This window comes from Pseudochaenichthys georgianus, chromosome 21 (assembly GCF_902827115.2).
Source record: "Pseudochaenichthys georgianus chromosome 21, fPseGeo1.2, whole genome shotgun sequence".
In the NCBI taxonomy this organism is placed as follows: domain Eukaryota; kingdom Metazoa; phylum Chordata; class Actinopteri; order Perciformes; family Channichthyidae; genus Pseudochaenichthys; species Pseudochaenichthys georgianus.
In genome coordinates this window covers 946,717-1,069,840 of record NC_047523.1, presented here as the reverse complement: position 1 = coordinate 1,069,840, position 123,124 = coordinate 946,717, and the positions used below count along the sequence as shown (strand labels likewise).

General features: G+C 42.0%; 2 protein-coding genes across 2 annotated transcripts in view; one reads left to right on the top strand and one right to left on the bottom strand.

Annotated features, from left to right (window-relative positions):
• LOC117466834 (inactive dipeptidyl peptidase 10-like) overlaps window positions 1–13,104 on the top strand; it is a 104,203-nt gene extending 91,099 nt beyond the window's left edge. Inside the window, exons 20-27 of the mRNA XM_034110310.1 lie at window positions 5,677–5,746; window positions 5,861–6,055; window positions 8,721–8,775; window positions 8,864–8,963; window positions 9,589–9,647; window positions 11,020–11,092; window positions 11,516–11,589; window positions 12,875–13,104. Coding sequence (XP_033966201.1) covers window positions 5,677–5,746; window positions 5,861–6,055; window positions 8,721–8,775; window positions 8,864–8,963; window positions 9,589–9,647; window positions 11,020–11,092; window positions 11,516–11,589; window positions 12,875–13,015 — 767 coding nt within the window. The 3' untranslated portion in view covers window positions 13,016–13,104. The remainder of the gene's footprint in view (window positions 1–5,676; window positions 5,747–5,860; window positions 6,056–8,720; window positions 8,776–8,863; window positions 8,964–9,588; window positions 9,648–11,019; window positions 11,093–11,515; window positions 11,590–12,874) is intronic.
• Window positions 13,105–23,714: 10,610 nt separating this feature from the next.
• LOC117466833 (inactive dipeptidyl peptidase 10-like) lies at window positions 23,715–91,145 on the bottom strand. Its single transcript, XM_034110309.2, has 21 exons — window positions 91,096–91,145; window positions 87,586–87,667; window positions 81,884–82,004; window positions 76,754–76,908; window positions 73,619–73,716; window positions 72,541–72,664; window positions 70,381–70,419; window positions 54,392–54,499; window positions 50,215–50,306; window positions 47,571–47,618; window positions 46,763–46,884; window positions 43,690–43,734; window positions 42,001–42,099; window positions 41,847–41,916; window positions 41,171–41,365; window positions 39,076–39,130; window positions 38,699–38,798; window positions 31,961–32,019; window positions 28,058–28,130; window positions 27,697–27,770; window positions 23,715–26,858 (listed from the first exon to the last, which is right to left on the bottom strand). Exons 1-21 carry the CDS (start codon window positions 91,128–91,130, stop codon window positions 26,718–26,720), a joined length of 1,935 nt encoding a protein of 644 aa, XP_033966200.2. The 5' UTR covers window positions 91,131–91,145; the 3' UTR covers window positions 23,715–26,717.
• Between the last annotated feature and the right edge of the window lie 31,979 nt (window positions 91,146–123,124).

Below are 123,124 nucleotides of genomic sequence, written 5' to 3'. Positions count from 1 at the left end.
TTAATGACAATCAAACCTATGGGAAGAGGGGGGGCGGCGCCCCTATGGGCCGGCCGCCACTGGTTGTAACGGAATGTAACAACGTTACATAATCAGAATACAAAAAACAAGTAACTGTATTGTATGGAAGCCTGTTTGCTCCACAGGAAAACAAATTTAAAAAATCCTGTAAGTCAATATATTGACTTACCATCTCAATATATTGACTTGTATTAGTAAGGAGCATGCCTGCTCATTCCCTGGCTCTCAAAAGAGTTTGGATGGCTGTTTTTATTAAAAAGTACAGGCTGCATATCTGTTCTCAGCCTTGGAGAAACTTGACATGTTTTGGTATGTGTCTGAACCTCTTTTCAGTGGTTCATTAATAAAACAGATAGTTCAACGTGTGCCTACTTTGTTCACGTACTGTTGAGGTGCATTTCAGTACTTGTGTGCTATAATGTATTTACAAAGTGTGAAGAGGAGGCAACTTTAGAATAGGGAACCTGTTCAGGTCAATTGGAGTCAAACTACTAGCTTATTGGTTATGAACAAGACTTCATTTTAAAATAGGGAACATATTCTTAGATTTAAGAATTAGAGGGTTATTGAGGAAAAACTCTCAACTAATGGCGTATTACTTGTAGAATATGGTCATGTAGAATAAGGCATTAATAAGTGTTTTATATGATTAATAACCAGTTGATGGTGAATTTGTGTACCTTATATAAAGTTGTACCGCTTATATAATGAACATTCTGTATTTTACATAATTGTTTTGAGAGAGAGAGAGAGAGGAGAGAGAGGAGAGAGAGGAGCAGAGAGGAGCAGAGAGGAGAGAGAAATATAATTCATTATATTTAGAGGAGCCTTTCAAAGCACCCAAGGACACTTTACAATTCATAAGATATTCTAAGGAAAGGTTCAAGTCAGTACAAAAGGACTATAACAGGAACATGTTGGGAAACAGGAGACATAGCACTATAGGGAGTAGGCTGATCTGAACATGTGGGTTTTGAGGAGGGACGTGAATGTGGTGTGTCAGACTGTCGGATGTGAAGGGGGAGAGAGTTCCATGGGAGCAGATAAAAGCCAGAGCCCCCATTGTGAATAGGCGGAGGGTCGGGACAGTTAGCAGGCCAGCAGAGGAGGAGCGGAGGGAGCGAGGGGGGGTAGGAGGTCAGCGAGACAGGTGGGGGCCAGGTTGTGGAGGGCTTTGAATGTGAGCAGGAGGGCTTTGAAGTCTATCCGGTATCGTACAGGTAGCCAATGCAGACGGGTGAGGATAGGGGTGATGTGGTCAGAGGATGGGGGGGATGAGGTCAAAGGATGGGGGGGATGAGGTCAGAGGATGGGGGGGTGAGGTCAGAGGATGGAGGTGATGAGGTCAGAGGATGGGGGGGATGAGGTCAGAGGATGGGGGGGTGAGGTCAGAGGATGGAGGTGATGAGGTCAGAGGATGGGGGGATGAGGTCAGAGGATGGGGGGGATGAGGTCAGAGGATGGGGGGGGTGAGGTCAGAGGATGGAGGTGATGAGGTCAGAGGAATGGGGGGGATGAGGGTCAGAGGATGGGGGGATGAGGTCAGAGGATGGGGGGTGAGGTCAGAGGATGGGGGGGTGAGGTCAGAGGATGGGGGGGTGAGGTCAGAGGATGGAGGTGATGAGGTCAGAGGATGGGGGGATGAGGTCAGAGGATGGGGGGGTGAGGTCAGAGGATGGAGGTGATGAGGTCAGAGGATGGGGGGATGAGGTCAGAGGATGGGGGGGTGAGGTCAGAGGATGGGGGGGTGAGGTCAGAGGATGGAGGTGATGAGGTCAGAGGATGGGGGGGATGAGGTCAGAGGATGGGGGGGATGAGGTCAGAGGATGGGGGGTGAGGTCAGAGGATGGGGGGGGGTGAGGGTCAGAGGATGGGGGGGTGAGGTCAGAGGATGGGGGGGATGAGGTCAGAGGATGGGGGGTGAGGTCAGAGGATGGGGGGTGAGGTCAGAGGATGGGGGGATGAGGTCAGAGGATGGGGGGTGAGGTCAGAGGATGGGGGGGTGAGGTCAGAGGATGGGGGGGATGAGGTCAGAGGATGGAGGTGATGAGGTCAGAGGATGGGGGTGGTGAGGTCAGAGGATGGAGGTGATGAGGTCAGAGGATGGGGGGATGAGGTCAGAGGATGGGGGGGTGAGGTCAGAGGATGGAGGTGATGAGGTCAGAGGATGGGGGGGTGAGGTCAGAGGATGGGGGGGTGAGGTCAGAGGATGGAGGTGATGAGGTCAGAGGATGGGGGGATGAGGTCAGAGGATGGGGGGGTGAGGTCAGAGGATGGGGGGGGTGAGGTCAGAGGATGGGGGGGTGAGGTCAGAGGATGGGGGGATGAGGTCAGAGGATGGGGGGGTGAGGTCATAGGATGGGGGGGGGGGGTCAGAGGATGGGGGGGTGAGGTCAGAGGATGGGGGGGGTGAGGTCAGAGGATGGGGGGTGAGGACTTGGTGATGAGGTCAGAGGACTTGGTGATGAGGTCAGAGGACTTGGTGATGAGGTCAGAGGATGGAGGTGATGAGGTCAGAGGACTTGGTGATGAGGTCAGAGGACTTGGTGATGAGGTCAGAGGACTTGGTGATGAGGTCAGAGGACTTGGTGATGAGGTCAGAGGACTTGGTGATGAGGTCAGAGGACTTGGTGATGATCCGGGCAGCAGAGTTCTTCATGATTTGAAGTGTATTGAGGAGTTTGATGGAAGACCTGAGAGCATGGTATTACAATAGTCAATATGGGATGTGAGGAATGCAGGAACCAGGACTTCAGTGCGGATCGAGACAGGGCGGGGTCTGGAGCAGAATGCCGTCTGGGTGATGGTTGTTATGCGGGTGCAGATGAGAGGGAGCTGTCCAGAACCAAGATGTTGTGTTTGAGTTGAGTTCTTGATAAGCCATTAAAACAGTAAAATGCGTGTCTCCTGTTCACCACAACATACCCATCTGCTATGGAAAAATAAAGTATTCCAAAAGTATTCTGTATCTGAATACGTTACCTTTTTAAGACACGTAACTGTATTCGGATTCGAATTACTTTCAGAGCCATGTATTCAGTATTCAGGCACTAATTACATTTACAAAGTAACCCTCCCAACCCTGTCCATAGTTACATCACCTGTATGATATTTCCCATGCAGGTCATGGTGCTCTTGCAGTAGTGTTGGCTTGAGGACACAGCACTAAGTGGCTTCTTCACGCCTTCGGTCCTGCATGCTCTCTGATATGTGACACGCTCACTTATCCTCAGCTGACGGTGCTGTACGCTCCTCTCTGCTGCGCTGGTTCACACCACCTCACACACCCCGACTGCCTCTTTATTTCTCCGGCTCTCTCATGCCTGAGTCAATAACCTGAAGTCCATATCAACATTCACATGTGACTCGTCTTCATTATAGAATATCTATATCTTATATCTTATTTAACATATAAACATGTGTTATATGTGAAACAGTGGAAACCTCTTACACTGATCATGACTGTATGATCACTATAAATCGAGGATTATTGTAATCCATTTTTTTACCAAGTTGAATTTATCATAGCCATCCACTTGTATATTTATTACATAGTGATGCAATGAATTATTTCGCTTTTTACAACATGTTTAACCAAATAATTCTCACTACAGAAGTGAGATTACTGTAATATGTCTAATTCAAAAACACTAATACATCACAGTACTGTCAAATAAACAGGACAACATTGAGTTAAAAAAAGACTTAAGCTACAGCCTAAACCAGGGATGGGCAACTTTGATGGTGGTGGGGGCCACATCATTGATGTACTGGCCACCAGGGGCCGCAGATTCACTTGGAACCCACACACACAAAAATTCCATGTGTTGTATGTAATTATTAACAATTATACTAAGTCTGACATCTTCATTGACATTTTACAATCAAAGGGAACATCCCCAAAAAATGGGAACATCCTCTAATAAGCTCACTAAACAAATATCAGTTCACAGAAATGTTATTTCATTTATACAAGTGGCATGTTTTTATTGAACAGGTTATTAAACAGTGGAATAAATCTATTTTAAACTATTGGAAAGCACGGAAAATGTGTGTGTATTGAGATGAACCATTAGATGACATACACATGAAGTCATGAACACTAACGGTACGTCCACACAGCAGCTTTTCGAAAATCTTGGAGCTGGGCGTGTCCAATGCAATGCGACCAACAACCAATCACATGAATCTCCCGCCCCCGACATACAAAGCAAAAAACCCCGGGGATTTTATGCGAGCAATATATATATAAACTCCCCAAACAGGCGAAAACCTACCAGTTTCACCCACTGTCTCTGCCACCTCCCTCCATGCCTGGTTCCTCCGGTTTGTATCCCGTTAATAGTTCTGGTCGTAAAGAACCGGGTGATTTGCTACCGTAATTTCTCGTTTGGAATATGAGGAAATTAACTGCGGTCTGGCTTTCCCTGCTTACACGCGGTTTGATTGGCGTTTATGCAAATCTTCTACTGTCAGATTTGCATAAACGTGTTTGATTGGCTGGCGCTTCCAGCTCAGCTTCAAAAGTTGAACATTGCTCAACTTTTGAATCCTGGAAATCCTGGAAATCTTCGCTTCGCTCCCCCACAATGCAGTTCGGCGAAAAGCGAGGCAAAGTGACGTCATCCCCATTCAAAGTCAATGGGCAGAGAAGCGGTGGAAGATTTGTCTAAAGCTGCTGTGTGGACGTACCGTAACCCAGACATTAGTTGTCTAACTTGAACCTAAAACACTTGTAGCCTGTCTCTGCATTCCCCTTATTCCACAATAAGGGGAATGTCAACACAGACACCTGTCAGCCAGCACTCTGCTGTTCCTCACCCCCCCCCCCCCCCCTCCCGCTGAAATTATGAATGAAAAGCGTAGTTATCATAGATAACACGACAGGGTCCGTGACAGTTTGTTTTCATCTGATTTCAAATAAACAAAGTCTTGGTTTTAAGAATATTAAACTTGTTTCACCAAATTCAGATGATAAAAACAACTTGTAAGCTTGTAAAGGCATAATTACAAGAGGCAACTTAACGTCACAGCAGGCATAACAACAGCCGGTGTTTCCTGTGAGGGTTTCCCCGGGAAACAAACACAATACACCCAAATGCGTCACAGATTATTTCGCGGTATTTGAAATCATCTACGCAGCTCGCGACGTAACTAGGAGTCTAGTGGACGGTATCAGTACTACAAGTACAGTACTACAAGTAATTAATAAAAAAAAAAAAAATAGATTTTTTTTTTTTTTTTATTAATTACGTTCTTTAGAAATTAATCTGAGGGCCGCAAAAAGAGGAGGTGGGGGCCGCATGCGGCCCGCGGGCCGCCATTTGCCCATCCCTGGCCTAAACAAAATGTGTTTAGTGCAGTAATGTCAGTTTATTAAAATAAGCTCCGAAGTAGTTTCATTGCATTTCTATTTTATTCTACCAGTCCTGAATATACACTGGAGATGGCTGTGACACAATTCAACTAGAAACATTGAAATTCCCCAATGACAAACATCAAAAAGACAAATACAATAAGCTAAATATTATATTCTCTTGTAGGATTTTGTCCACAGAATTTTGATAAATGTGTGCCGCTGATCTGTGGTTCACTTAAAGCAGATCAACTGTTAAAGTCGACATGATATTAAAACCATGAAACCCTGTTTTTCAGCCCTTCGTCTGGAGCTAATTGTCCCAATAGCTTTGGATGAATCCATGGAGCATCCACTTCTGCTCATTGTGTATGTCATTATCAATTCATCGTTAAATAATGCAGATTAATGTGAATCATGTATTAAATTAAGATTGTTATGAATTCTTGGGGTAAAGAAAAACAGTATCCATGTCCTCCACAGTGACAGCGCCCCTGGTGGCCAGGCGGTGAGCGAGCGCTTCTCTCTGGGCTGGGACTCGGTGCTGGTCAGCTCAGACAGCGTCATCGTGGCCCGTCTGGACGGCCGGGGCAGCGGCTTCCAGGGTCAGAGGGTCCTGCACGAGGTCCACCAAAGGCTGGGGACTGTGGACGTCCAGGACCAGATCGCAGCTCTGGAGTAAGCTGTGGCTGTGGTCACTTAAGCAGAAGTTGTACGTTCTGTAAACTCTGATATTTTTGGGAGATCTTGCTTGATTTTGTTCCTGTCCACCATGTTGTGGCATTCAGTTGGTTAGACTGAAGATCTAAAGGACCCTGGTTCACTCCTGGGTTTTGGCAGCCGGTCCTCGACTTTAGGGAACAAGCAGCAATCTTTATACTTGATAATAGGTTCTGAGTTGGTTTTGAGCACAACAGACATACAATACACCTCCTACATGGAGTGAGATTGATACACAGTTGAATTCTGTGGAACAAGGTATCAACAAAGAGACAGTTTACCCCCAACTCCCCCAACGTGTTTTTACGTTGCTTGAAGGCCACCGTAGTTCTCAGACATTTAAAACTTTGGTAACAAAGCCGTCACCTTCATTTTGTTGCTTTTTAGTCGTGTAATGGTCCGTTTTTTGGGTTTGTAAGAGCATGTGTAAAGACATGGATAAAAGGATACAGATATGAAACACAGCATGTTAGCCTGTTTCCATAGTAGTCCGTGGGGATGAACCTTTTCCACCTGATAACGTTTGTTTCTCTGCTGTTTCTTGTAGCTTGGGGGTACCTCTTCAAAAGCCAAGAGGGTGCCCGGTGATATCCCTTGAGCATGTTCGGATATTAACCCCTTTATGCCCAACATTCCCAAAAGTTGTCTTGTCCATTGAAAACAAGAAACAGCTCAACCTATTACTATTTAAGGAACTGACCGAACACAGGCTTTTCCATCTAGGAGGCACAAACAAACACAAGTTGGTGCTGACAGGGGAGGACTCATGCCCCATCGAGATCAGGGTGGAAGAAAGAAGGAGCCGATATGAGCTAGACAATCAGCAGGAAGAAGCTGACACCATCATTGTCCAACAAGTCCTGGCGTGTTGTGGAGAAGCCCATCACATCTCTGTGGTTTCTGATGACACAGGTGTGTGTGTGTGTGTGTGTGTGTGTGTGTGTGTGTGTGTGTGTGTGTGTGTGTGTGTGTGTGTGTGTGTGTGTGTGTGTGTGTGTGTGTGTGACACAGATGTGTGTGTCCTACTCCTTCACCATTATCAGGCAGGACTGGATGTACCACTCATCATGCAATCCCCCCCGCAAGGAAAGAGCAATAGTGGACATCAAGGCGACACTGTCGCCTTGAATTCAGAAATGGTGGAGAACCTTTTACCAGCCCGTGCCCTATCGGGATGTGACGCTGTAGCGTGATACTATGGGTTGGGAAAAGGCTCTCTCATCAACGTCCTGAAAGCTGGGTACCAACTATCAGCCATTGGCAACATGGATGCACCATTCCAGCAAGTCCTCGACCCAGCCACTGCCTTCATCTCAGCCTGCACAGACATGTCACACACAAGGACACTTGTCTGGGGGGGAAGAATGGAAAAGGACATATGTCTGCTCCAAACCTTGCTGCTCTACCACCAACAAATAAGCCTTCCTTGAGAATGTTAAGAGGGCCCACGTTCAGGCAATGTTGTGGTGACATCTCAACGTACGCCTGTGCCAGCAGCCCGCACTGAACCCAGAGGAACCTGCAACAGGTCACTGATCCCAACCCATCTACCAGAAGATGCCAAACGTGTCCCAGATTACATTTTGGAGATAACCAGGTGCGGCTGCAAGACCCTTGCAACTCCAATAATTGCAGTTGTAAAGTGCATGGTTTGCCATGCACAATGTTCTGTGCATGTTTCAGCGTGGATGCTCAAGATCCTACGACTAGAATGATCATCAGCAATATTTGTAATGTGCCTTTGCTATATGCTAATGAGCAAAGTGTTATCCAACAACCTGCTCGCCTCTCCTTTTTGTTGTTGGTAATAAGCGCCACGCATTGTCTTTGCAGAATTCACTGCACTACAAAAGTATGTTTTGCTGGGTCAGCTTGAAAGGGTAAATATTACATACTTTAGAATACAATGCACTGTATGCATGTAAACATTGGGGAAGGCAAATGTGATGCATTTGATTTGAATATATTTCAATATTATTGCATGAAATCTCATAAATCCTTATTTTTCTGGGATGTTGGCGTTTTGGCCATGAAGGGGTCAATGTCCGAACATGCTCAAGGGATATCACGGGCGGGCACCCTCCTGTATTTTGAAGAGGTACCTCCAAGATACAAGAAACCTTTATCAGACGAAACAAGGTTCATCCAAAAACCAGGCTTTGGCTCCCGGACTATAGAGCTTTCTGCACTATGTCAATCAAATTGTTCATAATATTAATATGTATATCTTCTTTAACTGACAAATGACTCACTTTCAGTTGTCATTATCTTTTAAGCTGGTAAATGCAAATTGTGCAAACAAAAAGAGGAATAGGTCCATTGATCGTAACAACATATATCGAGGTTGTTGAACATCCAGGAAGGGCATCAGCATGAAGGCAACGCTCCTGGACATCTACATCACTTTCATTTTGGAACTTCATTTGAGCTTCAACAGGACATGTTAATGAAAAGGTTCATGAACATCTCAATATTTAGAAGGAAGACACTTCTTTGGCATACTATGTAGTATGTACTAGGATTCAGATGCATTTGTAAAGCCCAGGACAATCTTTTACTATGTGGTCTCATTAGGAATTGTTCTCTTCATCTTTGCTGTAGTTAACCCTCTCAACATGTTTAGGCACCTGGTCAGACTTCCCTATGTCGATGGCAACAGAGTTGGAGTATATGGAAAGGTAACACTCCCTTTCTATCTAAGTGATAAATAACCACATCACATGTATGATGTCTCTTTGTTGAAGCAGCTGTGGTGTGTTTCTCCAGGCGTACGGAGGGTATCTGTCCTCCCTCCTGCTCCTCTCACACAGCTCCATGTTCCAGTGCGGCATCGCTGTGGCTCCCATCACCAACTGGAGACTCTACGGTATATCAGACCTCCTTACAGTTTCACAAGATTACAACACGTTGCTAATCCAAACTTCACAAGGCTGCCTGGGCTTGGAAAATGACGTTCCCTTACATCGAAACAGCAATTATGTTTCAAGGGAATACATATTATGTGTTTGAAATGTATCACAAATAAATGTATAATCAAAGTGAGAAGAAGTCTGCTTTGGAGAGACTGGGGTTGGTGGAAGGATAGATACCGCTGTTGTTGTCTTGTATGTCAACGTGTCATTGTTTCTGTTTACGTCTCTAAGCTAAACAATGTATACAACACACCTATTTAAGGCAGCAATCTAACTAGAGCAGGTCAGTGTGTTTCTGTCCAATGCACAGCTTAAACAGCGTGTTTGAAACTGCAACCGTAATCAGGGTTCAACCCCCTCAAAACCTAATTAAGAATGCCATTTTGTGTTATGGGACTTACTACAGTAGGGAACAGTAACTATTACTCCGTATCTGGTCATCGATACTGATGTGTTTCAACAGACTTAAGCTATATGTCCACTGTCGAGTGAATCTGATATGCAAAGACGTGGAGTGAAGGTATGGTGAAGGAATTACAACAGCACTGCTCACAATGTGTCCGTTTTCTTTTCATAAAGGGTCGGCCCACACGGAGAAATACTTTGGCTTCCCAGCGAGAGACGATCACAAATACCAAGTAAGAACGAGCTACTATTTCCACAAAAGCATAAGCGCTTCATGTCGAGGAAACAGATAGAATGCATTCATGTATTCATTCTTCTCTCTGCTTGAATGGGACGTGTTCAGAACTCACACCATGTACTCCCACCATCTGAATGCAGACTAGACTGGTGTAAACACTTTATCATAGCATTCAACGTGTCAATGAGACGCAGGAGATGGTATCGTGTGTGAGAGCAGCACAACGCAGGGCGTCTGGAGCCATTTCAAGCACACCTGTTATTTTCATTCATGTGAGGTAGTGTGCAGAGCGGGGGGAGTGAACCTCGCAGAGTGGTGTTCCTTCTCCTCTCAGACACTCACATGTCCTGCATCATGCCTCTGGAACAGGTCGCTTTCACACCAAGTACTTTGCCGTACTTAGATCCCAGCACTTAGTTCCCAGCACTTAGATCCCAGCACTTAGTTTTCAGCACTTAGTTCCCAGCACTTAGTTCACTTCTTCTTCTTCTGCTTTGGGTTTACTGGCAGGCCGCAAACAACTTCACGGCGTATACTGCTACCCCAAGTCCCCGGCCAGAGGTCCCCGGAGTTGGGGAAGGCTTCAGAGTAAATCACCAGAACGCCGACACCTCCTCATCTCCACCGCTCCCATGTTTTCTTTTGTGTTGCCATACGTTAGTCTCTCTGCGTTGGTGCGCTGGGCTAATGCTAATGCTAATAATGCTAATGCCAGCAAATACAATGGCGGCTTCACTAAACTTTTCAGAGTTTTACGGGGCGTGGTTTGCAATTCGCCCAGCCAATAAGAAATTGGAACTTTTTTCTCCCCAGGAAAGTACCTGCTATGGGCAGGGACTGAAAAGGGGGGGAAAGTTCTCATGAACTAAGTTCTCTTTTTGGTGCGAACGCAAAAAGTACTCCGGTGTTCACCTTTCTGCTGAGAGAGGATTCTACTCTTCACCTTTCTGATTAGAGGGGATGCTTCTGTTCATCTTTCTGCTCGGTGGGCTCTATCAGAAAAACATGTTATTTTATTATCAAATAAAATTGGAAATTGGAATTTAAAGTTGACAAGTATTTTATTTGTACCTTTTTGGTTGGGGTCACAGCACAACAAGGTGTGGTTCAGAGATGTCTGTGGTTGTTATGGTATGTTTCAAATGCATTGTCCACTGATACATAATGCCCCTGCTTTGTCAGTTGGTGTGCTCGACACAGTACTGGAACTGACCTTCTTAACATATTAGATGATTTGACCTGATACCCTTTGTTTACCCCTTAATATAAGACCATCACTTGAGGTTTGCTTAGAGTAAATACATGGGATGTTTTTGAGACAGTGTTTGGTCAGCAGAGGCTCACGGTCCGTTTCTCTGTCCCCACAGATCTCCAGTCTGCTCAGAAACAGCACAGCATCGAGCCCTCTGAACTTTCTGATCATCCACGGCACAGCAGATGGTGAGGTTCAATACGGCAGATAGGTGGATGGATATAACGTGTACTGGCAGGATAACTCCAGGAAGGGACTTTTGTTTTGGGGCATTCAATGTGTGTCTAACAGCATCTTAAAAATGACTGTTCTCGGCCTCCTGCCACTGTATTGGAAATTAAGAAAATATACCTAGTATGTTTTCTCTTACTACAGTATATGTATTTTAATCACTGTTAGGAATGTACATACAGAAACATGTTTATGTACAATCAGGGTCTTTCTTTGCATTGGTTGGTGGAATGTGGAAAGCTAATGTAGCATTACATTTGCTGGGCACCTTTTGCCCAACAATGCATTATCATTTACCTCCCAAACGTGGAAGTAATGGACCGAGAAGCTTCTGTGTCATGCTTGGTCACATTCTTATTTCAGTTTTCTGTCTCTTCCAGCCACCGTTCATTTCCAGCATTCTGCTGAGCTGGTCAAACTGCTGTCAGTGTTAAATGTGAACTACACTCTCCAGGTGACAGCTGCTTTCTTCTCTGAGGGACATCATGTTACGAACAAGAGACATGTCGTCAAATAACTGTTGTGTTATTGGTTTGAACATGTTATACTCATTTAGTTCTTGTACAGACAACACTTAACATGTTGAGAAATGTGACACCTTAAACATCTGCAAAGAAAAACAAGAATAGAGATCTGAACATAGATTGGAGTGGAACTTAAAAAAATAGAAATGTCACAGATACTTCTCCCTGATACTCGCCTTTTCACTCTGAGTTAGATGTAAAGGTCGATAGCATTCCCATGCTTTTACAGGGACTATATTTGTGGAGACTGCAGCCACTTCGCTAAACAAAGCAAACAAACTGGGGTCAGGAAATAATATATAGTCAGCCCGGCTCTGTCCAAAGGTAACATACACCGCGACAGGCCACTTCCTGTAGTCTATGCTGGTAGCCAGGCAACTGTTTTTGGCCAAGAAACATTTGGATATTTTTTTGTTAAGATTAAACAAACAAGACATAGACCTTATATATGTTATGTCAAGAACTTTAGATGTTATTCCCTTTGGACAAGAAGTGAACCGAGTCACCGTCACTTCCTCCATTGCTGTGTGTACTACCTTTTTAAACATGTACATGTAGCTAAGTATTTGTTTTCCCGTCTCTAACTTGATTAATACCAACACATGTTTAGACTTAAATTAAACATTCATGAAGTGAAAACAAATAATGGAAGGGTTAATGGTCCAAAACGAAAGCATGGATAACACCCAAACCGAACATCCTCCATTAGTATATCAAAAGCCATTTCCTAAAACACATCCTTCTTTATCGTTCATTTTACTCTAAATGGGACCATATTACTAAATTAACATTGTGCTGAATTGGAAAAGGCTTTAAACTAGAAGTTGAGACCATAAACTTGTCAGGAAAATGTTTTCTGTGGTAATCAATCAAGTAATAAGTAGTGGCATTGTCTTATAGACTTCTATATAATCTGAGGTTTTTATTTTCCACTCACCCCCTGCTGGCCATCAGAGAAAATGCAGGTTAAAGGCCTTTCATAGTTGCTTCCATTGTTTGACCTCGGGGTTGTGTCTTGCTTTGGACAGCTCAGCTAAGCTAATGAGATGGTTGACTAATTACAGATTTAGTATAGAGTCTTATTCTCAGAAACAAAGTGAATTTCCAAAATTAAGGATTCGTAAGCATTACACTGCTGTCTGATGTCAAGAATAAAAACAATTTAATACATTGAAGAAGAACAATTGACAGTTATTTGTATTTCCTGCTGCGTAGATTTTCCCAGATGAAGGCCACAGCATGGCCTCCAGCAGGAGCCAACACTACCTGCTGAACTCGGTGCTCACCTTCTTCAGGCGCTGCTTCAAGGAGAAGCAGGTCGTCGTCGTCCCGCAGACGTCCAAAGAGTATGACTAACGTCCTGTGAAGAGATAGGTTTGTGAAGAACCAATGATTGTCATGAGCCAACAGATAGAGGCTGTGATTTCCTGAAAGGCTGCTGTCTGTTAAAGCACTCCAGAAGCATTAGCATGTAGCATACTTAGCATTACGTTTGCTAAGACCTGTGTTAGGCTTCCAGTGAGATCTTGTGAGATAGAAAATATGGATGTATTGTCAATGTAATTAGTACTTTAGAGCAGTGGTTCTCAAACTTTTTTCAATAATGTACCGCCTTTGAAACAAATATTCAGCCAAGTACCCCCTGATCAGCGCAAAAACTATTTGTTAGGGAAAAAAGCCTATATAAAGAGGCACAGTACAGCCTTGTACCATCAGTGTCTGATTTATTAACACAACAACCTTGTAACTGAGAAATACTTAAATGCTACATTTCAAATGTTTACAATCCATCACTAAATTCATGGCAAACCAATTTTAACATCATGCGACACTGAGACGACATTAGTTGCATTGAACTGATCTTTTTAATAAGTTGTACAATGTAGTGAAACATGGGCTTGAGCAAACTGCAGTTATTACACTTCGCGTTTTGAAATATGTGTAACTCTATTCATATAAAACCCACACTGCTCAAACTTCCTTACTTTTCCTAAGATTGATATATTTATTTATTTATTTTGGGGCGTGGGGAACGAAGAGAAAAACATATATGAGCATTTTATGAGCATGGGATTTTGACCCCTCATATAAACATATGCATAATGCTGCGCTATACTTTGCGGCCACAAGCCGTTGCCAAGCAACGCTTATTGTTTATGTCCTTTGATAAGCAGGCAGTCATATAATTAGCTAGAACTGATACATTTGGAAGTCTAACCGGACGAGAGAGAGAGAGAGAGAGAGATCAGATCAGCTGCTGCTGACGGAGAACACGCAGCTCTGCATGATCACAGCTCCGCGCTGTGACGGAGCGTTGAGCGGAGCAACATTAAATACACTAAGAGTTAGACCGAACACACTTAGCTAGTTCATCTACTCTGGAACTAGCTAAACTAGCTATACATATGTGTATTCTTTACTGTCGGGTCACTTATTACAGGTTCAGCGAGCTGCACGAGACTGACGGGCTGTCAGGAGAGGGAGAGGAAAAGAGAGAGAGGGGGAGGAAAAGAGAGAGAGGGAGAGGAAAAGAGAGCACCCCGTTTGTTGTTCCCATTTTATTAAACCTTTGAATAAAGTAGTTCATCTACTATTAGTACTTTGTTTAAATGCATTACTTGTGTTTTCATTAATATAACATAAATCTCACGTACCCCCTGTAGTACTCCAACGTACCCCTAGGGGTCCGCGTACCCCCATTTGAGAACCACTGCTTTAGATTGTACTTACTGTGTGTAATGTTTGAGCCATGTACTGAGTACAAATGTCAGGGAATCAAAGAAACGTGTATATTTCTATTTTAAAATATTATTTTGGCTGACTGCTGTAACCTACTGTGACTATTTGTTTTCACTGCAAACAAAAGACTTCACTTGGGGGCCATATCACAACAACATGTGCAGGTGCCTTTACATCTTTCCACCTTTCATGCATAATCAAATAATGAATGATGGATTACCAGAGCATCTGTTTCTTCAGTAACAGTTGAATGATTCCTTTTAAGACTAAAACACAATTGCCATATCACTTTCAGGGAAACATTGTGAAACTTCTCTCCTTTAGGAATGAATTTTAATTTCTCTGAGGAAAGGTGGGGTGATTTAACAATAACTGCACATTGAAGTGATTAAAAGCCTGTCTGGATTCAGTCATATTAAAAGCCATATTACCCTGTTTATCAACTCGCTGAGTCTTCACTTTGCTCCGTGGTATAAGCTGTGTGAACGTTATCCTCTTCAGTTGAGAGCAGTGTTGTGTGAAAATGAAGTTAAAATATTTTTTGCTAATCTCATAAATTAAAGCATGCTAACGCTGACATTTACAGGAACCAATAGGATGACAGAAAAAACTGGAACCGGTTCACAGTATTTTCTGCTGGCAAAGCTTCAAACAAACGAACAAACTAAAACATGACCTCCTTGTTCAAGGATATACCAGTCAGTGAACCTGATCACACTGGCAGGTCCGTATACCAGTCAGTGAACCTGATCACACTGGCAGGTCCGTATACCAGTCAGTGAACCTGATCACACTGGCAGGTCCGTATACCAGTCAGTGAACCTGATCACACTGGCAGGTCCGTATACCAGTCAGTGAACCTGATCACGCTGGCAGGTCCGTATACCAGTCAGTGAACCTGATCACACTGGCAGGTCCGTATACCAGTCAGTGAACCTGATCACGCTGGCAGGTCCGTATACCAGTCAGTGAACCTGATCACGCTGGCAGGTGTGACAGCACACTCTCCCTCCCTAAGCGTCAGGAGCGACGTTTGGTCAGGGTCCGTGGCGTGCAGTTGTGACGCTCCTAGGCTCCTTCAGCTTCATAAAGGGACGCAGATAGCTTTCAACTGATTGCAATGTATTCCCATCTGCGTCGGGATTTGACGCTCATGGAAGCACGGCATTTGTTTGTGTCGGCTGCCCTTAAAGGCAATGTGAGCGTCCATTCCCATTGGATAACGGAGAATTGTACACCCTGAAGTAAGTATTCTCCTTACTGTCGATTGATTTTACAGTGACTACTCATCGACTAAAAAACACCAGATTATCCTTGTTAATTACACAACATTGATTGGTTTAAATTGTGTGCAATGCTTTTGTATTTTTCTCCTTCGATTCGGAGAAACAAATATTTTTTCTGAGTAAAGGATGGCAGAAGACACTACACTACCCAGAATCCCCAGCTATCGTTTGGACTACACCATGTGCTCTGTTTGACAAACCCCGTGATAGTCCTCAAGCTCTGTGATTGGAGAGTGTGCTCCGAGGGTTAAGCCGATTCTCGAACAGCACTTGAAATGGGATGGAACCACGACTGTTCAAAACTGGATTTGAACGGGTCCACCGCGTCCCCCCTCCCCCACCCCGTCCCCAGAACTACACATGCTGGCTATTCTGTTTCGCAACATGTTCTCTATCTATGGCACGTCTCTACTGGGAGTTGTACTTTTAAAAGACGTTTTCGTATTTCCCATAATAAGAAGTTGCCAGTATTAAACTGTGTACATCCCTGGAGGTTTAGGGGACAGGAAACACTCACATTTAAAACATATAATTAATAAATGGGTGAATTGGGAAATGGCTTGTGCCCATAATGGGCAGCATTAATATATATATACCCACATGCCAGCTAAGGTCAGAAGAGCTTTATTTAACAGCTGGTCTTATGTGTGTGACCCCTGTGATAACATTACATTACATTAATTGATGAGCCTGAAACATGCACTTGTCAAGGTTCAGAGGCACATTTTGCAAATATGGCAGTAGCCATCGATCAGCTTAAGATAAGATATACTTTATTGATCCCAAGTTGGAACATTTGCGTTACATCAGCATGTGTAACAGTTATATGCAGTGCTGTTTATTTGAAAATAATTTAGTATAATCACACAAATTATGTGTTTTATATTCAACAATTCTGTTGTTGTTGTTCTGTGTTCTTTATTTATTGACAAGGCCGGAGATGAAATATCTACATACATCTTATAAGAGTATAATACATTATGTATAATATCAGTTAAAATAAGTGCTTCAACATAGTTAACATTGCTGGAGGTATGCACACATATTGATAGATGTCTTGTAATGCACTGTTGAGGAACCTGCGACCCAAGTTTTTCATTCAGTGCAGAACTACACCACAGTTGTGTAGGCCTATATGATATGTCAATAAACCTTAGAACATCTTGAAATCTTGAACGGGATGTGCAAAATAGTCATTATATACCGCCTTTAATTAACTATTAGTAGAGAATAACGAGTAATGAATATACTTTATAGGGATCCTATTAATATCTAATAATAAAAATAATGAAATTCAATAACATGCTTTAACCACCAGGTGTCCCTTTATATCAGCTGTGCACCTTTATGGTGTAAATACAGCCTATCTACCAATTGGATCAAATATAAAAGTGAGCCGAATTAGTGTTGATACTGCAAGGAGACGTATTGTGTGAAAAGAAATGTAAGATGTTGTTTAATGGCAGATATATTTATGATCCACGTCACGTTTTCAGTTCCTCATGTTTGTCTAGAGGTCTTCTCATCAGGGCTCTATAAATACAGAACTACACAGATATGTAATATGTAATGCAGCCGAACCGTGTATTACAATGCCGTTATGTGATGACTTTCAAAGAGAAAAGCAAGTACACTCGGAATAAAGTATTATTATTATTTTTAAAAAATGTTTTCGGTCTGTTTCCGGTATTTGTTAATGACGGTTTGCTCTGAGATGTGAGACTGGAATTGCACAGGGGGGAAATAACGTAGGCTATCTTTAGATGCGGATTTTGTTAAACTAATATGTTTGCGCTGTGGACCAACACTATACATTGACGGGGAAGGGGGTAGCAATAAAGATAACACCATTAAACAGTTACACAACATAACAGAAATAATATCGATAGCAGCGTCCCTAGCAACCACCTTGGTAATAATGAAAACGTCGCGATTTCCTGAAGTAATCTTCGTAATAACTAGCAAACTAAAGATCATGTACATCCACTGCACACATAATCTGAAATAACAACTCATATTTCTCGCATCAAATGACATCAAAACGCATTTTAATGGCCAAACTAACTTTAAAATAGGAATTTTCCACCGAGAATAAAACGAAGTTCGGCCATGTTTTCTTTTTCTGCAGGGAGAAATGTGAAGATCATGTGACATAGACGCCAGCCATCGGAATGAATGGTGAAAAAAAACGGGGTTTGTCAAACAGAGCACATGGTGTAGTCCAAACGATAGCTGGGGATTCTGGGTAGTGTAGTGTCTTCTGCCATCCTTTACTCAGAAAACATATTTGTTTCTCCGAATCGAAGGGGAAAAATACAAAAGCATTGCACACAATTTAAACCAATCAATGTTGTGTAATTAACAAGGATAATCTGGTGTTTTTTAGTCGATGAATAGTGCAGATATCACTGTAAAATCAATCGACAGTAAGAGGAATACTTACTTCAGGGTGTACAATTCTCCGTTATCCAATGGGAATGGATGCTCACATTGCCTTTAAGGGCAGCCGACACAAACGAATGCCGTGCTTCCATGAGCGTCAAATCCCGACGCAGATGGGAATACATTGCAATCAGTTGAAAGCTATTTGCGTCCCTTTATGAAGCTGAAGGAGCCTCGGAACGTCACAACTGCACGCCACGGACACTGACCAAACGTCACTCCTGGACGCTTAGGGAGTGAGAGTGTGTTGCCGTATACCAGTCAGTGAACCTGATCACACTGGCAGGTCCTGCTGTTTCAATAGTTGGAGCCCAAATGTTGTTTTTTAGACATTATTGTTCATATTTGAGTATATTGGCACCATTAGAGGCGAAACAGCTTTTGGCTTTAGTTATTTTAAACAATGTAAGTATGTGGATTCTTCTGAAAACTTCCTCTACACGTTCTGAAGCGCCTTTTTTCTTTAATTTCTATGAAGATTTTCTCAGCTAATTTTCAAAGAGCATTGAGCTTTGTTACTCAGATGCATGCAGTATATTTGGTTCTAAACTGTTACGAGCTTCACTGTGGAGGCTTTTGTCTTTCTCTTTGTCCTGCTTTATGTCCATGTTTGCTACATATATTAAATAATATTAGCCTGTATGCATATCAGATCAGAAACGTCATTGCAGTCACACAGAATGTCTCATGGATAAGTCACTCAATATGCACTATTCTTCCACAATAACACTTATTTTGAGTGTAAATGAGCGACTGGATTCTTCACTGTTAAATATCCAAGAATGTGAAAGTAAGAAGTAAGAGATTTAACAAACGTGTTAAATGTATGTACTTTTCTAAAGCCCACACTGAGAAAACTGAAATGTTAACTTAAATTAAATGTATTATACCAACAGATGTCACATAACTGTATGCGGTTAGGTGACAGCAATAATATGAAGTGGTTATACAACATTATTTAATTAAAGTCAACGTTTCAGTTTTTTCAGCGCAGATCATTTCCTGACCATGATCCTGTGCTGCTTACACCTCTGCACTTGCTTGATTCTGTCCTATATTCTGACATGTGTGTATTTGGGGAGCTTTATATGCTGAAATAAATTGTTAAACAAGACATGGTTGCATCTGTGTGTTGTTGTTTGCTGTTGTGCTTAGAGGACAAAGCAATAAAAAGGGAATTTCATTTCCATCCATATCTGATCTAAAAGGGCTGATGGTGCAGCGGCTCGTACAGCTTAGAGGAAGCAGCCGTGACATACATAATATCATATATATATGTATACAGTCGCTTTCAAGGTGAATCTGCTGCAGTGTTGGTCAAATGACACCTAAAAACATGGATCTCAAGACACGAAGACACAAATAGGCTGAGTCCGAGTGGTGAACAGTAACTAAGTACATTAACTAAAGTAGTGCACTTAAGTACACATTTAGGGTACTTGTCCTTAACCCGAGTATTTTACTTTTATACTACTTTATACTTCTACTTTACTACATTTTGCAAGCCAATTTCGTACATTCATTTTGATTTGATTTTTACAATGTTGTGGTATTAGTACTTTTAATCAAGTAAAGAATCTGAGTACTTTTCCACCACTGCTGAAACATATTTAAATAAAGAGAAACTTAAATGAAGGGATAACTAACGGAGACAACAACAATATGTACATAACAGGGAAGTAGAATCAAAATGTAGTCTTTAGCTATGGCACCCCATCGTGACATGTCATATTGTCTCCTTTAAAACTCTCTCGTGTCGGTGTTGACTAAGATCAGCACATCTCCAGCTGTGTGATCGACACACAGATATGAAATGGATGTTTATCCTTCCATGTGAGCAGGTATCTCAGTCTTCATGTACAGAGTGGCTCTCTGATGGGAGTGCATTGCCCTATTCAATGTTCTCGCAGTGACTGTGAGTTTATTAGTTTAGCTGAAACATAAAGTAAGAAGAGCATTGGGTAACCGTTTTCAACAGTAGGCCAGTTTTGACTCAATAGGGAAAACATTCTGATTAAAAAGAACAAAAGCATATCTCATCAGTATCCATCAGTTAAATACCCCCACCCATAATATAAGGTAAAGTGTGTCTTATCTTATTAGTTCGCTCCACTTTATTTAGCACAATTTGTTTTCTTGTATACAGAGTTGTTGTGTGTTACGTTTATTTGCATAGTCAGAAGTGGAGTACACTACAGGTTGAGCAGGACTGCATACATGACGAATACACAGCCATACAACCTAAAGGGATTGTTTTGGAAGTTGTTGGTTTGAAAGAGCTCCTTCTCCAGGGATCAGCTACTGTACACATTTTTTGGAAACTAAGTTTATCATTATCTTTCAAGGTGCACTTTCTTTACACTATTTACCTCACTTCACCCTTCCATGTTTCCAGCTGTCGTTTTCTATGCACTTTCCAAAGCAAACTGAATCCCTTGACAAAACCGAACTATAGATAGACGAACTAACATCTCTGTTAACCGCCTTTGCTTTCTCACTGTCTCCGTCCCCACCAACTCATAAAGCTGGCAGTGTCCTTGATCTCATATTCTCAAGGAACTGCACTACTTCTAACCTCTCTGTAAACCCGCTCCACACCTCGGATCCCTTCTTCATTTCATTCTCTCTACCCCTCTCCAAATATAACAAACTAATCTCTTCTCATCCTGCACCTGTCCGCCGTAACCTTCGTTCCCTCTCCCCCTCTACCTTTGCCTCATCGGTGCTCTCAGCCCTCCCTTCCTCTGACTCGTTCAAACTCCTGCCTCCAAACTCTGCTGCAGAAACTCTCCTCTCTACTCTCTCATCCTCTCTGGACTCTCTCTGTCCTCTCACATCTCGGCAGGCTCGTCAGTCCCCTCCTGCTCCCTGGCTAAATGACGCACTGCGTGCTAATAGAACCATCCTTCGGGCAGCAGAGCGGAAACGGTGGAAATCCAAACACCGTGACGACCTCCTAACCTATCAGGCTCTCCTCTCCTCTTTCTCTGCTTCCATCTCTCAGGCAAAAAGCACTTTCTTTCAAGATAAGATCCAATCTTCCTATTCCAATCCCAAAAAACTATTTTCCATCTTCTCCACCCTCTTGGACCCCCCCCCCCCCCAAAGCCCCTCCCCCCTCCTCCCTTCTGTCCAGCGACTTTGTTAACCACTTTGAAAAAAAGGTTGATGATATTCGCTCTTCTTTTTCTGACTCACCTCTACTCACCGCTGGGTCACCAGACCCTCCTTCCACCCACACACTGACCTCCTTCTCCCCTCTCTCTCCAGGTGAGGTTCTTACCCTCATTACCTCTGCCCGCCCTACCACCTGTCCTCTGGACCCTATCCCTTCAAACCTCCTTCAGACTATCGCTCCTGATATTCTACCGTTTCTCCCCCATTTCATCAACACTTCTCTAACTTCTGGTCACTTTCCAAACAGTCTCAAGGAGGCAAGAGTAAACCCTCTCCTAAAGAAACCCACTCTCAACCCGTCTGATGTTATAAACCACAGGCCTGTCTCTCTCCTCCCGTTCCTGTCTAAAACACTTGAACGCGCTGACTTTAAACAACTCTCCTGCTATCTCCATCAGAACAACCTTCTGGATCCGCACCAGTCTGGTTTCAAGGCAGGTCACTCCACAGAAACTGCCCTCATTGCTGTCACTGAGGAACTGCACACTGCTAAAGCAGCCTCCCTCTCCTCTGTCATCATCCTGTTGGACCTGTCTGCTGCATTCGACACGGTGAACCATCAGATCCTCCTTTGCACTCTCCAACAACTTGGAGTTTCAGGCTCTGCACTTTCCCTCCTCACCTCATACCTCAAAGACCGTACCGACAGGGTAACTTGGAGAGGGTCGGAGTCCGACCCTTGTCAATTAACTACACGGGGTCCCTCAGGGCTCTGTTCTCGGTCCCCTCCTCTTCTCCTTGTACACAAACTCGCTCGGATCTGTCATTAGCCCGCATGGTTATTCATACCACTGCTACGCTGACGACACCCAATTAATTCTGTCCTTTCCCCGCTCAGAGACCCAGGTCGTCGCTCGCATCTCTGCTCGTCTAGCTGACATCTCTCAGTGGATGTCCGCTCATCATCTCAAGCTCAACCTTGACAAAACTGAACTGCTTTTCCTTCAAAAATCGCTGCTACAACCCGCTGCTGCAGATACACGCTTTACAACATCAGGAGGATGCGTCCCCAGCTGACCCAGAAAGCCACGCAGGTTCTGGTCCAGGCTCTCGTCATCTCACACCTAGACTACTGCAACTCCCTCCTGGCTGGTCTACCTGCATGTGCCATCCGACCTCTGCAGCTCATTCAGAATGCAGCGGCTCGTCTGGTCTTCAACCTTCCAACATTTTCCCACACCACGCCGCTCCTCCGCTCCCTCCACTGGCTTCCGGTAACTGCTAGAATCCACTTCAAGACCCTGGTGCTTGCGTACCATGCTGCGAATGGATCTGGCCCTTCCTCCATCCAGGACATGGTTAAACCGTGCACCCCAGCATGTGCACTCCGCTCTGCATCAGCCAAACGGCTCGCTGCACCCGCGCTGCGAGGGGGACCCAAGTTCCCATCAGCAGAAACACGTGGGTTTGTTATCCTGGCTCCAAGATGGTGGAATGAGCTCCCATTGACATCAGGACCGCAGAAAGCTTACACACCTTCCGGCGCAGACTGAAAACTCATCTCTTTCGACTCCACTTCGAGCAATAGAATTACTAACAAAGCACTTATATACTAATAAAGGACTGGCTTACCTAAAGCCAGTTGAGTAGCACTTGAAATGTTTTTGCTCTATGAAACCTGATGTACTTATATTATTCTGTTTTCTTCAAGTTTTTATGTTGTTGGTCGAACGCACTTATTGTACGTCACTTTGGATAAAAGCGTCAGCTAAATGCAATGTAATGTAATGTAAAAAACTACTTATTTTGAAATAACCAAGGTCACACAATTGCCCAAACACAAACAAGTAGAAGGAGGACGGTAACATGTCAGTGTTTTACAGTGGAGACTAAGGACCTTGGCTCTGGGAATATAAAGCGTTTAGTTCCCCCATGTAAAGGGCTGTCTCACACCAAAGTTAGGCGGATCAAATGTTTTTAGGCGGTCATTTCTTAGGTGTATAATAAAGGTTTTGCTGGTGCATCCGTCCACAGCAGTGCATTACTTATCTTCCGTGTAGTTCTCCTGTCATCCACTGTAGGTACACCTCATATAATCCCACTTCAAACACTAAACTATTCATTTTCATACAACAGAATGTGTTTAAGTAAAGACAGCATGTGAAATGATTCCGATGCTGCAGAGGGGAGAGCTTCTCTCCCCAGCAGAGTGAACATCCGCTCACACATTCAGGACTGCAGGCACTGAGTTATGCACTCTGACATTGTTCATGGCATGTTTCCTGTTAACTCTTTCATGAGGGTGTGCTGCGGCCATGACAGACTACCTGCACTCTTTATCGTGAGGCCCAAGGTGAAGAAACAAATGAAACGTTAAATTGAAATCTCAAACAATCAATACAAACAAATGTGGCTGATTTGGTTCGCCGAGTGCTCTATTTATCAGCATGACTCATTGTTTTTCAGTCTTTTTTTATTCATAATCATCACTAGAGGACAATCACAATAACCCCAAAAGCTCAACCCTGCCCTTTCCCTTTTAAAACAGCGAAAAATAACAAGTACAAGCATTACAAAATCCATCCTAAGAAGAAAATCAGCTGAAAGGAAAACAGAAAGAAAGAGTACAAGACATCCAGGTCAAATCAATCCGTCCCAATAGACTAAACTATCTATGAGATGTGACATCTCAAAAATATATTTATGTACACACTCTGCTGTATTGTACTGTACAAAACACTTGACACCTTCCCTGTATACATGCAAACACCTTACTGTGAAACTGTCCGATCTGAGTCAGCATTATTATCCGCTGCAGGTAAGTATTCTTTTCTTAAATAAGAGAATTTCCAGAAATAAGGAACATGTCTCGTGACTTCAGACAGCTGCTGAGTCACGTGGAGTCACAGCGAAAACATCTCGTACAAGATCCAAAGGGATAGTTCTAGATTCTGTGTGACGTCCTTATGAAGTCAAAACACAAGCTACAGGTGATGAAGGTCAACAAGCCAAAGGCTGACCCAGGATCAGCAGCACAACTTATTCTGGACACCTGAAGAAAGGCGCACCTAACATGTTTTGAATACTTGTATCGCTTCACCGTTTGGCTCTTTGAAATCCAGTGGTGTAAAGTAACTAAGTGCTGTACTTAAGTACCATTTTCAGATGCTTGTACTTTACTTGAGTATTCCAATTTGTTTTGCTTTTTTGTACTTCTACTTCACTACAATTCAGAGGTAAAGAGAGTACTTTTACTCCACAACATGTATTTGATACCTTTAGTTACTTTAGTGTTGAGTCAGACTTTAGTTCCACCTGGAGTAAATTCACTGACAAAAAGGAAATCTAGACTTTAATTAAATGTATGATGTCAACAAACGACACCTAAGTGTTTTAGGTTAGTTGAAACCAAAAATAATATGTTTAAATACAACATATTTTAACTTAATACTATTGCTTTCAACTAAACGTATACACACATGATGTGTAAAGTGTTGACATAATACATGTAATTAAAGACAGCATTTGTTCAGTATCAGTCTATCCTTCAGCAAACAGTCATTCAAACTACCGTAGCTCTGCCTCATCAACATTTAACATATATACATGATTCTGACATTTACCAATTTGCATAATGAGTACTTATACTTACAAGTATGTGTTGATGCTAATACTTTTCTAATTTGAATAGAGTAACATTTTGAATGCAGGACTCTTACTTGTAACATAGTATTCTTACACTTTGGTAGTTCTACTTGTACTAAAGTACCAGCTCTGAGTACTTCTCCCCCCTCTGTTGAACTGTCACTAGACTGCATTGTAAAGCAGTCATTACCCCTGCAGACCCTGGGGGTTGCTGGCATGTCATTGGTCTGTTAGTTACTTTGGGTTTGAGTTACTTTGGGTTTCTGTTTGATGGAGTCACCAAAGTTTCACAACATCAAAAATAAAGTAACCAATCCAAGCAGAGATTCGATAGCAGCTCCTGGAATACAATATATGTTCTGTAGCTCTGTGGGGGGTCGAGCTGGGGGTAGGGGTTCTGGGTGGGCCTTCTTTTTGGGGTCTTAAATATGATTGGCTGTGTCCCTTGTCCAGAACAATACATTCCCCAGCTTCCTGTGTGTTCCTGAACCTAGCACTCTGACTAAGAAAAGCAGTGCTGCAAGAAGTACTCACATCCTTTACTCAAGTAGAAGTACACATCATTGGTCTCAAAATACTCCACTGCAAGTAAGAGTCCTGATTTTAAAACGATGTTTAAGTGAGTATCAACAGTAAAAGTATTTGTTGTGCATAATGGATATTTGTTACAGTATTATATCATCATAGTTATTATTGTATCCTGTTTCTATACATGTGAGAGCATTTTTATATTTTAGTTGGTGTTGACCAAATTGAAATACTTTAAGTAGTACAGTACTGCATTATATCATTACATGTGTACAAAGTAACTGAGTGTTCAAATAAATAGAGTGGATTAAAAGTCCTCCATGTGCCTATGAAATGTACAGAAGTAGAACTACACATTAGCATTACATGGAAAAACTCAAGTAATTATAAATATGTCAAAAAATTACATAACAATACTAAATGTAATGTACTTAATATTCTCAGTTATTTTCCACCACTGGAGATAAGTAACTCATAGAAGCCCACGTCAAAACATATACGCTATCCCTTTAAGTGTGAACCACAGTTCAGTCGTGTTCATACCGTGGTACGCGTCTTGTTCCTAAGCGTACAGCTGCTGCCGTGTCGTAGCTGAAGCTGAACTGATGAAGGAGTCATGTCTCCAGGACCTGAGTCCACCAAGGTGAACATGACACTGCTAATGGATGACTACCACTGCCAGCAAGTAATATTACAGTATGTTGAACATCATAAGGCATTGCACATGTCTACTCAAGACCCCTGTACAATCAAGTGTGACCGATAAAGACTTATATTAAGGGTGGGCGATGGGGGGGTTCAGCAGGAAGTAGCTCGTATTCAGGGTGGGCTCTGTTGTGGTGAACTTGAGTGACTAAACATGTCCTCTTTATCTGTGCAACAATACATCAACCAAAGGAGAGGTGAGTTCAAGTGTGCAGCTGCGTCCTTCCTCTGCACGAGTTACCACCAGGGACTAAGATGTGGGATGTGTGAGGGGGAAGAACCATGCAACGTGGAGGATCTCTTCTGTGCGCGTTGCCAAGAAACGAAGCGTCCAAAGATGGAGACGACTGGAGGCCAGTTCCCGCCTCAACGCAAGTGTCACTGTCGTGTCCTTCAGTTATCCTTTCAACACACTTACACGTACACACAGTCACACACCGGAGTGCTCACACACACAGCCGCACACACACTTTAGGAGCATCAGCAGCTCTAACCCAATGTCCATGTCTCGCTAAACACTTGGTCCAATAAGGCCTTGACGGATTTGTGCAAAATCCTTCAAGCTCTGCCAAAGGTCCGACCCTCAAAGCCTCCCCCTACTCCTCCTCCTCCTCCTCTTCGTCATCGGGCAGCAGTAGGAGCTCCTCCTTCAGACACTCCCTGTAGAAGCTGGTCAGCGTGGCGTAGAGGTGCACGCGACTCTGCTGGGACAGGAAGTGGCCCTCGTCGGGGTAGATCTGTGGGGCGGAGGGAGGCTTTATTATCATATGCACAGTAGCTACAGCCTGACAAGGACGCTCTTAAGGCCTCCAACAATGCAACACAATATATAAGACATATAACAATAAAACTAACAACAAACAATAAAAATAGAGCACGAAGAAACAGAGTAGTAAAACATTGTGCAGGATCAACGTGCTGATTCATTTTTTAATCCAGGATTATATATGTAAACAAAATAGGATAACCTTAGCAGACAGTACAATGAGATGCTGTACAGTGAAATACAGTACAGTGTGTTGCAAACAGATGGCTGCTGGAGGCGCTCAGAGCTCGGGCTAATGCCTTAATAGCAGTCTGATGGCCTGTGGGATTACACTTGATTAGAGTAGAGTAAATGAGTGCCCAGAGGTTTATCCACACACACAGTGGACCCGGGGAGTCATGGCAATGGGCAGGGGTAGACAGATGTATGGAGGGAACTGGAAGCAGTGCTGGGGCAGCCCTCTTAATCCCTGTGAGAGCTGCTCAGCAAGCCCACATGGCTCGAGTACAACAGTACAGTACATGTACTTTTTCTTTTAATGTTTAATTGAACTATTCATATCTTAAACTGCACTGTAACTTTTATCCATGTATTTTTCCTTTTAATGTTTATTTTATTAGCTTTTCTTTTTTATGCTTAATGTCTTTCATTTGTTGTAAAGCACTTTGAATTGCCTTGTGTTGAAAAGTGCTATATAAATAAACTTGCCTTGCCTTACAATATTGTCTACGTTGAGCAACATAGAACATGTGCATGTTGCCCCCCATTGTACTAACTACAGCGTTCAGAACGGGCCCGGCGATACACACCTGCATTGAGTAGTTTGCTCCAACTTTCACCAGGTTCTTCACGAGCTCAGCAGTATGCTGGAAGTGGATGTTTGCTGGGAAGGAAACAAAAGGAAAGATGTCAGCAGATTCAGTGTGAATACTAACCGAGAGAGAGGAGACACAATCAGATGCAGGATGGAAAGTCCGACATGCATGATTCACCAGTGAGCGTGTGTCTCTGGGAATCGCAGCATCAATTTAGATAACCCACTTTCCCTTTTATCTTTTGATTAAAACACATTTGGCCAATTAGGTTCCAGGATTGCATGCTTCTTTGTGCTCAGCAGCGATGCACCACGGATACAGTGTTTCCATTCAATCACAATGTACTGCCTCTCACCATCTGCTGTGCCGTGCACCAGCATCAGCGTCTGCTCCTTCAGCGCCTGGACACTCTGCAGCACGCTGGAGAACTGCGGATCAGAAAAAGTGGTGAGATAGTAGATTGATAGATCTGCTGACTGCCATTAAGGAAAGAAAGCAGTACGATTGGATGAAAGACATGCGGGACATTCCGTTATACCCTGGTTACGGGCCCCTAACCCTAACCCAGTGTCTAACCCAGTTACAGACATTTTAGGGATCAATCTACCATTCAAACATTTAGTATTCTTCTGTGCATGTAATATTACGGTCTCAGGGATGGGAGGGTTACTTTAATAGTATTCTGTTACAATTACTTGTTACCAGTAAAAAATATAATCAGTAACATGATCGAATATCTCAAATAAGCAATCTATCCTTATTACTTAAAAGAGAAGATAAATGTTACTTATGTTACTATGTTGTAACTTATCCAACATAGAAAGTATTTTTGTTTAGCAAATCAGCAGTCGACCTACTGTACTCAATGTAATAAAGAAGAAGAATGAAAGTAGCCTAAATGAAAACCAAAGAGTGAATGCAGGCAGTCGTGGATAACAATAGTGTGGGATATAAATGCTTATCACATGAGATGTTGTCTCATTAACCCTCCTATTGTCTTCGTCCCCCCCCCCTTGCTTTGGTCCTGTGTTAGCTGCTATTACATGAACACACAAACCATTCATCATCACCACATTTCATTTAACACCCTTTCAAACGGTACATATTGTATCAGAGTACTGGTACACATGAACAACTGCAGTACATATACAAAGAACAGACACTGAACATGTACTGGTGAGCCAGGTGTGATCCATGTGGGGGAGGGGTGCATAAGAGCGGGACATGTGTCAAATTGTTCTGTGTCTGTGTGTGTGTGTGTGTGTGTGTGTGTGTGTGTGTGTGTGTGTGTGTGTGTGTGTGTGTGACCGAGAACACCATGGTGTTACAAAGTTGACTAAATCATCCAAAGTTCAATGAAAGTGTGATCAGCACTTGTATATGTTCAAATGTCTCCTGTGAAGGATATCATGAAGCCTGAATGCACTCGAATGTAAAACTAAAAAGTTATGATTGATGAAAGTAGTAAATGAGTCAGATTTGACCCGAACACAACAGGAGGGTTAAGATCAAATCAAATCAAGTTTTATTTATATAGCACATTTATAAACGATGTCTGGTGGAGCCAAAGTGCTGTACATATAATAAAAATAGCCTACAGTAGAGACACTTTACAGCAAATACAACATCACAGATGGTGCAGAATATCAGTGTGAGAAAAACGACACCCTCTGTCCTCAGACCCTCTATCCTTAGACCCTCTGTCCTCAGACCCTCTGTCCTTAGACCCTCTGTCCTCAGACCCTCTATCCTTAGACCCTCTGTCCTCAGACCCTCTGTCCTTAGACCCTCTGTCCTCAGACCCTCTATCCTTAGACCCTCTGTCCTCAGACCCTCTGTCCTTAGACCCTCTGTCCTCAGACCCTCTATCCTTAGACCCTCTGTCCTCAGACCCTCTATCCTTAGACCCTCTGTCCTCAGACCCTCTGTCCTTAGACCCTCTGTCCTCAGACCCTCTGTCCTTAGACCCTCTGTCCTCAGACCCTCTGTCCTTAGACCCTCTGTCCTCAGACCCTCTATCCTTAGACCCTCTGTCCTCAGACCCTCTGTCCTTAGACCCTCTGTCCTCAGACACTCTATCCTTAGACCCTCTGTCCTCAGACCCTCTGTCCTTAGACCCTCTGTCCTCAGACCCTCTATCCTTAGACCCTCTGTCCTCAGACCCTCTGTCCTTAGACCCTCTGTCCTCAGACCCTCTGTCCTTAGACCCTCTGTCCTCAGACCCTCTGTCCTTAGACCCTCTGTCCTCAGACCCTCTATCCTTAGACCCTCTGTCCTCAGACCCTCTGTCCTTAGACCCTCTGTCCTCAGACCCTCTATCCTTAGACCCTCTGTCCTCAGACCCTCTGTCCTTAGACCCTCTGTCCTCAGACCCTCTATCCTTAGACCCTCTGTCCTCAGACCCTCTGTCCTTAGACCCTCTGTCCTCAGACCCTCTATCCTTAGACCCTCTGTCCTCAGACCCTCTGTCCTTAGACCCTCTGTCCTCAGACCCTCTATCCTTAGACCCTCTGTCCTCAGACCCTCTGTCCTTAGACCCTCTGTCCTCAGACCCTCTATCCTTAGACCCTCTGTCCTCAGACCCTCTATCCTTAGACCCTCTGTCCTCAGACCCTCTGTCCTTAGACCCTCTGTCCTCAGACCCTCTATCCTTAGACCCTCTGTCCTTAGACCCTCTGTCCTTAGACCCTCACATCGTACAAGGAAAAACTTCCAGTCGGTTAAGATGCCAGTATAATAACAGCTGGGTGGCACAGCTCGCACTGAACGTAATGCTGTTTCCCTTTTCTGCTTTTAATATAACATTTTTATAAGGAGTGCAAACATTTTCTGAACTATACAGAACTTATTCTTAACTGGAAGATTAGCTTCAGCTTCCCTTGAGACCCATGCAGTGCTGTAATGTGAAAGCTTGTTCAACATGGAGTTACGGATGATATGTAACAGGGTTACGTAATCAGGGTACTGCAACACGGAGTCCCTGACGGGTACATCAAACACATGTCATCAGAATCAGGTCATTCCCAGGTACGTCTACACAAGGGATTTGCTTTGCTGTCTGATGGTTGGAAGATTAACAATCTAAGAAAATAAGTTGTAAGAGTAGGTACAAAAATATAAGCATGAGAAAATAAATATTTTAAAGAAACTATTCAGCATTAAAGAAGAAGCACATTTAAATTTAAATATACAAAAGAACCTCAAAAACGAAAATTCTTAGGACAATGAACGACTGTACTGTAAATGACAAACTATTATTATATTTTAAAGTTGAGGGATGGTGAAATATATTCAGAGCTGAGCATGAACAGGGCAAATGATACATGTTGTAATCAGATTACTATTATGTTTCCAAAATCGGGGATTACTAACAGGATTACAATGTTCCTCACAAAGTGAAAAAGAGCATATTGTGCTTGTATGAACATTTCTGTGCAGAAGTAGCATGTCTGTCGTCTTACATAATACCCTTAATTAAAAACACCTCTTATTGATTGTTATCTTTTATTCATTTGATATTAAGGTAATCCAAAAGTAACAGAAAGTAATCAGGTAACATTACTTTTAAATGTTGATACTCAGATCCGGTTACCGATTACATTTTGTAAAGGTAGCTATTATAATAAAACAAATTGAAAGTAACCCTCCTACTGTATGATGTTGTTCTTTATTTTAAAATGAATTGTACAAATTGTTATCCTGCCAGAAATCCCAATTTATAAAACAGAAATGTGACGGCAAACTAGAAAAGTGTTTTAGTGATGTCACTGTAAGGATTTAGAGTTAACTCTGCTTCTGCTTCCTGATGCTGTCACCCTGTCACATGACTCCATCGCTCCCTGTCCAAGCTGAGAGATAACACATGTTATAGCAATAGTGCAGACATACTGTTTAATGCATGTTTGCTGACAGCAGTGCATCACAGATGTGTTGTCTGGTTGTTAACAATGTGCTCGCAAAACATCCGCCTGTTCTCTATCGCTATGGAAACCCCTCTGATAGCAGAACATCTTTCTGCGGGCCCTGAAGGAGGGGCAGGCAACCCTTTTGCAGCAGCTTACACAAGAGAAAAAACCTCGACCTGTGTTCTGACACACTGGTGCCGTTTCCAAAGAGAGTTGAGCGACACACATCCTACCAGAGCGTGAATGAAACAGAGGGTGAGCCTCGCTGCTCTGATAGCAGCGTTCAGGATCAGATGAGCCGAAGGTGTGTCAGGGATGCTTTCAAACAAGTGAGGGAGGAAGTAAACACGCACCTGATATCTGCTGTCATCCCGTAATGGCATGCCCAGGTATCTCTCAGAGAACGCTGATGCTGTGCAAATGAGAAGTGATATGTGTTAACAGAGGGGACGCAGCTCCAGCTGAGTGACTTCCTGTCAGCCTCAGCTCACAGGAAGCTTCAAACATTTTGTTACCTTTCTGGAAACCTGTTATTTAAGATGTACTTAGTTCCATTGAGTCACATGTATAATGTGGTGGTGGTGTCCTCAGCAGTGCACATACAATGAGTTATTCCTGAGAGACCTACTTCATCTCTCCACATGTTAACATGACTAATGAGTACAAAGACAATAATCAAATATCATTTGTGAACTGTTTTTGGATCGATCTGCCCAACCCAGTCTCACGGCATTTCGTGTTCACCAACACCATTTCCCCTTTTTTTCGTGTTGCACAGCACGATTTTAAAAGCAATGTATTTCTACTGGTAACGTGTTTCCTGCCTGCAGGCTGCAGCACGTCTTTTTGTCTGGTCGGGTCGAGGAAGACCGGAAGCTGTGTGGTTCATAAAAACGTGTTCTTACTCAATATCAAGCCACAATTATTGCTTTTATTTTAAATCGTATAATTTCGGACTTCTGTTGCCGTCTGTGAAGAAAGTAAACGGGGCTCAGAGCCTCAGGATACTGAAATCTGTATTTTTAAATATTTTTTCCTTCTAATTTGTTATTCTTTTCAAAATAACACACTGTTATTTACTCACCAATAACACACAATTATCCTTGCTTTTATTTATTGGTTTAATTCCATAATCTCGGGCTTTTTTGACGTCCGCCAGGAACTGAATTTCAAAATAAAAATAACCGGAAACAGACGTAGGAGCGTAGGATGGCCGAAGACACTACTCTACCCATAATCCCCAGCTATCGTTTAGGACTACAGTTCCCGTGATTAATCTTCAAGCTACGAGCGTCAAACAGCTGTTTGAAATTGAACGAAACCACGCCAGACTATCCAAAACTGGAATCGAACGCCCCCCCAGAACTACACATGCTGGCTATTGTGTTTCGCAAAATGTTCTATGGGACGTCTACTGAACGTTTTCGTTTTTCCCACAATTAGAAGTTGCCAGTATTAAACACATTGGTGTTATCAAATGTAAAACATATAATTAATAAATGGGTGAACATCTCTTGTGTCCATAATGCGCAGCATTAATATACAGCTCATTGCTACTTTGTAATTCTACTCCACTACAATTCAGAGGTTAACCTGGTATTTTTACTCCACTGCATTTATTTGAGTTACTTTGCAGATTCTGATTAATGATGTGAAATATAAACAACCCTTAAATCAGACTTTAGTTACACCTGAGTAAAATGCAGGTAAGGTGATTGTCAAGTGCCAACAATCAGGAGAGATATTTGATAGTTGGCGCGTCGAAAGGAGCCAGTTGAGGTGGTTCGGGCACCTAGTTAGGATGCCACCTGGGCGCCTCCCTAGGGAGGTGTTCCAGGCACGTCCAGCTGGGAAGAGACCAAGGGGTAGACCTAGGACCAGGTGGAGGGATTATATCTCTTCGCTGGCCTGGGAGCGCCTTGGGATCCCCCAGTCAGAGCTGGTTGATGTCGCCAGGGAAAAGAAAGTTTGGGGCTCTCTGCTGGAACTGCTACCCCCGCGACCCGACCACGGATAAGCGCGAGAAGATGGATGGATGGATGGATGGGTGCTTGAGAAGACTAAACATTTATCTGCAATTGACATGAATGGAAACGAGTAATAAAGTATATTCATTACTCGTTATTCTCTACTAATAGTTAATTAAAAACTGTATATTATGGCTATTTTGCACATCCCTTTCAAGATTTCAAGATTTCCAAAGGTTATTGACATATCATACACAACTACGGTGTAGTTATGCAATGAATGAAACACTTGGGTCACAGGTCCCTCAACAGTGCATTACAAGACATCTATCAATATGTGTGTACCTCCACCATTAAACTGTCATATTCTGCACATTTCTTATTCTATCTACATACATAAGAGTCATTTAATTTCAAACCTTTATTCAGACAGATAGGTCCCTTGAGATCATGGATCTCTTTTACAAGGGAGACCTTCATCAATTTAGTTCCACATGAAACATAAACACAACATAAAAACAAACAATAGAGGACATCATATTTACATATTCACCAACACTTACAAACACCCATCGTGTCAGAAAGCATCTCGTGCAGACGTGCCTTAAAAACATTCAGAGAAATACAATTGCTCAATTTCAATTTGGACTGTAGGCTGTTCCAAGCAAGTGGAGCTGCACATAAAAGCCGTCTTCCCTCAGACAGTCCTCACTCTCGGCACATCTAACAAGACCACATCCTGCGATCTCAGACAACAGCTGCCGCAACTTTCTGCTTTACCAGAGAACAGATGTAATACGGGAGTTTACCCAACAAAGCTTTATAGATAAACGTGTACCAGTGACTGAGCCTCCGTACAGAGAGTGATGGTAAACCTGCCTTAGCATACAGTGTACAGTGATGAGTAAGCGCTTTACAATTTGTGACAAATCTCAGAGCGCTGTGATACGCAGCATCCAATTTGCTCAGGTAATTGGCAGGTGCATTCATATAGACCAGATCCCCATAGTCCAGCACAGGTCAAAAGGTCACAGAGCCTTTTCCTGGCCTCAAGCGAGAAGCAGGACTTGTTTCTGAAAAATAACCCTAGCCTAACCCTCAGTTTTTTAAGCAGGTTATTGACATGAAGTTTAAAAGAGAGACAATCATCAAGCCAGATACCAAGGTATTTGTAACAGGCAACAACTTCAAGTTTTGTTCCTTGCGTAGTTACAATATCTAAAACAGGCTCTGGTGTCTTTTTAGCTTTTGAGAAGAGCATTACCTTGGTTTGATCCACATTTAAAAGAAGCTTTAATTCAGAGAGCTGAGTCTGAATAGCCTCCTGAATGGAGGGACCGGCACAGTACATCACGGTATCATCGGCATACAAATGTAAAGTAGCTTCAGCCACATTATCACCTACACTGTTAATATATATGGAGAATAAAAGTGGTCCTAAAACAGAACCTTGTGGTACACCATTAGAAATGTTTAACCACTCAGAAGACAGTCCATCAAAGTGAACACATTGGGACCTTTCAGAGAGGTAGTTCACAAACCACCCACTGCAAGGCTGGATATGCCTATACTGATAGCCTCTGCTTTAAAATGCGATGATCAACGGTGTCAAACGCTTTGGAAAGGTCAATAAACAGAGCTGCACAACTCTGCTTATTATCTAAAATACTAGTAATGTCATTCACCACTTTCATTGTCGCAGTGATGGTGCTGTGTTTCTTTCTGAATCCTGACTGATGTTTAGATAGGATATCATTTATACATAAAAACTCCTTTACTTGTTCACTCACAAGTCGTTCGAGCACCTTAGCCAGAACTGAACATTTAGAGATTGGCCTATAGTTATTTCAAATAGTTGCCTCCCCTCCTTTCAGTAAAGGCAAGGCATAAGCAGACTTCCATACTTTTGGAATTGTATTTGTGCTGAGGGAGAGGTTAAAAAGAGAAGTAAGAGGTGGAGCAATAAAGTCTGCAGCTATCTTTAAAAAGAAAGGTTCTAAGTTGTCCGGGTATAAAGAGTATAATTAATGTGTATAATATCAGTTAAAATAAGTGCTTCAACATAGTTAACATTGCAGGAAAGCAATATATTAGACGTTAAGTACTTTGTCAGGCTTAATATTTATCTGTAGATAGATACCCCCAAAGTTTTTTTCTTATTTAAAAGAAGACCTTAATCTGTTATTTAATGTTTAAATAAAGGTTAATTCGTTTTTCTGTTTTGCACATCCTCCTATTAATATATTTGTACATCCTGCACTAAACTGTTTTAAGTCGGACCCATTTCCGGTGAGGGTTGGCCTCCGCCAGGGCTGCGCTTTGTCACCAATCCTGTTTGTAATATACATGGATCGGATTTCGAGGCGTAGTCGTGGGGGGGGGGGTCTGCAGTTCGGTGGACTAAGGATTGCACCACTGCTTTTTGCAGATGATGTGGTTCTGATGGCTTCATCGGTCTGCGACCTTCAGCACTCACTGGATCGGTTCGCAACCGAGTGTGAAGCGGCTGGGATGAGGATCAGCACCTCCAAATCTGAGGCCATGGTTCTCAGCAGGAAACCGATGGACTGTCCACTCCAAGTAGGGAATGAGTCCTTACCCCAAGTGAAGGAGTTCAAGTATCTCGGGGTCTTGTTCTCGAGTGAGGGAACAATGGAGCGTGAGATGGGCCGGAGAATCGGAGCAGCGGGAGCGGTACTGCAGTCGCTTTACCGCACCGTTGTGACGAAAAGGGAGCTGAGCCAGAAGGCAAAGCTCTCTGTCTACCGGGCCATTTTCGTTCCTACCCTCACCTATGGTCATGAAGGATGGGTCATGACCGAAAGAACGAGATCGCGGATACAAGCGGCCGAGATGGGTTTACTCCGCCGGGTGGCTGGTGTCTCCCTTAGAGATAAGGTGAGAAGTTCGGTCATCAGGGAGGGACTCGGAGTTGAGCCGCTCCTCCTTCGCGTCGAAAGAAGCCAGTTGAGGTGGTTCGGGCACCTAGTTAGGATGCCACCTGGGCGCCTCCCTAGGGAGGTGTTCCAGGCACGTCCAGCTGGGAAGAGACCAAGGGGTAGACCTAGGACCAGGTGGAGGGATTATATCTCTTCGCTGGCCTGGGAGCGCCTTGGGATCCCCCAGTCAGAGCTGGTTGATGTCGCCAGGGAAAAGAAAGTTTGGGGCTCTCTGCTGGAACTGCTACCCCCGCGACCCGACCACGGATAAGCGGGAGAAGATGGATGGATGGATGGACTTATAGTATCTTCTTGATTTTTCATATTCTATATTTCTATCACAGACCTTCTACTTTCCCCCTATGCAAGTATGTACTCTTAATATTGTTTTAATCAAATATAACACATAAAAACAATAATTCAATAACGTGCTTTAACCACTAGGCGGTGCACACAAGGTACACACAGCCATAATAACTTTGTATTATTAGTGTAGGACACTTATGTATGTACAACATCTGAATATGTGTAGTTTTAATCATGCTTTCACATCATTTTACAGCATATTGCTATACTATTTCAGACTCAGTATTTACATTCTTACATTCAAAGAAAATCAGTAATATCTTTGAAAACTACAGTCCCTTTATATCAGCTGTGCACCGTTATGGTGTAAATATAACCTATCTGTGAACTAGATCAAAAATAAAAGTCAGCTGAATTAGTGTTGATACTGCAAGGAGACGTATTGTGTGAAGAGAAATTGAAGATGTTGTTTAATTGCTGATATATTTATGATCCACGTCAAGTATTCAGTTTCCGCGGCATTTCTTCCAGTTTTTCCAAAGGTCTTCTCATCAGGGCTCTATAAATAGAGAACTACGGCAGATCTGTAATATACAATGCAGCCGAACCGTGTATTACAATGCCGTTATGTGATGACTTTCGAAGAGAAAAGCAAGAACACTCGGAATTAAGTATTATTTTATTCTTTTAAAATGTTTTCCGGATTTCATATCATATAAACACCAAATCCCAGCATGCATTGTGGCTAAAACATCCAATCAGCGAGCTTAAACCATAGCTGAGGATCTTGGGTAATCGCTCGAAATGCCTACGTCTGTTTCCGGTTATTTTTATTTTGAAATTCAGTTCCTGACGGACGCCAAAAAAGCCCGAGATTATGGAATGAAACCAATAAATAAAAGCAAGGATAATTGTGTGTTATTGTTGAGTAAATAACAGTGTGTTATTTTGAAAAGAATAACAAATTAGAAGGAAAAAAAGATTTAAAAAATACAGATTTCAGTATCCTGAGGCTCTGAGCCCCATTTATTTTCCTCACAGACGGCAACAAAAGTCCGAAATTATACGATTTAAAATAAAAGCAATAACTGGCTTGATATTGAGTAAGAACATGTTTTTATGAACCACACAGCTTCCGGTCTTCCACGACCCGACCGGAGAAAAAGACGTGCTGCAGGCACGAAACACATTACCAGTAGAAATACATTGCTTTTTAAAAACCTGCTGTGCAACACGAAAAAAAGGGGAATTCGTGTTGGTGAACACGAATCAATAGATACAAATCGTGTTGGTGAACACGAAATGCCGTAAGACTGGGTTGATCTGCCACCTAGGAGAGGGGACTTGGTACATAAATGGTTTTATATTCTCTCCAGTAATGGTTCCTCTGAGAGGACGCCATGTGTACAATGATTAGTTTCACTCTGATTGTATCTGTTAGAGCTGTTTATTGATTTAATAATGAACCATGTTTTGTTTTTGTTTATAGTTAACTTTTTATTATTTAGTGTAATTATTTTTAGTTAATTAAAGTAATTATTTGTGCTTTTATTGTGAAGGCAGTTTTGGGCACTGGGTAATGTAGACACCTGGCGATCATGTTTACATTGGAGACAGGTGGTCTATACAGAGGAAACCATTGTTCTCCATATTTCTAAGAAATAAAAGCACAAAGCAACGTTCTTGCCTTGATATTCACTATTTTCCTGAGTAAGATCTGCGTACTGGTGCCTGCGGGGGCAGCCATTTTAGTTAAATGTAATGTTTTGTTTCTTATGATTTAGCATCTACGGTATCAGTGTTTTGTAGCTGAATACTTGTTAGCCTGCCAGGTGTTAAATCCTCCATCCTGATGCAGGGGGTGGAGGTCTGTACTCACCGTAGAGTTTCCAGTCCGTCACCGGAGACATCGCACATGCACATTTGAAGAGGCTGTCCGTGGACTTGAGCATCATTAATGCTATGTACGCTCCATAACCCTGAGCACACACACATACACATGAATGTTACTTTGAGGGGAAATCATTCAAACTCTATTTCAATGTTCCCTAAAAATTAAACAACAAAACATGTTAGCACGTTAAAGCAGGGCACTTATAATATAGTGCAATGTAAAACAAAACATTACACTTTTCCTGAACAACATTGATTTATACACCGTGTATGGATTTTGCTCTGCAGCAGCACATCCTTTGCTGCTGGCAAAACTAGACTATAATTACATGTAAAATGAGTTCAGAGCAGAACACGGCTCACCTTTCCAAACACTGCTATCCGTGTTCGATCAATATATGGAAATGTCATCATGAATCTGGAAGAAAAAGCCACATGCCATATACATTAGAACACATTAAGACCATATGAAACTCACTGCACATGGAACAATTGGACATGATCAATCATTACAACAGATTTATGGTTTACTTGGATGTCACCATCTGCTGGACTCATGGAGACGGAGTGGCTTGTGTTCAAACAACCTGGTTGGAACATAATATTAGATTGATATGGTTGGGCTGTTACCTTTAGGCATAGCATTACGTTTAGCTAATTAATGCAAGGTAATGAGTACATGTATTTTGATAAGACTGATTTGTTTTAAATTAAGTTTTCGTAATCTCTCTGGAGAGCTGTAGCTTGAGGTGAGAAACAGATGGTGGACTCTAAAGAGACAATTTGTGAGTAAAAAGTATCTTTGCTGGAAGTGAAACATTCAAGACACAATTTCTGAAGTGACTCACTGTACTAGAGCACTGTTATTTCAACCACAGGCTGGGTTTCACCTCACCTGCTCCATTGTTCACATCTCATAAACACAAACAGGCTCCTATTATGCACAATGTAGTCATATATTATGGGTACAAATGTGTACAAAATATTTCTATGATGTGTTTTGCTCAAAATACCAAACAGATCATGCATTTAGACATCCCTCATACCCCTCTATTTCAGCACTGCGGGTTTGGGTCCTTAGCTTGAAAAAGAGGGGGAGGAAACCTTAATTCTACCGGAGATAAAGCTAAGACTGCTGTGATGAAACGCCATATCATGTTCCAAACACATCAAGCATTATTTCTGAAACAGTATGGAGCTCAAATGCTTTTTTCGCGAGTTTACCAAAAGGCGAGTTTATTTCCTGCTTCTTTACACACACTCTCTCTGTACAGGTTAGCTCTGAGTGTTAGCGATGCTTGCTAATGTAAACACAGACCATATTACGTCCAAAACACGTCGTGCATTGTTTCTGATACAGCTACGTTTCTGATAGGGCCGTGGGTGTAAAGCCTGCCCACATTTATGTTTTGATTTGGGTACGGAGGAAAAGAGAGAGGGTTTTATTTTTGACACTTGAGTCTCCTGACACACATATTCATGTGTAAAAGACATACAAAAGTGCATTTTGCATGATAGGCCCCCTTTAAAACAATACAGTTGAGCTGTGAAAAAATCTCATTTAATTTCAACTAAATTGTCAAAATGCAAAGTTAATTCTTCCTATTCTTTTAATATCTCTCTACAATACTCACATTCTATTGGTAAAAGTGAAATACCTTTATATATTTTGTATGAAATATATTAATATCTCGAGTGTGGCAATCAGCACATGTATTTATAACCACATAGGTGTATGTGTTACAGTGGTTATAAATACACCTACTGTGAAAGGCTAAAGTAAAGTCGCCTGGAGCACAGAGGAACATTTCCTGCTGGCAGATGAGACATCAGAGAAATAGAAAAGGTTGTACTAAAACACATCAACGGGTGCGGACAGTTAGAATGCAAAAGAGCGATTGCACACAGCCAGCTGTGTTTCTCATTCCACCTCTAAGGACTAAATGACAGCTGTGTCCATTTCAATCACAAGTTTGTTTGTTGACAACAGAGGAGAGGAAGGCAGCAGCTGCAACAGGGAGGCCATGAAACCACCATGTTTTACTTGTTAAATATAGTTTCTGATTACATATTGTTCTTCCTAAAAGTGGTATGAACAACAATCAGGTGCAACGTGTTTTACTATTAAGAGATCATTGTAATATTGTTCCTGAGGGGATTTGCATGATGGAATATTTAAAGATGGTCCATCCTTTTAAAAAAAATCTGAAATAACAATGATACAATAGTATTTGTCCAAAGTAAGAATTACATTTCAATAAAAAAATTGTTTCATTTCAATGTTGCTTTTAAGCACGCATATGCAGCCAACGTCTTGATCATGGTGGGTGTGGATTCTTACATAACTTACAACTTTACCACAAAAAACTATTTTGATTGTGAAATGTGAACCGAAGGATCCAATATGTGAACATGACACAGGGATTTATAGAAGAATGAAGTGAATTTGATAACGTACTCCACTGCAGCGATCTGGTCCTGGACGTCCACAGTCCCCAGCCTCTGGTGGACCTCGTGCAGGACCCTCTGACCCTGGAAGCCGCTGCCCCGGCCATCCAGACGGGCCACGATGACGCTGTCTGAGCTGACCAGCACCGAGTCCCAGCCCAGAGAGAAGCGCTCGCTCACCGCCTGGCCACCGGGGGCGCCGTCTCTGTGGAGGCACAGGATGAGAGGATGAAGAAGACTCATAGGATCGCATCCAGCAGAATCAAACTGCTGGAGCTGAATGGAGCCATTGTGTGAGTAGAGGGGCTCGTTGTCAGGGAAATGACGCCAAGCGAGTGGTGTTACTGTTGATGATGCTTCCATGCACCTGCTGCAAGAAGGTGTGAAGTGTGAGGGACAACTTTCATCGACCCAAACACTCCATCAAAATGACTGAACCAAACAATAAAGTGAGAAGACTGAGGTTCAAGACAACGTCCGGAAGTGATCCTTCAGACAGTAGGCCACCCTGAACTGATAAGAGAAAATGCTTGAAATGCTTCAGATTTGGAATAAGCATTACACATGCAGTAAACGATAATGTTCCCTATTGATTTGTATACCAAGGGATGAATGTCAGAACTTCAAACAATCCCTCAGTATGTGATTCTGACATCTTGTGCGTTGGCATTACAGATGATACTTACATAAGCAGCAGTAGGCCATAGTGACGGGACTCAGAGAAGTCTGGAGGATAGGAGATCTTTAATGGTAAATCTGTAAAATAGAAAGAAAATCAATTCTATCACAAAGTCCTCTTCAGATCACAGAAAGGGAATATAAACCAATACATTCTCTCACCAAAATGTTCCATCTGCAGGGTTCTGAAGTCGGTCATCTGGATCCTTTTGGACTGCAGGGCAGCCTTCAGCAGCAAGTTGTTCTCCAGCATGTAGTAATCTGTAAAGACGGGGGATGTGTTTAAAGGATGATGGAGTCCTAAAATGGCTGCCAATAATCAAAGCGCCGCTGCATACAAATGGCCCATAATGACAAGAGGTGTAATGAGATGAAATGGGAGGTGGAGGTACGACGGATCGTTTCTGACGTCGCTTCATTTTGTGGTAAATGTAAATGTTTCGGGACGCTGAATACATTCCTGGATTTAATCTCTTGGGGGTTTAGCTGTTGTAAATAAAGGAGACCGTTTGAAATACTCAAATGTGATAAGAAAGAGGATGACATATACAACCAAAGACAAATGCAAATCACCGTGTTCCTAACAAGTGTCTTTTGAATAAAAAAAGGAGGATTTGTGTAACATAGTCAAATAAGCTGTGCTTCGGTTGTGTTCACTCGTAATAATTATGGTCATGTGTTCTGTTGTTAAACTTGTATTCAGCACATAACTATAGTCAAAATGTTTATATTTCTAAAGGCATTTTACTCCCAGCAGCCTGCTCAATCTGGCCTCAAACACGAGAGCCCAAGTTTGCTCTCCACCTGTAATAAACAATGACTCCCCAGTTCGGCCAATTCTCCATTCAAACCATCTGAGAAGCAGCGAAATGAAATGGAATTCATCCAGCACTTCTAATGGAAAACCCAGAATCAATAGGCGGCTCATTATGAAGCCGCCAGAGGCCTGGAGGTCCCAGCTGTGGATGGAGGGCCTATCCAAATATCCTCGGGCAAATTGCACAGCTGTTAACTCTCTCTTTTGGTATGGGGGGGGGGCTATGGTTACAGGCATGGATAACATGAAGAACTCCTGTGTGTGTGGCTGTGAGTGAATGCAACCATGTGTGTATGTGTGTAAAGTGGTGTGTCTGAATTATAGGGAAGTAATCCAGGCTTGTTGGCCCTCTTGATAGATGGCGCTCATTCGGACCGTTTTAATCCAGGAGAAAGCCGTTTATACTCAAAACATTCAGAACATGCAACGTTTCAATTGCAGGGAAAACGTGATCACTATATTTTCAAAACCTTATTCAACAACCTGAGCACAGTCACCCTTACACAAAAATATGTCTTTCTGCAGATTCTTTCTGTTTTTCGTTCAGCAAGACCTTAAGACATTTGAAAGATTTGAGTAAAATCATAAGTCCTCCTTTTCCCTAAAAATCGCCTAAAGCCACAACAGCAAACATGAATGGGCGAATGTAAACATAACTTAAAGGACAGAGTCGGTCTAAACTTATATAGATGTAACTAATTCATCCAAAATACCATACTGTATTTGGTGATTTACAAACCTTCTTTTGTTTACGCATAAACATGCATAAACATTAGGTTAGCTAAAGATTCTGCTTGGAACTAGCTCACGTAGAAGGAGACATGGTTACGTATCAATGTAGGCACGTACATGCTAACATTGTGACATACTGTAGAGATGTAACATCAAATATCTCAATATTACATCTTTGTTTTAAAATAATGATTGAAAGTCTTATGCTTGTCCAATCTGAACTTCTCCCTACGACCACTGTCTATACCACCGCCGCCAATAGAGGTCTCTAACAACTGAAATATAGATCCTACGGTGCTTACTGGAATGAATGAGGCTGTGTAAGATCACAGTAGGTGCTCCAGGACCTGAAAAGGAAAAAGAACAAAACATGAGTGTAATTGAAACATCATCCGATTGGACATTGTGTGTGTTATATGCAGATGATGGAACATTTGAAATCACCATTGGTTCTTCCAGCATTGTATTAGTGTGTGTGAAAGGGTTGCTCCTCTCGATCAGCCTCACAACAGTCACACACAGGAAGTCCATATCCCTACAGAACCTGTGTGCTGTCAGGTCCTCACAGAGCCTCCCTGACAGCCTCGGACTGTCAAATCCACTCGCTTATTTTCAGCATCCTTTTATGATACTTCGTCAGAGGTTAATAGGATGGCAGGTGTGTTGAATAGCTCCCTCAGCAGCCAAACACACACACACACACATTCCTCCTGCACACACACTTTCTTTGTACTGAAACTATGAAAGTAGCTTTATTTCCTCTCTTGCACTTACTGTTGTTACTGCATTAGCCTCCACCTTTGCATTCCTCGCTTCTCTCTTATGACACACAGATAAATGGTTTCATTATGTAGCTGCTATAGTAGCAAACCAATCACAAACGTTTTACGAGTGGAAATACAGGCTAGTGTTACTCCTGATGAAACGGGAGTCAGGACAACGATGTTCTGTGAACCCTCGGAAACAACAAGCTTCCTCCATTATTTCTATAGCTTTTGGGAAAGGGAACCGTTTTATTGTCTAATAAATCACTAAGCCAAACGCTTCTGAGCATGAAGCACTCATCTGCTCGAAATACATTGAAACCACAAACAATATAAAGAGTTACCCTATATTAAATAAGCTGCTCGCCGCACAATACCTCCACCGAAAAGTAATTAGACACAATATAGGAGCTAATTGTTTAATTGAATGCCTCTCATTTGGAACTGATGAGAGATGCATTTAAAACAGAATCGTTGGAGGATGACAGCTAATTACCACGGGCCAACCCTGACATCTGCCACATGGTCTCAGGAAGAAAACAATGAGGAACATTAAGCACAGAACCATCCAGAATTTACAAGCTTTTTTGAATCTGTTGCCTGAAACCATTTGAATGTACGGCCTTCATTTCCAGATATGTGAAAGCAGAGGTTGTTCAAGTCTAGAACACTCCAGTGTTGAGATGATCTGTTTGATAGATAATGCAATGAGAGCGTAACCACTGGTAACACTCTGTCATTTCTATTCTTTATCTGCAGAAAGAACACGCTCTTTCTGGGAAGCAAGAATCGCCCCTACTGGTCGTCAGCTTCAATATAATACCTTGATTCCACAGTGATAGTGTTATGATCCCTAACAAGTTACACTGAACAAAAATATAAACGCAACACTTTTGTTTTTGCTCCCATGTTTCATGAGATGAACTCAAAGATCTAAAACATTTTCTATAAACACAAAATAACCATTTCTCTCAAATATTGTTCACAAATCTGAACAAATCTGTGATAGTGAGCACTTCTCCTTTGCCGAGATAATCCATCCCACCTCACCTCGCTGATTAGACAACATGATTATTGCACAGGTGTGCCTTAGGCTAGCCACAATAAAAGGCCACTCTGAAACGTGCAGTTTTGCTTTATTGGGGGGGTCTGGGGGGGTCCGAAAACCAGTCAGTATCTGGTGTGAGGGGTAGGGTTAGGGTTAGGGTTAGGGTTACATTACATTACATTACATTGCATTTAGCTGACGCTTTTATCCAAAGCGACTTACAATAAGTACATTCGACCAGGAAGACACAACCTTGAAGAAAACAGAATCATATAAGAACATCAGGTTTCAAAGAGCCAATCGTTTCAAGTGCTACTCAACTGGCTTTAGATAAGCCAGTCCTTTATTAGTATATAAGTGCTCTGTTAGCAGTTCTTTGTTAGTCATTCTATCGCTCGAAGTGGAGTCGAAAGAGATGAGTTTTCAGTCTGCGCCGGAAGGTGTGTAAGCGTTCTGCTGTCCTGATTTCAATGGGAGCTCATTCCACCATTTTGGAGCCAGGATAGCAAACCCACGTGTTTTTGCTGATGGGAACTTGGGTCCCCCTCGCAGCGAGGGTGCAGCGAGTCGTTTGGCTGATGCAGAGCGGAGTGCACGTGCTGGGGTGTACGGTTTAACCATGTCCTGGATGTAGGAAGGGCCAGATCCATTCGCAGCATGGTACGCAAGTACCAGTGTCTTGAAGTGGATTCTAGCTTGGGGTTAGGGGTAGGGTTAGGGTTAGGGTTAGGGTAATGTTGTGAATCGAGTGGCCCATGGTGGGGTTATAGTATGGGCAGGCGTATCTTATGGACGACGAACACAGGCCACTCGATTCACAACATTACCCTAACCCTAACCCTACCCCTAACCCTAATCCTACCCCTCACACCAGATACTGACTGGTTTTCGGACCCCCCCCAGACCCCCCCAATAAAGCAAAAATGCACGTTTCAGAGTGGCCTTTTATTGTGGCCAGCCTAAGGCACACCTGTGCAATAATCATGCTGTCTAATCAGCATCTTGATATGCCACACCTGTGAGGTGGGATGGATTATCTCGACAAAGGAGAAGTGCTCACTATCAGAGATTTTTTCAGATTGGTGAACAATATTTGAGAGAAATGGTTATTTTGTGTAAATAGAAAATGTTTTAGATCTTTGAGTTCATCTCGTGAAAAATGGGAGCAAAAACAAAAGTGTTGCGTTTATATTTTTGTTCAGTGTAGAAATGAGGATTACTCAAATGCAAAACTAAAAAAAGTAGTTTTACTGGGGGTTGAAAAGATGGTGCATGATAATAAATTAAAATAGAGCCTCCAGAGATAGTCTTTCGTAAAAACTTAAGGATGACTCATGGTATTTATCAATGTCTAAAGCGTGATGTGGGGAGTCCTCGACAGCTAGATGGTATCCATCACGTTCCAGAACCAATATTAAATAATTCCCTCGATCATGACCGTTGCATTCCATTTCATTATGAAATATGACTCCAAGAGGAAGGTGAGGATGCTCTAACTCAGCAGGAGTTTCAGAGCAGACACTGGAAGAGCCTTTCATCACAAAAGAACATGTGTTGGCCTACCTTTACAGCGGAGGATAATGTGCTGGTTGTTGGGGCTGATGTCAGAATCGAAGTACAGACAGTGAGCTTTGTTCAGCTCGCAGGTCAGACACCGGCGTGGGAACAGACCCACCGTCTTCACACTGAGGAGAGGAGGTCACATGAGGAAAGTACAACTGTTTGAGGGTAAGGTCAGCAGCACTATATCTTCTTATAACTATCAAACAATCCCATAAAGAGTCCAACAGCAGCAATACAACGTATCCAGCTGAATGTATTACAACCTGCTGCAGGATAAAGCTCAGGGAGAGACAAACTATTGAATGTAAAGAAAACTGTGTGAGTAGAAACATTGAGGACTGGTGTACGTGATTGGTCTACTGAAAGTACATTATCCTAAACGTTGTTAGGGTCCAGCTTCTCCAATAGGAGGATTTGCTGTTGCTGCTGTTGTCACCGTTTCCAACATCTTTATAGATGAAACAATTTACAGATAATCTGGAAAATAATTGACTGTGGGTGCAGAGGCGAGGAGATAAGATATATCAGGCGTTGGAATACATAGAGAATAATAATTAGCTAAGCTGATATATTCGTTATAGGAAATTAAAAGATACAAATAATACCAGCAGTATCCTTTAATGTGGGTATATTCACTATACTGTAAATAAAGTGTTTGTCATCAGAAAGAAACGCAGAGCAGACATGGTGTGAATACAGTGATTTTATTATGATTTTGCTATGAGTCGTGTGGGAGTCTTGCAAAGATATTTTATGACAAATGTCAAATGTGAATATGAAGTACATCAGCTATAACTGCAAAACAAACCTGAAAAGCTGCCGTCGTCGTGGTGATCCCTCTGTGCTGATAAAATAACTGTTGAGAGGAAACAACAAGAGCAACAACTTCATATCTCTTTCTTTAAGCTGAATGCATACATCTACATTTCAAACCACATGTAGGATCTAAAGTTAAGATAAAATAATACGAGTATTCAAATGTGACAGTGGATAGACCACATGAAATATATTAAGAGGACATAGTTAATGGATTAGACCGCGATTAAGACCTTCCTTTTTGATCAAGCTTATAGTTAGGGCTGATTAGATTCAGCCCCTAGTTTTGCTGATATAGGCTTAGTTTGTCGGGGGTCATCTTACTTCTTCCTTCTCTCTGTCTATACCTGTGTACACTCATGTTCCGATTAAACCAGCTTCCCCAAATGTCTTTCTTTTTGGTGTCTATATACGCTGGGATCCGGAGTCATGGATGATCCTGAGTCCTGATCTGAGTCCTGGGGGGTATACTACGAATCTAGTTCAACATATCCTGGATATGGTTTGAGTTAGCCGGTTGGCCTAATCCAAAACAAGGCCGCTCTCGCTAAACTGTCCTACAACGCATTGCTATCAACTCGTTCGCTCAAGCCAGCCGTGTCCTATCTAGTTAGGTGCGCGTTCACATGAAAGGGGTGGTATCTGGAGCATTCGACCAATCACAAACATGGAGAAGCATAACTGACAGCGCAGCGTCATACTTCCTGCATGAAAAGTGAACTATAATATTAGACATATGAAGAAGTTAAACTTTAAACATCTATGACTTAAACACTTGATCCAGGATCAAAGCCACAGAGCTGCACCTGCAAGGTGAATACAGCTGGAACAGAACAAGTGTTTGAATGCGTACATTAACAGGTTTATGATATCACTGCCCCGTCTAAAACACGATCTGACTTTCATTACATTTGTCTCGAGTGTTTCGTCAACTTAATGTGTTGCTTAAAATAATCCTTCTGCATACAGTATGTGACGCTGTGAGTGTTGCACGGCCAGATACGGATCAGCTGACTCAGATAAGGAGATATATGATACATTATGAAGTGATATGATGTGATATGAATGATAATGGGACACATCGACGTCTGCACTCACAGTGCTGCGGACTGTAGGCAACGTAATGTTACTTTGATCCGGTTACTTATGTTGTGGAAGATATTTAATTAAGCTTTCTTAACATAATAGTATAATAGTTATAATAGTCAGATTGCTCTGAAGATGGAGGTGATATTCTATTTATTTTCACGTTCACACAGTCAGTGATTTTGGCCGGCCGTCTTTCCTGCAACCGCAGTTTTTCTGTATTTCCTCCGCACACTGAGCTCTGATTGGTCAGCAGGCGTGGTGCTTTCGCTGAGTTGAACTCTTACCCTGGAACCTATCCTGCTTCGGAGCACAGACTAGGTTCCAGGATAAGTCACCATGGAGATATAGCCCGCTAAAAAGTGAACCAGCTTCGTGGTACTGAAAATCCCAGAAGTGATCTTGCTAAACGAAAATCCTGCTTCGTAGTATACCCCCCTGGACTTCGAGTCGTGGCTGAACCCGTCTCTGCCGTCCTGCCTGATTTTCATCATACTACTTCCCTGATGGCTCCCACAGGACTGCTGACATCCTCGTGGATTCATCTTCCTATTATACACACATGCATTTCCAAACATTTGGACTACCTATGTTGCAAATGTATTATCTCTTCGATTTACACACGGCATCTATTGCACGTCTGTCCGTCCTGGGAGAGGGATCCCTCCTCTGCTGCTCTCCCTGAGGTTTCTCCCATGTTTCCTTTAAACTGTGGATTTTCTCCGGAAGTTTTTCCTTGTACGATGTGAGGGACTAAGGCAGGAGTGCCCAACCAGTCGATTGCGATGGCTGGTGGGAAGTGTACACTAGTTAGCTGACGTTGTCCGTGGAACAGGAATGACAGTCCGCAATTATGGCAGAAGCAAAAAAGCCCAAAATATATAATTTTCACTCCGAGTGGGAGGATGATTATTTTTGTATCTATTCCAATTCAAAGTCCATCTGTCTCATCTGCAATGCGAGCGTGACTTTACCGAAGAACGGTAATTTAGGAGCGGCATTTCAAAACGGTGCACAAACGCTACGAGACGGAATTCCCTCCTAATTCTGCCCTACGCTCTTCTGCTCGTTGCGTGCATGTAACAGAGTTAAACATGTGAATACATAATTCTAAGTTTGTGAATGTTTAATTCATAATAAGTTGTGAATTTTAAGAGATGAGATTGTTTCATTTAATATTTTAAGTTGTGTTTCACCGTCCCACTGTACGTCTTTTTTTTACTTCCGGTAGGCCTATGTATTTTCCACCCTCCGCGGACTGGCCATCTGGAGAATCTGGAGAATCACAGAACAGCCGGTCGTCAAGGGCCGGCTCGATTCGCTGACGGCCGTCACCGCCCTTCATGTTTTATGTTTTTAAAAAGGCATCATTGAAGTTGCACTCCGCCGTTTCCCCGCAGCGAGGCTCCCCCCCAGTTGACAGTTCGCTAGCACCCAGCCCCCCCCCTCTCTATTTGGACAAATGTAACATTTGTGATATTGGGCTATATAAATAAACATTGATTGATTGATTACATTTTTATTTCTCTGATAAACAATTGTATACTCACAGGTTGTCAGTGTTCTCATCGTAGGCGATGATCCGGGTCACCTCCCAGTTCCCCGAGGTCAGATGGCGCACTTCATTCTGATCTGCTCTGAACTGAGAGAAACAAAAGAACATGAGTACAGGTCATTTGTTTGAATTCAATGACAAGACACGTCAGATTTCTCCTTTTTATGACACAATCTCAATACTTTTATTATAACCTTTTAGCTCAGTTTTGCAGATGAAGATACTCTAAGAAATGACATCAACTATTGTACAATGTTTGAATAGATGGTTATTGGACTTGTTTTGCAGTTGGAAACGGAGGATTTTAATTGAATCAACTTTTTTATCATAATAAATGTTCACAAAACAAAGTGATAGACTCTGCATGTAACACATCCTGGTATTAGGAGCAGAGGGCATCTATAGGGGTTCAGTCCATTTTACCCACATACATTTATGCAATGATGGAGCGGCTGCCAAACAAGCCCTCAAATCTAATCTAATGGTCATAATGTTTTGACAAATGGGTTGACCCTTCCCCAAGGGTCAACCCATTTGGGGATCGGACTAGCAAACGTCTGTTGTGGACAACCAGCTGACCCGTGCATACAATGAGTATTTCTTTGATATTGGATCCAGTTAACATAATTTCAAAGCTTGACCAGGATTTTACCCTTACATAAACCTTTAACCATGACCAAACCCTAACCCCAATGAAGAAAGTTGAAGGTCATTACATACTTAATTTTACACTAGCTGTGAAAACCTGCCTTCATTATCCCCGTTTTTCTAACCTTTCTGAAGTACATGCACTTTGAGTTTTCCTTTGGACCCGGATGGACACATGTTAGTATCTGAGTTGATGAGAACAGGCTCTCTATGATGGAGGCTGTGGAGGAGTCATTAAACACTTGTAAGAAGTTTCTTGATTATGGCAACACTTAAATTAACGTCTCAACAACAGCATGACCAATAAGTGCTGCTGGAAGTCATTTCCTAAATTTCGCACTAGGCTATACATTAAATTAAACAAAGTGTTATATACAGTGATGCAAACACACGTATGGTGAAAAAAGAGAGAACTATTTGAAGCAGAAAAAAAACAGCGTAATATATCATCTGATATAATAATAATAATGCTTCAATTAACTGGCTATTCTTTATAATATACTCAGATCAATAGGAGACAGAGATGTTTAGTTATAAATCAAGGGTTTTTATTATTATTTACAGCAGGGGTGGGGAACCTTTTTCCTTTACATTTTTACAACATCCTCCGAGGGCCGTACAAATGATTGAACTCAACCTCTGCTTAAAAAAAACTAAAATCACAGCCCATTCATTTGGCCTTTCTTTCATGCTGTGCAAAGAAAAAGCAACCTCTTAATCCAGATATCTCACCATGACTCACGTATGCATGCATGTGCACGGTTGTGGCAGAAATATATGGACACAAGATGTGTGCAAATGTATTTAGTATCCTATCCATGTGAACATGATTTAAGTGGGGGGGGGGACCTATCCTCCTCTAGGGGGGTCCGGGGGCATGCTCCCCCGGGAAGATTTATTTTTTAAATATTGAAGTTAAAAGCATCAATTTGGTGCACTTAGAGATCAAAATGAAGAGATATGGGTACATCTTTCAACACCCATATTAAACAGAACTGTAAGCAGATTCTTCTTTTTGGATATTTTACAAATCACTCCCCTTTTAAACTCTATTCTTGTTATTTTTAACAACTTTTTTGTTAATGTCATATAGTATTTTATACCTGTTTTTCATTTAGTCTCTAATGTCTCATTAATAACTATAATGATCATATCAAGGTGTGCCTTAACCTCACTGAGTTAAGGTTATTTGAGCCTCTCAGGAGAGAGCTCTCTTCCAGCTGGTTGTAGAAAAGCTCTTTAAATTCGTTAGCATAGCTAGCTAACCAGATGCTAATAACAACAGATCGCCACTGTGCTTACAACTAAAGACACAGCCACGCAAACACTGCGGTGTGTACGGCTCCTTATGGGTACTGCAATATTTGAAGAGCTGGAGCGGCGTTCCGGTGCTCTCCGTCAGAACTCTAGTCCAGTGGCTACAGTCAACCTGGGGGGCGCGCCCCCCTTGGGGGGGGCGCCAAAGATCGCAGAGGGGGCGCCAGGCCTCATATTTAGACCTTTTTTTTTTTACATAGAATTGTAAAGCAATACATGATTGTCACAAAAAGCCAGTGCACCAGTAGCTAATAAAGGCATACAAAGACAGAAATGTATAATTATTTCTTTAACCCTTTAACTGCCGGACCAAGAAAAAAGCTATGGACATTTTTTTTTTTGTTGCATTTTCTTATCAAATGGGCCACAAATAAGCACAAACTATTTATTTTTTGACTGACCACACAGTTTTGTTTTTATGAGCCTCTACCAAATGGTCTAGCTGGCCTTCTATGGTAAAAGTACATTTTTAACAATCATACAGTACAGTATTTGTATGCATCAAACTCAAATAAAACACCAACTCAATTACATTTGTTTCTTTTATGGAAAATGAGCAATATATACAACCAGATAAAAGATAATAAATTCTAATTGTAAAAAAATAAAATGTAAAAAAGTAATGTAAAGTGTTTTTCATGATAAAAAAAAAAAAAACTTGCTCATCTTACTGTATATGCTGAATTGGCCTAACAGGAAACCACTGGCCTAACAGCAAATGTCTATATTCTGTGTTGGCCTAACTTGCTCATTTGTGTGCAATTTTGGGCTGAATGACATGCATGGAAGGTGCTATATAAATGATTATCACTCTTTCACTCTGAGACTCATAAGGCAGTACTAGATTTAGTAATATTACCACGAATCTAGCCATTTATTTACCATATTTTATTGGAAAACATCTCTGAAACTCTGACAAAGTCGTATTGCTAGCTTACCATAAAAGGCCAATTTGACCGATTGGTTGAGCATATTTTCGAAAAAATAATAACACCCTTGTTAAAACTTTTTTTGTGCATCAAGTTATCTAATTATGTTCAGTCAGTGCCCTGCCACTAAAATAGGATATGGTTGCCTTTCAAAACTTGACCAAAAATAATGATTTCTTCAGCAGTGATTTTTAGCATTGCCAACTTTCTCAGTTGAAGCTAGCTGAAGGGCATTCTGTTCGAACCACAGTGACATCTAGAGGTTGTTTTGTGCATAACATGTCAACCAAAGGGTAGAGCTGGCTGAATCCGATGGAGTTCAACTTTTTTTTTTGTTCCAACAAGATATAAAGACACAAAATGTGCTCTACCAAATGGTGGTGCTGGCAGTTAAAGGGTTAATATAAATGTTTCTTCTGCCCGTAAAGTGTCCAAACCAGGCTTTTCTGGATAAGCGCATTTTTAAAACATAGTCATTGTCCATGCCGGTTTCAGTTGGATTATTTGTCACAGTTGCTCCGATCAGATCGGTCTCCTCCATTTTGTAGATTATTTACGACTTTTGAATCCACATAAACACATCGGCAAAATCCGGCTTACTTTGAGCATGTGTTTTAAACAGTTTAATGCCTTTGTGAATTTTTTCCACTTGCGCCGTCCTTTAATTTCTTCATACAGCGGGAATCCAAATGATTTAATCCTGAGTCCAATAACCATCAAAGTCACTCCAATAGTGCTCCTTAATTACGCTTTCATCCACCTTTAACAAAATACTTCACATTCATCCAGTTTGTGACAGTAGTTGTAGCATTTTTGAGACTTTTAAACTTGAATTACCGCTGTTGCACCGCCCCTTGTGTGTGTGTGTGTGTGTGTGTGTGTGTGTGTGTGTGTGTGTGTGTGTGTGTGTGTGTGTGTGTGTGTGTGTGTGTGTGTGTGTGTGTGTGTGTGTGTGTGTGTCATTTGGGGGGGGGCTCTTGGGAAAAAACCACTGCTCTAGTCTACACTCCTTTCAGACGAGACATAACCACGTGAGACACGTTACACTCGTGTTGTGTTCAAGGAACCTGTCATTGGCCAGGATAAACAGGCACTCGCTTGTTTAATTATTTTGTGGTCTAGATTTCTTCTTCTTTTTTGAAGTTGTCCGGCGCCGAATAGTGACTAATTTGCATCACTGTATATAAGCTGTGGGAACACAACATCTATAGAGTTAGAATAAAGGATTGAGCAGTGTAATGTGGCTGTCCTGGGACTGACTACGACCTGGATCCTCACCTGTGTGGTGAACATGGCGATGTGATGGAACTCTCCACGGCCTCCCTGTTTCACCGGGACCGTCAGGAAGAACCGGCCGCCATCTTTGGAGAACACAGGTTCTTGGTTCTGCAGAGAGAAAATATGTATGAACTCCACAGCATCTCATCACCAATCAACACATTCCTATTTTATTTAAGGCTGAGAAAGAACTGTGATTCCCCGACATGTCTGATTTCTATTTGCTGTTGTTGTAAAGGTGTGAAGCATGATATAAGTATCCCATTTTCAGATGCTTGAAATGTGTTTACCCTTGACTTCAACAGCATGCACAAGTGGATTCAAACGATCATAACCATGAAAACACTTCTTGATTCTGACAGTAACTGAAACTTTTTTACATGAATAAAGGTATTGTTTTACTACTACCTAAAACTGCTGTGCCAGCGAGAGGGTGAATCTGTTTTACCAAGAGGAAATGGGTAATTAGCACTATCAGCAAAGTTTAAAATGAACCATTAGCCACTTCCTGAAACGTACAAGACAAAGTAATGTAGTATATTTACGCAAGTGCTGTACAGCCTTCTAAAGTCATCATGATGCCATTTCATTTCATTTTCATTTAATCGTTTATTTGAAAAGGGACAACGCACATTGTTGAACACTTTAAATAAATAATGCTCCAAGATTAAATATGCCGGATTTTAGCCTTGAGCTAATTTCCATCCGTAGTCCCTGACATACTACATTTTACAACATGACATTTATATACATAGTAAAAGTAAATACATGATATGCAGAAAGAGCATGAGCAGCATATACGAGTGTTTACCACATGGCAGTACAATGTAGCAGCTACGACATGTAAAGTGCAAGAGAAGATACCCCTGTGTTAAAGTGCAGTTAGCTGTGCCGGTGAGTGCACGTCTGTTTGTTTCTCAACCATTCTTTAAGTTGACCTTTAAAGCTATTGAGAGTGGGACAATCCCGTGTCCCAGTTGGGAGGCTATTCCAGAAAGAGCTGCCTTTAACGGAGAGGACATTTTGACAAAAAGTGGTCCGTCTGCAGTGGACTTCACAGTCTGGTTTCTGACCTAGTGCAGCGTCCAGTGTGTTTCTGTGGATGAATTCCCCTAAGGGGGGGGGGGGGGGGCAGTCCATGTAAACATTTATAAATAAAGCACATACTTTTAAAAGACTTAAAATGGTCAAAACGTTTTTCAAGGATGGCACAGTGGTGGTATGAATGTTCTCTGGGTTTCAGGTTTGTGGCTCAAGCAAACGACCAGTTTGTCAAACAGTATTCAATGTGGGATAGAATCATACAGTGGAGGTATGACTTTGCAGCATTGACAGTTAAGAAAGGTCTAATTTGTTTAAAATGTTGCAAGTTGAATTTAATGGTATTGGATACTTTCTTAATATGTTTCTTAAAAGTCAAGTTCGAGTCCATTATGACTCCAAGATACTTGAAGTGGGAGACTAGTTATATTTCTGCTCCGTTTAAAAACACATTGGATCCTTCGATTTTGACTGGTCGTTTACTGAACATCATGCATTCTGGGTTTTTTAAGTTTAACTGTAAGCATGTTCAAGTGTTGAACCTTGTCCAAAGCATTTGAGAGACAAGATGAGATCATTTCAGTGTTTTTCCCACATACAAAGATGACCGCATCATTGCCTACATTTGCACATTCAACTCAGGACATACATTAGGCAAGTCATTAATAGTGAAAACAGTAATGGTCCAAGAATGGAACCTTGTGGAACCCCAACAGGGTTCACAAGGTAGGGGGATTTGGCACCGTTGACCAAAACACACTGTTTTCTGTTCGATAAGTAAGACTTAAACCAATGTATCGAAACTGCCGAGAAATTGAAATGAGTCAGCTTTGTAAGGAGCACTTGGTGGTCAACAGTGTCAAAAGCCTTCCTGAGAGCAAGGAAGACAGCACCTACATATGGGCTCGTGTCCAACATACATTTAACCTTTTCCACAAAGACACAGTTAGCTGTCTCAGTGGAGTGGTGAGCATGAAAACCAAACTGCATTGGGTGGAGTGGAGCGAAACCTTTATCTAAATGTTTGGTGATTAGGTTTGACACCCATTTCTCAGCTATCTTAGAGACACAGGGGAGGATGCTGATTGGTCTATAATTGGTAGGGATATAACGGTATCAAATACTCACGGTACGTTAATATCGCGATAACAAGTCCACGGTACGATATTTATCGTGATATTGAAAACTAAAGGGAAAACAATTTTAATTTTTTTTTTTTTTTTACTTTACTTTATTAAATAATAAAACTGATTTGTACAGCATTTTAGTATAGTAGTACATTTAACGTGTTAAAAACAAAGTGACAGTAACAGACTGGAACAAGAACAAACCAGTGTTTTTTTACATACTAGTACTAACAAAGTAGGCATTTTCTTTGTGCAAATAAACAAGGAAATTCAATAATCAGACCCTGCAATAAAATTAAAATAAATTTCAAGTAACTCAACTCAAACTCACTAACTCACTCCCACTCATCAGACAGGTTTTTTTTTTCAGGAAGATGAGCATGTCCACATTTCCAGGTAGAAGCTGGGATCTTTGGGCGTTTACAATATCCCCTGCTGTGGAAACAACTCTCTCACTTGGTACTGATGTGGCTGGGACAGAGAGATATGCTTTGGCCATGGGTGACAGTAGTGGGTAAAGCGTTGCACTGTCTCTCCACCACTTGAGAGGACAGTCAGAGAGTAAGATAGAGGTCGCTTTGCGGTACAAGTCAATTGCAGCCTCGATACCAGTGTTGTGCTGTGCGCATGGCACTTCTTTACTGAAAGACTCCCCAAGGAGGTCTTCGAGTGCTGTCTTTTTGGAAGGAGGAGATTGTTCCTCATCAGCGTCATGTGCGGCACAGCTGCTCTTGCCCCTTCTGTTTCACTAGGGTTCTGTGCAAGCAAGCAGAGGTAGAAAAAAACGTCCTAAATGTCTTATCTTTCTTTTCACAAAAACAACAGATACATACACACAACTTATACTTTATCTGAAGAAGTTACACAGACAGTACTCAAAGAATATTTAAATATGTACCTGGTTCTGCATCTGTGTGAGCCTGTCGAAAACGTCCTCCCTTTGACTGTCATTTAGCTGCTGCAAGCTCCGGAAGCGGGGGTCCAACACAGTGCTTTCTTGCAGAAACTTGTTTTGCTCCCCTTGGTAGTCTGTGAAGTCCTTCAGTATGGCTCTCTTCATTTGGGCGATGGTGGAGGAGTCCTCATCGCACTGTGCCATGCTTTGTTGTATCATGTGCTTGAGGGGCACAATGAGAGAGACTGTAGGTTGAGACTCATCGCACAGCACGGTGGTTGCTTTTTTAAGCGGTGAGAGAAGCCGAACCATGTCCTCGGCGTCTGTGATGTCAGCTGGTTCCAGAGTGTCTATCTTGTGTGCGTTGCTTGTTGTTGCTCCAGGAAGCGCTCGAGCATGTCAAGCGAGGTGTTCCATGATCAGTTTATGTGCTGGCAGGTTTAACCTTCCCTGTTTGGTGGCCAGCACAGCTGTTGCAGTTGAACTGCGGTGAAAACCCCCAGCTACACGCCTCACTCTACCAAGCAGACGGCTTTCCCGGTTTACGTTCAAACCCGCTTTGACGCGAGGTTTAAAGTGTGTGCAAAACACTTTATGTGTGGGGAACGTCCAGCCTCTCTCACCGCTACATCCATATTCCGTGCGTTGTCTGTTACGACAGCAATGCCTTGATTGTTGTTGCTCGTCATGTTGAGCTCCCACTCCAAAACAGCAGATTTTAACACCTCAGCTATGTTGAGTCCAGTGTGTGATGTGAAAAGAGGCCGCGCCTGTAAGACAACACTTTTCATTTCCCATTCGCTGGCCTTAACATGAGCTGTGACTGTAATATAGCTCTGCGTAGCTCGTGAAGTCCACCCATCTGTGGTTATTGAGATGCCCTCTGCTTCTTTGAGGCTCTGTGTCACTTTAGCTTTTGTCTCTTTGTACAGAGCTGGTAGCACTGTTCGACTAAAGTAGGGCCGCGATGGAATGGCATACTTGGGCTCCAGCGTGTTAACTAACCTCCTAAACCCACCGTTGTCGACCACAGAAAACGGCCTTAAGTCTTTGGCCATGTACTCACCGATGCACCTTGTTATTTCCTCAGCTCTTGGACCGCAGGGGGAAGTGGGGCTCCAAATACTTCTTTCAGTCAGTTGGACCGGCTTACGCATTTTCCTCACAGTAGGTTGTTGTGGTCGGAGCTTTCCTAGGTGGCGATTTGACAAATGACTTCTCATGTTCGATGTATTTCCCGAATTGTATTTGACCGTTGCCCGGCAGGATTTGCAAATAGTTTTGCGTTTGTCAGTTTGCTTTTCACCATTGTCATTTATTGAAACGGGAAAAACCGAAATGCTGCCACACATCAGCTTTAAAACTCAATGGAGCATTCTCAATTTCACATTCTTTATTTAGTTGTTGGTCAACACATTCGTCTACCACTTTGTTCTCCATCTTCTCGTTGGGTGTGAGTGAGAGCACGCTTGCTTGCACGCAAAGGATGATGGGAGTCTTATTCACCAGTATTATGGCGCCCTCTGCTGTTCAAACAAAAACAGTACCGTTTTTTCCAATAAGGTGAGGAATGAACCATGTATATTTTGTCAGTCGCGATGCCGCGATATATCGTTACATCCCTAATAATTGGACATCATTGCCTTATCCCCAGATTTAAAGATCGGTGTCACCGTGGCCACCTTCCAGGATGATGGAACTTCCCTCGTGCTGATAGATTAGATAAAGTCAATGCAATTGATTCACTAGCATAGTAATTGGTTTTATTAGACCATCGATATGTGTTTTTATAAAGTTGGTGTCGAAATCATCTGCATCCCTAGCCTTAGAACCTCTTAACCCTGAATGTCATGATGTCATCAGGGTTATCTGGGATTGAGTTTGAGGAATTACAATAGATGACAGTATGTGTTACAACATGAAGACACAACTTTGACTGTCTATTACTGGGAATGAATATTAGTTGCATTATGGGAAATGTAGGATGCAGTGTTTTGGGAGTTTGACATTTTTTTCTTTTTTGAAAGTCTTGTGAGGCCACTTATATTAAGATGTTGGAAATCATAGTACTGGGCATTTAAGGACAGACTTCGGCTGTGTAATGCTTAACTGAGAGCTTTACATTTAATCTGTAAAACCCACACTGAATAAATCCCTCACTCAGCAACATAAACACATTGGGTCTCGGATGGAGAGACTTTGCTCAGAGTTAGCCTTTGGCGTTTGAGAGTCTTACATAAAACATGTGTTAGCAGAGGCTCTGTCAGCACTGACAACACATAGTGAGTAAATGAGCATCTCGCAGATTATCTCCTTAACAAAGACGAGCAGCGCTGCGTGCCAACAGCGGCGAGCATTTAAATCATCCATGTCCGCTGCAGGGCGGCGTGCTCCCCCCTGTCAGAGACTCCCCCCCCACCTCCATCTCTGCCTCCCGAGTCAATCAAAGATACTTCAAAAGCTGAGAGTAGACTGCACTCTCCCCTTTGAGAGATGATAGGCCAATATCTATTATGTTCTTTTAATATAAATCCGTACAAAAAAGGTAATTACAGGTTTAGGGAATTACCTAACTACTATTTGACAGAGAAAACATTATCAAAAGCTGAATATGTGCTTGAATTTAGCCATTTCTGTGGGTGATATGCATTGTTGAAGGAAACAGATCGAGGTGGCTGCAGCTTTGATTTTCAACTTGAACACACCCAATGCAAATCAACCTCTATGATGGCTGTATGTTCTGCTCTTGTGCACGCCCACATGAGGTAATCAGAAGAAATGGAACCCCAGTAATTATATGTATAAACCATGTATTTAACATATATTGCATCATTTTAAGCATTTTTCAGAAAAAGTGGTAGTTTGGTAAACAGTGACATCAACGACATGTTTGGTCTGTAAAATGCCCGAAAAGTAAAAGAATGGGAGATAAATATCCCAAAGTCTCCACATTGTATTATATTTGTAATGTGTGTCTGGTCCTCTTCCAGTTGAGACAGTGTAGATCAGTGTTTCTCAAACTTTTTCATACCAAGGACCACTTAACCAATAAAAAAACACTCGCGGACCACCTAACTCCACAAATATCCAAAAACACATCGTGTTTTACTAATCGCCTGAACATGGTACAAACAAGTGGCCACATGTGTGATGGAGGTGTTTATCTGGGCTATATCATGCAATCGAAAGTGAAACTTAAGCTCGCTCCATTGTGGAGATATTCCCGCGAGAGTGCGAAAAACTTACATTTATTTATTTATTTCAAATGTGAAATTTGACCGATATACTCACGGATCACTAGGGGGCGCTCACGGACCACCAGTGGTCCGCGGACCACACTTTGAGAAGCACTGGAAAGATGTGTCATGATGTAGAACTCTTGTGTGAACATTGGATAAAGCCAGGTTCATATTCTTGTTTCATGTTGTTGCATATTAGAGTCAAAGGTTTGCACAGAGCCAAATATCTTTGTGTTGCGCCATAAATCAGAAAATACTGCATTAAAAAAGTCATTTCCTGCATGTTTCTACTGATAAAGTGTGATATAAATAATGTACAGGCTTTCAGATTGCTGTAGCTCACTAAACAGAGACATTAACGACATGTTTGGTGTTGAAAATGTCAGAAAAGTGAAAGAATGGGAGATAAATATCCCCAAATCTCAAAATGGTATTATATTTTTTGCAACCTGATCTCACCAGAATGCGTGACTCCACCACGACTTCTTAACACCACAATGCGTGGTGGAGTCACGAACTTTGTTACATTTGCGTGTCGGCACCACGCAAACAACCCCAATGTAAAGTGAATGAGGCTCCTTTGTCGTGGTGCACACACGCATTTCTACAACGTCCAGCAGTGAGCTTTTATTCTATAAAACGTTTTTTTAAATCTACTTTATAGCTTGTAGTAACTCACGGGAGGCTTCTTTTATTTTATTTGTATTCATAATAATTAAAAAAATTCGTCAGAATGTAAACATTACATTAGTTACGAATTTGTGTTCTCAAAAAACAGTGCATTGTGTGTAATGCAACTGTGATTTTTATTAAAGGAGACCTCTCATGCTATATTTAAATGATATAGTGTATGACCATACCTATATAAGGTATATTTATACATTTTATTTTTCAAAATACCAAACAGGTCATTTTTTAGCCATGCCTCGTTTCGCTCATTTTCGCTCTATTCCAAGCCTGTCTTTGAAAATTCTGAGCAGCAGCTGACCACGCCCCCCTGCAGAAGAGCAGGCATGAGCCGGCGAGAGTCACGTTGCCATGCTTGCTGTGATTACGAGTGTGGAATAAACATGTCATCTCAGAGCAATGCATGTGTTCAAGCATATTATCAATTTGATCCAGAAACTGACCCTGAAGCAGCGGAGGTTTTGGTGGAGGTGCAAAAATCTCGGTTGCAGCAGGACGTTTCTGAATGGTTAGCTGACAAGCTGTTGTCCCTATTTATTTTACTCTGTTACGATGCTTGCTCCTTATTCCGTTCATATTTTGGCTAATTAGCAAGAATGCAATGTGTACAGTTTGTAACGCAAAAACAGCGATATATATATATTTATAAAGGGAGACATTCATATTTTCAGCATATATACAATGGCCTCATTGCGTTTATTAATAGTTTACAGTCCTTTTCTTCCAACATCCTGCAACAACCGTTGGAAAGTTGAATAACTTAGGATGATAAAAAGTATAACTCCAACAACAAGTTGTCAGCAATGTGTGTAGTTTCATGTGTTTTTAAAAGCTCAGTTATTGACTTCTTTGTGCAAATTGCGCCACGATGCCTTCTGAACGGAGAATGTGTGCTGCATGGAGATACCACAGGTAACATTTTTGACAGCTTTACTAAGTTGTCTGTTTAAATACATTTTTCACATGTCATTCAATATATGTTTATCACAATGTGTCAAGACGGATGCAGTAACTTGAGGACCATCCTGGATTGGAGCCTGTGTGCCTGAATGTGTTCTCCCTGCAGAATGCGTTGCATATTTACAGAGCTGAACATGGTGGACTACAGTTGAGGCAAATAGAGCAGTTAGTGGTTTGTTTTGACTGAAATTGTAAAACGAATGCTAATATTGTTCATGGAAATAAATACTGGTGTATATTAGAGATGTTAAGATTCACCGATTCGCATCGGTGCACCGGCATAAACGTTCAAGATGCGAGTGCACCGGTTGAAAGAGTGCACATCGGCTACAGTTTGGGTTGAACTCGCGATGCATCGATTGCGTAGCGTCTTTGCATCGGTAAAAAACCGATTCATTCATATAAAATCCCCTCATCTTGTCAACGCTCAGCAGAGACGATCTTTGATATTTGCTTCGCCACTACGGAGGCCGAGAGTCTCAGTGATCAACACACACGGAAGTTGAGGAGAAAGAGAAACACAGCGCACCGAAAAATACCTACAAATCAAACGTTTGGCAACATTTCGGATTGTTCAAGAAAGACGGTGTAATAATCCTTTATGCTATATAGTTGACCGCAGGTCATGGAGAGTAATAAGGTATCTGTAGACCTTTGTATGAGGTATCTTTATTACTTAACAGGTGTCCAGCCATGATACATAGATCCTTCCTAGATGCGGGCTTGCATACACACAGTATCACTCCGCAGCCGCACCCCATCAGTAACGTCTTGATGGTATATGTGCGCGGCACTATATACTACAGACGGTCAATTTGAAAAATCGCTCGCAAATTGTTAACGATGCCGAGCCGCTTTAAAGTACACAAGTAGTATGAGGAACTTAGCGACGCACATAAAGAGGCGACATGGGGTCTGCGGCTGAAAAGAGAAACCTGAAAGTTAGACTATGAGTTAAATCACTCAGTGAGGTGTTCTGTCAGAGAGAGTGGTGTTTAGTTTACAGCAGCCTGTGAAGGCCAATAATAATTTAAATGTCTTCCTTACTGTTAGCAGTTATGAAATACCTGATACCTGTTTGTGAAAGGTTATGTGTATTCTTTATTGTTATAGAACCCACTGCTTTCTGCTCACTGGTGAGTTAGCCTATGAGTGTTAAGCACATCAGGCTGGCAGCTGTATGGGCAACTGTGGTAGCTGTTATTTGCACATTGTTAATCATGAGCAATGCATCCTTACATTGTTTAACTGTGAGGTGTTATAACATGGTACTGTACTCTGGAGAGCTTTTAAAGGTAAAAAAATAAACGGCATGATGGGATGTGCAGTACCAAATATGTAAAGCACTTTTTTGTTAATGTATGATTTGCTGCATATAAGGAATAAAACAAAAATCCTCTGTCGTACCATATTGAAGTATCATTATTTTTGCATAGTGTTGAATCGCATCGTATCGCACCGAATCGCATAATGTTGAATCAAATCGTATCGAACTGTATCGCAACAGGGGTGAATCGTATCGTATCGCATCGCCTGGTGTTTCAAATGTATTGTTAATGTATCGTATCGTGGCAACGTATCGAGATGCGCATCGCATCGGCCTCAGTGATGGAGATGCACATCCCTAGTGTATATGGCTTTATGCAATCTTTCATTCTGTCATTGTACTATTATATACTACACAGCAATGGCATAACACACCCATGTGTACGACAAAAAGGTCCACACACAACCTTATGCTTTTGAAATCAGAATATTCTTTACCCATCCAAACATGAATAATCACGACACATTTTGATATCAACTTGGAACTTTATTGTCAAAATCAACGGTTAAAAAAACCCATAAAAAAAAACTAAATGTAGCCTACTTGTATTTTGTATAAATGACACTAAATATTTTTACAGAAGCTTTGTGAGCTGGTGCTGGGGCTTCCTTGGACGCAGGATCAGAGTGGTGATTCCGGCCTGCGTTGTCCTCAGGATACGCAGGGAGTTTCCTGATCCGTGAAATATCGATGTTGGGTTCAGACAGCAGCCAAATTGAACCGTGTAGCATACCCGGCGATGACCTCCTCCCTGTCAGGTCGCTCATAATGGTGCAGGGTCCACAAAGACTTGGTCGAAGATGAGGTCCATCAAGTTGGCCACGTAGGGCTGTGCAATGGTAAAAAAAGCACAACAAAAAATGTGGTTTAGATTAGTATATGCATGTAAAAAACTGAAACTTCTTTCTAATTTTTTTATTTTATATTTGTAAATAGTTGTATAATAAATATTTTAAACACTTACGGAATGTGGGGTCAGTCTTTACTGGTTTTGCTCTGCATTCTCCCTTCCTGGCCTTTGGGAACTGCAGTTTATACAGAGGGTTTCCAGTGGATGTAGTGGCTTGTGCACGCTCAGCGTTTTCATTGTCGTGCAGGGCTGCCAGGTACAGTCTTTCATTTCCGACCATGATACAAACAAATGTAAATAATAGCAAAGGATGTACAAATTGTCACTAATTAGTAAGTATGTGAGGTGCTGGCCTGTAAAGAAGAACACATAGTTAGAACAAAATCATCTCAACTTAGTATTCAGGATGAGAAAATACTATTTGGATAAATATAGTCTGAAATTCCAAAAGATGGGGCTAAAACTCTCTATTTAGCAAAACTCTCTATTTAGCAAAGCTCTTTGCTTAGCCTTTTCCAATCTGAGTTAGTTTTGAACCGTAACGTGCATGCTGTGTTTCTGACTCAATACAGATGATGTGTTGGAGAGGGGCTGAGCTCAGTAGACTGACTGTAATGAGTGCTAGCCACTAATTAGCCTGTTGCTAGAGGTAAGGCCTTGTCAACAACAACAGACCGACGGGGCTTTAGCTCAGTTTTACTCGTGGTGTGTCCCCCCCCTCGCATACATACACAGTGTTGTATCCTAACACACCCCCATTTATATTCATGTGCGCAAACAAGTAAACACACAAAAGCTTTTACATATAACGCTGCAAAACACGGCATGTCTCATTAGCGTAGCGTAGCGTAGCTTAGCTTACAGATCGATGATATCTGATCGTTCTTACAGACTACAATCACAAAAGCGTTTACATATAACGCTGGAAAAAACGGCACTTGCCTACAGAAGATTACGTTTGTTATTATAACTTACTCAATATGAATGTAGAGGATACAAAATACTAATAAATAGGAGAATAAATACTTGTGTTATCGCCTAGGGCGTGGCTTTACAGCCTTCACACAGATCGCCATTACGGCAGTATGTCTGAACATGTTAGCAAATGCCTGATAATTCAAATGACAAAGCGAAGACTGCGGAGCGTACAAAATAAAATGCTACAAAAATATATAAACACCTAACCGATTACTATTTGGGTTTGAGGCGACATTGATACGGCGAAGCTACATGCTACATGCTACAAGCTAGAGATAGCTTTATCAGGAAAAACACCGCTAAATAAAAACTTACAGCTTCAAAATTGGATGTGTCCTCACTGGCCTGGTCCCGGATGTCGTAAAATGTTTGGAACACACAAACAGAAATCTGCCGTGGTCTTCTGGCACATGTCCCTTGTAAATGAAGTCTAGCCACAGATTCATTTCTTTTTCCACTGATGGCATTGCATGCAGTCCCCTGTCCCGAGTCTTGCAGCCAACAACAGCACAACGTTTAACTATCTTAGACATCCTGGCAAGAGCAGGCAAAAACACAGATGTGGGTTGATTTAGCCTGCCGATAGCCTATATGCGAATGAGAGCACGTGGCCGTGGCTCATTCCCCTGATAGGTGGAGAGTTGACCAATAAGCCGAGGACTTCTCTGTGACGTAGAAAAGTATTGAAATCTGGATCCGTTTTTTTCAGATCCGTTGCAGCCCCTTTTTTAGAGATTTGGCGAAGGAGGAAAATAGAGAGGGTTGTGTTTTCTGACACTTGGTGAGTTCCCTGGAACACCGGGGACACATATTCATGTATAAAATACGTACAAAGGTGCATTTTGCATGATAGGTCCCCTTTAAATTAGTTAGTTTTTAAGGAAGGCCAGAGCTTCAGCTGTGTCAAATAGATTGTTCCCTTTAGTTAACGTTATTTAAAAGATAATGATCATGTCCCCTGTATTGTATTACGAGCGTCCATTCCCATTGGATAACGGAGAATTTTACACCCGGAAGTAAGTAGCCTATTCTCCTTACTGTCGATTGATTTTACAGTGATATCTGCTCTACTCATCGACTAAAAAACACCAAATTGTCCTTGTTAATTACACAACATTGATTGGTTTGAATTGTGTACAATGCTTTTGTATTTTCCCCCTTCAATTCGGAGAAACAAAGATTTTTTCGGAGTTTTTGGATGGCAGAAGACACTACACTACCCAGAATCCTCAGCTATCGTTTGGGACTACACCATGTGCTTAGCTTGACAAACCCCGTGATCAGTCCTCAAGCTCTTTGATTGGTTGACCTCCAACTGCATTCCATATAAAAAAGGTTTCGTAAAAGAGAAAATCATACTTTATTCAGCAGTGCTTGCTTCACTCTTTGAAAGTCATCACATGAATGCATTGTAATAAATGGTTTGGCTGCATTAAATATTACACATCTGTCATAGTTCTTTATTTATCTCCAGCGATCGGGCATCAGAATAGACCGGAAACTATTCTTTTACTGTTCTGTTTTAATTTCACAATAAATTAGTAGTCATATTTAGTTTTGATATTATTGTTTTTTATTAACTACTAGACCGCTGGGTCATGTCAAGGCCATCTTTTCTGTGTTGCTGTGGGTTCTTTCCATCGCTTTTGTGTTACAAATATCAAAACAATAACAAAATAATATTCTTCGTAAACTAAACCAGAAACAGCAGTATATTTTATTTTGTTAACACTGTAAACTTTACAGCTTTTTAACCCAAACCACCTACTGGTTAAAGCACGTTATTGCACGTTTAGAGTAATTACAATTCAGGAAGATTGTGTTGCTTTTTAACGACTGTTTAAAATGCCTTTTTCTTAATGTCTTTCATTTTTGTAAAGCACTTTTGAATGTGTTATATTTTATGAAAACATTTAAATATTAAGAGTACATACAAAATAGTGGGAAAGTAGAAGGTCAATGATATAAATATAGAATAGAAAATATCAAGAAGATACTCAAATGATATCTAGAGTAAAACAGTTTAGTGCCTGATAGGAGGATGTGCTAACTAATAAGGCTTTATTTAAACATTAAAGAATACTTTAGGTTAAGGTCTTCATTTAAATAGGAAAAAAGCTTTGGGGGTATCTAAATATTAAGCCTGACAAAGTCTAAATTGCATGGTTTGTTTTGGAACTTGACAATCAACTTTCCTGCAATGTTAACTATGTTGAAGCACTTATTTTAACTGATATTATACACATTAATTATAATCTTATGTATGTAGATAGTATAAGAAATGTGCGGAATATGACAGTTTAATGGTGGAAGTATACACACATTGATAGATGTCTTGTAATGCACTGTTGATGAACCTGTGACCCAAGTTGTTCATTCATTGCATAACTACACTGTTGTGTATATGATATGTCAATAAACCTTAGAAAATCTTGAAATCTTGAAAGGGATGTGCAAAATAGCCATTATATACAGTCTTTAATGAACTATTAGAGAATAACGAGTAATGAATATGCTTTAAACGGATCTGCAGATAAATATTTAGTCTTCTCAAACACCAACTATCAAATATCTCGCCTGATTGTTGGCACTTGACAATCACCTTCACTGAATTTCATTCAGGTGTAACTAAAGTCTGATTTAAGGCTTGTTTATATTTCACATCATTAATCCAAATCTGTAAAGTAACTAAAATAAATGTAGTGGAGTAAAAATACCAGGTTAACCTTAAAGAAAGCCCTCAGGATTATAAAAGACCCCCATCACCCCAGCCACAAACGGTTCTGTCTGCTGCAGTCTGGCAGGCGGTACCACAGCATCCGGACTAAAACCACCAGACACAGAGACAGCTTCATCCCACAGGCTATACGATTATTAAACACCTGAACTTAGAAACAACATCCATAACATTCATCTGGCTGCTACTTAGAAATTATTTGTCTAATATATCATATTCCAATCACTTGTAGACTCTTATTGCACTATTTCACTATTTTTTCTGTGTAGGCCTATCTGTTTTATTGCGTAGCACTGTTGGAGGAGCCTGTGACCTAAGGGGGGGGGGGGGGGGGAGGACACGTTAGATTCCTGTTTTGAATAGTGTGCCATCGATGGGTTTCATTCCATTTCAAAGTCCCTTTTGATGCTCTGTGTAAACTTCGCGCATCCAATCACAGAGGTTGAGGACTGATCACGGGGTTTGTCAAGCTAAGCACATGGTGTAGTCCCAAACGATAGCTGAGGATTCTGGGTAGTGTAGTGTCTTCGGCCATCCTAAAACTCCGAAAAAACATTTGTTTCTCCGAATCGAAGGGGGAAAATACAAAAGCATTGCACACAATTCAAACCAATCAATGTTGTGTAATTAACAAGGACAATTTGGTGTTTTTTAGTCGATGAGTAGTGCAGATATCACTGTAAAATCAATCGACAGTAAGGGGAATTCTTACTTCCGGGTGTACAATTTTCCGTTATCCAATGGGAATGGACGCTCGTAATACAATACAGGGGACATGATCTTTATCTTTTAAAAAACGTTAACTAAAGGGAACAATCTATTTGACACAGCTGAAGCTCTGGCCTTGCTTAAAAACTAACTAATTTAATAAAAATCACAGTTGCATTACACACAATGCACTGTTTTTTGAGAACACAAATTCATAACTAATGTAATTTTTACATTCTGACGAATTTTTTTAATTATTATGAATACAAATAAAATAAAAGAAGCCTCCCGTGAGTTACTACAAGCTATAAAGTAGATTTAAAAAAACGTTTTATAGAATAAAAGCTCACTGCGGGACGTTGTAGAAATGCGTGTGTGCACCACGACAAAGGAGCCTCATTCACTTTACATTGGGGTTGTTTGCGTGGTGCCGACACGCAAATGTAACAACGTTCGTGACTCCACCACGCATTGTGGTGTTAAGGAGTCGTGGTGGAGTCACGCATTCTGGTGAGATCAGGTTGATTTTGTGTGCGTTTGTGGTCCTCGTTCAGTTGAGACACTGCAGGTGAAGGATACTTCAGGAAAAGACTGTAGTTTGGGAAGATTGAAAATCGGTAGGGAAAGCCAGCTAAGTCGGTAGGCGGTAGAAACATGTCAAAAGTGGTAGACTACTGCCCAAATCGGTAGGGTTGGCAGGTATGTATGCCGCTAAAAACTGTGCAATATAAACCTGGCTGCTAAATCATCAGAACTTTTACAGGGTGTGTATTTTTGTAAATTGTGTAACTTTTTTATTATTTTTGTAAATAAAATTACAAAAATTATTAAAATAATCTTTTTTTTGTTTATGTTTAGTACTTTTTGTACACATGCTTAGCTAACATTAAGCTGTCTTTGGCTCCTTTCTGCTGTAGCAATGTACATGTACCCTCTTTGGGACTAATAAAGGTATTCTGATTCTGATCCCTCCCTTCCCCTCATCCTTACATCCCTCCCTTCCCCTCATCCTTACATCCCTCCCTTCCCCTCATCCCTACATCCCTCCCTTCCCCTCATCCCTACATCCCTCCCTTCCCCTCATCCCTACATCCCTCCCTTCATCCCTCCCTTCCCCTCATCCCAACATCCCTCCCTTCATCCCTCCCTTCCCCTCATCCCAACATCCCTCCCCTCATCCCTCCCTTCCTCCTCTGCCTGACACCATTCATATTTAACTTGTGTATATTTTAAGATGTCTAATTCTTGCAATAAACCTACACACATCACACTGTTGTGGCGTGGTCCCTGCTAGTGAGCGAGTATGTCATAGAAACACGTAGGGAAAGGTTGGAAGTTGGTAAAGTTGTTCATTTGAACGATACTGAGATCGAGGGGACATCAACTCAATGCAGAGGAGCACATTCATCCACACATATTGCATGCACACGTGGACTCTACCTGCTTGGAGAGCCAGAGCTCGGAGCTTTCTTCATGTCTCTGAAAAAGAAAGGCAACATACTGTTGGTACACAGAGGTTCTTTTGAAATAGTGAACAGTAAAACAATTGTGTGGATGAAATCACATTCTTTCAAAATCAAGTCTGCCGAACATTGTGTTTCACAGTTCAAAGTTCTTTTGGAACAACACTTAGCAGCACATGTTCCAGTCTGAATCATCTGTCAGATTGGACCCCGTATTGTGCAGTCTATTGAAACACGCCGCTGGGGACAGCATGCTCAGGCGGCCTGTCTGTTCGTGCCAATCACACTGAATCAGGAAGCAGAGCGCTGGAGAGCCACATCTCAACTGCAGGGTCAACTCTGCTCCTCCAATATGGAAGCAGTTCACCCCGCCGAAAGATGTATTATTTTAGTTTTGGATATAATTGTCAAAGTCTGGCGGCCCAACAAGAACCCGGGCCAGCCCAGAATAATATTTGTTCTTTATTGCCAAAGATAAGACAACATTTCCATTCCGGTGCCGAGTGGTCAGCTGAACAGGTGAAGTTAAGATAACATTGTTAGCAGGGGACAGGCCTGGTTATAAAGGACACGCTAACATGCTAACTGATGAGCTGTGGTTGTGTTACAGCTGGACCAGACTACTGGCCGCCATTGTTCTCTGTGCAGTCTGCGGGAAGTAGCCACAGTGAGCAATGCACCGGACTCCATTCAAAAATAATACATTATATTATTGAGGCGCCTTTCAAGGTCGCCTTACAGTGAATAAAACAAACACTCTAACAGTAACATAAGCAAAACATACACTACTTACAGAGCAGACAGAGAAAAAAGAGAATCCATGTAAAAGTGTTTGGTGTATTGAAAGTTAAAACAAGTGATGCAACTAAACGATGCTGAGGTGAAGCGTGGCTGGTGGATTTGGAAAAGTAACTATACATATCATTTAAAGATATTTCAAAATTAAAGTGTGATTGTTTTAGAAGGAGTCTGCACCCCTGACTGTTTCCTAAACCCCGCCCAAAAATAGGATTGGCTAATCATAGCCTAGCAACCATTACTAGTAAGAACAGGTGTGTCTGTGAGGTATATTTATGGACTAGAGGTTATACCTTGAAATATGGCTTTTAATTGATACCAAGATATAACGAGGCCACAATAACAGATAGCAGTCTGACAGTGATCTAAATGTGTAATGTTAACAGGACCCAATGTAATATCATGTAAGAAAAGAATGTCATGATCTAAGACCAATGAAATATTAATGGGCTACTTTAAAATAACACACAGCTTCAATGGTTCGCTAAAAATGTTCATATTCTGACTTCAATTTGTGAATGAGTTGCAAATATGATGTCACAGGAAGTGATTTAACATTATTACTTTAGTGTTGGGATGGATCCTATGCTTTGGTCAGTCCACAGTTTCCCAACATGTCCAGCCACCTGCACTGGATTCAAAGACTGAGACTCTTTCTCTATTAAGCAAATACACTTTCATATGTTGCCTCCCAACACCAGTGTAAGTATTAAACTGTGTTCTTGAGATAATACTTGTCTTTAAAGCTGCTGAGAGGATGCTGAGGGTCTCACGGAAAGAAACACTGAAGGCACTGTTTGCCTAACATGAATAACAGAGGCCATGTTTCTAACGGAGCTGCTCGTGGACTGGCCCCCACACGGCAGGCAGCTTCCGCTCAGTGCATGATAGCAGGGAAAGCATTGAAACGAGTGCTCGTGAACAAGTTAAAGTAAACAAGTGCTGAACCAACACTCGAGGGTTCCATTGGACATTACATATAATACGTTAAACATAGCTATCAACATAAAGCTCACAGAAGCATCCTTGGAAACCGTCACTATGGAGGAATAGATGTATGAATGTACTTCAGGTATCATTTTGTTTGTGTTTCCATCTGGTTATTCTTCAGCGGCTGTTTTATCTGCTGCTCACCTTGAAACCTTGAGATGTTTAAGATTATTATTAAATGTTTCTATTGTCATATTTTCATTTGTGTGAGTAGCATAAAGGTACTAACACAAAAGTGTTGTCTTATTAACCCTGTGTTGTTGAATAGTCAGCATTTCACTGGTTACAGCCCAGGCAGTGCGATGAAACCCACATCAGACCCACAGCAGATGCTAACTTCCTGCCTCACCGTGACGCAGGCTCCGGTGGTGGTGTCGCACACCGTCAGGATGGAGATGTTCTGGGCTCGATTCAGCCACCTGACCGACGTCTTGGTCTTACTGATCCACTTCACCATGGTCACATAATGTTCACTACAAACACATTATAACGCACAAAGATTATTACTCTTTACACAATTATCAGTGCACTCTTAATGATAATGACTACAACGCAGTGGTAGACATATCATCACAATACATTGTTTAAGGTTAAATCTTATTTAAAATGAAATGTGTAGAGAATGAATGGAAAAGGACATATCTTGAGAACCACAGCGCACCGTTCCCATGTGACACTGGTTTATTCTGTCGAGCAGTTTACTACGTTATGGGCTATACAAAAGCACAAGAACGTTTCTACACATACTGTACAGTACATACGCTTTATGACAAACACACAATATAAAGCCTTTTAAGCTCAAGTATCATCATATTTCATAACATTGCTTCACACACTGGCTTTAACTCATTGTAACTTAGTACATTCACTGTACTTAAGTGCTTATTTAAGGTAAATTATGTAGCTAAAACAAATCATTTGTAAATTATGTATTTTTGTACTACTTAAGTTTAAGGTTTAGCATTTTCCTTAAGTCTGTGTTCTGATGGAAGTGCTGTGACTGTGTATTTTGACAGTGTGATGTTAGCACTTATTATCTGTTTAAACCAATGTTTAGAACGACAAGCTTCATGTGTTCGGACCATTTAGTAGTTAGGGCTGGATATGTTTACTTATTGTAAACTATATGTGTTTTATATTTTCTGTTTAGCGTCTGTGCCTTTGTTTCTCAGGGTGTCCCATTTAGCTCAATGTTGTCTTCTGGTAGTACTCGTGTGGCATGTAGCTGTTTGTGAACACATGCATGTAACGCTGGGATCTGCTGGTCGGTCCTGGTTTGCCCTTCAGTTGGATAGCTAACCTCATTGTGTCTTTGTTTAAGTGCAGTGCACATGTCCCCACACTTACATGGGTGTTTATTGGGCAACATACTTTTCCAGTGGAACAGCAGCTGATAGGAGAGTTTGACAAAGAAAGATTCTTCTCACCGCAGCTTGAGTGTCTCTGGAGGCATGAGCTCCAGCGTGTGCGTCGGCCCGTAAAGATTCACCACGTACAGCTTCACCACCGGGTTGGGTTGGCCCGCCTGCACACAGAGAGGCCGCACAACAGACAGAAGCATGACATCATCCTCATCATCTATCCGGCCGGGGAGTGTTTACACCGTATTCACAGCGTACTCCTGACCTCTCACCAATTCCAATTCAGGTGCCAGTGGGGACCTTTCTCCCTGCGTGTGCCTCTCCACCTCTGTTTCCTACTTCTTACTCGCTACCCTTTTCCCTCAACCTATCCTAAGGGAGTGCATGTACAGTATGCTGCTATAGGCTTGGACTGTTGGGGGGGGGCACCTTACTCCGTCTTTCTGGCTGGTTGTCCCTGTGTACTCTCATGTTCCGATTAACCCAGTTTCCCCCAAATCTCTTTTTTGTGTCCATATATACGCCGGGATCCTGAGTCGAGGCTAATCCTGTTGCTGTGGTCGTGTCTCCTGGATCCTCTATCCTGTGTCCTGGATCCTCTATCCTGAGTCCTGAGCACTGGATCTGAGTCCTGGACTTCGAGTCGTGGCTGAACCTGTCTCTGCGGTCCTGCCAGACTCTCACCATACTACTTCCCTGATGGCTCCCACAAGATTGCTGACATCCTCGTGGATTCATCTTCTTATTACAGACACATGCATTCCAAACATGTATTATCTTTTCAATTTACACACGGCATCTATTGCACGTCTGTCCGTCCTGGGAGAGGGATCCCTCCTCTGCTGCTCTCCCTGAGGTTTCTCCATGTTCCCTTTAAACTGAGGGTTTTCTCCAGAAGTTTTTCCTTGTACGATGTGAGGCTCTAAGGACAGAGGGTCTAAGGACAGAGGGTCTGAGGACAGAGGGTCAGAGGACAGAGGGTCTGAGGACAGAGGGTCTGAGGACAGAGGGTCTAAGGACAGAGGGTCAAAGGACAGAGGGTCTGAGGACAGAGGGTCTGAGGACAGAGGGTCTAAGGACAGAGGGTCTGAGGACAGAGGGTCTAAGGACAGAGGGTCAAAGGACAGAGGGTCTGAGGACAGAGGGTCTGAGGACAGAGGGTCTAAGGACAGAGGGTCTGAGGACAGAGGGTCTGAGGACAGAGGGTCTAAGGACAGAGGGTCTGAGGACAGAGGGTCTGAGGACAGAGGGTCTAAGGACAGAGGGTCTGAGGACAGAGGGTCTAAGGACAGAGGGTCTGAGGACAGAGGGTCTAAGGACAGAGGGTCTGAGGACAGAGGGTCTGAGGACAGAGGGTCTGAGGACATAGGGTCTGAGGACAGAGGGTCTGAGGACAGAGGGTCTGAGGACAGAGGTGTCGTATTGTCATACTGATATTCTGTACACACTGTGAAGTCCACTGGGACAAATGTAACATTTGTGAAATTGGGCTATAAATAAACATTGATTGGTTGAAGTGACTTTCTGCACAAGAATAAAGGGATACAAAAGTAAGGGCAGTCAGAAAACGAAGAACTTGCGAAAGCTGTGGGGCAATGTAAGACTGATTAAACGCGATGCATTTGAGGAACACTTGACAATAGTAAAGTGGAGCAGAACGGGCTTTTGCATCGTGTCATTGCTCTCTGTGTTTGACATCGTGTCCATCCAAGAGAAACCGCCTCAGACATGACAGCACTGTTGGGATCATTGCAGTCTGACACATGTTTTCATTCCACCTGGAACGACTCATTCCACTTCCATGTCCTCTGCTGGTGCTGAGAGCCCTATCCAAACATGTTCATCCAGAGCAACAGCTGTGACTGGTTGTCTGTGAGGTCGCCCCGCGTTACGCTGCATTCTGTCTCACGCTGCTGACGGGGGGGGGGGGAAGTTACCCCTGCCCTTGTTACCCTGACTCCTCCCCAGTCTGACTGAACACTGGATGTCAGCTGACTCAGAGCTACACTGTTCCTCTTCTTGCTGATTCCAAGGCTTGGATAGATAGAAATACACTCACATGTGTTCTTGATTTAAACAATGTTTGTGTCTACCTGACTTTAGATTGAAATCTTAAAATACTACATTTCTTCTATTTGTTTGGGAATATTGTTCTATGGTCTAGAGTCAATTAAAGTAAACCAAACTTTAACATCTTGAGGAAATAGTTGTTTTAGAGTTAGTTAACGTACAACAATGGGCACAGAGTTGGAGAACGTGTTCAGTTTAGCTTGATATCAAGACTGAAAGCATCTCCGTTCAAAAAAGAAAAAATCCTTCCCACAACTGTGAGGGAGGGGCTTAACGTGGGCCTCTGTCTCCAGAGGAAAGGGGGGTGAGGCCAGCAGTGATTCACCACCAGGCTCTTCCACGGCAGGAGGGGGGGTTCGGGGAAGGGGTCCTGACTCAGTGACCCTTTAAGCTTCTCCCGGAGGAGAAACCAAGCATGCAGGGCAGGGGTCTGTCTGCTCTGGACCATCAGCCAGGGCAGTGGCAGGGGTCTCAGCCTTCACAGGTTAACGATATTAGTCTTCGGCACCAGAGGTCGTCTGGAGGTCGCGGAATCAGTGGTCTAATGTGGCTCAGTGAAGTGAGGAGCGTAAGGGTGTGTGCTCTGGTGCTTTACTCGGTGTTAGCCAATCGGATAGTGAGTGTGAAGATGTGTCTAAAGAACTCAGGGGCTGAACAGTGGAGCCATGCAGGACTGCCTTGAAACTGCATATTCTCATGGCCGGCCAGGGCGACTCCTCCTGTTGCAAACATAAGTCCACTTGTATAGACGTTTACGAGACAATTACCCTACTTCTCGCTTCATTTATTAACTCATATCAGTAAACATTTTCCAACAACTTTAAGGCCTCAATCGCTAGTTTCAAGTCTTCTGCAATGCAGCATGTTGCTAAGTCTGTAAAGGATGGATGTTTCCACTCAGAGGAACATAGTACGAGTATGCTTTAGGGCGTCTCCACTGTGTATGCAGTCTATGGTTAGTTTGTTTTCAGATACAAAATACAAAGTTATCATTTCATTCTTGATTAAGCAAACATGTCCCAACATCGTGAATGAAAATGGCAACAATACCTTGTTTTCACATGTTCCTGAAAGCAGGGCTCATGATAGTGCATCCACTCTGAACGCTATCATGGCAGGTCTTCTGTTTACCTTGGGGTAGGGGTACTGCTTCCCTTTGGGGTAAGTCATGCCGGTGAAGCGGGGCAGCGCCATGTTGGGCACCAGACTGTCATTGAGGACCAGGAAGGCCAGCCTCTCTCCATCAGGGGACCACCAGTGGGCCACATGGGTCTGAAGGATCTCCTCTGTTCGGAAGGAAGTGACACAGCATGGGTTACATGTTTTCATCTAAATCAAGCTCTGCGTTTTTGAAGTCGTGGAACAAAACTTCAAGATCTCTACAGCTCGTGTTGACCACAGACCTTACTTCAGGAATGCAACCAAACACATGTTGAGAGTGTGTTAAAGACTTTGAGACATCGATTAGAATAGTTGGATAAGCATCACAGATGATAGAAATTGGATTAAGGATGCTTGGACCGCACATGTCCTGTTACTGAACGTACTCAATGTGTGATGTCATTAGCTTTGAGCGTGTCCTCCATGGTTTACAATCAGTTGTGTGTTCATCTATAATATATGAACGTGCTAAAGATTCTGATGGGAATGTTCCTGATAAAACAATGTAAAGTAAACCAAATGCATCACACTGTGGACTTGTATTGTGTGTAATGTAATTGATCATAACAGCTGTTTACCCATATTGGTGGAAAAGAAGATTTCTTTAAAAAAACAAGGACACGACACTGAAAACAGAACAGTTTTAAAAAGTCAAACGTTCTGAATGTGTTATATATATTTGTATACATATATTATCTTTTATTTCCAAATCCAATTAAATGTATACTAATTGTCTTTCACTAGAACATGTAATAGTGTGTTGTCCTTAATGGTAATACACAATCAGACTCAAAGCCAAAGCAACTGGAGTGGAAAAGAACAACGCCTGAAGAGGTGCGAAACCCAGTTCTGATTTTAGGGTCAATCGTCACTAATTGCAACATTATTGCACTTCACAAACATAATTGGTCATAAAAGGAAAGAAGGAAGGTGAAACAACAGTCACTGCGGTGGCTTCCCCTTTATAAGATGTACATAATAAGATGTTCCCCTGAGAGATGGCCGGTCTCTGAGTGCATGCAGTCTGTGTTTACTCAAAGCACATACCACGTCTCCTCACACCCAGCGGGGAGATATCAGAGCAAACAGTATGAATATTTCATCTCTGCCTTTTATGAGGTAATGTCTCTGAACGAGGATATTTACGCTTTATAGGACAGGCTGCCAACAATTAAAAATGTAGTTAGATATTATCTTTTTATACGCAATGTTTCACAACACGTCATGATCTGACATCCGACCGTTTATGCAAACAGCCGGAACATGCTTTAATTAGTTTTACCTTTAAGACCTTCACACACCAAAGGGAACTTATTGAAATGATCTGTGTGTGTTCTCTGTGTGTGTTTGTGTTGGCGTAGCCATGGCTGTCCCTCCTGGCTCGACCCCCCCACACCTGGCTGCAGTGCGTACCCCTCTCTGCCAACTCACCTGCTCCCCATCCAGTCATCAACCCCCGGTACATCAACCCCGGCTCCTCCATCATCGTCCCCCAGATCGCTACAACTTTCTTTTTGTGACTACTAATTATTGCTTTTGTCGTTTTAAACCAAGTCCCCTTGTGGCGGGATCATCCAGGTACACGCAACTCCGTTTCCCGGATCCTGAGCCCGCAGCTAGGTTACTGTGGATATGTAAATGATCTGCAAAGGCTGCCATCCCTGTGTTCCCTCCAGAGGACAGAAGTGTGAGTAACAGCAACACTTCTATTGGCTGGCACTACAACACATTGTACGTGGGGGCGGGACAGCTCTAAGCAGTTGACCAATCACAACAGAGCTGGCCAGCTAACCAATCAGAGCAGACTGGGCTCTGGTTTCAGACAGAGGGTGAAAAGAGGTGCAGCAGCACAGACAGTATGAGAAAGATAAAGAGCTTTTTGAACATTAAAGCACGGAGACATGTAGAGACACTACATACTGATATACACCTGAACATCAGCAGGAGAGGACTCTTTAAAGTAGAGACACTACATACTGATATACACCTGAACATCAGCAGGAGAGGACTCTTTAAAGTAGAGACACTACATACTGATATACACCTGAACATCAGCAGGAGAGGACTCTTTAAAATAGAGACACTACATACTGATATACACCTGAACATCAGCAGGAGAGGACTCTTTAAAGTAGAGACACTACATACTGATATACACCTGAACATCAGCAGGAGAGGACTCTTTAAAGTAGAGACACTACATACTGATATACACCTGAACATCAGCAGGAGAGGACTCTTTAAAGTAGAGACACTACATACTGATATACACCTGAACATCAGCAGGAGAGGACTCTTTAAAGTAGAGACACCACATACTGATATACACCTGAACATCAGCAGGAGAGGACTCTTTAAAGTAGAGACACTACATACTGATATACACCTGAACATCAGCAGGAGAGGACTCTTTAAAATAGAGACACTACATACTGATATACACCTGAACATCAGCAGGAGAGGACTCTTTAAAGTAGAGACACTACATATTGATATACACCTGAACATCAGCAGGAGAGGACTCTTTAAAGTAGAGACACTACATACTGATATACACCTGAACATCAGCAGGAGAGGACTCTTTAAAGTAGAGACACTACATACTGATATACACCTGAACATCAGCAGGAGAGGACTCTTTAAAGTAGAGACACTACATACTGATATACACCTGGACATCAGCAGGAGAGGACTCTTTAAAGTAGAGACACTACATACTGATATACACCTGAACATCAGCAGGAGAGGATTCTTTAAAGTAGAGACACTACATACTGATATACACCTGAACATCAGAAGGAGAGGACTCTTTAAAGTAGAGACACTACATACTGATCAGGGTTTCCGCTAGGATTTTTTCTCGCCGGTCAAATGTCCGGGCAGAATTCATTTTACCGGACTAATTTGAAACTTACCGGTCATATTTCAATAATAATAATAATAGTTGTGTAGCAGAGTTTCCGTTAGCAGGTAATTACCGGACTATGAGCAGATATGCTTCAGTTTAAAACTCAGTTCCCGGGCTCATTTTTATATTGCTTCAGTTTATAATCGTAACAGATCGAAGAATTCAGATTCATTTTTCAATAAATGATTCCACAAACAACAAACAACATAATTATTACATTCAAACAAACTACTTGTAGTAGATAACGTACATTATTCAGAAGTTTACATCAACTTTGAATAATAACACGGGAGAAACGGATCCTCTCCCTCCCTCTCTCTCCTGACAGCCCGTCAGTTTCTCAAGCAGCTCCTGCAGCCCGCTAAACAGAGGGCGGGGCTTCAGGTGATCATGCAGAGCTGCGTGTCTCGGTCAGACTCAGCAGCTGATCTGATCTCTCTCTCTCGCGTCCGGTTAAACTTCACTCGCGTTTATGTCCATATGGATCAGATCCAGCTCTCCTGATCGGCCTTTATAGAGAGCACCGATCAAACTATTAAGAGTGAATATCGGCCGATAATGACCGGCGGCCGATCGATCGGAGCCTCCCTAATTATTACCAGACATTTTGACCGTCAGGTTTTGAATTTACCGGTTTTTTATAAATGTTACCAGCTAAAAACCGGTAATTACCGGCTAACGGAAACCCTGATACTGATATACACCTGAACATCAGCAGGAGAGGACTCTTTAAAGTAGAGACACTACATACTGATATACACCTGAACATCAGCAGGAGAGGACTCTTTAAAGTAGAGACACCACATACTGATATACACCTGAACATCAGCAGGAGAGGACTCTTTAAAGTAGAGACACTACATACTGATATACACCTGAACATCAGCAGGAGAGGACTCTTTAATGTAGAGACACTACATACTGATATACACCTGAACATCAGCAGGAGAGGACTCTTTAAAGTAGAGACACTACATACTGATATACACCTGAACATCAGCAGGAGAGGACTCTTTAAAGTAGAGACACTACATACTGATATACACCTGAACATCAGCAGGAGAGGACTCTTTAAAATAGAGACACTACATACTGATATACACCTGAACATCAGCAGGAGAGGACTCTTTAAAGTAGAGACACTATATATTGATATACACCTGAACATCAGCAGGAGAGGACTCTTTAAAGTAGAGACACTACATACTGATATACACCTGAACATCAGCAGGAGAGGACTCTTTAGAGTAGAGACACTACATACTGATATACACCTGAACATCAGCAGGAGAGCACTCTTTAAAGTAGAGACACTACATACTGATATACACCTGAACATCAGCAGGAGAGCACTCTTTAAAGTAGAGACACTACATACTGATATACACCTGAACATCAGCAGGAGAGTACTCTTTAAAGTAGAGACACTATATATTGATATACACCTGAACATCAGCAGGAGAGGACTCTTTAAAGTAGAGACACTACATACTGATATACACCTGAACATCAGCAGGAGAGGACTCTTTAGAGTAGAGACACTACATACTGATATACACCTGAACATCAGCAGGAGAGCACTCTTTAAAGTAGAGACACTACATACTGATATACACCTGAACATCAGCAGGAGAGGACTCTTTAAAGTAGAGACACTACATACTGATATACACCTGAACATCAGCAGGAGAGGACTCTTTAAAGTAGAGACACTACATACTGATATACACCTGAACATCAGCAGGAGAGGACTCTTTAAAGTAGAGACACTATATATTGATATACACCTGAACATCAGCAGGAGAGGACTCTTTAAAGTAGAGACACTACATACTGATATACACCTGAACATCAGCAGGAGAGGACTCTTTAGAGTAGAGACACTACATACTGATATACACCTGAACATCAGCAGGAGAGCACTCTTTAAAGTAGAGACACTACATACTGATATACACCTGAACATCAGCAGGAGAGGACTCTTTAAAATAGAGACACTACACCTGAACATCAGCAGAATATGTCCTCTCTGAAGTGTTGCAACTGTCCCATTACTGCCAGTCTGTCTTGATGTGAGACATATTTGCAGGTCAGTGCTTTTCATTGTGTGTGTTGTTATTTGTCACGCGGCGCCCACAGGCTGTTAACACTACAGACAGACTAATTAGGTATGAGGAAAGGTTGATATGTACCTTCATAGAGCCAGTCAGCGATCCCGTTGAAGATGATGCCTTCCTTCCCCGATGATGTTATCCTCAGGGAGTTACTCTTGACATCTGATTGGTAGTAGATGTTATTTTCAAATATGTAGATCTGTCGAGACAAAGCACACAGCCATGACTTATAGAGGCCCTATTATTCTTTTGGGGGTTTTCCATTTTCTGATGTTTGTAATCTTTTGTGTAGGCAAATTATAAACTAGTATATCACATACGCATTTGCCCAATTATGCCAAAGTATTGAAGGTGAAATACTTCAAGTGACTATCAAGTGATAACCTCTAATGTACTTTCAAATGTTTTCATGGAAGTAAACCTCAGGCCTCAGCAGTCAATTAAAATCCAAGAGCCAGACCCCTCTACCTCAAGGGATTTCCAGGTCTGACACTTTGGCTCCAAAAGCCAACAGCCCAAAGAGGTAGTGAGCCTGAACCACCTCGGCAGCAGAGATGGGGTCGTTACTAAAAAAAAGTAATATATTACATATTACATATTACTTTAAAAAAAAGTAATATATTACACTACTTCGTTACTATCTACATAAAGTAATTCGTTACTTTACTCGTTACTTTACTCGTTACTTTACTCGCAGGGCCGGCCCGCCCCTCCCTACAGGCAGATCACGCAGACTGCTAAAGTTTCAAATGTTCTCTTTAGTTCAGTTTCCATTGTCGCATAAGACTGATCCAGATAGCTCCTGAATGTTTTCCTATCTGACCATGGCTGTCCTCTGTCTCCTGCTATCTGACCGTGGCTGTCCTCTGTCTCCTGCTATCTGACCGTGGCTGTCCTCTGTCTCCTGCTATCTGACCATGGCTGTCCTCTGTCTCTTGCTATCTGACCGTGGCTGTCCTCTGTCTCCTGCTATCTGACCGTGGCTGTCCTCTGTCTCCTGCTATCTGACCGTGGCTGTCCTCTGTCTCCTGCTATCTGACCATGGCTGTCCTCTGTCTCTTGCTATCTGACCGTGGCTGTCCTCTGTCTCTTGCTATCTGACCGTGGCTGTCCTCTGTCTCCTGCTATCTGACCGTGGCTGTCCTCTGTCTCCTGCTATCTGACCGTGGCTGTCCTCTGTCTCCTGCTATCTGTATATTTTGCGCAGTCTATCTCTGCTCACGCTGTTGCGTCAGCGTGTTCTCCTGCGTGTTGGCCATGTGTTGCACTGGAGCCAGACTTCAGCCGAGCACGTACGAACTGCGCATGCGTGAGTGGCAATAACTCTCCTTACCAGCAGGCAGCGGTAGTGTGTATTCGTCATTCAAAACAAGCAACAACCGGAAAACAGAGAAGAAGAACAGAATACGTGTGTGATATAAATAAACAACAGCTATGTGCGTTAGCTTCACCTAGCATGTGTTCTTTGCAGGTGTTTGTTGAGGTTTGATTATGACTGATTTTAGAAAGTAACGAAGTAACGCGTGTCGGGGCAATGTTAGTAACTGTAGTGTGATTACTGGATTATAAAAGTAGCGCGTTACACTACTCCGTTACCGACAAAGTAATATTATTACAGTAACGCGTTACAAAGTAACGCGTTACACCCAACTCTGCTCGGCAGCCATCATTGGAAACAGCTATTAAGAAAATGGTTTGCAGCTGATTGGATGAACGACCTGTTTGTCAAGATGAAGCTGCCTTCACATGATAGACAATTCCCTCTTTGCCCACCGCAAGGGTCTTTTAACCGCAGAGCCTTGTGGTTAAAAGAGCACATTAGTTTTGTTTCTATGGTTACTTCACATTCAGGACTGTGCCATGTCACACAGCAGTTAACTCATTGGTTGTGCGCACAAAGATAATCTGCAATCAAGGTCAAATATAAAACAAATTCAACTTTGAACTCTTTCAATAGGAACGTAACAGCCAACTCCGTGTCCCTGCTGTTGGTGTGAAGGCAGCTTAAGAGCAAAGCATGTTTTCCATCAAGAAAAGCCTTCCATGCAGAAATAGTGATGTGAAAAACCAGCTGCCAAAAGAAGTACTTGATGTTGATCATGTGCCCATGGATGTATAGACAACTATGTTTAAATAGCTGTCATACTAAAGATTACTGAGTGAGAAATGCTGCCAACATTTCCCTGTTGAAAAAATGATGCTGAGCTCACTGACACACGTCACAACATCTCAGACAAACATATGTCAACGTAACACTGATCAAAGTCCGTCTAGGAAACCCAATCTTTATTCAGTCTTTGTAAAAAGATGGACGTCATAATACTTCATCAGCAAAGGGTCTGCCTCTGCACTGACACCCTCACAGTCAGCAGGCTGTCTGCCGTCTGCCTGCAGGACCCAGAGACCTCATCAGTCTGCTGCCTGCTGACTGCCTGCAGGACCCGAGACCTCATCAGTCTGTAGGCTGCCTGCTGACTGCCTGCAGGACCCAGAGAGGCTCCCTGCTGACTGCCTGCAGGACCCAGAGACCTCATCAGTCTGCTGCCTGCTGACTGCCTGCAGGACCCAGAGAGGCTGCCTGCTGACTGCCTGCAGGACCCAGAGACCTCATCAGTCTGTAGGCTCCCTGCTGACTGCCTGCAGGACCCAGAGAGGCTGCCTGCTGACTGCCTGCAGGACCCAGAGACCTCATCAGTCTGTAGGCTCCCTGCTGACTGCCTGCAGGACCCGAGACCTCATCAGTCTATAGGCTGCCTGCTGACTGCCTGCAGGACCCAGAGAGGCTGCCTGCTGACTGCCTGCAGGACCCGAGACCTCATCAGTCTGTAGGCTGCCTGCTGACTGCCTGCAGGACCCAGAGAGGCTGCCTGCTGACTGCCTGCAGGACCCGAGACCTCATCAGTCCGGAGACAGAGCATGAGCTAAAGGTTCAAGAACACTTATCTAACAGGACTGCAGCTGTAGGGAGAGTATAGCGCCGCAGGTTCGTTCAAATGAGATATTGTTGTCTTCAACTGTGCAACTGTTCTCACCCAGGTTTGGCTATTTATAAAGCATGTAGTATACGTTGTAACCTAAATCTGTTACACACCTTTTTAACCAAATTCGTTCTGACTTATTAACACAAATACAACTTTATTTTATAGTAAATAAAAGGAAAAATGTTGAATGATTTTACAAAAATAAATTGTCACCAGAAGACCTCAGATGCTATACATTTGAAAAAAACATCCCTAAAGAAATGATAGCAGTGATCAGTATTTTTGTATTTCAAAGAACGTAGTGTGTGTGGAACCATCAAGGTTTTTTTGTGGCGCAATTACACAAAATATCCCCTTACTCTGATATAAAGACATTTGGAAACAATGACAAAGGAAGGGTAAAGGCCTGAGAAATATAGTTTTGTGAAAAGTAGTTTCTTTCAACTATTTAAAATAAATCTTTGAATGTTGTTTAGATTTAAGAAATGCTCATAACTCCAAATGTAACATAACAAGCTAAGCTCTGGCCATGACCTTAACACAGAGAGTTGTAAACAAAAGTCCAAAAGTGTCCCTCAGAAATGTCCAACCTGTCTGTGGCTCTCAGCAAACCAAACATGTTGAATGTCCTCTGCAGGCCACAGTGCCACACACTAAGCCCTGACATGTCTTCACAAATGATCAAAGAAATTCAGACAACTCCTAATAATGAAACGGTGTGTGCAATGCATTGCTTAAGATATGATGAATGGACACAAACCTAATTCATAATCCAAACAAAACTTTCTAGAATCTAAATGAGAATACACAAAGTCCCAGATAATTGCCATGCCTGCCTACGGACAAAAAGCCCACATTAGGTCGTTGTTTCCAGAGATGCTCTTCCAGCTAATGATGCTTCACGGTCCACTCGGAGAGAACGCCTTCACGCCTGTCTGGCTCTCACCCTTATCACCATAATGACTTCCTAATGGAGTCCTGTTTGATTTATGCTCAAATAGTACACGCCTAAACGTGCAAATATGGATAAAGCAGCTTTAGCCCTTAAGCTGTCAAATAAAACCCCTGACCATCTGTCTGGTGTAGATTCATAAAAAAGGTATGACAATGTCTAATTAGGTGCCCTCAAAAAGGTGAGTAGTTGGAATTGAACCCTTACATTGCTTCTGTATCCTGAGGGCTCAGTTATCTGACTGTGTCTCTGTGGGAAATGGGTGTCTTACGTGTGTAATAATGTGTAACGTGGGTTTAATAGGGTTGGAATACAAGTGTAATATGGGTCTAAGAAACAGTTACACATGGGTATAAGGGTTTAATAAGAGTGTAATCATGGGGTAGCATGCATGTAATAACAGAGTCATCTGGGGTAAGACTGGTGTAACATGGGCTTAAAGGGCTGGATTAATGTATAACATGCTAGTAATTTAGAAAATACCAACTAATTTTCCAAAATATTAAATGCCTATTTAAAGGTTAAGAATTAGAAAATAGACACATCTTTAGTTTCCTCACAGTTCAGAAGCACATGTCATGCAGGCCTGGGGCTGAAGATATATTATTATTTTATTGTCCCCACAATTACAGAGCCTTCAAATGACTGCTTTTCCTATCAATTTCTGACGTCAGATAAGGACTAAGCATTCACAAATAAATAAGTTGAAGGCAACATTTCACATTATTTTATTTGTCTGTGCTAGCCAATTGAATTGCATCATGAAAGAAAGCAACCTCACGACCTAATGTTGGTTCAGTGTTTCCGCTAGACGGTTAATAAATGCATTCAAACATAAATGAAAATACGTTTTTTAATCTCGCTAACCTTGAAACCTTAAAAATAACATGCTTTGAGAATAATGCAGTTCATTGAGCAGGTGGGAGACACAAATAAGTAAATGTAAAAAAACAAGTAACCCTGAACTGAGATAAAGCTCACGCAGACACAGTGATGGTGTACAGCAGGGGTGGGGAACCTTTTTCCTCTCAAGGGCCATTTCAATTCTTTCAACATCCTCCCGTACAAATGATTGACCTCCGCTTAAAAATCACAGCCCATTCATTTGGCCTTTCTTTTATGCTGTGCAAAGAAAAAGCAACCTCTGAATCCAGATATCTCACCATGACATGCATGCACGTGCACGGTTGTGGCATGACCACCAAACAGAAGGATATGGACACAAGATGTGTGCAAATGTATTTAGTTTCCTATCCATGTGGACATGATTTAAGTGTGGGGGGGGACCTTACCTCCTCTAGGGGGGTCCGGGGGCATGCTCCCCCGGGAAGATGTTTTTTTAAATATTGAAGTTGAAATCATCAATCTGGAGCACTTTGAGAGCAACATTAGGAGATCTATGGAAACGTCTCTCAACACCCATATGAAACAGAACTGTAAGCAGATTTACTTTTTCTTTATGGATATTTTACAAATCACTCTCCTTTCAAACTGTATTCTTCTTTATTAATAACAACTTTGTTTTACTGTCATATAGTATGTTATACCTGTTTACTTTATTCTCTTATTTTTTTATAACTATACTGATCATATAAAGATGTGCCTTTACCTCACTGGTTGTAGAAAACGCTTCTTATATTCGTTAGCATAGCTAGCTAACCAGATGCTAATAACAACAAAGCTATTGACTGTATGATCAGTGTGACAGATGAGCAGATCTCCACTGGGCTTTCAACTGAAGACACAGCCACGCAGAAAGTGCGGCATGTGTACGGCTCCTTATGGGTGCTGCAATTCCCCACCCCTGGTGTAAAGGCTGAACTGTGGAAATGTGTCTGTGCTCTCACCAGCTGTTGGCCCTGCACCCCCCAGGCAGCGTACTGCAGCACCGAGTTCACCACCTCGGGTGGGTCCAGCTCCCACACCTCCCTGAGAGAGAAGGATAAGAAAAGATAAGAAACAGAATAAGAGAGAAACACAGATTGTACACATGCCAATATACATAGGGATTATAACAATATAACAAATGAAATAAAAATAAGAATAAACATGTAGTACAAGTATAAATATAAATCACAACAATAACACGAGTTACACTCTTATCAGGTGAATGTACAAATATACATATCTGTGAACAATCTAACATATATACATTTAAATGTGCAGGTACCAGAGCAGGAGCAAGTCTTGTCTGCATACAGTGCATCATATTATGTTCAGTGCAGGTTTTGATGCGTGACATGGTTAACCCTTGAGTTTACAGCCCAATGGCTACGAGTTGTCATCACATCACCCAGTGGTGGTCACGTGTTTTGACAATTGTATTGTTACTTTATAAAGTATACACGTTTTGTTTATTTAATATCAGGTTAGTCTAATATAGTGTATACTCACTTATTCTGTAAATGTTCAGACTGTGTATTCGGTAGATACTCTCTTTATGTTATGTTTTTATTTCATGTGAAATGCCTTGGCTTTTTAACATGCTGCCAAACAATTCCCCAATATGGGATCAATCAAGTGTATACAATCTAAACTAATCTAATCTCTAAGACATTGTGCTTATTACATTTCTTTAGACAAACTATCAACCAAACTATCAATCAAGAAAATATTTGTTGAATTAATCATTGATCGAAAAGTATTTGGAGCTGTAATATACAAATGTTATCTCAAAATGAAATAGGGGGAGATCATTTAGTATATATTGAGGGGCAAAGCCAAGCAGTTGAAACCCTGTGGCAGAGGTCCCTGTGTCGTAACACACGCTCTTGGTCCATCGTAACAGTGAGGCAGGGCTGAAATGAGCTCCAGCTATGATCACAGAGATGACCAGGATACATCCAACATACCAGAGTGCAGACCCGACATGGCATATTATCTGAGGAATGGATCACAACGTCTCCCAGAATCACACTTTGGTTTAAAAAGTGACATCCCAACAGTGTAATCAAGTTTGAATGATCTCCCATGATCAGCAGGAAACCTGCCCGTCACTGAGCGGGAAGGACCAGGCCTTTGGACAGAGAGTGGGACGCCTTGATATGCTAAAGACCTCTAAAGACCCCCATGTAAAGCAGGCTACAGAATGTCAGCTGATCTACTGATAATGAACATACTCCATCAAACTGAGGATACACTCATTGTTTGTCTAAAAGTGTTTAGGACAGATGCTGCCTCGGCTGCAGCCTCTCTACGGAGCTGAAGCAGGGCCAAAGGTTTTGATCATTCGGAACAAAGTAATGTATCTGAAAGTTCAAGTTTTGATCCTGAACTTTGAAAAGTACAATGATGTGTTCATAGAAAAAATAAATTGTATTATAATTGTATTCAGTTTAGCAATTCTTTGAATTAATATATTTTTTCATATTTCACTTTTATCTATATTTAGATTTTTTTTTTTTTCATGTGCAGATGATGTGCTTTCCGGTTCAATGTTGTTATCTTCTCAACCATGCCGCATGCAGTAACCACACTTGTGGAGATCAAGATGTGCATAGTCCAAGCTAAGTTGGAAAAGAGGTGGATCTTGCGTTACATGTTATTTAGCTGACCCTTTTTTCTAACTCCAAGACAGCAGACATGCCTACAGGGGGCACTTCGGTGTTTAGTGTCTTCCAAACATTGACCCACTTGGTTACGCTATGCACCAAAGTCAGCCTTCACAGCTGGAATATGGGCTTTAGATTTACACAACTGAAGTGGTCAGCTCACCAGAACCCTGCAGTCACTATTCCGTGTGCATTGCAGGAAACCAACATGCGATGAATACACTTTAAGTGAGCCAACTTCATCTCCAAAATAGATCTCCTTGATTGGCTCAGATCTAGGAATTTGTTTTATAGCAGACGTTTTCAAACAGTGATGTCTAGTACACATACGTTAGGTAGTTTCCCAATATTTAATAACTTTTTATATTTATTATCACTTTATTATTATCTTTAACTCATGTGCAATGTCTTGTTTAAATGCTGCTTTGATAAAAGTATTTCCTACATTTGAAAAATAAAGTACATTTATTCTTATCTAATCTAAAAGTACTGATTTAACCAAAAGCATGATCTATTCCAAAACCTAACTACATTTATGTTTTTCTTCTAATCCTAACATTCCCCGTTTCAGCTGCAACTGTCCAACATGTGAGTCGGTGCCGTCTGCTCGGTATAAAGAACTATACTGATTGCGACAGATAATGGTCATTGAATGGGCTGGGAACAATATAGACAATGTAATTGCAAGCTGCTGCAGCTTCGGTCTGAGACGAGACACAGTGTGAAAACATGTCCTTTATGCAGGTCACAATATGAAGACACGTAAAGATAATACTTGTATTGCTGTCCTTACTGAAGTATCTGTGCTGTACGGGTTTGCAAAGTACACCCTGTAGCGAGTAAAACTCTAACACAGAAAATACCTGTCTGTGCTGCCCCAGAACGCCTCGTAGGGGATTTCTCTTTTCCCATTGTGTTCTTCCTGGGTACGGTGACGTGACCATACCCAGGTCCAAATGGACCAATCCGTGGAGCTCCTCACAAACACTCACTCAGCCTTATCTTTTCTCAGCCGCACTCCGCGGAGTTTCGCCGGCACACACCTTATCGTTTCTCAGCCTCGGCTCACACTCACGTGTGTGTGCTCAGGCTGAGTTCCTCGGTGTCTCGCTGTCTCGCAGACCCCACGCAGCAACTAAGAAACGACACCTGTAGTCCAGCTCACACTGTCCGCTCCTCGAGCGGAGCAGCGAGCCCCGCAACGTCCCGCCAACACGGCACCCAGACTAAAATAATCGTGGCTTGATGTTGAGTAAGAACATGTTTTTATGAACCACACAGCTTCCGGTCTTCCAAGACCCGACTGGACAAAAAGACGTGCTGCAGGCACGAAACATACTACCAATAGAAATACATTTTAAAATCGTTCTGTGTGAGACGAAAAAAAGGGGAAAATGGTGTTGGTGAGCACGAATCAATAGATTACATGTCCTGACTATAACATGAAATGCCGTGAGACTGGTTTGGTCATTACTGGTGTCCTTTTCTGGTTGCTAACAAACGCCATTGTAACACATAAACACACATCAGATCACACTGGGCTCATAGGGGGGGCAGGAGCTCCAGCAAGCCGTGTGGGACAGAGAGTGAATACACATGCTCTACAGAGACGCTGTGAGAAACCAATGTGAGTGTGGAACATTGAACAATGTGAATCTATTCTAGTCGACCTCAACGATGGAACTATGATCAGGAGAAATGGCCATTGGGACCTGTAAGCATCTAGACTAGAGGCTCTGAGTACTTCTTCCACTTGTGTTTGTAGCACAGGCTGCCTCACAGCTGCTGCAGGACACAGACACTCACCGTGTGTGCATGTTGTAGATACTGTAGGAGGCCATGTAGGAGTGGCGGTAAACCTGCAGCAAAATAAACAGAGTGAGAGAGAGATTAAATGATGACTGACTGAAACAGTCACAGAGCCATTTGAGTATTCCATATCCTTGCTATCAGACGACAGCTGCCTACTTTAGTTGGCTCTTTGATTTCACTTGTTAGATATATAGTCAAACTATAGTTTGGCACTCTGCTTTACTAGTTACATAAAACATTATACTAGTCACTCTTTTTCAGCAACTCGTGGCACTTTTGTCTGACTAGTTAGCACATGAGCCTTACTCGTGACGCCAGGAGCAACACTAGTAGCACCAAAGTCCCAACTTGTAAGCTTTTTGATGAACTCGTGGCCCTCTGACCGTACTAGTGACAAGGGCAAAGGGTTCACTAGTTAACGTGTAGACATTGTGAGCCCCACTAGTTAACGAGTAAGGTCAAAAGAGGCGTCAACTAGTTAACTAGTGAACCTTTTGCCTTTACTAGTTAACTAGTGAGTGATTCTGGGTGCTACTAGTTCACTAGTGCAGACACATGTGTGCCACTAGTTAACTAGTTGTGCTTCTTTTGTGTAACTAGTTAACATGTCAGAGCTTTTGCAGCGCACTAGTTCACGTGTAAGACTTGTAGGGTCACTAGTACGGTCAGAGGGCCACTAGTTCATCACAAAGCGTACACGTTGGGACTTTGGTGCTACTAGTGCTGCTCCTGGCGTCACTGGCTTATGTTGTAACTAGTCGGACAAAAGTGACACTAGTTGCTGAAAAAGAGTGACGAGTATAATGTTTTATTTAACTAGTAAAGCAGAGTGCCTAACTAGTGTGACCATATATCTAACAAGTGAAATCAAAGAGCCAACTAGTGTAGGCAGCTGCCGTGTGATATCAAGGATGTGGAATAAATACTCAAATGGCTTGCCACAGCCGCAGTGCCACAGATAACGACATCATGACACAAAATGAAAAGAAGGCATCAAATGAAGCAGGCTGCTGCTGCGCTCTGGCTAATAGAATCGCTACACAATGCGATTTGCATGGGAGACAGCTGTGGGACGAGACATTTTAATTCCATCAGAGAAAACCATCATCGCCTCTGTACTGAACGCAGACAGAGTGACAGAGAGGGAGAGATGCATCCAAAGAGACAGGCAGGGGGCATGTAAAGCTGCCTGAGCCCCCCCCCGGGCGAGCTGGGGCTGACATGATAATAGACCTCTGACCGGGTTACAGGCCGTAGTTCTGCATTCCATCATGCAGATGACACTCACGTATTCAGCTGTGATGCAAAGCAGGGGGATATATTACAAGAGAAGATTCTGTACTGCTGATGCAGAGACTCAGAGTTACTCTGAGTGTGAGCTGGGGCGTACTCAGCTCTCCATCTTCAAAGTACACTGGATGAGTCCAGAGTGCACATTGCTCTTCTGTTTCTTTATTCTTCCGTCTTCAACGTCTTCTTCTTATTTCACCCCATGTCTTGCCGTTGAATAACTTCAGCATACTACAGAAAACATTCACATATCAACATATTCAGCCTGTTCAGCACATGATGGGAAACTTTAAATGATTTCCAAACTTGATATACTTTTTAATGTATTCAGCTTTTTTAATTTTTTTTTTAACATCTAACTCAACTCAACCTTGTGCACAATGCTACTCCTTCCACACACTTTCAGCTCGACTTCATTCCAACTTTAAAATGATCACGAGACATTCAGCTGTTACATTTATATTCAGCTTTTCCATATCTTTTACAGTTTCTGAATGTCCAACGTTCACGTTTTGGTAAATATTCAGGCCCGCTGTAGATGTTGTATTGGGCGTCTATGGGACGACTGTTCAGAGCTAGAGTGCGTGACAGCATCCCTTAGAGTGTCGAGCGTCTTTCAAATCTTCAGAACAAATATTTTAAAACTGCTCTCAATCCCAAAATATACACTCTATTCAAATACTTTCAAAAGATTTCAGAAGCAAAATTAGTCTGGCTTGCCTAAATGCCTTCATCATATCAAACGAAAGAAGTCAACTTTAAACAAACTGCCGCCATGTCCACATGTTACACACAAAACTGAAAAAGCACATATTTGTTCCTCAGCGTTCCTGATGCTCGCGGTCAGGTCATTGTTTTGATAGGAGCCATCGTTTTTGAACAGAAGGCAAAACTGTGAGAGATCAACCTCAATGCATTCTGCTGCAGAGGACCATGGTAACCATAGTTACTGGGCAGATTGGGGCAGACACAGCTGAGTGACATCATCCAATCAGAGCAGACACGCCCACACACACAGGAAGACATTTGTTTTTCTCCCCCTCTGGGTCCTTCTCACTTCGGTTAAATGGATTCCTTGCGTCCCTCACTTGCGTCGTTTCCCTGCGACTAGTCCCTCCCACCAGGGAAGCGGAGAGACGCAAGGAAACCACGAGAAGCAGGAAATGAGTTTTAAGAGCAATGGGACGTCCTTTCCTCCGGAGCGTCACGTGAAGCGACGTCCGTTTGTGATGACGCTGCACAGCTGATCGTCTGACAGCAGCTCTGTCCCCGTTATTTTCACAAACACCCCCACCTCTGTAGTACCCTACGTTAGTACACGTTTACTGACACAAACATTTGTATCATCTGTTGTAGACCCAAATACATTAAATAAGAACTCATTATCAAAAAAGATAAACGCCATTCTTAAAATGTATAAACGAACAATAGTTGGATTAATATTGATTAGAGTGCACAATAGAAATAAAGTAATAGAGAGAAGAAAAAGAGATATATTATCTATCAAAACACAGTTAGATTAACATTCATTGGACTGCACACTTTGTCTGTTTGTGTGGATATGTAGCACATTAACATTTTAATAGCACTTAATGACTGACTGAATGGAAATGACAATAAATGAAAACGTAAAACGAAAAAAGCGATCAAGAAAATGTTTCCAACAAATCAATAAAATGATTTTTGCCCACTTTGTTGTTCAGATATATCACATATTTGTAACTAAATGAAACATGAATTGAAACAAAACACGGTATAAACTCAGGAGTGACTCCCGTGAGGTTCATGTGTTTTCTTCACTCCGCTGGGAAACTGCTCTCATGTCAAGAAGCATCAGATCAGTGGCCTCTGTACCACACACACACACACACACACACACACACACACACACACACACACACACGCACACACACACACACACACACACACACACACACACACACACACACACACACACACACACACACACACACACACACACACACACACACACACACACACACACACACACACACACACACACACACTTACAACTACTTCTCCAACTACTGAAACCTGATGTACTTTATGATTCTGTTTTCTTCAAGCATGTATTTTGTTGGTCGAACGCACTTATACGTCGCTTTGGATAAAAGCGTCAGCTAAATGCAATGTAATAGTAATAACAATGTAATACTACTACTACCAATTTTAATTCAAATCATTTCACTTTTCTGCATTTATACGCTAAGTTCAGCGACACACTTGTTTCTTTAGCTAAAAGCTGCTAAATTCAACTTAAAAGATTCAGCTTTTTCTGCATTTTCAGCTCAACCCAGCAACACCTCATCAACACCTTTGCACATTCACACGCATTTTCAGCAGGAAATGCATTTTCTATTTTAAGATGTTTTCTTCTTATATCTTTGCACGATGGCTACAACATGGTCCATGGTGTTTTATTCTGCTGTTACTGTATGTGTATAACCTCCATGCATTTATTGTTGCAGTTTTAATAGTTTAAACTACACAAACCCCACATGCATGGTGAGAACAATATGTTAGATATGGGTCTGACTTGTCATTGTGTCACTGTAAACAAGTACAACGCAACCTAAAAAACGAAATACCAATACAATACATACACATTTAAGAATATATAAATGTTTTGTGATAAGCACTCAACATGTCAATATGATAAACGTTTTAGAAAACATATTATTTTACTTTCAAAATAGCGAAGCAAAATGTTAAATAGAAATGTATAATGCAGTCTATTTACATGCAAAGTGGTTTTCAATCCCAGCTTGTATCTTATTTGTTATCTTCTGCATGCATGGCCAATATATGAGTGAAAGCAGAACATCAGCACTTTCACAGCTTGTTTCTAACTGTATACATACATAAAGCCTGCTCAGCATATTTACAGATGTATACAGATGCAAATAAGCTAAGGGTTCATGTATATGGCTCAGGCAACCATGGGAAATAAACACATACTGTTGGAACTAGACATAAATGGGCTGCAGAGTCATCAATATGTATGTGATTCAAAGGGTTACTGTGCCGTCTGTAGCGATGTGATAAATAATCTCACACCAATCCTGGGAAACAGGAAATGGTGCTCCCTGCTGTAAACTTGGACTGACTGCTGTCTAACCCCTGGTCCAGGGAATACAGACGTTTTCAATCAGGTATTGAGCACATTTAAAGCTGGAAAATATGCATGAAGATCTTGGATTGCAGAGCGGTAAACATGAGTTATAGACATTAAGGTGATAGGGGCACACGTCGATGGTAGACTGGGGCTCTTACTAAAATAGCAAGGCTACACAGTGATCTCCCAGGATGGGACATAAGTTGATTAAACCTTGATAGCTTTGGAAAACGCTTGTTCTCTACAAATTGGGTTTAAATGAAGCACCAGCAATCGTATTCCAGAGCTCGGCATATGCACATGAGATTTCCAGCAGTAGAAGGGTTTTTGTTTACACACATGTCTTGAAATCGCATCCAGCACTATTGTTGACGGCTGATTCAACTCCTAATATTAATAACGTAGAGAAATAAAGACTGCATCTCAGAATACAACAAGCTATCAATATGTGAGCCAAAAGTCTATAAGCCACATATTAATAGATGATGTCTCTGTGTACTGACACAGATATGCACACAGCACCTTTGAGCATTCTGTGAAATCAAACTGCCCCAGTGAGGCAGGTGTAGAAAACAGAGAACAGTCCAGCTTTCACTTCACTGAGGCTGTAAAGGTATGAGGTATTTCCAGTGACACATTAAGTGCTCCCTGTACACCTAGAGGGGGTCATCAGGGGGCTACACGTGCTCTGCATCATCTTGGAAGGTGTTGTCAAAGAGTTCATGTTGGACCATTCCTCCAGGCTGTCCAGCCAACAGAGGCTTTCTTACCTTCTCTTTCTGACAAGTCTATTATGCCTGCTGGCAGCGTAATGCCTCCTCCACAGCACACAACAGCAAGAACATGACTGTTACTTGTTTTCAATTATGCCCCCACAGACGTGTTAGAATAAAGCTTAACATGTACAACTGTACTGAAACGAACTGTACATTTCATCACGTTCCTTTTGATATACGATGGGAACCCAGTCCTACATAAAGTGACATTAACCTGTTAAGGCCTGAGCCTGTTTTTCAGGTCTCAGGCTCGAAAATGACATTCCCAGAACAAATGACCATATCTTCTAAAAGGGTTAAATTAATAATCTATTTTCTCAAAGTAATGATAAACCTGTGAGTTGGATGTAGAAAAGTCAGAATCAATATAGATGTTTTTTATTTTAAAGAAAATTCAGATTGAACATGGTTAAAAACTGTAAATTATAGTGTCCATCCAACAATAATTTTTTACTTATAGTGAAAACTGCCCTTGAATGATGGGTTAGTAGACTAAAAGCTTTAGGAATCCAAAGTACAACATATAATAAGTTCCCTGTATCAAGATTGATGCAAAACAAGTGCCATTTGACCTTTTTAGAGAGATTTAGCAAAAAAAAACACTTCTGGGGTCATTTGGGTGGATTTTTCATATCTCTGGCCCCCCTTGTTCGATTTTGACGAATGAAATCTCTTTATAACCGCGAGAGCCAATGAAATTGAAGGGGGATTTCCCCACTCACACACATGGTAAAACAAAAAGGTCGGGGCTTTGCGCATGCAGGTTTGCATCAGAGCGAACCTATCTCTAGCTTTGACATCTGGAAACGGAAAAGCAGGTTTATTGCTCATGGATTATCATAAATCATTTCAAAGGGACACAGACACATTGGATTAACCTATGGATTAACTTCAGCAGCGTTGTCATCGTTATAATGCCATTGAAGACCACTTTTGACCAGACTACCACACAGGTAAACCATGTTAGCGTTTTTAGCTACTTAGCGCCACATGTTTTGATGTCTGTTTTTGTTTATAAAGTCGCGAGTTCTAATCATATAGTGATAATGTGTGTACCCATCGATTCTGTGTCACCACACGATGTGAAACGATGGGTTGGATGTGCAGAAAGGATAAATAATAAGGTTTTATGAGTGAGTTTCGGTGCAGTAATCTGTTAGCATGTTTCGCTCGTTGCTAATTCAGAGGCTCAGGGTTAGCATTGTGGGTTTCTTTTGAAAAAAAAATGAAAATGATCAGTTAGATGAGTTTCTTCCCGTTACATAGATATAAAACATTCATAGTTTATTAAATGTTAAGATGCCCTCAGACACTGTTTCCTGCAAGATGTTGAGGGAGGGCACCGGTACCGGGGTCTCTCGGGCTTAACAGGTTAAGGTGTCCGAAAGAAGCGTCCATATGTGTATACAGTTTATGAGAAGGTACTTTTGTTAAAAGATTCAAGATTCAAGGCTTTTATTGTAATTCATACATAGCTACAGTGTAGTTATGTCGATGAAAATCTTAGGTCCCAGGTAGTGTTAATTTCGTCAGCTATTTTTTTATTTAGTTTTAGTCTTAGTCCTGTGTTAAATTTCCTTTTTAGTTTTAGTCATATTTAGTCACCTTCATCCTGTTTTCATTTAGTCAAGTTTTAGTCGACTAAAAGTCTGAGCATTTTAGTCTTATTTTAGTCGACTAAAACAGTAAACCTTTTAGTCAAGATTTAGTCGACTAAAAGTCTGAGCATTTTAGTCTTATTTTAGTCAAAGAAAACTAATTATTTTAGTCTACTTTTTGTCAATGAAAACTGTTGAGTCTTTTTTAGTCATCAGATTATATAGAACATTTCAGTCAAACTAGTCTAGCCAAAACCAATAATTTGTCATTTTAGTATATATAAATAAATAGGATTATATCTTGTCCTTATTTGATGAAAAACACAGGTTGAATGATTAAGAAAGTAGCTTTGCAGAGAGTATCTGCTCAGGTTTGTGGTGTTTTTACCTGTGTTATGGCCACATTGCTTCCCTTCTGATAAAACAATGCATTCGCTTTTTTTCTGCGCCTCATTGTAGCGAAAATGGGCCCAAATATCACATAGTTTCTTTCTCCCAAGCAGTGGTAGCTTTAGACTTTTTCGTTGTCAGTCATTTCGACGGACAGGATCGTAACATTTCCGTCATAATCCATTTTATTTTCTGTTAAATAAGGTTAGTTAGACCATGAGTTAGACCCGAGTCTTCCTGACAGTTCATATTGTGCCGCTGCCCGGTGTAATTCAAATGTACCGCCGCGCGCAGCACAGAAACAGCTGCTGCTCTGCCGCAGCACCGGAAGTGGAACTGCTGGGAGAAAAACTGACTATCAGGGATGTAACGTTATCTTTGATAATATTTCGTCTCCTCATTTTTCGTCAACGAAAGTAAAGAGAGATTTTGGCATAGTTTTTATTTAGTAAACTACATTTTCGTCTCGTCACTTTTCGTCAACGATATTGCATGATGATTTGGTTACAGTTATTGTTTACTGCCGTCGGTGCCGTCTCGTCATCGTCTCGTTTTCGTCATGGGAAAAAAGGTCGTTGACGAACATATTTCGTCATAGTTTTAGTCAACGAAATTAACACTAGTCCCAGGCTCCTCCAACAGTGCAACACAGATAAACAGATAAAATAGTGCAAGTAAATACAATAAAATAGAATAGAATAGAAACAGCGCCATAAGAGTCTATATACAAGTGATACATCATTTGTAAGTTACAAACAGGTGAACGTTGAATGTTCTTAGTTCAGGTGTTTAACAGTCTTATTGCCTGTGGGATGAAACTGTCTCTGAGTCTGGTGGTTTTAGTCCAGATGCTGTGGTAACGCCTGCCAGACGGCAGCAGACTGAACAGTTTGAGGCTGGGGTGATGGGGGTCTTTGATCATCCAGAGGGCTTTCTTCCTGAGCCGCTGGGAGTAGAGGTCCTCCATGGATGGCAGCTCCGTCCTGGTGATGTTCTGTGCAGTTTTCACCACTCTCTGTAAAGGCTTACGATTCATGGCGGTGAAGCTGCCGTACCAGGCCGTGATGCAGCCAGTGAGGATGCTCTCTATAGTGCACCTGTAGAAGGTCAGGATCCTCTCTATGGTGCACCCGTAGAAGGTCAGGATCCTCTCTATGGTGCACCTGTAGAAGGTCAGGATCCTCTCTATGATGCACCTGTAGAAGGTCAGGATCCTCTCTATGGAGCACCTGTAGAAGGTCAGGATGCTCTCTATGATGCACCTGTAGAAGGTCAGGATCCTCTCTTTGGTGCACCTGTAGAAGGTCAGGATCCTCTCTATGGAGCACCTGTAGAAGGTCAGAATGCTCTCTATGATGCACCTGTAGAAGGTCAGGATCCTCTCTGTGGTGCACCTGTAGAAGTTGCAGAGTATCCTGGAGTCCATATTGAACCTCCTCAGCCTGCGGAGGATGAAGAGCCGCTGTCAAGCTTTTTTGGTGATGGTGTTTGTGTGAAGAGTCCATGCCAGGTCCTCAGTGATGGGTCCATGTCAGGTCCTCATTGATGAGTTCATGTCAGGTCCTCAGTGATGGGTCCATGTCAGGTCCTCAGTGATGAGTTCATGTCAGGTCCTCAGTGATGGGTCCATGTCAGGTCCTCAGTGATGAGTTCATGTCAGGTCCTCAGTGATGGGTCCATGTCAGGTCCTCAGTGATGAGTTCATGTCAGGTCCTCAGTGATGGGTCCATGTCAGGTCCTCAGTGATGAGTCCATGTCAGGTCCTCAGTGATGAGTCCATGTCAGGTCCTCAGTGACGAGTCCATGTCAGGTCCTCAGTGATGAGTTCATGTCAGGTCCTCAGTGACGAGTCCATGTCAGGTCCTCAGTGATGAGTCTATGTCAGGTCCTCAGTGATGTGGACACCGAGGAACCTGAAGCTGCTGACTCTCTCCACCGTAGTCCCATTGATGGTGATGGGGGCGTCTCTGCTGCTTCCTGTAATCCACAATCAGCTCCTTGGTTTTGCTGACGTTGAGATGGAGGTTGTTATCCTGGCACCAAGTTGTCAGGTTTTCGACCTCCTCTCTGTACGCTGTCTCGTCTGTGATCTGGCCGATGACGGTCGTGTCGTCAGAAAACTTCACGATGGTGTTGGAGCTGCGTGTGGCCACGCAGTCGTGAGTAGATGAGAGGGCTGAGCACGCAGCCTTGAGGGGCTCCGGTGTTGAGGATCAGGGTGGAGGATGTGATGTTTCTAGGGTTGCCAACCGTCCCGTATTAGCCGGGACGTCCCGTATTTGAGCCAAAAAGGGTGTGTCCCGTACGGGACTTTGTTTGTCCCAGACTCCCGTGTAAAGGGAAAAATAAAAATAATTTTTCTGTTTGCGCGCAATGCGGTGTGTCTGGCTGCGTGCCTGTGTGTTTGTGTGCTGTATGCGAAGGGCACTAGGACCGCTCAGTTGACAGGGCAGGCACAATGCTCACACGTGTGTATATGAGATTTTCTCCGGTGGGCTGCGGGCCATCATTGTTTGTGTGGCATGTCAGCCTGTTCAGTCGTGTGGGAAAATGAGTGCTGCCGGTGGAGGAGATGATAATGAAAGAGGAGAAGAGAGAGAGGATGTGGTTCTGGGCCCTGGCCCTTCTAAAAAGAAAAGACTTGTGTCTTACAACAAACAGTGGAAGAAAAACACAGTTGGGTAAAGCCTGTGAGTGGAGATCTGTCTCGGGTCTTCTGTGTGTGTGTGTGTGTGTGTGTGTGTGTGTGTGTGTGTGTGTGTGTGTGTGTGTGTGTGTGTGTGTGTGTGTGTGTGTGTGTGTGTGTGTGTGTGTGTGTGTGTGTGTGTGTGTGTGTGTGTGTGTGTGTGTGTGTGTGTGTGTGTGTGTGTGTGTGTGTGTGTGTGAGAGAGTCAGTCAGCTGATTGATGGGAAAATGCTGGGGAAATGGTTGGTTGAAGGATAACATTAAGTCTAATAATGATGTACCGTGCATGTTCACATCATGTATACTTTGCATTACTTAATACCATTTTTCAAATATTTATTCTTTAACATTTTGGACAAAATAGCCAATTGTACATCGAGGTGCCCAGATGTCCCTAGTGCCCACATATCCGATTTGAACATGCTGATGTACAATGTGATGTAGTAGCCTAATGCAAGTGTAAGATCATTGTGTTATAGGTATGCATAGTTTTCTATGCATTTTGAGGGTTTTGGGGGGTTTGACCCCTCGAACCCTAGGGGGCTGGCTCCCCCAAAATAATTAAATAACATAACCCTAACCCCGAAATAAAGTAACAACAAAACTAAATCCGCCAGAAACCCGAAAATCTTCGCGCGCGCGGGGGACACATGCGTTTCTCCATTTCTGGAAGTTGGCAAACCTAGATGTTTCCCACATGCACTGCCTGGGGTCTGCCTGTCAGGAAGTTCAGGATCCAGTCACAGAGGGCGCTGTTGAGCCCGAGGTCTCTGAGCTTGATGACCAGCTTGGAGGGCACAATGGTGTTGAAGGCTGAACTGTAATCATGTCGGCGGCATTTAAAGGCAATGTGAGCGTCCATTCCCATTGGATAACGGAGGATTTTACACCCGGAAGTAAGTATTCTCTTTACTGTCGATTGATTTTATAATGATATCTCCACTACTCATCAACTCAAAAACACCAGATTATCCTTGTTAATTGCACAACATTGATTGGTTTAAATTGTGAACAATGCTTTTGAATTTTTCCCCTTCGATTCAGAGAAACAAATAGTTTTTCAGAGTTTTGGATGGCAGAAGACACTACACTACCCTGAATCCTCAGCTATCGTTTGGGACTACACCATGTGCGTTGCTCGACAAACCCCGTGATTAGTCCTCAAGCTCTGTGATTGGTTGACCTCAAACTGCATTCCATATGAAAAAAAACGTTTCGTAAAAGATAAAATCATACTTTATTCAGCAGTGCTTGCTTTACTCTTTCAAAGTCATCACATGAATGCATAGTAATAAATGGTTCGGCTGAATTAAATATTACACATCTGTCGTAGTTCTTTATTTATCTACAGAGATCGGGCCTCAGAATAGACCGGAAACTATTCTTTTACCGTTTGTTTGAATTTCACAATAAAGTTAGTAGTAATATTTAGTTTTGATATTATTGTTTTTTATTAACTACTAGACCGCTGGGTCATGTCAAGGCCATCTTTTCTGTGTTGCTGTGGGGTTTTTCCATCGCTTTTGTGTTACAAATATCAAAACAATAACAGAATATATCTGTCGTAAACCAAACCGGAAACAGCAGTATATTTTATTTTGTTAACACTGTAAACTTGACAGCTTTTTAACCCAAACCACCTACTGGTTAAATCATGTTATAACACGTTTAGAGTAATTGCAATGCAGGAAGATTGTGTTGGTTTTTAATGACTGTTTAAAATGCCTTTTTCTTAATGTCTTTAATTGTTGTATAGCACTTTTGAATATGTTATATTTGATGAAAACATTTAAATATTAGGAGTACATACAAAATAGGAGGAAAGTAGAAGGTCAATGATAGAAATATAGAATAGAAAATATCAAGAAGATACTGTAAGTGATCTCTAGAATAAAACAGTTTAGTGCCGGATGCAAAACAGACAAACTAATTAGGCTTTATTTAAACATTAAATAATACTTTAGGTTAAGGTCTTCTTTTAAATACATGTAAGCAAAAAGCTTTGGGGGTATCTGATAAATATTAAGCCTGACAAAGTACTGAACGTTTAATATATTGCATGGTTTGTTTTGGGACTTGACAATCAACTTTCCTCCAATGTTAACTATGTTGAAGCACTTATTTTAACCGATATTATACATATTTATTATACTCTTATAAGATGTATGTATATAGAATAAGAAATGTGCAGAATACGACAGTTTAATGGTGGAGGTACACACATTGATAGATGTCTTGTTGATCACCCCAGCCACAAACTGTTCTGTCTGCAGCCGTCTGGCAGGCGGTACCGCAGCATCAGAACTAAAACCACCAGACTCAGGGACAGCTTCATCCCACAGGCCAGAAGACTGTTAAACACCAGAACTTTGAAACAACATCCATAACATTCATCTGGCTGCTACTTAGAAATGATTTATCTAATATATCATATTCCAATCACTTGTATATAGACTCTTATTGCACTATTTCACTTTTTACTATTTTTATTTTTTATTTACTTGCACTATTTTTTATGTGTATCTGTTTTATTGTGTTGCACTGTTGGAGGAGCCTGTGACCTAAGGGGGGCGGGGGGGGAGGACACGTTCGATTCCTGTTTTGAATAGTGTGCTGTCGATGGGTTTCATTCCATTTCAAAGTGCTGTTTGATGCTCGGCGTAAACTTCGCGCACTGCCACTCCAACATCCAATCACAGAGCTTGAGGACTAATCACAGGGTTTGTCAAGAAAAGCACATGGTGTAATCCCAAACGATAGCTGAGGATTCTGGGTAGTGTAGTGTGTTCTGCCATCCTAAACTCTGAACAAATATTTGTTTCTCCGAATCGAAGGGGAAAAACACAAAAGCATTGCACACAATTTAAACCAATCAATGTTGTGTAATTAACAAGGATAATCTGGTGTTTTTGAGTTGATGAGTAGTGCAGATATCACTGTAAAATCAATCGACAGTAAAGAGAATACTTACTTCCGGGTGTAAAATCCTCTGTTATCCAATGGGAATGGACGCTCACATTGCCTTTAAATGCCACCAACATGGACCGATGCGGTGCTTCCCTGAGTGTCAAATACCTCCGCCGATGGGAATACATTGCAATCAGTTGAAAGCTCTTTGCGTCCGTTTATGAAGCTGAAGGAGCCTTGGCGTGTCCCAACTGCACGCCACGGTCACCCTGACCAAGCGTCGCTCCTGGACGTTGGAGGGAGAGCTTTATATCCATGTCGAAAAGGGGAATAAACTTGGTCCAGTGTATTTACGTCGCGGGTCGGGCAGCTGATGTGTTGATAGTACTTCGGCAGCACCTTCTTTGTGTTGTCTGTGTTAAAATCCCCGGCCACAATGAAAGCCGCCTCTGGCTGTGAAGTCTCTGTCCTGTCAATCAATCCAAACAGCTCGTCTAGCGCTGGGTTGTTGTCAGCGTGTGGCGGAATGTAAGCAGCTGTATTCACAACCAATGTAAATTCTCTTGGCAGATGAAAAGCCTGGCATGTGATAATGAGGTGCTCTAAATGAGGGGAACAGTCTGAAAACATAATCCCCAGATCTGTACACCAGTTATTGTTTATCATGACACACACCTCCTCCCTTGCTTCTCTCTGAATTAACAGTCCGATCCTAGTGAAATATAGTGAAGCCGTCTAAAACAATGGCGGAGTCCGGGATAGCAGAGTTGAGCCAAGTCTCCGTGAAAATGATCACGTTACAGTTCTTAATGTCCAATTGAAAAGCAATCCTGCTTCTGAGTTCATCTAGCTTATTGACTGAACATTAGCCAGAAGAATACTCGGAAGAGGGGCTCGGTTTTCTCGTTTCCCCAGTCTCACTAGCAGCCCGGCCCGGGACCCTCGCTTTGTCTTCCTCCTGCGTCCCCCCTGCGAGATGGAGTTCATGACTTTATGAGCTGTTCATGAGCACTCATGAAACATTCATGAACAACTCATTATATGTTCACTTGTCATGTTCATGAACCAACATTCTTAAAATGCTCATGAACCATTTTAAAGAGCAGTTCATGAAATGTTTAAGAACATTGTTCATTCATATAAAGTTCCTGTTTTGCTCATGACAGACTTTTATGAGCAATTTATGAACTTTTCATGATCCAGCCAATCACAACATTATAATTAAAACCCCAAAAAGTGTGCATGAGTATTTCATGAACTTTTCATGACTATGAGCATTTCATGAATTTTGGATGATTGTGGCAAGTTCAGAATATTTTGGAATATTCATGAGCATTTTATGAACTTTTGATGATCAGTGTGATGATTTTAAAGACCTCTTGAATATTCATCTACTATTTGAACATTTCTTTCTTTTTTAAAACTTTTAATCTTAAAACAAAACAATAGTGAATTTGAAACTGAACATTATCTGTATTTATTTTGGTGACATTCATATCATTTTATGGTTTATCTGTACTGTTTGAGAAGCAGTACGAGTAAGTAGCGCCAAGGTGGAACCTTTGGCAGGTGAGCGGTGACATCTGGGTTACCTTAGGGGGGACACTTCCGCCCCCTCCTCAGAAGCAATCCAGAAGATCAACCGGATCCTGTGTATAATTATTGCTGCTTACTCTTCTGTTTTCTACAGGTCAGTACATAATGAAAATGATCGATGTTAACCTGTGTGAATTAGATATGATGTTGGAGATGTTTAGGAGAGTGTGTCAGAACGTTTTGAGCATGTTTGACATAGTAACGGTATTTTAAAAATACTAAACTGTCGGCAACAATAGATGCCATTTTCGCGGGCTTCAGCCGCACCTGGGTAAATGTGACCTGAGCGAAGGCTCGCAGGCAGGTTAGCTGCTGCGCACGGGTAATATGTTTTGTTTACCTGAGTGCAGTCTTGCAGGCACATTGCCTTGTTTTTTGTTTATTAACATTGACAGTGTATTTTTGTGATCTCCATAATATGTTATATTTGGTAAAGATAGATATATTGATAGAAAGTATTATTTGATAGCGTTATGTGTTTATAGATAACAACCTGTCCTTCACTGCAAACATAGCTGCTACAACCCGCTGCTGCAGATACACGCTTTACAACATCAGGAGGATGCGTCTCCAGCTGACCCAGAAAGCCACGCAGGTTCTGGTCCAGGCTCTCGTCACCTCATGCCTAGACTACTGCAACTCCCTCCTGGCTGGTCTACCTGCATGTGCCATCCGACCTGCAGCTCATCCAGAATGCAGCGGCTCGTCTGGTCTTCAACCTTCCTAAATTCTCCCACACCACGCCGCTCCTCCGCTCCCTCCACTGGCTTCCGGTAACTGCTAGAATCCACTTCAAGACAATGGTACTTGCGTACCATGCTGTGAATGGATCTGGCCCTTCCTACATCCAGGACATGGTTAATCGTACACCCCAGCACGTGCACTCCGCTCTGCATCAGCCAAACGACTCGCTGCACCCTCGCTGCGAAGGGGACCCAAGTTCCCATCAGCAAAAACACGTGGGTTTGCTATCCTGGCTCCAAAATGGTGGAATGAGCTCCCCATTGAAATCAGGACAGCAGATAGCTTACACACCTTCCGGCGCAGACTGAAAACTCATCTCTTTCGACTCCACTTTGAGCGAGAGAACTATTAACAAAGCACTTATGGACTGGCTTACCTAAAGCCAGTTGAGTAGCACTTGAAATGTTTTTGCTCTATGAAACCTGATGTACTTTATGATTCTGTTTTCTTCAAGTTTGTATTTTGTTGGTCGAACGCACTTATTGTAAGTCGCTTTGGATAAAAGCGTCAGCTAAATTCAATGTAATGTAGGGGTGTAACGGTACACGTACCCGTACCGAAATTATTCGGTACGGGCCCTTCGGTTCGGTACACGTGTGAACCGAAGTGTACCGAACGCATATAACGTTAAACGTAAAAAATTGAGAACGTGAACAACTTCTTGGAAGTAATCTCAGGTGCTGCGTCGCAGCATTCAGAGTAATTTGCTCCCATTGTGTTCAACGCGTCATAGAGCGAGCAAGTCATTTCATTGGACGAGCTGGTCAGAGGGATGCGTTCAAATGTCGTCAGTAATTTGAGGAACTGTCGAAATGGCGAACGCAGATAAAGTTGAGCTCGAAAATCCTCCAGCATCATTGAAGTCTCCGGTTTGGGAACATTTTGGTTTTCGCAGTTACGAACAAGGATGACGGACAAAGACAGGTGGACCGAACCAAAGCTGTTTGTCAGCATTGTTCAACTACAATTGGTTACGCGGCTGGCAATACATCACACTCATTTGAAAAGGCATCACCGAACGTGAATATCACCGGTACCAAAAGACTGAAGTGCAAACCCAACTCCCCCTAGCATTTAAGCCTCCACCACTCGCAAAAACTTCAGACCGAGCCAAAGCTATTACAAACGGCAAATATCCTTATGTTGCCATGGTAGCAAAGCGCTACCTGGCTGTGTCTGCTACCTCTGTCCCTAGCGAGGGTGTTCTCCACAGCAGGAGACATTGCTAGTGCCAGCAGATCTGCCCTTTCGGCAAGCAACGTGGACAAGTACATCTTTCTTTAAAAAAACATGAAAATACAATGACAAGCAAGTCATAATGTCAAACTGGCTGCTTAGGTGCAGTACAGTTCAGATACAGATTATTTCAGTTCATCGAAAAGCTGCACCTTAATGTTTATTTTATTATATTTTATATTTATTTGAGTGAATATTCATAGTTTAATAATAATTAAAAACCCAAAACTAATAGTTTATGTTTTGTGAGTACTAGTACAGTAAAGTTCAAATACAGATTATTTCAGTTCATCGAAATGCTGCACCTTAATGTTTATTTTATTATATTTTGTATTTATTTGAGTGAATACATTATTCACAATTTAATAATAATTAAAAAAATATATATTTTGTGATAATTTTTTCTGCTGTACCGAAAACGTACCGAACCGAACCGTGACCTAAAAACCGAGGTACGTACCGAACCGAAATGTTTGTGAACCGTTACACCCCTAATGTAATGTAATAATTTATATTGACTATGTTGAATTTCTCCTTGAGATACAGTAATTGACTGACAGACAGATAACTTAAATGGAGAAATGTGATGTTTGTAAAGTTCAGCTATTTGAATGTAACTGTGTACTTTGAATTTTGAATAAGAAGCATTCCAGACGATCAACCGGATCCTGTGTATAATTATTGCTGCTGCACTTTTCTGTTTTCTACAGAAATCATTTATTGTTGCTGTGGTACCCAAGCTTTTGGGACCCGTAACACCATTTTTTGTGTAGCTGAGTGTCAAGAACTGCTTCAAATAGTGATAGGATTAATTGTCGTGCTCCACCTGTATACATGTATGTTTGTTTGTTTGTTAATTTGAGTAAAGTTCCATTGTGATTGACATAATTGTTGTTTTCTATGGTTGCCAATTGACCCACAGTCAGTGGTTCATGAACAGTTCATGAACAGTTCATAGCCAGCCATTGAATTATATTCAGTGACTGGGTATGAACTGTTCATGAACGGTTCATGAAGTTGTTATGAACAGTTCTTGATATGTTCATGAACAATTCTTGAAATGTTCTTGGTTGAATATCCCTACACACTCACTGAAAACTCCATTTCATGAATTGTTCATGAACCTGCCTAAAACCATATTCCATGAATTGTTCATGAACCATTCCAGCACAGGAGTTTCATGAGTAGTTCATGAACTGCCCTAGTGCCATTTAATGTTCATGGCACTTTCATGAACAGTTCATCAACTTTGTTATGAGCTGTTTATGAGCTGTTCACGAATATGGTTCACTGATATTTCATGAACTTTTCATGACAAGTTCATGAACAGTTCACTATCATCTCACTGGGGCTCTCAGGTAGGACAGCAACTGGCAGCCATGGCGAACAGACTATTCCTGAAGATACTGTCCTACCTTTAGTTCAGATATAAGTGGGTTTCTCTGTGTCTTTGCCACTAAAGGCATGTTATGTTCACATAAAGTCAGCAGCAGGCTAAGCGTTAGTCACATTACCAGGGGCGTCGCCTGGACCTGGAAACATTCGGGGCTTAGCCCACAGTGGCGGCGCTACAGTCAAATGTTCTACTGCAAGACTCCCCACACGCACACGAACATGCAATTACGCCATCTGGTGTCACAAACGTGTGCCTGCATGCATTAGCTTTGTTACTGCAATGGATTGTGGGAGATTCCCATAGCACGTGAGGATCTCTTGAGGGTAAAGTGCCTGTATTATCTCGGTGGACAAAATGTATGTTTTTATTTTATAAGGACAATAACGTACTGTTGTGTTTGTTTAGTTAACGTTAATTGTTTAATGCTCACAGTCACAGCAACATGTCATCCTCTACTCTGTTTGGCTCATCTGTGATGACTGTGTAGGTAAACACAAACAAGTATGTAAGTCAATCAGTTTCCAGGGGCCTATACTACGAAGCTTGTTCAACCTAACCTGGATATGTTTGAGTTAGCCGGTTGGCCTAATCCAAAACATACGCGCTCTCGCTAAACTGTCCTACGACGCTGGTTATCAAGTGGATCGCTCAGCCAGCCGTGTCCTATCTAGTTAGGTGCGCGTTCACATGAAAGGGGTGGTATCTGGAGCATTCGACCAATCACAAACATGGAGAAGAGCACTGACAGCGCAGCGTCATACTTCCTGAATGAAAAGTGAACTTTAATACTAGTCAAAAATGAAGAAGTTAAACTTTAAACATCCATGACTTAAACACTTGATCAGGATCAAAGCCTCAGAGCTGCACCTGCAAGGTGAATACAGCTGGAACAGAACACGTGTTTGAATGCGTACATTAACAGGTTTATGATATCACTGCGCGTCTAAAACACGATCTGACTTCAATTACATTTGTCTCGAGTGTTTCCTCAACTTATGTGTTGCTTAAAATAATACTTCTGCATACAGTATGTGACACTGTGAGTGTTGCACGGCCAGATACGGCTCAGCTGACTCAGATCAGGAGAGATATGATACATTATGAAGTGATATGCCGCGGACTGTACTTAATGTACTCTGATCCGGTTACTTATGTTGTGGCAGATATTTAAGTAAGCTTTCTTAACGCTAATGTTATAATAGTCAGATTGCTCTGAAGATGGAGGTGATATTCTATTCACGTTCACGTTCACACAGTCGGTGATTTTTGCCGGCCGTCTTTCCTGCGACGGCAGCTTTTCTGTATTTCCTTTCTCCTGTAATATGACTTGATCGCTTTAAACTCCGCACACTGAGCTCTGATTGGTCAGCAGGCGGTGCTTTCACTGAGTTGAGCTCTTAGCCTGCAACCTAACCTGGTCCCGACCAGGTTAGCCGCTAAGCATAAGTTACCATGGAGATCTAGCCTGCTAAAAAGAGAACCAGCTTCGTAGGACCGGAAAGCCGGAGTTTCCCCTGAATTTAGCCGGCTAAGCGAAAATCCTGCTTCGTAGTATACCCCCCAGCTCTGTCAAATCAATTAATTTGAAGATACACAAATGTGTCTTCATTAAAATGAGTGTCACCACACTGTCACAAAATGTAATACTAACCACTAGCTGTCAATAGGATATATCAATCAGAAGAATTATAATTTCATGCAAAAATCTGTCACAAAAAGAGGTTGCACATTTAAATTCAGGTGTTGTTATGGCAACGTCAGTGGCCAAACAGCCACATTTACTGCTGCAAATACGTTCAAACATGCTGTCGACGTAAAGCAGTGGCAACTATGCGACCATTTCAGCTGACTTTTTCTCAGAAATACTGTCACATAACATCCATATATTTCAGTGCTAGGTTGATGCTAAGCTAAGCTAACTATGAAACACTTTAACTGACAGGACTCAGGATCAACGGTGTACTGTAAGGTAGCTTCTACCTTCATGTCGAACACTGACAGTAAGTCAACATTTCCCAGAGAGCCTTTCTTTGAAATCACCAGGTAACGCTAAAGAACATTACATTTAGATTGTATGACAAAGTGTTTATTTAATATATCTGGCTAGCTATAGCTACTTGCTAACGGTTTAGCTTACCCGTGCGATTCAAACTAACGTCAACGTAGCTATAATTTATGCTTTGCTATCTTTTGCAAGGATCCTGTACATTGGAACAATCCTTCGGCGGGATTCGATGATGTAGCATCCTTGAAATAGTGGCTCTGAAGGATCCTTCCTTGACATTGAGAAACACCCAGGTTATTTTTTACTGAAACTTTCAGAATCTCTTAACACAGAGGGGACACATGTTTATGTATAAAATACATGAACAAATAGATTTTGCATAATAGGTGACCTTTAATGTGTGGAATGAACCTGGATCCAACTCAATAACAGAAGCAGATACATCATCAGCAGATGCATATGTTTTATATGTTATCTTGTTATTTTTCTTTGCTTCTGCAGGAAGATTTTTCTCCAGGTATCAATATGCAGCTGCAGCAGGTTGCTCTTTTAGAGCCATATATTTTTGTCAGGAGTTGTTGTTATAGAAGTACAGTAACTACAGTATGCTCCCCTTAAACGTTACATATGTATAGGACAGTAGGTTTATGTTCCAGTGATAATGGTATCCAGCCCCTGCAGAGTATGTGATTTCCTTTTCCTCCAAAGTATAGTTTAAGAAACTAAACAGATGTTAATGAGGCTTATGGCCGTTATAAAGACATTATACAAAGACTACAATGAGGTTTTGGATTCCAGCCTAAGCACCCATGAATGGCCCATAACAATAAGCTGGAACATCAATAATAAAGCGTCCTTGTTCATAGTGAAAGTAAATGACTGTTTAGAGAGAAGAGGATTCAGCGAGCTCCAAGTGACTCATATCGACGTTATGCAGACACACTGAATGAACTGCCGCTGACACAGGGGTGGAGTGTGCTCCATATCATTTTGCAGAAGTTATTATAAATATCTCTCTGTGTTGTGGAGAACTTGGCCTAGAGGAAAAAAGGTTATTCTCTAAGGTGCTCTGATATATTTCTCAAACTCTGACACTCTGAAACTTCCTGATTTTCTGCCATCAAATTGAACAACCCTTTACGGGCACCAAATGACCCCCAAAGGACCCCCCCAGCAGCACTCCATTAAAGGAGAGCAGCTCACACTGAACACTGACCTTTGTTACGGCTCCATGGCTATAAAACAAAAAAGGTTGGGACACTTTAACGCTACAAGTTCAACAGTGGCTGTGAGGATGGATACAGTATAATGTCTAAACTAAAAGCATGGGTGCCAATATAAAAAAACATAATGCTTTTCATATTACAAATTTGATCTTTGAAACACATATTGACTTATGATTCGGCTCGGGGCAAAGTCTCTCACTTCTCTCATTAAGGGTTTAAAGACATTCCTGTCCGATACTATCGATGTTGATGAATGCTCAATCTGTACGTGAACACGTTGGTTTTAACAAAGTTAATAGTCCATTATTAATATTCTTACTATGTGGGGACTTCTCTTTCATCAATCCTTATCATTCCATCTTTCTTTTGCTTTGTTAGTTAAGAAAATTAAGAATGATATAAATACTGAATTATAGTCCTGTAAACTTATCTTTAGTTTATACGGAAATTGTACTTTTTGGTGATAGGAACATAGGACTCCATCACTTTTCTCTCATTTATCAGAAAAACAGTAATCCCTAAAGAATATATCATTACGGAATTGTCTAGGGTGCTATTGAACACTAACCAGTAGGTGCTATTGAACACTAACCAGTAGGTGCTACTGAACACTAACCAGTAGGTGCTATTGAACACTAACCAGTAGGTGCTATTGAACACTAACCAGTAGGTGCTATTGAACACTAACCAGTAGGTGCTACTGAACACTAACCAGTAGGTGCTATTGAACACTAACCAGTAGGTGCTATTGAACACTAACCAGTAGGTGCTATTGAACACTAACCAGTAGGTGCTACTGAACACTAACCAGTAGGTGCTATTGAACACTAACCAGTAGGTGCTACTGAACACTAACCAGTAGGTGCTATTGAACACTAACCAGTAGGTGCTACTGAACACTAACCAGTAGGTGCTATTGAACACTAACCAGTAGGTGCTGTTGAACACTAACCAGTAGGTGCTATTGAACACTAACCAGTAGTTGTATGGAAATATCTGGTACAGTTCTATTGCAAATGAGATTTCTTTAGACAGAGGCCTACCTCTTCTCTGATACAGTCACATTCCGAATGGGGGAGAAGTGGCACAATAGCCTATAAGTTAAGAATGCTCACTCTGATGGTCATTATATTTGGAGAGGCAAATACCAGGTGGCTGAACCAAATAGTCTAGAGTATAAGAGTAACCCAATACAATAACGTGTATTAGTTCTAAATTGCATCTCTGACAATCCACCCCTTGCCAATAGGACTCCATAACGAGGGTTTGAGTTCGGGCTGTGACACCATATCATCTGAAACATTGCTCTTTGTACATGTTGTTGAACAGAGAGTCCAAAATGGCCCAGATCTTTGAGCTCGCTGAGATGGGTCTTGAGTTTGGTGAATGCGGTTATCTTTCCTATTCTGTACAAACTACTTGTTGTGCCACAGCCAGTGAGTGCATGACATGCTGGTAGACAGTTAGACATGTAGTTGCCGCCAAGCTTCAGGACCATCTCCAACTAAACGGCCTCTTTGAGAAAGTCCAGTCCGGTTTCCGTTCCGCCCACAGCACTGGAACAGCTCTGGTCAGGGTCACAAACGACCTGCTGACGCTGATTGTCCTTCCTATTCTGTACAAACTACTTGTTGTGCCACAGCCAGTGCGTGCACGACATGCTGGGAGACAGTTAGACATGTATTTTCCAATGTTCTCACAGGTGTTGATGGGGACATATCTCTCTCTCATCCCATGGCCTGCATGCATGTACACTAGAGATGAACCAAACACGTGTTTGCTTGCATAATATATGAGCAGTACTTCCACACCTGTGTCATCAGACCTCACAAAGATACGGGAATATGACTGCAAGGTGTATGGCATGGAGCTCCATCCTTGTGTCTGTCTCCTCCCGATCACTGTCCAGTGATGTCAAACTGCTGACCCCTGCTGTGCAGATGCTCTTAACCTCCTCCCCTTCGTCAAATCCTGAGTGTAGTCTCTGTGGGGCAGCAGTGACAATATAGCTGCTCACAAACATGCAGAGTGCAGTCTTGTTTCCACTACTCCTCAAGTACTTCCTGTAGTTTGGGACATCGCGATGAGGAGAGCGTTACAATAGTCAAGCCTTGAGGAAACGAAGGCATGGACCAGCTGTTCAGCATCTGACAGGAGCTTTGCAATGTTCCTGAGGTGGTAGTAGGAGGTTTCGCACAGGTGTTTGATGTGGGTGTCAAAGGTCAGATGTCGGTAAACACCCAGGTTGGTAACTGATGTGGAGAGGGGTACGTTTTGGCCAGAAAAGGTGATGTGGGTTATGGGCATACTTGCCAACCTTGAGACCTCAGAAATCGGGAGCATTTCAAAACCACCGCGGGGGGGGGGAGTGTTAGTGGATCGCCGGAGCTGTATTAGATTAACATCTACACATGCTTATTGTAGATGTAAGTGCACTGTCTTGCAGCCTGAAGCACCATCCTTGATGGAGCATGTGTGGGCTGGACCTGTATTTTACAGGAAAGGAGTGAGCAGAGGGCATAGTGGTCGATTCTTGTTCTGTTTTCTGTGACTATCTGCTCAACCTCTCAGACTTTCAGTTGCGCGCGCTACCAAAGAGACGCGCTACCACGGAAACCAAACAATGGTGTAGCTGTATTAAAGTCCGAGTGGAAACAGTCCTGAGTAAATCTGATTTTGTCAGAAATCGGGAGAAATGCGGGAGCAATATGACACCGGGAGGAAACTGGGAGGAAACCGGGAGAGGGCAATGAAATCGGGAGTCTCCCGCGAAAATCGGGAGGGTTGGCAAGTATGGTTATGGGGGATGACTGGACCTGGTTTGGTGTGCCAACTAAAATAACCTCTGCTTTGGAGCTATTGAGCTGCAGGAAGTTGTGTTGCTCAATGCAGGTGTTAAAGGATGTTGATGGGAACGGTGATGATGATGATGGTGACAGTGGGGATGCATGTGGCATTGGGTCTGTCTTTATATATAGCTGCGTGTCATCAGCGTAGCAATGGAATGATATTGGCCAAGGGGCAGAGTGTACAGGGTGGACAGCGTGGGCCCGAGGACAGACAGAACAACCAAAGCAACATTTTCCCCCCAAAATAAAATGTGACAACAATCAATTTCATTAATGGAGACCCTATAGATAAGAAACATCATTGTTGTCATGTGTTCTACCTCGGGTAGGGGTATCTCAAACTCTGAGGGCCCTTCCTGCTAGGCTATCAGGGTCCCAGAGATATTAAAGGGATGTACATTAATAAATATTCTCTTACGGATACATTCTATCACGTTATGTCAGATCGCCCAGGCATACAGCTCAATGAACGCTGTATGTCCATCTGCTGCTCCTCTATGTCTTATTATATCCTGCATGCATTTGTTAAATTAAATAGCATCCATGGATTTTAGAGACAGTGTAAGGGAATAAAGGTTGTACTTTGTTGCTGTGACCATATCAAGTTGAAATATAAAAGTGGGTATCACTATCATATCATTATATATATATGATATCACTATCACTATTCGCTGCAGACTGACGGTACTTGAGGCACACAGAATACAGAGATGCAGGTGGTGTTTCCCCACGATACAATGAGACATCAGTTGAATAATTGGATATGTTTCTAGCATAGCAGGCGGGCTGGACTGACAGCTGAGCCGGTCTCTGCACCTCTTTGTGTTCGGCATTCCTTCTGTGACTCCCCACGCATTCAGCACTTAGCTCATTTCTTCTCTTATCAGCAGTTTAGGCTGGATGTGGGACACTGGAATATGAACTCATCACACATGAATATGGAATACATTCCTTTAAAAAAATGCCATCAGCATTATTCAGAATGCTTGACAGACAAAGTTGTAAGATAACAGCCAGAAACAAGTAACAACCAGTGTAGCAGTAACATACAGAACACATGCAAGCGTACAATCCATTTACCCTCTGACACACAACAGAGGCTGTCACTCTGCATCAGCGAGGAATCAGTCAAGCCCACACACTTATGTTCTCCATAGCTCAAAGCTAATAATCTCTATTATTCTTGAAATGTGTCTAGCGTCAGTGGGTAATGTTCAGAACATGTGTATTATATGCTAGATGTCACAATGTCCCCACCTGAGAGGAAAGCAGAGGCAGATGACTGGAGTCAGTGTTCCACACAGATGCTGTGAGACGACAAGGATTTACTGACAAGAGCATTACAAGAAGTCTACAAGGCTGAACACAGCAGCCTGTTTGCAGCAGTGACAAACAGGAATCCAGAGATTATGAGCTTTGATCAGGTGTAATCACTCCCAGATACAGATGTAATCAGATCACTGTAATCCACAGATAGGTGACGCTGCAGGAGCTCCTCCACCACCTTGTAACAGGAGACTCACACTACACAGATATGGTGGGCTATTTTTAAATTGAGCCATTTTCTGCCAGTTAAAGCGCTTTCCATCCTTTATAAGTCATTATTTGAGCCTCACATAAAGTACTGCAATATGATATGGGGCAATACCTTCCCTAGTTACCTGAGTACATTAAAGGTTTTCCAGAAGAAAGTGATACGCGCCATATCTTGGTCCACCAACACCTGGCACAGCTTCAGTCTCCTGCAGCTCACTGAAAGTACTCTCTTTTCCCACAATGCCTGTTTCATGTATAACATAGAAAATGAGCTACGGAAACGTACACATACTGTACCAGCTCTAGTGTGGCCTTCAGGTCTCTACTGCAGGTCTCCTGAAGTGTGGACAGAAGATTGAAAAAATGTCTTCATCTTTGTCTTAAGAAATCGCTTAAGGCAACACTTGTAGCAAATATGGTTGAATACGCTGAATGTGAATGTTTTATGTTCTCAAGCGTCCTATAGCTCAGTGGGGGTGTCCCATTTCATGTTCATTCAAGATTCAAAGATTCAAAAGGTTTCATTGTCAAACATACAAAAATACAGTTCAGGTCTCCCTTGAAAGAGAGATCATTGATCTCAATGGGATTGTACCTGGATAAATAAAGGTTTTGAATTGCATTGACAGTGTAGTCAAGCAATGTATGACAAACTTAGATCGCAGGTCCCTGAAACAGTGCAAAGATATACGTAATACATATAAAAACAACAATACAAATATTGCAAGCTCAGGTGTTAAATATTCTTATGGCCCTGAGGGATGAAACGGTCCCTGAGTCTGGTGGTTTGGTCCTGATGCTGCTGTCTCGTGTTTGTACATGTCTTTTTTAACTTATGGATAATGAAATGCGATGTCAGCAGATCATAGGACCAGCTAGTTTACCTTCTGAAACGTGAACACAACGTTATACTCTGATAGCATGCGTCAGATCAAAGGGGGATTATCATCAGAAGCAGAGCCAGGTCCCTTTGGTGTTCCTGTTCTCCATTCAGTGCAGGTTACGAGTAACTCCAAGAACAGACTTCATGGTAGATTTCACAGATCAAAGCTTGGGATTACTACAAACCCACATTAAAGCCCTGTTTCAGCTCCGTAAAAGAGGAACATATTTTAAAAGCATTCATCTACATAGGAAACAAAAGCATGTTATAATTAAAGGAGTGCATAGACCTTCCGCAAGGTTGTTTCTGAAATGGCAAAGAATGCATGTACAGTGCATCCAGAAAGTATTCATACCCCTTCACTGTTTACACCTTGTTGTATGTTACAGCCTTATTTCCATTTGATTACATTCATTTGTTTTCTCAACATTATACACACAACATCCCATAATGACAACGTGAAAACAGTTTTAAAATAATTTCCCCAAATGAATTAAAAAAAAACACTCAAATATCACATGTGCATAAGTATTCACACCCTTTACTCAATAGGTTGTTGAAGCACCTTTGGCAGCACGTACAGCCCTCAAGTCCTCTTGACCATGATGCTACACGCTTGGCACACCTATCTTGGGCAGTTCCCTCCCATTGTTCTTTGCAGATCGTCTCAAGCTCATCAGCTTGGATTGGAGCGTCGGTGCACAGCCATTTTAAGATCTCTCCAGAGACGTTCAATCCGGTTCAAGTCTGGGCTAATTAACAACTAGTTGATGGTGAATTTGTGTATCCTTAATATAACGTGTTACCACAAAATACATATTTACATGATGTAGAATGATGTTGCTTTGAGTATTAGATGGCAAGAACATGAAGTTATTCGTTCATAAGTTATTCGTTGTTGACCCCTTGATTCACTCTCCATGCCTCCTGTTTATTTCTATGTGTACAGCTCTTAAACTTTAAACCTGATGCAGCATATTTAACTGATATAGTCAAGAACCCGGAGTGGTGTGTGACACTGTTTCATAATGAAGCTCATGTGGAAAATCAAAATAGGAAAATGAAAACAAATCTAAGTGAAATTATTTTTTGTGATTAATTATCCGGAATAAAAAACAACAGACCAATCATGATTCTATCAGCTGCAATAAATCAGTGATGTTAAACAGACTTCAGCAAATTAGAACCATGCATATATAAATTCAAAGTGGTACCGTTATGGTTGTTGGAATTATAATGCGTTTCACATGCAAGTAAACATCATATTGATAAATGATGCGGAAGAGATCATGACAAAAAAACACAATGGTGTCGTTGCTAAGATGTTATGGCTCAACAATTGTGGATATACCGGATATAAGAATCTGGCAGGATTAGTTGTTGTAGCGCGCTGGGCGGGAGAAAGGGAGAAGAGCCACCTGGCTGCAGGTTAACCTCCATTAGTAGCACGTTGCTCTCCCTTTATTTGACTTATGAACAGCGAGTGGACATCCCACTGTGTTCAATTGCATACAGTCTGAAATATCAACCTTTTACTGAATACCAATAAATGCGCTATTTTATTCCTAAGAACTGCCCAGCCCACATGTTGGGCCTAAATGCTTCAGTCTGACACGGGAGACAGAACATATTGAGTGAAAGACTTATTATTATCTCTCCATAATCTGAGCTGCTTACATTCTGTAAACACAATCAACTGATGAAGGCTCCCGTTTTTCTTCTTTTCCTATAATTATGTTTTCTTTCAGAACACAAACTGCCCGAAGCAGAACAGTGTTCTTATTGACCTTTGATTAGATGGCAGATGAAGCCAAGGCTTATTACTTTCTGCTGACAACCAACCATTTTTGTGGTGACAGATCTGGAAACATTGTGCAATGCTATTTCTTCATAACGTGTCATAAACAACCCGTTCTGTAATATCTGAAGCAAAACAACTATTTAATTTTAAAATAAGTGAAAAACACATTCTCACATTAAACTCACACACCGTCTGTCACATCTCCACCAAGGCGCTGAACTAGGGCATCATGTGATGACGGCTTTCTGTATTCAGTGCACCGGAGATGAACCCATTAGAAAGTCATTTATGTTCCCAGAATAACGGCTGTTATTACTCTTCATCGCCCAGACGTCAAGCTCAAGGGTGTTGCTGTGTCTCACACTGCGAAGCCAGGTGGACAACAAGGATAGGTATATTAAACCATACAGGAAAAGTGTGATTACACTGTGTGGTGAAAGTGATAAAAGACAGAGCTTTGTATGTCTTTTAGTTCAAGTCCAACTTGGACTCTGCCCACTCCCCCTCCCTGATGGAGTGAACTCCGTCTGCAGTCACACGCACAGCTGGCAAGCTTTGGCACTCCCTTCTCTCCGGTAGAAACAGGTAATGCAGGCTGCTACCCTTACCCTTTATTGTTGTTTTATTTTTAAATTGCACTGTTGAGGTCTACGTATTTAGTACATGACATAACTACACCGTAGTTATATATCATGACAATAAACCTTTGAATCTTGTGTGACGGTATTTAACGTACAGTTTTGCGCAGTTTACCAGTTGTGTTTGCAGGAACTGTTTGTACACAACGTGTTTGATGACAGACACAAGCAGCATTGAGTCGGACAGGAAGTGGTGGTGATAACACCCTCCCCCTCGCTCCACACTTGTTGGATTGGAACAGCACTTAATGACCCTTGCATCAGTGTGTAGGGTGTAGGGGGCGGTCTGGAATTGGGCCTTTCTATCAGTGAAAAGAATGTGTGATTCAGATCTGCTGCAACATTGAATGGGCTCGTCCTTGGATAATGCTGCATCCCCGGCCCCCTCACCAATTTGCATGAGAATCGAGCCAGTACTTTTCAAGACCAGACCACCCTACTTAATTACAATACTTGAGTTAATATACTGAGTTACTTTCAACCGTTGAGTATGACTTAATCAGTATGTGAAGTTATTGTAATTTTGTAAATGTTTAAGTCACTCACTGATGCTAACAGTAATGGAAACATGTGTGGAAACCGGATTAGAACTAGGCCAATGGCACTACTTTAGTCTTCCATCAACTTCATATTGTGCTAAATATAAACTGGGCGTATGGCTATTACTCCAATTTGTGAGTCCAACGCTTTACTGCAAACTATGCAAATCAGTTCTGATTAATCGTCTTGCCACTAATCCTCTCAGTTCATCCCTTTCAGGGTGGAGGAAGCTGGTAATTATAGATGGAGCTTGCCCCGCTGCTCTATTAGTGAATCAATGTGACATGTGAGGCGCACAAAAGAACCCCCTGACCCCCGCTCTCATCAAAGTGTATCTACAGTATACAGTATTAGTTTGTGAAGCTCTACTATTAAAATCTTTCTCAGCTTGGTTTGTCTTAATCATTAAGTGTTCTTTCCTGACAATTACAAGGAAATATCTCAAACCCCAACTACAGTATAGACAACTTGCACGACATAATACACAACATATTTATAGTGGAAAGAATAACTTTTTCCCAGAACCATCAGGACATTTTTTTTTTAAACTGTGGAAGCGATATATTTGACAGTGAAGACCATCTCTTGCTTGCTTGTGCTTTTGTATATTCCCTGCATTTTGTGTGTGTTTTCTTAACACAGAACACAACCCATGTCTACTCCTTTATTTTTCCTCATCGTATCGTTCACATTTTGGATTCATTTGACTTATTTATTGTACGTTGGTTTGTTCGCTATTTTTGGGTCACTACAAAACATTGAACTGTTAAATGAGCAAAATGCTATACACATACTATATAACCCCAACTAAAGAATAATAAAAAGTGATGTTATTTCCTAAAACCAGGTCAGATCCACATGGTGAGTGTCAGTCGGGCTGCTTTATATATCACCTCTCCACATCTTAAGGTCTACTTGGTGTCAAACATCATACCTTGTCCTGTACGTGTCGTAAGGGAACTGTTTGGAACAGTAAAACCTGGTTAGATAGAGTTTAAGGCTGACACCACATATCATTTCTAAGACTTTGATAGATAAGAGTTTTTAAAGGTAAGTTTAATATGGTTACACTCCAACCAGTGCCAAATTGTAGCATGGCATTTTCAAAATAAAAGCATACTTGAATCCAGTGAATTCAAGAATCGATTAATGTAAAAGTCTGAATTCAACTGAATATGCGGACATCATCGGACAATCCAACTAATTAGTCATGTTGTTTACCTTTCCTTTTTGAGAGTAACATCATGTTAAACGGTCATCTGACCCTAACAACAGTTTAGACATCTTCAGTGGACTCTGGCGCAGAGATTGCTAAGAGAGTTCATATTTGTGTCGCTCGACTAACAGTCGTTTAGCTGTACACTGCGATGACATCACTACTGTGAAGCTTGCTCTGATTGGATCAGCTGTTTTTCACCAGGGTACAAAGAGCACACTATATCTATTTACATCCAGAGAGCAGGCTGACTCAGAGGGCTGGAGCCAGGCAGCTGACACATTACTGATGCTTTGTACAACATCTGTTACCTCGACATCAGTGGCGGCGCTAGGGGGTGGCTACTTGGGCTCAAGCCCCGGATGTTTTCTGAAAATCCCCGGATGTTTCACTTAAAAAATATATATATATTTTTTTAAATTTTAATATTTTTTTTTTGAAAACGTCTCGGGAGTAATGTGCAGTACCGGAGTCCACCAGAGAGGCAGCCACTGTGGGGCATTAGCCTGCGTACTGCGTAGCCTGCCCTGAAGAAGAAGTGATCCTTCCCGATGCCTGACGAGTTTTAAGCTAATAGCCTATACAGTTATGGATATTAGAAAGTTATTGTCATCGAAGCAGCCGGCGCCACAAGCTGCAGCAGCAGCAGCATCAGCAGCAGCAGCAGTATCAGCAGCTGACAACAATGTCATCACCAGCAGTGAAGAAATGGATGATGTTTCAGGTTTGTGAATCTAATGGTGATATCTGCACTCTGGCTGACTGAGTAAGAAGTGAAAAAGAGTGATGTAACGTTAATGTTATAGCTAGTAAACATGGAGTAACCACACTAAGTATACCCTTATGTTAGTATGTATACAGAACATGACTAAAAATTATCCTAAGATGTAACGTTAACCCTTCATACCTCAGTCTACTTTTAAGACACTAAAATAACGTATTCCAATTTTTATTTTGTTTTCGCGCGTGGAATTATACCGGCTCTCGTTTCAGTACACATAACAGAACTGACAGGCAACCCTCTGAATCAGACTCCGATTGGCTGTGACTGCATCCACTCAGAGTGTCCGATTAAGAAACGTGACTCTTACACTCTTTACTTCACAAACAAAGATGGTGGATGAGAATAGATCTATAAAACGATAAGCAATGCGCCAGAATCAAGTTGAGACTATCCGCATCCTTTAAAACTCTACGCACATTCGTTTCACCTTAATAAGTAAACGACTATTTGAGTGAGTTAAGGCATTAGTTTGCTTCATTAAAGGGTGTTAATGAGTGTTCTCCAGTGCCTTTTGTCCGCTTTAAGGTGTTATTAAGGTAGGGTTAATGTTGCTCTCAAAGTGCACCAGATTGATGCTTTCAACTTCAATATTTAAAAACAAATCTTCCCGGGGGAACATGCCCCCGGACCCCCCAAGAGGAGGCGACGACCCCCCTAAAGGATGTTCGGTCCACCCCCCACTTATACAAAATAGCACTGTACCCCTGCACCCCCCCCCCCCAACCCAACGACTCCTGGGCTAAGCCCCGGATCTCCTACAATCCTAAATCCGCCTCTGCTCAACATGCTA

Coding starts and splice junctions, on each gene's coding strand:
- LOC117466833 (XM_034110309.2), bottom strand. CDS start 91,130: ATGGCCTCCTACAGTATCTACAACATGCACACACG. Junction 41,366..41,846: donor TATGGCCTACTGCTGCTTAT/GTAAGTATCATC, acceptor GTGCCTCCACAG/AGACGGCGCCCCCGGTGGCC. Junction 26,859..27,696: donor GAGCAAACTACTCAATGCAG/GTGTGTATCGCC, acceptor TCCGCCCCACAG/ATCTACCCCGACGAGGGCCA.